The sequence below is a fragment of the Ochotona princeps genome, chromosome 24 (assembly GCF_030435755.1).
Source record: "Ochotona princeps isolate mOchPri1 chromosome 24, mOchPri1.hap1, whole genome shotgun sequence".
Classification (NCBI taxonomy): Eukaryota; Metazoa; Chordata; class Mammalia; order Lagomorpha; family Ochotonidae; genus Ochotona; species Ochotona princeps.
The window spans coordinates 20,296,216-20,414,080 of NC_080855.1; the positions used below are offsets into that span (position 1 = coordinate 20,296,216).

The 117,865-nt window shown below is 45.7% G+C and overlaps 4 protein-coding genes across 9 annotated transcripts; 2 read left to right on the forward strand and 2 right to left on the reverse strand.

Annotated features, from left to right (window-relative positions):
- Window positions 1-3,050: 3,050 nt before the first annotated feature.
- Window positions 3,051-29,894, reverse strand: CDR2 (cerebellar degeneration related protein 2). 2 transcript variants are annotated; one of them, XM_058680259.1, is made up of 6 exons: window positions 29,549-29,894; window positions 23,289-23,390; window positions 19,938-20,050; window positions 5,733-5,881; window positions 4,974-5,135; window positions 3,051-4,057 (listed from the first exon to the last, which is right to left on the reverse strand). In XM_058680259.1, exons 1-6 carry the CDS (start codon window positions 29,625-29,627, stop codon window positions 3,193-3,195), a joined length of 1,470 nt encoding a protein of 489 aa, XP_058536242.1. In that variant the 5' UTR covers window positions 29,628-29,894; the 3' UTR covers window positions 3,051-3,192. The 2 variants fall into 2 exon arrangements, with proteins under 2 accessions (XP_058536242.1, XP_004586868.2); XM_004586811.2 differs by lacking the exon at window positions 23,289-23,390 and having other exon boundaries at window positions 29,549-29,892.
- Window positions 29,895-35,777: 5,883 nt separating this feature from the next.
- LOC105941937 (transmembrane protein 180) lies at window positions 35,778-55,006 on the forward strand. Of its 2 annotated transcripts, none has more exons than XM_058680260.1 (6): window positions 35,778-35,999; window positions 36,996-37,706; window positions 42,564-42,718; window positions 43,876-43,959; window positions 47,461-47,583; window positions 47,840-48,202. In XM_058680260.1, the coding sequence occupies exons 1-6, from the start codon at window positions 35,850-35,852 to the stop codon at window positions 47,901-47,903; spliced, it is 1,287 nt and encodes a 428-aa protein (XP_058536243.1). In that variant the 5' UTR covers window positions 35,778-35,849; the 3' UTR covers window positions 47,904-48,202. The 2 variants fall into 2 exon arrangements, with proteins under 2 accessions (XP_058536243.1, XP_012783003.2); XM_012927549.2 differs by lacking the exon at window positions 47,840-48,202 and adding an exon at window positions 54,789-55,006 and having other exon boundaries at window positions 35,779-35,999.
- Window positions 55,007-69,284: 14,278 nt separating this feature from the next.
- METTL9 (methyltransferase 9, His-X-His N1(pi)-histidine) lies at window positions 69,285-104,168 on the forward strand. Of its 4 annotated transcripts, none has more exons than XM_058680263.1 (5): window positions 69,285-69,364; window positions 81,126-81,316; window positions 84,615-84,824; window positions 89,303-89,487; window positions 103,444-104,168. In XM_058680263.1, the coding sequence occupies exons 1-5, from the start codon at window positions 69,320-69,322 to the stop codon at window positions 103,647-103,649; spliced, it is 837 nt and encodes a 278-aa protein (XP_058536246.1). In that variant the 5' UTR covers window positions 69,285-69,319; the 3' UTR covers window positions 103,650-104,168. The 4 variants fall into 4 exon arrangements, with proteins under 4 accessions (XP_058536246.1, XP_058536247.1, XP_058536245.1 ...); XM_058680262.1 differs by lacking the exon at window positions 69,285-69,364 and adding an exon at window positions 71,285-71,700 and having other exon boundaries at window positions 103,447-104,168; XM_058680261.1 differs by lacking the exon at window positions 69,285-69,364 and adding an exon at window positions 71,289-71,700.
- On the reverse strand, window positions 94,428-102,526 carry IGSF6 (immunoglobulin superfamily member 6). Its single transcript, XM_012927437.2, has 6 exons — window positions 102,399-102,526; window positions 99,023-99,388; window positions 96,912-97,018; window positions 96,234-96,284; window positions 95,807-95,884; window positions 94,428-94,642 (listed from the first exon to the last, which is right to left on the reverse strand). The coding sequence occupies exons 1-6, from the start codon at window positions 102,469-102,471 to the stop codon at window positions 94,583-94,585; spliced, it is 735 nt and encodes a 244-aa protein (XP_012782891.2). The 5' UTR covers window positions 102,472-102,526; the 3' UTR covers window positions 94,428-94,582.
- Window positions 104,169-117,865: the final 13,697 nt, after the last annotated feature.

Here is a 117,865-nt window from a genome sequence, read left to right on the forward strand (position 1 = left end):
GCAGGGAACCTGGAACCTCTTCCGGGTCTCCCACGCGGGTGCAGGGTCCCAAGGCATTGGGCCATCCTCAACTGCTTTCCCAGGCCACAAGCAGGGAGCTGGATGGGAAGTGGAGCTGCCGGGATTAGAACCGGCGCCCATATGGGATCCCGGGGCTTTCAAGGCAAGGAGTTTAGCTGCTAGGCTACGCCGCCGGGCCCATTATTGAGATTTGAAATGATGGGGAATAAATCAAATCGACGGATCTAAGAACTTAGATTAACATGAAAATCACAAAATTCTGCTTAGCAAAAATGCTATTAAAGGTAATCTAAAAGAAAAATATTTAGAATTTTCTTTGTAATTGGAAAGGCAGAATTAGAGCCAGAGAAGATAGACACCTTCCATCTACTGGTTCACTCCCCAAACGGCTTCAATGACCGCAGCGGGCCCGGTCCTCAGCCTGGACACTTCCTGGCCTCCCATATGCTGGCAGGGGCCCGGGGACTCGAGCCAGCCTCTGCTGCTTTCCCAGGTTATAAGCAGCGAGTTGAAGGGGAAATGGACTCAAACTGGCACTGCAGGCAGACACTGGGCATGCGACACCCCATACCAGTCCTAACACATGCGACTTGTGTAAGTGAACTTCCCAAGTACTAGGGCTTATTTAATAAAATATACAGGTGCGCTTTGCAACAAGCTGTTAAGATATATCGTGGGATGGCCACATCCCGTATTCAAAGTACCTCTGTTTGAATTCAGGATCTACTTACCATTCCAGCTTCCTGCGAATGTGCAGTTGGGAGGCAGCAGGTGATGCTGTGAACACCTGCCACCCCAGTGCAGGACCCAAATTAGTGTCCCGTCCTCCAGCTGGCCTGGCCCGGCCCCGGCTGTCACAGGCCGGGCAGAGGGCACTCTTCCTGCCTCTCCAACACGTAAACACTACAAAAGAAAAGCAGGCAAAGAACACAAATGGTTAACATTAAAAAAAAAAAATCGTTAATTTAAAAGAAGTAACATCAACAGCAAAATTCTAGTTTTTAAGTTTACTGTGTTTTAGTAACTCACCTGAAAGATCCCCACGTGTCTAAAGGTAGGAAGCTCGGCAGTATGTATTTCTTTGGCAAAAGATCAGGCAGTCTAACTGGCAGCTGCGTGAACTCAGGGCTCTGCTGACCGGAACACGACACAGGCGTGAGAACACGGCCGTCAGCCAGACGAGGTCCAGCGGAGTGTAAGGTGCACGAGCATTTACAGTAACTGACTGGCTTACAAGTGGGGCTGTGACCGAGCCTGGGCAGTGTGCAGTCTTGGGACAGAGTGGACAGGGAGCTGTAAACAGCTGATTCTGGGGAGAAAGGGCCTAGACACTAGAAAGATGTCGAAGACTGTCATTTTTTAAACTAAGGAAAAATAATTTTTTAATGTTTCCATGTTTTTCAAAAAGTAAAATGAACCCAAAAGCAAATTTTGTTTTTTTTTTTTTAACATTTATGCTTTTATTGGAAAGTCAGATTTACAGAGAAGAGAGACAGGAGGATCTTCTGTCCACTGATTCACTTCCCAAGCGGCTGCAACGGCCAGTGCTGCGCCGATCTGAAGCCGGGTGCCAGGAGCTTCTTCTGGTTCTCCCATGTGGGTGCAGGGTCCCAAGGCTTTGGGCTATCCTCGACTGCTTTCCCAGGCCACAAGCAGGGAGCTGGATGGGAAGTAAGGTAGCTGGGTGTCCATATGGGAATCCCTGCGCATGCAAAGCAAGGATTTTTGGCCACTAGGCTACTGCGCCAGGCTCCACAAAATTAGTTTTGAATCAATGATTGTTTTTTCCCTGTTGCAAACAGAAAAGTTTATTTGCGAGGGGACCAGGTGAGCAGGGAAGGGAGAGGAAGGGGAAGCACCTCCGAAGAGCCGGGAGGTGGGGTGCCTCTCGAAAGGGGAGGGAGAGACACTCCAGTGATTGTTCTTATGTTGAAATACTATTAAGTTTCTTTCTTATAACTGAATGATCAAATGTTTTGAGAATCAAACACTAATAATTCACACTCACATCTGAGATTTCTAACAGTAAAAATTGTAGAGTTTATACATTTGAAAATGCTTTTAAGCACAATGCACATCTAGCAAGCCGAGCACAGCTGGCGTGAGGAGCCCAACCCAAGGCCTCCCCTTCCAAAGGAAATGGGGGCGGGGCCGATCACCTCTTCCCCGAGATGCCTGCTGAAGGAAAGGGGATGGGGGGGGTACAACACCACAAGGCCTCAGCTTAACTAAAATGACAACACTGACTTGTCCATTTTCGTAAGCAGCTTTATTTTTGTTTTTAGAAAAATACATACAATAATCAAGAACTTCAGTTCTCTTAAATAGTTTTAAATTAAAGTATGCAAGTGAGAGGACATTTGCACAGAACATCAACACCGCTTCGTGAACAGTCCGGGGTGCCGGCAGCGTGCAGACCGCCCGGAACGCAGTGGGAGCAGCTCAGCCCACACGGCACGCAGGGCTGCATTTTCTCCCTTCTGTCTGAATTCTAGACAGGAACTCAAGATCAACATACTCTCCTATCCTAAAAGCTACAACTTCTGGTAAAACACTTGAATGTGAGGGTGGACGCGTTCTGGGGTGTATGCTAACAAGCTGACTTTGATCAAATCGAAGCTTGATGCTTCAACTTGGGGTCCGGATGCACTGAGCCATTTAGGATTCCTAGTCGGCCACAGTCCACCGGCAGCAGAGGTAATGAAGCTCCAGGGCTCTGCAGGGTTTCCTGACACTTCCCTTACTTGGGCTTAGAGTCCCACCTGCTACCGAACATTTGTCCTCATGAATCCACAGCACCCACCTGTGGAAGGGCCCGGCAGTCTCAGCTGCTGGATGGTGTGCGGCTTCCTTTACTCACTGAGGAAGCAAGAGAGAAGGCGGCAGGCCCGGGCTCTGTTCCCCATGGTATGGTGGCCCCAGGAGCACACAGCTTCCTCCCAGCAGTTCTGGGCCTCCCCAGCATTGCAGCCGCACGGGTGTGCCACCTGAGGCCAGTCTGTCACCGGACGTCCAGGGAGCTTAGACACCTGGCCTGCAGGACTCGGGGCAGACGCCGCCTGCTTTCCTCTGTGTACCTGCTAAGTAAGCAAAGCAGTGAGGCCAGTGAACCAAAGAGTCTACAAACGGAGCGAGCAAACACGCAAATTAGTAGCAGAGTTGAAGATTAAATTAAGAGTAAGAGGAGAGCGAGGGGTATTTTGTTCTCTGTTCATTGATCTCCTGCTTCGTTTTCTTGATGCAACTAAAGATCTCCTTAAAGAGCACCTTGTACTCAGGGGGTGTGGAAGTGCTCGGGCAATCGGCGGGCTCCGGCGGGACAGAGGTGGGTTCCCAGCCGCTGGCGTCAGACTCCGGCTGGGCAGCCACTCCGCTCAGGTCCTTGGCTAGAGCCTGGGAGGTCTGGACAGCCTTATGTGACAGCAAGTCCTGCTCCTGCTGGCACTTGTTGAGCAGCTCCTCATACTTGACCTTGAGGGCGCTGTACTGAGTGTCCACCTCGTGCAGCAGGGAGATGCCCCGCTGCTTCACGGCCTGGGCCCTCCTGATGCAGCTCTCCTCGTGGCCCCTCACGAGGTCACCAGCGGCCAGGCTGCTCAGGCCCGTGTCACTGGTGCTGCGCGTCAAGGGCTTCCGCGGGGCCTCGGGCGCCGGCAGCAGCAGCTCCTCCAGCAGGCTCTGGCTGGCCTCCCGGAAGGGGACAAACAGGGAGTCCGGCACCAGCTGCTCAATCCCGTTCACCACAGGACGCTCGGCGCGCAGCCTGCGCCGCATCTCGGCCACCTCGGCCTCCAGCTCCCGCGCCCGCGCCCGGTAGGCGTCGCTGGCCCCGAGCTGCCGCTCCAGCTCGCAGTTCTCCTGCAGCACCTGCCCGTACTCCTCCTCCACCGCCGCCCGCCTCTGCCGCTCCAGGCTCAGCTGCGCCTGCAGCATGGCCACCGTCTTCTTCAGGTGCTCGTTCTCCTCTTCCTCCGGGCTCTGCTGGCTTTGCAAGGAGGCAATCTTCTCCGCAAACACGTGGTCGTACACAAAGTGTCTACAGGGCAGAGGGAAAACGGGGAGACGAGCAGTTTTTCAGCTGAATCTCTCCGGAGTGCTGACAGTGCCAGTCCACACCGGAGCACTGGCCCAAAGTAAAGCTGCGGGGGCAAGCACGGGCTTGCACCTACTTTTTTTTAAAAGCATTAAAAGTACACACAACATTTACTCTGGAAGAGCAGCAGCAGGGCGGCCACCTCACAAAGAAATGGCATATGGCCTCGGCTCCCAATCAGAATCAGAGCAGCCTTGAAACACCAACACCTAGGTCCACCCAATCAACCAACCATGGGGCAGGCATTAAAAAAAACGAGTCCTCCAAGTGGTTGCTGGCATGCGACCAACGCTGGGAACCACAGCTGAAGTGATTCCTGACCAGGGCCCACAGGAGGTCCCTGGGGGCTCTCCGACCCACGCCGAGAGTCTGACGTGGGAACGGGGAGAGTGCCGTGGTATGTGTTCTGAACAGCTGCTCAACGGATCCAGGCCCGGCACGGCTGGGCGGCACCTCAGGGCGCTGGCCGGGCTGTGCCCTCTGCCAGCCCACGAGCTCAGGCAGGCAGAGCCCCCCACGCACAGCCCAGAGGACAGGGGCTCACTGAACAGTTCCTAAGGACTCACCTCCTAACTCTAAATTGTAGACATTTCTATAGGTAAAGTCTGGAGTTTTGCAATTTCTCTTTCTTCATTCAAAGTGATCTACAACCCGCCACCCCACCCTGCGCAGCAGTCTATCAGAACTGACTTCATACTGAGATTTTACGCCTGTTAAAAACACTGAAATAAATGCTCAAGCCCCAAAAATGAGATTTCAGAATTTGCTCACTCATCCCCAGGACCTCTGTGTCGTGTGTAGGTTTAAGCCGCGGGCGTCCCGCACTCTGCAGCCCCCCCAAGCCCCCCGCGGCGCTTACTGGCGGAGGTCGTAGAGCTCCTTCAGACAGGGGAAGCTGGGCGCCGCGCTCTCCCGGGCGCACCTGCCCTGGCTCCTTCTGCCCTGGCCAGCCTTCAGCTCCTCCACCTGGCTCTGCAGGTGATCCATGTTGGTCTGCAGGCACTCGATGGTCTCGGTCAGGCTGTGAGGAACACACAACATCCATGGCTCCTCGTCACGTTCAATTAAGGATGAAAGCAGTGAGGTGAGCTGAGAGCTACTCAAACTGGGTTTTATTTTTTTAAAAGATTTATTTATTTTTATTGCAAAGTAAATATATACAGAGAGGAGAGACAGAGAGGAAGATCTTCCGTCCCATGATTCACTCCCCAAGTGACTGCAAAGGCCGGTGCTGCAGCGATCCAAAACCAGGAGCCCAGATCCTCTTCTGGGTCTCCCATGCAGGTGCAGTGTCCCTAGGCTTTGGGCCGTCCCTGACTGCCTTCCCAGGCCACAAGCAGGGAGCTGGATGGGAAGCAGGGCAGCCAGGATTAGAACCGGCACCCATGTGGGATCCTGGTGTGTTCAAGGCAAGGATTTAGCTGCTAGGCTACTGTGCCGGGCCCAAACTGGGTTTTCTTAATTAGAAAGGACTTCCTCCTATGTAATCTCCGTTCTCCAAAATAAACTAAATTAAACCTTTCCCCACACAGCCTAAAGCCCACTGCAGTTACCATCTAGTTCCTACCACGCGACTGCGCCCTGCAGCTGCCTCAGCAGAGGCTGGGAATGCCTTTACCTCAGAATCTTGTGCTGGGAGGCCTTGCTGTCAGCGACCAGCTTCTGATTGGTTTCCTCCAGCTCCCTGGCTGTGACGTCTAACTGCTCGTACACCTTCGCGTGCTGGTCGTTCATCTGCCGCAGAAGCTCCACCTGCTTGGTCAGGTACTGGAAGGGAAGATGGTTGGGACCAGCTGACACATCGACAGTACCTGCACTGTTCAGCACCCAGCCTCTGCTTCTCGCTCGGGGCAGCCAGAAGCTTGTCTCTGGGCTCAGCATGCTCCCGGCCTGCGCTGCGGCGTGGTGGCCGCCAACCCAGCAGTTCCCTCAGCCTCGTTTCAGCTAAATTAAACACCGTCACTCGGGTGTGGCTGATTGCATCACTGGCCATGTGCTCCCTGGATTCAATTTCTAGCCTTCTCTCCTACCTTCGTGCTGGGGAAAGGGCTGGTCGCCCTCCCTGCCCCCAAAGATATACTTATTTGAGGGGGCCAGTGCAGTGGTGTAGCAACTAATCCTCCCACTATGGTGCCGGCATCCCCCATGGGCACAAGTTCAAGTCCCAGATGCTCCACTGCTGATCCAGCCCCCTGCTAACTGTCTGGGAAAGCAGCAGAGGATGATCCAAGTCTCTGGGCTCCTGCACCATCTGGGAGACCTGGAGGAAGCCTGGCCTGGATCCCTGCTTCGGATTGGCTCAGCTCTGACCAAAGTGGCTATTTGGGGAGTGAACTAGCAGATGAAAGCTTGCTCTCAGAAATTCTTTCAATTACAGCACATAAATAAATTAAAAAGACAAGAGTTACACAGAGAGAAGAAAAGGGAAAGCTTTTCCATGTGCTGATTCATCCCCTAAAATGGTCACCTTGGCCGGGGCTGTGCTGGGCTGAAGCCAGGAGCCTGGAGCTGCTTCTGGGTCTCCCATGTGGGCGCAGGGGCCCAGGCATGTGAGCCATCTCCCGCTGCTTTCCAGGTGCATGTAGTACAGAGCCGGACTGGAAGTGGAGCAGTAGGGACTCCAACTGGCACCCATATGAGCTGCTGGTGTCATCGGCGGCAGTTTTACCCACTAAGCCACAGAGCCAGCCCCAGGGCTGAGAGTTCTAACTCTAATTCCGGGGACGGCACAAGTTGGAAATTCTAAGGGTTTTAGCAGTTCAATGGCAGGAACAAAGCACAGAGCCAAGTATATATGTATTTAAAATTCTTATTAAACCATATGTTTATTTTATAAAAAGAACTTTAAATCCCAACTTTAAACTACCTGTCTTCACGGGAATTAAGTAGCAGCCAACCTTCATATGCTGAAACCCCCCCAGCATTCCTGCAGCTGGCCCAGTTTTATAACGCATATAACTCATGTAAAGCTAATATCCAACAGGAAAATTTGAAGTTGGAGATATGATCATGTTCCTAAAGAAGACGCTTGGAACAGACAATCGAAGCTTATGCAAAAAAAAAAAAAATCAGGTTTTTATAGAAATAAGAAAGCCAAAAGTGCAGGATTTAAGATGATTTTTGACTTGAAAGAGAATCAACTGTTTCTGTGCAAGGCAACCTGGATAAAAAGTACACCTACTGCTGTCACCACTGCACTCCTCCCTGGGAGCCTTCCCACACTGTTAACTGGCCCTGGCTTTTTTTTTTTTTTAAGATGTACTTAATGGGTACAGATGCAAAAATCCTCAACAAAGTACTAGCTAAACAAATTTAACAATACATCAGAAAGATCACTCAATTGGACCAAGTGGGATTGATCCCTGGTGTGCAGGGATGGTTCAACATATGCAAAACAATAACAAATACATCACATTCGTAAGATGAACAAAAACCATGTGAGTATCTCAATAAGACGCAGAGGAAGCATTTGATAAAATACAGCAGCCTTTCATGATAAAACCTAAGCCCACTGGGTTCCTAAGTATTAATCCTCACGACAAACAAGGCAATATATGAAAAAACCAATGGTGGCATCACGCTAGGGGGGCAAGTCAGAGGCACTGCCACCAAGATCTGGAAACAGCTGATTCTGATTCAAAGTCAGGGGCAGGAGCTTCTCCCAGGTCTCCCACGGGTGCAGGGTCCTAAGGCTTTGGGCCGTCCTCGACTGCTTTCCCAGGCCACAAGAGGGAGCTGGCTGAGAATCAGAGCTGCTGGGATTAGAACCAGTGCCCATATGGGATCCCAGCATGTGCAAGGCGAGGACTTTAGTCGCTAGGCTACCGTGCCAGGTCCTACCCAAAGACAATTTACAGAGTCAGCCTGATACCGATCAAAATATCTATGACAGTCTTCTCAGATCTAGAAAAAAATGATCCTAAAATTCATATGGAAACACTAGAGATCCTGAAGAGCCAAAGCAATCAAACAGCAGAAGCAAAATCTGGAGACATCGTAATTCGACTTTAAAATGTACTCCAAGGCAGCTATAGCCGCAATAGTTAAGCACTAGCACAAAACATCAAGATCAATGAAACTGGGCCTGGCGCAATAACCTAGTGGTTAAAGTCCTTGTCTTGCACACACCAGGATCCCTTACGGACAATGGTTCTAATCCTGGCTGCTCCCCTTCCCATCCAGCTCCCTGTATGTGGCTTGGGAAGGCAGTCAAGGACGGCCCAAGGCCTCGGAATCCTGCATCCACACTGGAGACCCGAAAGAAGCTCCTGGGCTTCAGATCAGCTCAGCTCCCTGGCCGTTGTGGCCACTTGGGGAGTGAACTAGCTGATGGAAGACCTTTCTGTCTCTCCTCCTCTCTGTGAATCTGACTTTACAATAAAAATAAAGTTTCAAAAAAAAAAAAACACAAACTCAATGGAACTGAAAAAAATCTTAAAAGTGAACTCATGCCAACTAATTTTTGACAGACTAACTGGGATCGATCCAGGAGAAAGAATCATCAATAAACAGTGCTGGGGAAATTCGATCTACATGTACAGAAGCATGAAACAAGACCCTGACCTTACACTTTACACAAAGGTCAATTCTAGACGGGTGAAGGACCAGTACGTTACTAGAGAGAAGCATGAGCAACGCTCTGTAAGACATAGGTGCGGGCAAAGACTCCTTAGGAAAACTCTGGAAGCACAATCAAAAGAAAAACACACAAATCGGATCACATCAAGCTAAAAAGCTTCTCTACTGCAAAGAAAACTGCCAACAAAGCGAAGTGGCTGCCAACAGAATGGGAGAAAAGACTCGTAAATCCTGTACCTGACAGAGGATTAATACCTAGGATCTATAAAGAGCTCAAGAAACTCAACAACAAAACAAACAATCCAGTTAAGAAATGGGCAAAGGATGTTAACAGGCACTTCTCAAATGATGAAAGCACACATATGAAAAAAAAATGCTCAGGTTCACTAGCCATTAGGGAAATGCAAATAAAAACCACAGTGAGGTTTAAACCACACTCTTTAGAAAGTCAAAAAAACAGATGCTGGTGAGGATGTGGGGAAAAGTGTACTCTAGTCCACTGTCACAAGGAATGAATTAGTGCAACCATTACGGAAGACAGGATGGAGATTCCCTCAGATACCTGAAAATGAATCCACCATATGACCCAGACATTCCACCTCTGGTAATCTACCCAAATGAAATGAGATCAACGTATGAGAGAGAGAGCTATATGTACCTCTACTTTTATAGCAGCCCAATTCACAACAGCTAAGAAATGTAATCAACCCGGATGTCCATCAACAGATGGCTTAAAGATACTGTAGGATATACACACTAGGGAATACTAAGGAGCCATAAAAGAATGAAATCTGCAGTTGGGTCCGGCGCCATAGCCTAGCAGCTAAAGTCCTTGCCTTGAACATGCTGGGATCCCATATGAGTGCTGGTTCTAATCCCGGCAGCTCCACTTCCCATCCAGCTTCCTGCTTGTGGCCTGGGAAAGCAGTTGAGGACAGCCCAAAGCCTTGGGACCCTGCACCCGCGTGGGAGACCTGGGAAGAGCTCCAGGATCCTGGCTTTGGATCAGCACAGCACCGGCTGTTGCGGTCGCTTTGGGAGTGAACCATCGGACAGAAGATCTTCCTCTCTGTCTCTCCTCCTCTCTGTATATCTGCCTTTACAATAAAAATAAATAAATCTTAAAAAACAAAAATAAACAAAAAACCCATAAACACTGGAGTCTTCCCTACCTACTGAGTGCAACGTTCACACCCTCCATAAAGGACATAATGTCCAAGAAGGGCGAGCGAAAGGCCAGTGTTTTTCTGGGTGGGGGGGCAGAGAAGAGTCTGACGGCAGACAGTGACGCAGCAGCTAAGAACACACAGGCTTAAGGTGAGGATTTACCCAGAAGTCCATGTGCCATGTATAAACTGGGTGGCCCTCAGCAAGTAACTTAATTTTTCTAAGGTGAGGTTTCCTTATGAGCAATCACATAATGCTGTAATAAATATGTCCATGTGGGACAGACAGGGATACAATGTCCCCCAAAATGACTCTGATAAAAGAAAAACAAATATCTGAACTCTGACCACAGGGCTAGTGTTGATCAGGTTTCCACCAACGCCCCATACGCACACACCTTTGGCTGAAAGTTCTCCAGCCTATGCTCTCAGGGGTCTGATCAGTTATGTTTCGTTTAAATTCCTGCTTTCTTGGGAGAGCTGCGTAGGACAGGGACAATACGCATAGAGGAAACAGAGAACTTCAAGTCACCCACCGCGGGCACGTGCCACAGGAGGGGAATCTAACCTGCAGAACCAGGAGACCTAAACGCACAGGCCCTTTCAGGAGCGACAGGTTCTGATGCTCAGGGAAATCCAGAACGACATGACTTTCCCACCACGCTGACCCAATTCCCAGCCCCACAAGCACAAGCCGCCTCACACCAAGGTCCCACATCCCACCGGGAGCGTCCTGCAGAAAGCCTTCCTCAGACCCTGATCCAGGAGGCAAATCTGAGTCACACCCCCTGCCTCTCTGCTGGCCAATGGGTCTTTTCTTCTTCCTTGAAAGACTGGTCTCACGGATTAGTTTCTGTGCTCCTGAGGCAGCGGACTCGCCTAACCCGGTAACAATTTTTGGCAATCCTGATGGGACGAGAGGTCCTCTGCCTGCCATGGCACTGCACCACTGCCCCCCCAGGGTGGCTCCAGCTCCCACAGCCTTGCCCGAGTGGTGGATGATGGGACCCCCTCTCTGCAGCAGAGTCAATCTCCTGGCACTTCCTTCTTCACTTTGAGAACAACAACAAACCAAAAACCACTTTTGTAATAAGATTTCTTGGCATGAATGATTTCAAAACCCACAATTTTCTCTCCTGTTTGCCTCTCAGACCAACCCTCTCTGGAGTCCTAAGAGGCTGAGCCCCTGTCCTGGTTTCTCTGAGGCAGGACTGTGGTGCTCTGCAGACATCTTCCTGGCTGGCCCTCCTGGGCTCGGGTTGCAGTGCGTTCTCGTCTCAGGTCTGCTGGGAGTTGTGGTGTTCCAGGAACACACAACAGACGGTAACAAGGAATGGTCTGTCTTTTCCATGCCACGAGGAAAATTCAGTTGGAGTGTTACTCGATCCCAGGAGAGCAATTTCCATTTAGATGAATATTGGCTGCTGTAGACATCCAGGGACAGCCTCAGATTTTTATACGTTCACTCTTCTTTTTAAAGCATTTTTTAGAAGTTTCTTTTATTTATTCGGAAGGCAGTGGAAGAGAAACAAAAGGAAGCAGAGTTCTCCTCTGCACTGGTTCACTCCCAAATGCCCACAAGCACCAGGAAAGGACCAAGCTGAAGCTCGCAGCTCAGACTTCAACCTACATCTCCCATGTAAGTGGCAAGGACCAAGGCACTTCAACCATCACCCTCTGCCCACCAGCAGAGCGCACTGAAGCAGCAGCTAGAATCAGGAGCAGACCTGGAACTTGAACCCAGGCACTTGTGACATGGGCTGTGGCAATCCCAAAAAACATCTTAACTGCTGGGCCAAATGCTAGACCTAAAAATTCTGTATTTAATCAGTTTGGTTATAAATAAGCACTCACATAAATTAGAATTGCCCACGTAGGGGCCAACACCCTGGCTCAACAGGCTCAAGCTCCAGCTTCCAGTGATGGCATTCTACATGAGTACTGCTTTATATTCCAGCTCCACTTCCCATCCTGTTCCCTGCTCAGGCCTGGGCAGGCAGCAGAGGACGGCCCAAAGCCTTGGGACCCTGCACCCACATGGGAGATCCAGAAAAAGCTCCTGGCTTCAGATCAGTTCAGCTCCGGCTGTTGTGGCCACCTGGGTAGAGCATCAGAGGATGGAAGATTTTTCACTCTCTCCCCTCTCCATAAATTTGCCTTTCAAAAAATAAATAAATAAATAAATCTTTTAAAAACACTGCGAAATTAACCTAAATACCTTTTGATTCACATGATTCAAATAAGTCTTTGAGAAATGAGCTGTTGTTTGCTAAAAAAAAAACAAAAGGAAGATGAAGATATTTTCAGAATTATTAATATACATTTGTGCCTGGGTTTGCTTGTCAGGCAAAGTTATCTTAGTCAATGTCTAAGATTATAAAGGTGCAATTTTCACCTAGGAACAAATTACACAGAAAAAAGCACAATTCAACACCCATTACTTCCTATGTGGGAAGAACAACAATTTAGCTTTCGGGGTTTTTGATGATGACCCTGTCTGCCTAATATTTCAGTTTCTGTAGATACTCCAAATATCCATGTTAAAAACAAATTAGGTAGATATATATGAGGTAAATGTGCATTAATATAATTTAAAAACCTTGGCTTAAGTTCTGTAAAAGACAATGTTCTTGCGCTGATTAACATGTTCTCATAAATTGTGACAATTCATAGCTCCCTTTAGTACTAAAATTTAACATTCTATTTAAAAATAAAAATTTTCAGATTAAAAAGGAATTTTGTACAACATTTTTGTCCTAAGATGTTTCCATTCTAGAATGGAAACAAGACAGGACAAAACTAAAGGCACAGCAGGTCACTCAAAGCTTATGAAGAACAAATCTTAGAAAAAAATTTATGCTTGATCAAATTAGCTAAAATTAGAACTTTTAAAAAAATTTCCTACAAATAAAGCATTAATCTACTAACTTACAGCAGGAATCTAACTATACTTAACACATTGGTTTTCTTCAGAAGAAACTGACAATTTAGGAGGCTCTGAAACCTCAAAAGATTAGCCACTACAGGCAAAAATTGTCTTGTTTTTATTTCGTAAACTTGAAACAGTAAATTATTTTTCTTGCTGCACAAGTCAAAACTATTTTTATAAGCAAACTGTTTTCCTTCATCAATGATAAATAATGATAATTATAGATGAAACACTGGGTTTTAAAAACCTGTAACGGGTCAGTGTGGTGGCTCAACAGGGTAATCTTCTGCCTGCTAGAGTAGGTATCCCTCATGGACACAGGTTCTAGCCTGGCTACTCCACATCTTTCCAGTAAAAACAAATCTTAAAAAAATTCTCCTTTTGGGTCTCTTGCAAGTGGCAAGGGCACAAGCACTGAAGCCACCCTCTGCCGCCTTGCAGCATGTGCGTTAGCAGGAAACCGGAATCGGAAGTCGGGACTTGAACCAGACACCCTGTTATGGGAAGCAGTTGTCCCAAGCGGTTCTGAAACCATGTCAAACATCCACCCCAGAAAGGTTTCTTATGCCTGACTGCCACTGGCAATACAACCTAAACAGAGGACCACCATTTCAAAGGAAATGCTAGCAATGTGGGATTAAGTATTCTTGATAGTCCCACTCACGGTGCTGGAGTTTATGTAAACCGAGACATGATTCAAAATCTGCCAGGAACTACTAGTCAGATTATTGTGATTTTAATACAGATTTGCAGAACAAGTTTCTGTCAGCTGCCATTCCAGCTTCCTGCTAATGCAACCCCCCCCCCCAAAAGGCACAGCAGGTGATGGCTCAAGTAGTTAGGGTTCCTGCCACCCACATGGGAGAGCTGGGTTGAGTGCTCCTAAAAATCTGTACTAAAATGACAGGAATGCTTTTCTGTCTAGTATCTCTAATAGTGACACCTGGTCTCAAAAGAGTCTTGGTGCGGGAACCCAAGGCCCTGGGCCGTCCCTGACTGCCTTCCCAGGCCACAAGCAGGGAGCTGGATGGGAAGCGGAGCTGCTGGGACCAGAACCGGCGCCCACATGGGATCCCGGCGCGTTCAGGGCGAGGACCTTAGCCAGTAGGCCACGCCACCGGGCCCAATTTCTTAATATTTGCTGCAGCATTAACATTATCCCAATTTTTCTTACCCAGTTTCTATAGCTTCCCTTGTTAGGTCACTTTTTTCCTTGTCATTTCACAGCTCCGTTCAGCACTTGGCAGTTGCCCTGCTCTAAGGCAAGCTCCTCCCTCCATCAAGGCCTCCATCCTTTCAGGCCTTCCTCCAGGGAAGGTCTTTTCCTGCTGGCACCTCTAAATTCAGCAGCAGTTCTTTGCCTGGGGCCTATGGAGATCATTTAGAAGCTCCAAGAACCTGGAGGAGAGACCAGCTACATCTTCATCTTCACTAACTTCCAAGTGAAACCCAGCTTTTCCCTCGATTATAACCACTGGCAATAAACCATTAGTATCAGGGGTATCTGGCTTCATCACCCAGAGAAATGACAGGTCTTTTTATATCACATTATTGTGCTGGCAAAAACCTTGATTTAATACTACACTCACTGCTACTTGAAACCACTGAACTTTTTAGATCACCAGATTTTGATACAAGAGATTTTATTCATAACATCATGTCATTTAAGGGAATCATCCTAGAGCTTATTAGTCAAGCGCGACCCCCTGGGGCCACACACAGAAGATTCCCTTTCAGCTTCATTGTAGACTTCAGAAAGCTTCAGAAGCCGCAGCAGCCACCCTGGGCTCAGTCTGCACCTGCTCGTGCTGCCTTTGAGCACCCAGTACAAGATCATCAAATGAGTTGCTTATCTGAAGGCTCCGGGATTATATACGCCATTCCACACACAGTAGGAACTAAAAAACTGGCTAAATATCCATTCCTGGCTTTCCACCCACCCAGCTTATTGTGCTCAACATCGCCATTCAGGTTATGAAATGTCAAGAGACTGGACAAGGGCTCTTGGGAAAAGAGTCTATTAGTCACTAATTCTCTCCTCTCCAGTTATAGATTGTTACTCTGTATTTATTCCCATGACATCAATACCCCCAACTGTCTAAAGAGGACATTTACAATTTCAACGAGCTACTATGGGGTGGTGGTGGTGGGGGTCTCAGGTTGTGTCTTCTGAAAGACACAAAGGTCAAAGTAGGGTAAGGTTAACACACAGAGAAAAAAATCAACACACAAGCACTAAGAGGCCGGTTCGAGTCCCAGCGGCTCTATCTCCAATCTAGCTCTCTGCTGACATGTTCGGGAGAAGAGCAGAGGATGGCCCAAATGCCTGGATGCCTGCACACATGTGGGAGGGTCAGGTGAAGTTCCTGGCTGCTCGTTTCAGCCTGGTCCAGCCCTGGGTGTTACAGCCACTTGGGATATAATCCAGAAGATGGAAGATCTTTCTCTGCCACTCCCTGATTTTCAAATATTAAAAACAAACAAACAAAACCATACACAATGAGCAGCCAGTGCTATGGTTGATAGGACGAACCTCCTCCTGCAGCAAAGGCATCTCATATGGGCAGTGGTTCAAGTCCCAGCTGCTCCATTTGTTTTTCTTTTTCCTTTTCTTTCTTTCTTTCTTCTTTTTTTTTTTTTTTTGGTAAGATTTATTTGCTTTTATTGGAAACGCAGATCAGAATTATGGAGAGAAGGAAAGAGAAAGATCTTCCAACTGCTGATTCATTCTCCAAATGGTCACAACAGCTGGAGCTAAGTTGATCCAAAGCCAGGAGCCAGGAGTTTCTTCTGGGACTCCCACACAGATGCAGGGTCCCATGTCTTTGGACAATCCTCTGCTGCTTTGCCAGGCCACAAGTGGGGAGTGGATGGGAAGTGGAACAGCCAGGATATGAACTGGCACCCATATATGATCCCGTTGCATGCAAGGTAAGGATTTAGCCACCGAGTCATTGAGCCATTGTAACAAGCCCTGAAGCTCCAATTCTGACCCAGCTCCCTGCCTGTGGCCTGGGAAAGCAGCGGAGGCTGGCCCGAAGCCTTGGGACCCTGCATCCGCATGCAGACCCAGAAGCAGCTCCTGGCTCCTGATCAGCTCAGCTCCCACTGCTGCGGCTGTCTGAGGAGTAAACCAGCGGGTGGATAATCTCTCTCCCTCTCCTGTAACTCTGCCTTTCAAATAAAAACAAACCTTTCAAAAAATTCTTCTTTCAACAATGAAACCATTTAAGATTCTGGGGTATTTTGACTTCACAGGACTTGGCTTTAAGGATAATCTAAATAGCAGGGAGCTTGTTCTCATTGGTAGGAATTTAATCTTATTAAGGTAAAATTAATCAGAAAAGTCCTTCACTTCTCCAAGAATCTGTAGTAGCTTGCCTACAAAGGAGTCTCACTAAATTGGTCAGCACTTACAAGAAAAATGATGAAATCTCTACGCAGACATGTGACTTGATGTCGTGTTTCAGGGTCAGTATTTACAGGGTGGGGTGTGCCCTCGCAGGTAAGATGCTGGTGAGGACACCACGTCCCACAACAAAGTACCCGTGAGATGACACAGGCGCAGGATAACATGGGACTCAGTAAATCACCTCCCTTCCATCCAGAGGCTGCAATCGTGGCTGACCACAGGCTGCCCTGCCCAACTTCAAACAGTCAGCAGCTAGGAGCCCCTGAAGACATCCTACTGCCTGGTTAGGGACTGCCCCCGCCACGTATGCCAAGAGCAGACCAGCGTGACTGACACATGGCCTTCCTGGGGAAAGGACAGTGGGTAATACCACCATTCTGAGCATCTGTTGTGTTCAGTGACTGCGCCTGTGCACTGCAGCTGGGTGCAGGCCGGAGTGCTAAGTGCTGAGCCGGACTGCGGGGGCACAGCCACATCTCCCCAGCAGCCTAACAGCTGACCCTCTGGGTCAGATCCCATCAGAGAGCCACCTGGTAGAACCTTCTCCCACAGGCCGTCTCTATCGTGACTGGGCAAAAGCTCCCAGGCAACTTGGCTATGTCAACAATTTCTATTACAAGTGGTCGAGAACCTTGAGTTGTATTAGCCGGGTCTGATGTTGGCCTGTGGCTCCTGACTGCAGCGCCTGTGAATGTCACAGTGGGTGCAGGTTCTTGCCATCAGCACAGGAGACTTCAATCACTAACAGGGCCAGAGCTCCTCCTGCCTCTTCCAAAAGTCTCCAGAGTGGCTGAGGAATTCTTGGGACAGCTTTGTAAACTGTTTATTCCATTATGATACTGATTTCAATAAGTATTCATTCATTATTTATTAAGTGAGAGACCACAAACAAATAGGTCTGCAAACAGACCTCTGCAACGTTGCAGTGGGGGAAAGTAGAAAACAAATCATGGAATAAATACACAAGGAAGACTGATAAATGCAGTGAGGGATGCACAAAAGGCTTCAGCTTTCTAAAGCAGGCAGGGACTCTTACGAGGAGGCCAGACTCCTGAGTGGTTGGCCCAGCTCCTACAGGGATGATGTGGCGTCTACAGAGAGAGGTAACAACACTGCGGGCTGCAGGCTAACGCGCTCGTAGGAAACTGTAAGGGAATCCGATGGTGTCTGATGGTGTCTGATCTCAATACCCTCCAAAGCTTCTCTCCTTTCCCTCCCCGTCAACCAGGAGAGAAAAACTTGCTCTGGACTTAAAACATTAAGAAGTTCACATCAGCACTGCAGCAAACGACGCAGGCTTTTCTGAAGCCGGTGGAGCCACTGCTTTCAATAGCTTATTTAGTCTTTTAAAAAGGGAAAAATGAAGAGGCTGGCATTGTGGCATGGTAGGTAGAGCAATCATCTACAATGCTGGTATCCCATTAGGGCATCAGTTCGTGTCCTGGCTGCTCCACTTCCCACCCAGCTCCCTGCTACTGGCCTGGGAAAAGCAGCTGAAGATGGTCCTAAGTGCCGACGTGGGACCCTTCACCCATGTGAGAGATCCTGAAGAAGTTCCTGGTTCCTGGCTTCTGCCTGGCCAAGCCCTGGTGTTTTCAGTTACCTGGGAGTAAACCAGTGGCTGGACCATCTCTCAATTTCTCTCCCCCAACCCCGCTTTTTTTTTTTTTTTTTTGGAAAAGACTTATTTATTTTTATTGGAAAGGCAGATTTACATAGTAAAGGAGTTAGAGAGAGGCAGATCTACTGTTAGTTCACTCCCCAAACGGCTGCAACGGTAGGAGCTGAGCTGATCTGAAGCCAGGAGCTTCTTTCTGGTCTCCCACATTGGGTGCAGAGGTCCAAGACTTTGGGGCCATCCTCTACTGCTTTCCCAGGCCACAGGCAGGGAGCAGGTTGGGAAGCGGAGCAGCTGGGGCATTCTGACGCTTGCTGGGGGAGGATTATCCAATTGGGCCATCGCACTGGGCCCCTTCTGTAACTCTCAAACAGACAAGCCAAATAAATAAACTGCAAAAGGTGAAAAAAGATGCCTGCCAAGAATACTGATCATTTTTCAGGAGGACTGTTTGTAACCTTTGAAGTGCTTGTGGTCCTCTCCGTCCATGCTAAGTGCTGGGAGATCTTACCCTGTGTTTACCAGCTCTGCCCTCTGAGTCACTGACTCGGAACGGTTTGTCTCCAGACTATTTTTCCACAGTTTTGCATTTGAAATTTCTCTAGGTGGTGTGGAAGAAAACTTTTTTTTCTTTAATTTTTGATTTTTCTAAGTTTAAAAAATTGTCATCATTACTTTTCTAATTAGGAAAATATTCTAAAAAGTTAATTCATAATTTGTTTAAGTGTTTCACATAAAGCTCAAAAACAGTAGGGCAACAGAAAGCTGGGTAATGGGTGTGATCCTGGACTAACTGATAATGTTCTCCTAATCTGCATGTTGGGCACCACCATGCTAAAAACACGTGCTATGAAAACTCATAGCCTGCACTTGGCAGATGTCTTATTTTCTATGTATATCAATTTAAAACTTTAAGAGGAAGAACTGACATAAGGCTCAAGTTACAGAAAGAGTTCTCCTAAAGTTCAGGGAGTTCCTGTTAGCTACACAGAGGTGAAACGTACAGACACTAGAGTCATCTTTTAGCAAGAACTGGGATCTCCAAATGCCTGGCTGCTTCGACAAGGAAACCAGACACTCCTGGTTGTGGACTATTGGCGGAAGACTGCGAAGTTCACCGAAGTGATCGCTGAGTCGGCCCAGGTCCAGATGTGAGCCGACAAGCAGTCAGGACGGCCAGTCAGTGGGTTCCCCGGCTGGCAGAAGGCTTAGCTATCACCGCCATCTCCCCCAGTACCACAGGAAAGGAAGGAGCAAGAGTCCTCAGGCCTAGAGGCTATGCCTGTCATTGCAACATCCACCAAAGGCATCATTCTGCCACCTGCACATATTTTTTTGACTCCTTCCATGCAGATTGGAAGACAGGCTAAAACAAGTAGCTACAGTGATTGATGCTTTCACACGAAACATCAACACAATGTATTATGACTATGTTTCTATACAAATACCTCACAGCCTATGACAGTCTGGGACTATCAAACTGAGCTGAAAAAGTTTACAAAAAACAGCAACATTTGGCTACCCTTTTTTCCCCTCAAGATTTACTTATTTTTATCTGAGATGGCAGATTTACACAGAGAAGGGGAGACTGAGACAAAGAGAAAAATAGAGAGAAAGAGAGACAATGAGAATATTTCACTTGCTGGCTCATCCCCAAATGGTTGCAAAGACCAAAGCTAAACCCATCTGAAGTCACGTGCTTCTTCTTGGGGTCAGGGGCCTAAGGACTTCCAGGTCATGGTCAGGGAGCTGGATCAGAAGTGGCGCACCAGGATTCAAACTGGCACCCACATATTGGAATGCTGGCACTGTAGGTGAAAGATTAAAAATGTTCTAAGCCACTGTGCCAGCCTGTTTGGCTGGTTTAATGCCGGGCTTTTCTGTACTTTTAGGTTTCTGGCAGTCTCTCCAAATCACCAGATTCAATTTAGGATACAGCAAGTTCTATGCTTTTTTGTTTGTTTTTTCAAAGATCTATTTTTATTTGAAAGGCAAAGTTAGAGAAAAAGAGAGACAGGTCTTCCAGTCCCCAAATGGCCACAGTAACAAGAGCTTAGCAGATTTGAAATCAGGAGCCTGGCTCAAGTCATACCTCCACACATAACTGCTGGGTAGATTACCTCAATTTCCTGTAACTGCTCCTGGTTGGTGGTGTACATCTGCTGAAGAGACTCCTCCAACTCCGTGTTCCGATCCAGCAGTGTCTTCCCGAGCTCAGCAGCAAGCTGGAGATCTAGCAGAACGAGAGACTCTTAGTGTAATGCAAGTGCTCCCACTTCAACCTTTCCGATAATCCTGTGCTTGAAATGAGAACGAACCAAGTCCCCACACACTTCGAGTCTCATCCCAGTGGAAGACGAAAAGGCACAGAAAGACACCTGTAATCTACTCCGAACTCAGCTGAACCAGGTCCTTCGGGCAGGTGAAGCACTCTTACGTGTCCTTAAGAAATGAAAATCAGAAACCCATTTTATGGGCTGTAGTCACTGAATGATGGCTGAGGGGCCCGTGTTGTGGTAGAGCGGGTGAAGCCACTCGCAATGCCAACATCCCATATGGGCACTGGTTCAAGTCTCAGCTGCTCCGCTTCCTTTCCAGTTCCCTACTAATGACCTGGAAACAGTGAAGGACGGCCCAAGAATCTGGGCTCCTGCAGCCAGGCTGGGACCCAGGCGAGGCTCCTGGCTTCAACCTGGCCCAGCACAGGATGCTGCAGCCATCTGGGAAGTAAACCAGCAAGTGGAAGATCTCTCTCTCCCTCACTCAGGACTATGGCTTTTAAAATTAAAAAAAAAAAAAATTTAAAAATCCACCCTGCTGTGTCTCATTTATTCTGCTTCCCTTCATATTCTTCAAGATAAGCAAACCAGGTATGCAAAAAAAATTTTTAATTATTTTTATTTGAAACGTAGATTTACAGAGAAAAGGAGAGACAGAGAGATCTTTTATCTGCTGGCTCACCCACCAATGGCTGCAATGGTTGGAGCTGAGCTCATCTGAAACTAGGAACCTGGCGCTTTCATGCGTGTTCAGGGGCCCAAGGACTTGGGCTGCCCTCTGCTGCTTTCCCGGTCCATTAGCAGGGGGCTGCATCAAAAGTGGAACAGCCAGGACACAAACTGGTACCCATATGGGATGCCAGCTCTCAAGGCAGGAGGAATAGCCTGCTATGCCACTGTGTTGGCCCAAACAATATGAATTTTTTAAAAAGATTTTTTTTTTTTAATTAGAAAGGCAGATATACAGAGAGGAAGAGAGACAGAGAGGAAGATCTTCCATCTGATGATTCACTCCCCAAGTGGATGCAACGGCTGGAGCTGAGCCAATCTGAAGCCAGGAGCCCAGAACCTCTACTGGGCCTCCCACACGGGTGCAGGGTCCCAAGGCTTTGGGCCGTCCTCTACTGCTCTCCCAGGCCACAAGCAGGGAGCTGGATGGGAAGCAGGGATGCTGGGATTAGAACCGGCGACCATATAGGATTCTGGCGCGTGCAAGGTGAGGACCTAAACCACTATGCTATCGCACCGGGCCCAACAATATGAATTTTTTTTTTTTAAAGATTTATTTTATTCTCATTACAAAGTCAGATATACCGAGAGGAGGAGAGATAGAGAGGAAGTGGAGCTGCCGGGATTAGAACCAGCGGCCATATGGGATCAAGGCGAGGACCTTAGCCACTAGGCCACGCTGCCGAGCCCAACAATATGAATTTTTTAAGGATTCATTTTATTTATTTAAAAGGCAGAGAGAGAGACATATTCCATCTGCTGTTTTATTCCCCAGATGGCTACAATGGATGGGGCCGGGCCAGCCCAAAGCTAAGAAGAGTCTGGAACTCCATCTGGGTCTTCCACATGGAAGGCAGAGGCCCAAATCCTTGGTCATCATCTGCTGTTTCCCCATGCATATCACCAGCAGGGAGGACAGCTGAGACTCAACCTGGCAGCTGATACGAGATGCTGACGTTGCAATAACCTGTTGCACCACAGCGCTGCTCCCTAGCAACGTGGTACCTGACATAATGCCCACTCAGCAACTCAGCGCTTACACCTTGAAACACATTTTACTGTAATTCTCATTTTTAGTTCTTTCTCTTCTTGGGCATATATCCTAGACAGAATATTTTTTTTTAGATTTATTTTATTTTTATTGGAAAGTTAGATTTACAGAGATTTACAGAAAGAAGGAGAGACAAAGAACTTCCACCTGCTGGTTAACTCACCAAGTGGCTAGGACCAACCCACACCCATATGGGATCCTGGTAGTTGCAAGGTGAGGATTTAGTCACTTGGTTATCACACCAGCCTATTATACACAATCCCAACAGTGCCAACTTAGTAGCAATGAAGAACACCAGCTGTGACACGGGCAGCTGAAATACTGAGCTGCTTAGTAAATTTTTCTGGGGGGTGGGAAGCAGAAACAGGTAAGTTTATTTTGGCACAGAAAAGTTTCTGACATGCAAAGTTTTTTTTTTTCATAATATGCATTTTTCCCACAGACTTTCTGAAGCAGAATCTATAGCATTTACTGTGCGATGTCAGCTAGCCTGCTTCTCTCGCGGCCTCTCCCTGCCTGCAGCAGGTGATGAGGAAGTCCCTGTGCCAAGTGAAGCACAACCTGGATGCTGCTCACTCCCCGAGTACAAAACCAGGCCCACGTGGGCGTCCCGGAAGCCGGGTTCAGCATCACTTCCGGCAGAGTGATGGCTTCAGGTGGCAGCAGGGAGGGGGAGCTGGAGGGGTCTAGTAGTGTATGTGTTTGGGGGGGGCAAAGATTGATTTTCCCATGGTGCCTTAATTCCCCATATTTAATCAGGGACAGACTCCTGGGTCCTCCCAAGCAGCAGGTGCCAGAACAAGAGTGGGTTTGTGGAAAAACGGTGCCATTCAGTTCACTTCTGAAGTGGCCTCTACCTGAGGAGCAGACGGACACTGCACCTTATCCCACTGCTCCTAAGGGAATGGCAAACGGAGACAGCTTTCCAGGCAGCTCCGTGGCTGCTGCGGCCGGAAGTGGTCTTCACTCTGAGGACATCTGAGTTAGGGATGTGGAGCAGGCTCCAGGTGAGACTGCCCTCTCAGGCTGCACAGTGAACTTGATGAAGCAATCCTCCACCGTGATGGGTTACACGCTGAACTCCGAGAAGGACAGACTAAGGTCCAGCTCCGCCATTTCCTGGAACATTTTCCTGTGACTAAAAGTTCCTGCACTTACACTTTGCATTCCCGATGAACACTTCGCAGGCAATGTAACACTGTGAAAATCAACACGTGGTAAGTGGAGTGCAGAACAGGCTAAGCCGCATCCACAGGCCAACTATTACTAGAGCAGGTTTCTGCGCCCAGGCACTCTGCCAAGCTTTGGCTACAGGAACAGGGAATAAAGTGGGTGTTATTTCCCCCAGCTGAACGGGGGAAGCCAGACAGCAAATAAGTCAACTTAGAAACTGTGGTAAACATTATTCACACACTCATGTTGCATGCGCTCAGTAAGATCCGGCATCCTTTTAGGCACTGGGGCGAGGAGAAACTCAGATGAAAACAACTCTCTGCTCTCATGGAACTTACGTTCTATTGGGAGACACACCATGATACAACAGGTATCAGTAAATGCTTATATGGGTCAAATTTATCCCACAGTAAGTAACAATGGAAAAGCAACAACTTTTGCTACTGATGATGTCTACCCTAGTGCATAAACAGTATGTGACTTGGTCAGTTTTCACTCACTAGGGAAAACACAGCAGCAAAACCTCACACACAATAATCCAGCTCATTTTAAAATATTTTATACCCATTTAAATAAAAGAAAATTGTTAGCAGTCAGGTGCCAAAATAAATTCTCTGATCTCAGTACTAACACACAAGGCCTGTGGCCGTTACTGCATTGAGACCTCAGTAAGTCTTGCGCTCCCATGACACAAACAGCTGAAGGCACTTCAGAAACGTTAATCTTCCTGAGACAACCTGAAGCAAGCACGAAGCAGTTAACTGAGCTCATCAGATCACCCAGCTGACAGGTGAGTCGCAGGCGACGCTCATCTGCCAACAGGCCCTCTTCCTCCCTCTCACCACGATGCTTCAGCTACAGTTTTAAGGCTATTAAAAGGGAGGTCCACATTTCTGTTGAAGGTAGGTAACACACGCCGCCCTGGCTGGGGTGCTTTGTCGCTTCCATTTGTTTTCATACCCGGCGATGGCAGCCAGCTGAACTGCTGTCAGCTCTGCCGCGAGGGCGCCCACAGCCCCAGGCAAACGAGTATCTTGTTTTTGCCAAATGAGAAAGGGACGCCGCACGGCTGAGGATGTTCCAGAAGTTAAGTGTTTGGTACTCACAGGGTGTGTAATGTGTGTACAGACACATACGAAAGATAAGGCATCAAAACATGACCTAGTATTTAACTCCTTCCTCTGGGCCTGTTGTAAAGCGGCAGTTTCTCACGGAGACTCACCAAACATGGTCTTCACCGGCAACCACACACCGAGCCGAAAGCTCTTCTAAGACGCAGCACTGACCTGAGGCCGTCAGCAGCCCTGTCAGTCAGACATGAAGCTGCCTTTGCTGCTTCCCGGCAGCCAGGAACATCCTTCCTGTGGCCGCTTGCAGCAAGAGATGCCAAACACAGCACTCCTCAGCAAACGGCCCGCCACAAAGAATTTGAGACTTGCCCTTATCTTCAAGCCTGAGTTCCATCAAACAAAGCCCCAACCTGGCTCAGTGACTTCAAGTCTCTTAAATATTTCACAGATGTTTAGGATAGAATTTTAGCAAGTCTCAACGAAAAGACAGCGCTGTAAAGTCACATTGTATAATAGGGTATTACCTCATCTGCTGAAGATAACCAACTTTTTTGGTCTTTGAAAGAAGTCTGTTTCCTGTTGTGTAGCATCTGGCTTCCATAACCATAAGGAGCCAAAAAAGCTGGCAGCAAGCCCAAGAAGGTTTTCTAAATAATTAGTGGAGGGAATGTAAGAATACCGAAAACCCTTTCTGATATTTTTAATTAAGGTACATAAGAAAAGGAAACAATATACTTTCCAAGCCACCTACATCTGTTCCTTATTGAGGATTTTCATTAATAGGCTGTCTTTTCTAAATCCTATTGGACTGGCTTAGACAGCCACTAAAAATACCATAGATTTATTGCAGGCTTGAAAGTTGTAACACATCAGCACCATCACACGTTTAATATTTTTCCACTAATCAGTCCTTTGTAGGCAATAATATCCCATTTTTAAAAAAGATTTATTTTGGGCCTGGTGCGATAGCGTAGTGGTTAAGGTCCTCGCCTTGGGCACGCTGGGATCCCATAGGGGTGCCGGTTCTAATCCCGACAGCTCCACTTCCCATCCAGCTCCCTGCTTGTGGCCTGGCAGGGCAGTCGAGGACGGCACAGAGCATTGGGACCCTGCGCCCGCGTGGGAGACCTCGAGGAAGTTCCTGGCTCCTGGCTTCGGATCAGCGCAGTACTGGACGTGCGTCCACTTGGGGAGCGAATCATCTTTTTTAAAGATTTGTTTATTTTTATTGGAAAGGCAGATGTATAGAGAGGAGGATCTTCCATCTATTGATTAATTCCCCAAGTGGCCGCAACAGCTGGAACTGAGAAAATCTGAAGCTAGGAGCTTCTTCCAGGTTTCCCACATGGGTGCAGGGTCCCAAGGCTTTGGGCCATCCTCTACTGCCTTCCCAGGCCATAGGCAGGGAACTGCGTGGGAAATGGAGCAGCCGGGAAATGAACCAGTGCCCACGTGGGATCCTGGTGCATGAGAGGTGAGGATTTAGCCACTAGGCTATTGCACCGGGCCCAATAATACCCCATTTTAGTGGTGTCAATTGGTAGCTTGAAACAAGTACTAAATTTGTTAAAAAAAAAAAAAAAGGGGGGGTGTCTGGTGCGAGGGTTCAGTGGCTAAATATTCACCTTGCAAGTGCTGGGATCTATATAGGCACCAGTTCGGATCCCAGTTGCTCCACTTCCCATTCAGCTCCCTGTTTGTGGACTGGGAACACAGTAGAGGATGGTCCAAAGCCTGCACCAGTGGACACCTGCAGGAGACCTGGAAGAAGCTCCTGGCTTCGGCCTGGCTCAGCTCTGGCCGTTGCGGCCACCTACTGAGTGAACCAGCAGATGGAAGATCTTTCTGTCTCTCCTTTCTGTAAAACTGCCTTTCCAATAAAAATAAATAAATCTTTTTTTAAAAAAAAAAAACAGCTTGTGAATGATTTTAAAGATTGAGAGGCAAAGACAGTGAGTTCACAGGGTTGGACCTGGAAAAAGCTGGAGTTGGGAACTCAATCCAGGTCTCCCCAGTGGGTGGCAGAAACCCAATTCCTAGGGCCTTCCTGCGGCTTCCCAGGGTCTGCATTAGCAGGGAACAGGAGCTAGAGCCAGGAATCTAACTCGGGCACTCCCCTTATGGGACAGTCCTCCTAACTGCTAACTTCCCACCCCTTCCAATTTTTTCTTAAAGGACCTTTCTTCCAGACTTTCAAAACGTTGAAATTCCACTACTACATTTCAATTTTGCTTAAGGTTCTTAAAAAAGAATATGAGGGTAACATTCCACGTCAGCTGCAGTTCCTAACAGTAATTCAGTAGTAAGGCTGAAAGCGTTTCCTATTACAGTCAAACACGTCACTTGACGACGCTTCTGTTTAACTCCCATTGCCAAAGCTACTATAATTGGGAGAGCAAAAGAAACCAGAATATAAACACCCAGAGACATGATGGGACGTCACTGGACCCTCTACACAGCTGTGCAAAGGTGAGCAAAGCACTTGCACACACAGAAGCAGTACTCATCCTGAGGAGAAATGTCAGGATTCCTTTAAGCTAAAATTTTCATTTGCTGATGCACAGAGGAGAAACCCAAGTCCTCCTTGTGAGACTGCAAACAATTTTAACAGCTGGTCTCACAGAAAATTCCGTCTCTGAAGTCTTTTCACTTTGTTCTCGGGGGGTGGGGGGCATCTCAAAGCGAGCACCATCATTAGCTGCACAGAAGGCTCCTGCGGTCCCAGAAGAGATCCTGCCCACAGAGATCACTGTCCTACCCCAGCCCACTGACAGAAGACAGTCTGCATTACAGAGTTCTGTCAAAGGAAAAGGTTTTCTCCTTCGGCCTGCTATCAGCTTTACATGTTTCAAACAAGCCAGGAACAGGAGATGAGTTTACTGAGGTTAGAATTTCTCAGCTGTTTTCATTAAAAAAAAAAAAAGAAAAAAAGAAAAAACCACCCCACAAAACTTTATTAAGCTCTATCTAGCCCATTAAGAGTTCCACCTGGAAAATGATTTGTTGCTAAAGAAAAATATTTTCTCATCTTAAGATTTTGAGAACAGATTCCTGAAGTTGTTTTTAAACAACACTCTTCAAATAAGCCTTGCTCACTAAGATGAGAGTGAGGATGTTAAAAACCGAACAGATGTTTGCGCATGATAAAATCCCACGAGACCTGCTTAATCTATCTGTTTCACGGGACAGACCTGCTACCCGGGTTTACTCAGGAGCAGCTCTGTTAGGGCCTGCATGGGCCAGGCTCCGTGGTGGGCAGAGACTATGGAGGCGGCACCTCCAGGTGTCTAGTTCAGCTTGAAGCCTGAGAGCAGGCACCTGTTTATCCTACCGTGGGGCTAGGTACCGTGGGCTGCAATACCAGGCAGAGAATCACATTTTTGTGAACAATCTGTAAAACAGGTGAGACGTTTACGAGTTAATAAAAAAAAAATGCAGCAAAATTGGGAGTCAGGGAGGGAAAAGATCGGCTTTTATTCATTCACACTAGAGCCTTTTACAGGGCACGATCGCAAGTTAGGAAGGTCGGAATTTCCTATCTTGTACTACTCCTCCCCTGCCCCATAGCCAGTTATGACACAAAGGGTTATATCAAATCCCACTGTAATCAGGAATGCAAAGGCTCTGTGAAAAGTGGGGGACAAATTCCACATGCAACTTTGCAGCCGACTCAGAGGATCTCTACCGCTTGCTAAACCTGAAGAGCTGGCATCTGGATCAAGGGTTAAAGAAACTTCCACCTGTAACCCCAACAGGCTGCCTGGGCCCCTCACAGCAATCGCACTACCTACATTAGGTGGCTCCCAACACCTTCCCGTGGCAGAGCGTGCAGTGCAGATGAAGGCAGCGGACACGAGGGCCGTGGACACAGCAGTCCCGTGAGGGGGCTTCAGTTCAGTTTAAGACACAGGGTGGGAAAGGATCTAGCTTTGTTACACAAACCGCTTAAGTTATCACAGGGAAATGTAATTGCGCAATGGTTGCCTCAGCAATCCTAGAGAAAGCATCAAAGCAGGCCATCAATCCTTACAGGGAAACCCAAAAACGGGTGAAAGTGGATGACAAACTTGTCCCCAACACGCAGGGTATGATGGCGTACACTGCTCTGCGACTGCTGGCCAGCTTGGACTACACAAGCAGAGCAGGGAGCCAGCCGGGGTTACACACCTTCGAGGTGAGAAGTCACCTTTCCCCAGATGAGGAGTTTGTGTGGGACTTTCCTGAGTTATTCAAGCCTGCCTTTTCAGCCAACTTTAACGGTGAGCCTGCACAAGCATCGCGGCCATGTAATACTCAACTACACCAATGTTCATTTTCGCACCAAGTTTGGAGCTGAGAATTTACAAAGTTGTATAAATGGAAGATGCCAGTGGGGGGGTGTGTGTGTATATGTGGGGAAAATACTTCAAAAAAATTATTCAGAATTCAGTATCGTGGTGAGGAACGTTTGCTTTGAAGTTTGAAGTGGAACCCGGCCTCCTACTAACAGGATCCTGTGGCTTCAATGAGCATCTGTATTATGGGTACGAAAAAAGTGTTCCCAACTGCAGGCTCGCTATTCCTATGGGGGTGGGGGTTGTGAGGAGCCTGACTCCCAGCTGAGGGCTGCTCTCCGACTGTCCATACGGACCCCCTCAGCAAGACACTCAAGGCAGGTCTGCCCCCAGCCAGGAGCCGCAGCGCAGCGGGAGGAAATGGGGGGAAGGGCTGCCCTCAAGTCTGGCCTCTGGTGAACTCTAAGGCGAACCACAAAAGCAGCTCACCACCCCTCTGCAAGCAGCTGCGAGCTGGGCTGGTGAGGAAGACAGGGGGGGTACACCAAGGGACTACCCTTCATTCCGCGTGAGTCCAAGAACACCTGCGCCCACACTTTGGTCGCCTAATTTGGTCTAGCCTTGGCTTTGCTCCTCCGGAGAATGGGACAGCAAAAGTCCCTCTCCCCTGGGAGAGCGGAAAGAAACTGGCATTGGCCCGGGGCTGTGGCACCAGCTGCAGCGGGGCCCGCTCGGCGCTGGCCATTGCAGGCGTTGTGCCCACTCGCACTGGGCAGCAGGGGTCAGCGGCCTGCTACGGAAGGAGGCGGCTTCCCGGCCGGGCCATTGAGAGCAGGGCATGCTGCTTCACCCCCGCCGTGCCTCGCAGGGCCAGGTTGAGGATTAACTCAGTTAATCCCGGGAGAACGCCTTAAGCGCCGGGCACGCAGGTGGCACCGCACGCGCCTTAGCGCTGATTGTCAGGGCTGCGTGGGTAGCAAGGCCGTGGGCCCCGCGCCGAGCCTGCCTTCCCGGCCTCGCCGCCAGGTGAGCCCCAATCCTGCTCAGCACCTGTGTGGCCGGCCGCCAGCAAAAACAACTTTTTTTTTTTCTTCCTTAAAGACAGGTTCGCGCCCGGCCGCCCCTTACCCGGCCCGCCGCCGCCCTTCCCCTCACCTTGTTGGAGGTCCTGGTGGTCGTACCACGGCTCGTCCTCCTTCATCTCAAACTCTTCCACCAGGTTCTCCGCCAGCATCTTGGCCGGGTCTTCCGGGGGCAGCGGCCGCCGCAGCCGCCGCCGTCCCCCCTCAGCCGCTGCCCCGGGCTCTGCCCCGGCTCCTCCGCCCTCAGCCAGAGCCGTCCTCGGGTGGGACGCGCCGCCGCCTCAGCACAGCCCCCGGTCGGCCGGCTGCCGCCAGCGCCAGCGGTTTGCCTGGCTTTGCGACTCGCCTCGCGCCGCCCCGGGGCCACCCAGGGCCCTACACACACACACACACACACACACACACAGCCCGCGCCCGGCGCCCGGCGCGCCCAAGCCGGCTCCTCACGCCGCAACCCCGGCCCCAACGTGGCACTTTGGCAGAACCCTCCCCGACCGGGGGCGCGATTCAAAACCCCGGCGGCGCGTCGACCAATGAAGAGCGGGCTGCCGGATGAGTGGCAAGGCCTCCGCCCAATCACCTCTCTCCTCGGGCTCGCGGCTCGCCGAGTCCCGAGGGCAAGCAACCAATGAAGGTTCCGCAAGGAACAAAGAAGGCGGGTGGAAAGGCGGAGGGGTGCGGCCGAAGGTCCCGCCCCTTTGCCGGCGTTGTGTAGCTACGGAGGAGGGGGCGCGTTCGGGATTCGGGGTGTCGTGAAGGCGGCACTTGGCGCCTGGGTGACGGGGGTGCGTGTGGACCCGGCCTGCTGTAGTGGACAGGCTGCGCGGGCCAGAGGGGCGAGGACTGTCCGGCCTCTGAGCGGTGGGCGGTTGTCGTGGGGCGCCCGCGGTGCCGGGGACCCCACGGCCACTGCCCAGCCCGCCTTTTGTCGGCGTCCCGGCGCCCGCAGTCGCTCTCGGCTGAGCGAATAGCTTCTTGATTGTTCGCTTCTAAGCTGCTGGGAATCGTTACCTACTCCTCCCGGAAACGGTGGGCGCCAAAATCGCTTGGGAAAGCTGAATCCGTTGGGGAGAAAGATTGTATCTATCTCTATATACACATATACATTTCTCTCAAGCGGTTTTGCAGGCGGTGGATAAAGGTGTGTGGACCACGAGTTTGAGCCTGTGCTGGGGGGCCGTGCCCACTGCTCCCCACAGACATGGCTAGCAGGGCTCCCCGCGTGGGTCAGGCTCTCTTGCATCCGGATCTCTCGTTGAGGGGACCAGACTAGAAAGTAAGTGTTCTTCACCTTACCTAGCAGGTGCAGCTGGAAAAAAAAAATTGAAAAGCGAGGAGGGTGAAGAAGTACATTTCTAGAATGTAAGGTAACAACGAACCGAGGCTGGAAGGAAAAAGGACAAGCAGGGAGCGAGCCGAAACTCGCTGACAGGGCAGGCTTCTGAAGTGGTGCCTCGGTGGGTCATTTCCACATCCCTCCCCCAAGAGATTACGAAACTGCAGTGGAAGGCAGTCGAACTCCCCGAAGGGAGGAATGGGTTGGAATTGTTGACCTTTTGCTTTTTCTTATCAGCCTCTTTGCGATTTGTGTTCACAAGGTGAACATGTTACTGTGAATAAAATAATAATAATAAAAAAAGGAAAGTTGTAAGGAAGGTGTTCTAGATTCTTCCAACTATCCTTGTCTTCCGTATAAAGGAGTAAAACTTGTTGAGTTGGTAGAGCGTGAAACTGCCCTAAGTCATCTACATAAATAAATATTCATGCGAATGGGAGAATGCCTTTCTTGCCTTCCCATTCCTGTTCACATCAGTGGCAGCTCCGGAGGATGCTGTGAGTGTGGGAAAGCTTGACTCCAGGGTTACCTCCCACCGGGGCTGTGGACTGTTGCCTGGGAAGAAGCAGGGTACAAGTCCTAAACTCACGGCGGGTGTCAGTAGAGCAACCTTTGGCAAAGTCAAGGTGGACTCCCTCTTAGCCACCTCCCACATGTCCGCAATGGCCAGGACTGAGTCAGGCTTACAGCTGGGAGTTGAGGATTCAATTCAGGTGCCCCACATGGAGGAATACACCTGCATGAGCTTCCTCCCAGCAAAAAGTTAAAGTCAGAGGCTAGAGCGGGGAATTGAACCCAGGACACATATATTTTGAAATGGGAAGTCAAACCCCCAACCAGGTTCTTAACTGCTTAGGCCAAGCACCCGTTCCCTTGTGCCCTTTCCAAATTAAAATCATGTCATTGCTACTGATACTGCTAAAATGTAGGTACCTGGGCTCGGCGGCGTGGCCTAGTGGCTAAGGTCCTCGCCTTGATCCCATATGGCTGCTGGTTCTAATCCCGGCAGCTCCACTTCCTCTCTATCTCTCCTCCTCTCAGTATATCTGACTTTGTAATAAAAATAAAATAAATCTTTAAAAAAAGTAGGTACCTGTAGGGACATTAATGAATATTAAAATAATAATAATAAATTGTAGGTCATTGGAATGGGGGGACATGCAGTCCTGCCAAGGTGACCACAGACTGGACTTGTAGCTCAGTGAATGTAGAGCCGGCTGATTTGTATGGTCTGTGAGTGATGTTATAAATGTCCAAATCATCCTTGGCAGAAAACAGGTTCCCTCCCACTAGACAGGTTATAATCCCATGGAAGAAAAGAGAAGAAAGGGAAACTCCTTCGTCCACTGATAAAGACAAATGAGAGAAAAGAAAGCTTTAAAACGTGTTTGAGAGAGAGAGAGATCTTTCATCTGCCAGTTCATTCCGCAAGTGCCTGCCACAGCCAGGGCTGGGCCAGGCCCGAGTGAGGAGCTGAACGGTCTAGAGGAGCAGGGCTGGACGAGGCAGAAGCAGGAGCCTGGAATTCCAGCTAGGTCTCTCCTGTGGATGGCAGCGGCTCTAGCACCTGAGCCATCGCTTGCTGCCTCCCAGGGTATTAGCAGGAAGTTGGTTTGGAAGCAGAGTACATACAGAGGGGACTTAAACTCAGGCACTTCAATGTAGGGTGCGGGCATCCCAAGCAGTGGCTAAACCTGCTGTGCTACAATGCCCAACTCGGAAAGCTCCTTCTTACAGTGGAATGCCAACAAAAAATGTAGAAAGAACGGTGCTGGGAAGCAGTGATTGGTAATAAAAGAGGAACACTAAAGTCACACCTGTCACTTTTGAATTCTGCTAACTAAAAGGCAACGTGTTGTGTGTAGGTACAGTTTTTACTGCTAGGTTTAAGAAGAAGCAACATGGATCTCATAGTCTCTGCTGCGCAGGGCCCACCCGGCGGCTCAGGTAGCTAATCCACCTGCAAGCACTAGGATCCCATATGGGCACTGCTTTGTGTGCTGGCTGCTCTACTTCCCATCCAGCTCACTGTTAATGGCCTGGGATGGCCCAGGTCCTTGGGACCCTGTACATATGTGGGAGATCTGGAAGAGGCTCCTGACTCCTGGCTTCATATCAGCTCAGCTCTGGCTATTTCAGCCATTAGACAGTGGATGGAAGATCTTTCTCTCTGACTCTCCTTCTATCAAATAAAAATAAGTCTTTAAAAAAGTTTCTACTGCCCAAGTTTTGAACATTCACATGGACATGAGGATACTTTAAAAAAAAAAAACTGATGGAAAACTGAGGTGAAAAGATGTTATTTGGGTGCAAAACTTCTTTAAAAGTCCATGTATAGGGCCCGGCGCAGTAGCCTAGTGGCTAAAGTCCTCACCTTGCACCCTGGGGTGCCAGTTCAAATCCTGGCAGCCCCGCCTCCCATCCTGCTCCCTGCCTGTGGCCTGGGAAAGCAGTTGAGGATAGCTCAAAGCGATGGCACGCTGCATCTGCGTGGGAGACCCAGAAGAGGTTTTGGGCTCCTGGCTTTGGATCGGTGCAGCACCGGCCATTCTGGCCACTTGGGGAGTGAATCATTGGACACAAGATCTTCTCTGTCTCTCCTATGTATATTTGACTTTCCAATAAAATAAATAAATAAATCTTTAAAAAAAAAATCCATGCATAGGGGAATATTCACAAAGTTAATGGAAAATGTTGGTTAGAATTACGCCTCTGACCCTAGGCGTGGCTGCACTTTCAACAGCAGATAAAAATTCATTTTTGCCCTAACTGGAAAAAGTATATTAGAACATTCTTTAACAGTTTCCCTTTGAAAAAAAGCAAGATCTGGAAAATTAAAATTATTGAGACATTAAAATAGTAGAAATAAAAACAGAGACAACAAAACCCTGCAGACTTTTTATGCTTGATGTTTGTGGGCTCTTTTTAAGGATATTGTTTAAGGAAACTTGTCTTTCCCATAGAAAGCTTAAATAAAAATTACACTGAGCAATGGTAGCTTTCAGTACTAAAAGTCCTTGCGGGAGAGGTCTTTGTTCTCTCGCTTTTAAAGATTTAATAATATTTATTTAGCTCAGGAAAAAAGTTCTTGGAAAAAATAATCTAAACTCAGAGTTTATAACACTTTGCAAAAATTCTAAGTTTATATAAAAATTGAGAAAAAGGAGATTGTTTAGGTCTTGTGGGCTACCTTTGTGTCCTGGGTTTTGGCTCTCCTGGTAACAAAGCAACCTCTAACCTCAGTCTTTGTGCTCACGTAGGCCGAAAATGGTGAATTCTTCACCAGCAGCTCCAAGCTTTTTCATATCTGAGAATTACTTTGTAAAGCCAGAACTCTTGGCTGACCACATGCAACTGCAGTACTGGTAATCTGCATAACAGCAGCAGTAGCAAAATCAGATTCGACTCCTATCATCACAGCAGAATCTATATTTTACAAATACCAGTACACAAACGGGAACCTATTCTTTACTCAGTCTCCAGACAATTCCTGGCATGCATACAGATATAATAATCTACTTTGAGGATTCCAGGATCCCACCGCCCATGAAATCAGAATCAGTTTTGGATCTACCCAGTGAAGAGTGAAGCTTAGCGATTTAAGTCATTTGATCATTTGAGTCCCATGCCTCCTCCTCCCTTCTAACTGGCCTTCTGTTTTCCTAAGAAATTAGGCAATATAGACTGAAGTTCCTGCTTGGTTTTGTCCTGGGTCTCCAAAGTTAAAACAGAAGCTCAAGAATTATTGAAGTAAATGAAATGTCTCAAGTTATCTGAATATTTCTCTCCTTTCTGATTTACTAGGACTGTGCAGACATGGCTGAATATTCAAGTGGGACAGGGATCACATAGGAAGATTATTATATTTTAAAATCATTTTTATTTGAAAAGCAGATTTGCAGAGAAGGAGAAACAGAGAGAAAGATCTTCTCTCTGCTAGTTCACTTCCCAAGTGGCTGCAACGGCCAGAGCTGAGCCGACTGAAGACAGGAGCCAAGAACTTTTCTGGGTCTCCCACGTGGGTGCAGGGCTCCAAGGCTTTAGGCCGTCCTCGACTGCTTTCTCAGGCCATAGGCAGGGAGTTGGATGGGAAATGGAGTAGCCAGGACATGAACTGGCACCCTTATGGGATCTCGAGGCATGCAATGCAAGGATTTAGCCAAGCCTGATTATGCTATTCTCTTAAAAGCATCTTCAAGATTAATAGAATATTGAATATATGCCTACCTACTGCTTTCCAGTTCTACAGAGTGCTTCTTTTAGTTCTGTTTGTAAAAAGCAAAACTAAGACTATTTTGGTGCAAAAATTATTTGAAATTCATATATAGTTTTTTTTTTCATATGATGTATGAACTTTTAAAAGACCCCCGTCATAGGCATGGATGAAAAATTTAGTACACCAAAATAAACTTTTAATTTCATTTTCCATGCACTTTTTGAAGAATCATCATATAGCTCAAAGAGTAAGTTGGTCGCTGGATATAAGATCCTCAGAGTGAGGTTCAGCATGTGTGATTTCAATACGCATCTCAGTGATATGGCCTTTGAGTGAAAGCTTAAATAGTCCTACAGAAAGTCAAAAGAGTAACCCCTTCAGATGCAGGTCTGTCCTACTGAATAGACAACTTACGAAGAGGAGGGCCTTAATCTGTTCCTCCTGTTTAAGCAAACGACAGTCATCTCATTGTTCTTATTCTGTTGCAGTCTCCCGTAGGAAGGGCAATAATTTGCAAACATGTCTCCCCCCTCAACCGCTAGTTAAGCCTGTCCAAACTCCTGTGTAAACCCCACTTTATAATTTACAAGCAATATTGAAAAAGATAAGCAGAGTCGTGCTCTGTGTAAATTAGAGTTCCTGGCAACATCTCAAAAAGTGAATGAGTAAGTGAATACAGTATTAAACTGGTGTTCAGACGTAGTAGTTGGAGATTATTTAAACTAGTGTCTGGTGGGATTTTGCCACCCATCAAATATTGTTTGCAAATGATGGATTTTAATTTTTATTCACAAAGGGAAGAAGATTGCCTGTGTATGAAACATGATCTTTTTAAATGTGAACTCTGCTGCTTGGGCATACTCTGTGGTCACTCTAGGGACTGACCTGCTAAATTCCGCCTTCAGCTTCTTCTATGTGAAACTCTTTTTGCATCTGTACAAGATTTCGGAAGAGACCTTTTGTCAAGCCCAGGTGAGGTGGAATCTTTCTTGCCTTGCACATAAGGCAGAACTCCTTCCTTGCAGCTGTATGTTATTGTGATTGGACAAAGAGCTGCTGCTTCGCATAGCGGTGAGAGTTCCAAAGATGACTGACCCCTGTTCAAGATTCTGTTTAAAAGTCAAAGAGAGACTAAAAAAAAAAAAAATTATCATTGAAAATATAAAAGCTTTAGGGTTTAAAGGGCAAACTTTGGTTTCCTGGAAAATGAACTTATGTGGAACAATACTGCTATTTAAATTTTTAGAAATTTGTTAAGAAGCAGAGAGTTGCCATTGGCTGATTCCCCAAACGTCTGCAACAGCCCTGACTAGGCTGGGTCGGAGCTGGGGGATGGGAACTCAGTCCAGGTCTCTTACATGGGAGCAGGAACCCAAGTCCTGGCAGGGCCTTTCTCAGCAATAAACTGTGGTCAGAATCTGTAGCCAGGTACTCCGCAGCCCAGGAACTCAGACATGCGTGCTTTAACCTGCAAATTATTCCCGAGGCAAAACACCTAACCCATAGCACTGTTTATAAGGACTGGACAAAATAATGTTAGTACATAGTTATGTGATGCCTGAACAAAAGAAAATCCATACAAGGAGACTTCTAAAAGTTTGTGGGAAATGGAATTTAATGGTAAGTTCATTTTGGTGCAACACTTGGAAATCCATGCATACGAGAGGTCCTCAGAAAGCCTATGGCAATCTCCTATTGTGAAGAACCTATGCAGACATTTCCAGCACTGTTGGCACCAAAACAAACAATTCTGTTTTCTCACAGACTTTTCGAAAAACTTTCATTTTGGCTATTATTAATATTTCAGTTTACTCTGGAACCAGTAAGCTTTTTGTTGGATTAGCTTTGATCATTCCACATAAGTGAAAAAAAAAAAAAAAAACCTCAGGGGTCATCTTTATCTTCTACTGAACATAGTGGCTTATAGTACTACACTGAAATAATCATGTTTTGTTTTTTAATACCTAGGCAATTTTGATGATCTGGAATATTCTTAATGACCTGATTGGGTATTTTTGTGACAGTTTTAAGGCCGACTGTGGTACAAGCCGTTATCTTTCTGCATTGCTGGGTGGCCCTCTGTGTGCAATGGCCTTCCTGCTTCCTTGGTTCCCTTGGAAAAACTATCAAGAAGGCGACTGGCTTAATGGAATTCACCTGATGGTGTCATCGTGTGCCTTTGAGAGCACCCTCTCCTGTATTCAGCAAGCCCAGTGTAGATGGTTTGTAGGGACCTTCCCTAGACATGAAAGTAGGCTTCGTCTTCTTAAAATCAACCACGTGGCATCACTGATAGGCTCGGCCAGTGTCCTTTTCTTTGGCCTCATCTCCAATAACATGGAGAGTTTGCCCGAATTTCAGGCTGCCGCTGTGCTCATTGCCTTTCTTGCCGCTGCCAGTATGCGTGCTGGCATGAACCACATGAAATGTTTTGAATGGAAAAGAAGCCTGGAGGAAAATGTGCCCTTGGGGACAGAGGAGGATCTTGCCTTATGGATGGGACAGATCCTGACCCAGAAGAACTTGTACCTTTTTCTGATCACGAGTTTCTTCCAAGTCTTCCATTTAGCCGTCTTCAGCAACTTCATGATGATCTTCACAGATCACCTCATTCCCGGGGACATCCTTTCTTCGTCTGTAAGGAGCGTCATGTATGGCGCAAGCTTCATTTGCCCACAGGTATGTGATTATTCCCTGTGTGTTTTCCTATGGGGATTAAAGATTTAATACCTGATTATGTCAGAAGTCAGAGCAAATGACATACGTTTATTAAGAGACCCAAAGAATCAGAGCCTTACACATTATACAAAGCTCAGTGGAAACAAAGTGTGGGAAAAAAAGAGCTGAAAGGAGGGGCAAGGGAAATGGAGCCCAGTGAGAATCTAGCAATGTGCTATTTTAAACAAAAAAAACTTGAGGATGTGAACCCCCTGAACGTGTTCATCTAAACCTCAGCAGAGATATGGAAGAAAATAAACAGCTTTCTGTGAGTATGTACTTTTGCTTTATTAGGGTATTTAAGATTTCTGTTTCTGTTAACTTGGAAGAAGTTATTTGGTAAAGAATTTTTTTTTTTTTTTTTTAAAGATTTATTTTATTTTTACTACAAAGTCAGATATACTGAGAGGAGGAGAGATAGAGAGGAAGTGGAGCTGCCAGGATTAGAACCAGCGGCCACATGGGATCAAGGCGAGGACCTTATCCACCAGGCCACGCCGCCAAGCCCTTGGTAAAGAATTCTTACAGTCAGGTTCCAAAACGCTTGGCTGAAAGCCCAAGCCCTGGAATTCTAGAGTGTTATTAAAATTCCACAGCCATGAGCATTCTTGTAGAAGGCATGTCTCCCTTCAAAAACATACACTGGCCCGATGTTTATCATAACATCTGGAGGGCTGACTACAAGGGTACTTCAAAAATTCATGGGGCCCTTAAATCTTTAAAAAAAAAAAAAAAGGGGCCCCGGAGGCATGGCCTAGCGGCTAAAGTCCTCGCCTTGAACGCCCCGGGATCCCATATGGGCACCGGTTCTAATCCCGGCAGCTCCACTTCCCATCCAGCTCCCTGCTTGTGGCCTGGGAAAGCAGTCGAGGACGGCCCAATGCATTGGGACCCTGCACCCGCGTGGGAGGCCCGGCAGAGGTTCCAGGTTCCCGGCTTCGGATTGGCGCGTACCGGTCGTTGCGGTCACTTGGGGAGTGAATCACCGGACAGAAGCTCTTCCTCTCTGTCTCTCCTCCTCTATGTATATCCGCCTTTCCAATAAAACAAATAAATCTTTAAAAAAAAAAAAAAGTTCATGGGGCCCAACACAGTAGCCTAGTGGCTAAAGTACTCACCTTGCATGTACTGGGATCGTGTCCCAGCTGTTCCACTTCCCATCCAGCTCCCTGCTTGTGGCCTGGAAAAGCAGTTGAAGACGGGCCAAAGCCTTGGGAACCCTGCACCCATGTGGGAGATCTGAAGAGGTTCTAAAACTTTTAAATTTTAAGAGTCTTAAAATTTTGGAGTAGTTCAGATTTTAAATGAAGAATGTTCAGCCTGTAAAAGTCTACGCACAACTTGAAAATTCAAATATACATCTACCATCTGAAACCTTAATGGTCCCAAGAAGTTGGGGAGGGGATACTCAAATTGTATAAAATGGAAATCCAAAGTTACTTTACATTTGTTCTTAATTTTTAGAGAAGTAACATATGCCTGAATTATTGTGGTTAAAAACAAAAAAAAGCTCACCAGATCCATTGGTGTTGTCAGGGATTTCATTACGTCCCATTAGCCAGTGGATACAGCACAGAGGGCAAACACAATTTTGGTTTTCTGAGGCTGTCTTATCAGTGACATTCTTTTTGAGGAGTTGAATAAATGAAAGCAGAAAAGAATGAACAAGTGTTATTTATCTCTAATAACTCTTTCATGTCCCACTGCCCTCAAAGAGGTGGAGTAGTAATTGGGTTTGTGTATGGAGCCTGTCCTGGACAACTCTGACTCCCCCATTTACCAGCTGCGTGATGGGTGAATTTTTCCAACTCTGTGTGTCTCACTTTTCTCATTTGTTGAATCAGAATAAAAATAGATCCTCTATAATGGGATTACTGTGAGGATTAAATGAATTATAGGACATACAGCATGCTTAAAATGTTTCCTGGCGTAACTAGATGCTGGAGGCCTGTTAGCCGTTGTTATGAACAACCTCCAACTCCCTCAACAGATAGGAGTTCAACATGTACCGCAAGCATGGCATTGCCTTTACAGATGTTTTTTATTTTTAATTTTATTTTTAATATTGTTTACATAGTTGGGAGATGCATGCCCATGTGGGCCTCTGATTAGGGTGGGGAGGTTCAACTACAGGGGATGGTGGGTGGGACACATTTCAGTCTTTTTTTTTCTCCTGTTTGTGCAGGGGAAGGTGGGGAGAGGTCCACTCCTTGTTGTCAAACTACATCAGTGCCCTGGGATGGGAGACGGACCTTTGATGACACCCTAGAGGCCCTGATGTGGGGAAGAGTGTTCTGAGAGTGTTAATTGAATGGTTTTAATAGTTTTGAGAAGTTATTGGTTTTATCACTCCAGGGAAGAGAAAATCTTTCTAAGGTTATATGGTTTGACAAAGTCCATCTTAGTGTACCCACAGGCCAAGACACTTGCTGTGAAGTTTGGCCAGGAGAATTGTCCAACCTGTTCTAATTTCCATCCCTGATGAGGCAGTTGGTGTCCTCTGCTAGCCTAGCTGTGTGGGTTCTCATGTCCCCCGTGTACATTGGGACATGCTGTCCACCTTACAGGCATCAACAACTGGGGAGACCCAGTCCTGATACATGTACTCCCAGGTCGGACCACACAGCCTGTGCTGTTTCCTGTCGCCAGGATCTGAGTCCAGCAGTCTAGTCAGCGAGTCTGCCCAAGAAACCTCGCCTGGGGTGACCTCAGACTTGATTTTTATGTGTGCGAGCCAGTGCAGGGTCAGATGTGGTCTTTCACCTGCACCAGCTAATGCACATACTGGGGGATGCAGCTGCCCCGTATTTCACATGAACCCACAGGTGCTGTGACCCAGATCAGCCAGCCTTCCACAAACCTGTCCTCATTTCCAACAGTGAGTGTATAGTTTAATTGGGGTGAACCCCAGTAACCACCTCCAGACCCCCCCTTGGTGCTGTTTTTTGTTCATGTCTGCCTCTGCTGCCACCTAGTCTGGCCCAGCCCACATCCCATGTGGCTCTCCTGCACTCCAGTGGATGTTGCAGTTTAGGTACATTGTAAACATGTGGATGAAGGAGGCAGAAAGGGGAGTCTTTTTCTTCTTTGATGATTTTTGTAAAATCATTCATCATTGACTTGTATCTTTATAAATGTTGGACACAAGAATGAAACTAACAGTGAGTATGTGGGGCAAGGTGCTAGACTGAGAGGAAGAGGGGGAGAGCAAGGAAACTTCTCTTATATAGAGTTACTTAATTGTCTGTGAACATGTAGCTGGTGAAAGTGGCAAAACTAGAATTCAAACTCGGGGCATTTGATATAAAAATCTTGGGCCATCCACTCTGCCCCACGTTTTACACGATTAATTTCTTATGTGTTGTACGTGTATGTATTATAGATTGAGAAGGAATGGTTTCCGTTCATATGTGGAAATATGTTACTTTCTAATGTTCTAATAGAATTGGATTTACTGAGGCGTTTTACTTTAATATTTATTTGAAAGGGAGAAAGAGAGTGCTCCAATTTGCTCATTTGCTCTCTCAAATTGTCGCAGTGGAAAGAACTGATCCAGGCTAAACCAGGAGTACTCCACTGGGGTCTGCCCTCTGGGTGGCCGGGGCATAAACATCTGGGCCGTTTTCTGCTGTTTTCCCAGGTGCATTAGCCGGCAGCTGGATCAGAAGTGAAGCAGCCAGGACTTGATCTGGTATTCCTGTGGAATGCTGGCATCACAGGAATATGCAGTAGAATATGCTTTACTCACTGAACCACAATGCCAGCCTCTGCTGGGGTGTTTTAAATACTTTCTCATGCAGAACTCTAAGAAATGCCTTGGATCTTATCAGTCACCATTGTTTTTAGTATCCAGAAAATGAGCTCTTGTTCCTTGAAAGTACAGAAATCAGCCAGAAAGTCAGCTGGGGTGGGAGTGACCCTTATGCTTATTACAGAATGCTTATGTTCTACTTACATTATTCAAAATTCTCTTCTAAATGTAACATGCATAGGTTTGGTTAATGAAAACTTTCAGAGCTAAACAATGTGCTATTTAAATTGAAAACAAAGGGTGTTTTCTGATCTTTGTTAATGTGCATGTGTGTACATTTAGCACTCCCCATTTAAAACAGCAAATTGTTTTATTTGTAGCAAAGACTTTTTTAAAAATCTAGATCTGAACTCTTTATATAAATCCATTAAAATTATGAAAATATATAAGGTTAGGACTATAATCTGCAGAAATGCAGACAGAACTATAAGCTATTGTTTACTTCTGGCCTTGAGTTTAGGATGAAAAGTATATTTTAGCACATGATAGACTTATGTGACAGAAGAAGGTCAATGAATTTTTGATTTATATATCAAAATTTTATATATATCAAAATTTATATGCACAAATATTTATTTTATCTACTGCATGCCAAGAAAATTTGAGGCTGTAAATGCCGAATTTTAAATTTTGGATTTGTTTCAAATTTGAGTTCCAAAAAGAAATACTGTTTATTTCTAAGTGATGGATTTTTTAAAAATAATATCGCCAGTTTTACAAAAATCTCTTCACTGTATGAAGATAAAAGAATTAGGAAACCATTGTCTGGTTTGTTCATTTGTCTTATAGGAAGCAATGGGGTTTGTTGTCTTCAGACTATTATGACTACTTTTTTATAAATATGGATAATAGCATCTCTAGCCAAGGCAATGTTGTACTTCAGCTGATACTGTAATTCAGGAGCACATCCATTGAGTACTCAGACTGTTTTAGCATCAGATAGAGTAAATAAGTCTCACACATGTGGGTTCCTTCTTAACCAACCCATCAATCTGTTTCCATTTCAGTGCCTCCTACTTGTGGGTCATTCCTGGCTGAAGAAATTTGGTTATTATAAGATCATCCTAGTTTCTTTCTACCTAGAAGGGACAGCTTCCATTGTCATGTTACTTCTGGGAGCGGACTACTATTACTGTTTGGCTCTCTATCTCACGCTTATCATGTAAGTAAAGGCTGATTTCCAGCTCCAGATTACACTAGTTCCTGCTGTTCACCCTCTCAGGTGGTGAAATGTCTCTGACCTGAACTGACTTTGACTCCCATTTCCCGGCAGGGTTATCACGCCTTTCTGCCCAGTTGATTGAATGGGAACCTCTTACCCTTAAATTTGTAGTAAAGTTAAATAGTGCTTTTGTTTGAGCAGCAGACAGACGGAGCTCCCATCTGCTAGTTCACTTCCCAAAAGGGCTGAAGCTGAGAGCTGGGAGCTCCATCTGGGTCTCCCACATGGGTGGCAGAGACCCAGTTACTTGAGTCATCACGGTTGCCTCTCAGGTTTTCAGGAAGCTAGAACTGGCAATGAGTCAGGTCTCTAACCCAGGCATCTCTATTCATATGTCTAAACCCTGGGTCTTTCCCTGCTAGGGGACCTGCTCTTTTGACCTTATCACCCATTTTGGGAAATGGCTCCTCCATTTAGTTGCCCAGGACAGGGACTGAGAAGTTGTCTTTGCATTCTCTCTTCTTCCACACCTACAGCCAACACACTGCCAATTATTAGCAGTTTCATCTCCCTGTTAGGTCCTCTTCTGTTCTGTGGCTACTTCTCTGCCCAGGTCCTCCTCATCTCTTACCAAACTGCCTCCTTCATGGTCACTGTGCCTTGAGTCTCCAGTCCCTCCTCTCCTCCCCTCTTCTGTTTAGAAGTACCTCATTCCTTTGCTTGACAATCTTAAGTGGCTTCTCTCTTTCTAGATATATCCAAATGATGTGTGATGTTCTTTGTTACATAGACTCTTTTTTTTTTTACTTCTTCTTCACTTCTTGTTAATCCTCCAGTTACATCACACTCTGCCATATAGAAACACTTGGCACTTCCTGGTTCAGGCACCTCAGTGTCTACCAGATGTGGATTTCTGCAGCTGTAAAGCTCTCACCCACTTCCTCCTTGGTTCCCTCATGTTCCTTGAGGCTTCAGCCCAGGCCTGTGCTTCTCCAGGAAACTTTGCTTTCTTTCTTGGGATTAGGTGTCTTTGCCTAGGACCCCAGTGCCCTGGGCTTGTCTGCTGTCATGCTCATCCTTCTGCCCGTATCTCCCTGCAGCTCCAATTGTAAAAGTTTTATCTGTAAAGCATTTTAACCTTTTTTTTTTCTTTTTAGGGTGATAGTGAAAGCTTCTTATTGCTTATTTAACCTGCCTCTAGCTGACATGATTGACGCAGAATTACTTAAGTTCAATAGGCAGTAAGTATATTTATTCAGATACTAGCTACAAAAATGTTACATGTCGGTAAGAGTATTAGAGTCTCCATCTCGGTTACAGTGCTACCACCAATCACATACTTCAGAGATGATCCTAAGAGGGATTGCTGGGTATTAAGGAGTGGGATAAAATAGGATATTGTTATTTGTTTGCTCTAGGCAATCTCCCCTCACTTCTGAAAGGACATCGAATGTCTTATCCCTCAGTTTTATGTAGTCAGTGCTAAAAGGGGTTAAATATCAGAAGCCACAGCAGATTCTCAGTTAGCTTCATGTTCCACATATTGCACATGCACAGGACGATAAAGCACATTGGCTTTTGCAGAAGTCAAAGAATAAATCAAGGCCCATATTATTTTTTCTTAGCTTTAGATGTGTAAGCTTATGATAAGAGGTTTTGTTCTTTGGTATGGTTACAAACATTTTAGATTAGCTATAAAATTCTCTTGATTGGCAAATATTTTCTGATATGAGCCCTAATCTATAGATTAGAGAGGAATGTATTAAGACACAGGAAAGATCTTTCTTAGCTCTTTAGAAACATTTATATTGAACGGCCTTTTCTTCTTAAAGATATTTATTTGAAAGGTAGTGTGTAATAGACAGGAAGACACACACACACACACAGGTTGCGGGGAGGGGAGAGAAAGAGAGTGATCGAGCAAGAGAGTCCTCCCATGTGCTAACTTACTCCCCAGATGCCTGCGAGAGCCAGGACCAGGTGAGGATGAAGCCACGAGCTGGGAACTCAGGGACCCTAGTACTTGGGCCGTCACTGCTGTCTCCCAAGTACATTAGCAGGAAGCTGGATCAGAAGCAAAGGCCCTCTGATATGGAATGCAGGTGTTTCAAAGGGTGGTCATAAAGTCCACTGCTGCCCTCATCTCCCCGCCAGCCTCTTTAAGATTTATTTGTTTGAAAGGCAGAGTGATAGAAAAAAATAGAAAAAAAGAGGGAAAGAGAGATTGTTCATTTGCTGGCTCATTCCCCAAATGGTCTAAATGTCTGGCTTGGGGCTAGGACAGGAGTCATGGGAGCTGGATAAGAAGTGGAGCAGCTGGGATTTGACCTGGTTTTTGCAAGCATCGGAATTACTGGCTAAATGTCACCCTAGTCCTTCCCCCTGTTTTCAGTGTGACTTACATTGAGGAAACCTTTGCTAGTTGCTTGATTTCCTCTTTGCACAATTCCTTTCCTCTTTTGGGGTTTTGTGGCTAGGTCATATTTAGAGCGAAGAGGAAAACAGCGAGCTTCCTGTGGTTCAGGACCATGTCTTCCCTTTTGGACCCCCTGTGCCCAGAGACCCAGAGAAGTGGCTGGCTCAGAAGAGTTTGGTTTTGGTTTTTTGAGTGACTGAAGTTATCAAGCAGTAGCTTCAGTAAACATCTTATACTTCTCAAAAATTGTTTTCGAGTGAGATGGGTTTCAAATAAATAAAATCTCTCAAGCTGTTTAAAGGGAAGTGCATTGGCATTTACCAAATGCAATGTGTGTAAGTGCCACATGTTTGCTCATTCAAGTCCTTACAGCAGCTTTGACTGATAGACATTATTGTCTCAACAAATATTTACTGACTGCCTTCTGGGTGTCAGGCAACATGGGCAAAGCTGGGGAGGCAGAACAGCAGGTGTCAAAAAGGCCTCTGCAGGTTCTCTGATCCCTGACTACATGGGATGCTAAGTCATTCTTAGGCTCATGGTACCCTGATTGTTTCTGGCTAAGTGGCTACAGTCAGGGATTCTGGTGTTTTTTTATTGTCCCCGATTCAATTGTGTCCTTCCAAAGGACCAGTGCATTTTGATTTTAAATTTGTTAATGCCAGATGTACTTATTATTATAAACAAGTGATTTAATTATACTTATGTTTTATAAGCTTAGGAAATGAAGTGTGAAATTAAGTTTAATCCTACAAAAACTAATTTGAATGCTTTAGACTTGATGAAGGAAACTTGTTTTTAAAAAGTTACCTCAAGCTTGTGATGAGAACTGAAAAATCATGCAATCTAAAGGTATTCTTGGGGCTGGTGTGGTGGCATATGGGTTAATCCTCCACCCTGTGGTGCTAGCATTGGTCATTGGTTTGTATGTTGGCTATTCCACTTCTGATTCAGCCCTCTGCTTCAGGCCTGGGAAAGCAATCCAGAAAGGCCCAAATCTTTGGGACGCTGCACCTATGTGGAACACCAAGAGGAACCTCCTGGCTCTAGGCTTTGGATCAGCTCAGCTCTGGCTGTTGCAGCCATTTGGAGAGTGCGCAGTGGATAGAGGAGCTCTCTCTCTCTCTCTCTCAGCTGTAAAATCTGCCTTTTAAATAAAATAAATGAATCTTTAAAAAAAGATATTTTTTACTCAGATGGCTTTCAAACTTCAGGTTCTGTCTATAACTGATTGTAGAAATCAGACCACACGGGATACTATTTACTCCAGAAAGATGGCATAGAACTTTCCATTGGCTAACCTAAAAACTCAAAGGCAAAATCCTGAGAAAAGACTGATGAATGAGTTTAGTTAACATAACAGTTCCTGTCTCTTCATTTAAGGATTATTGTTCCTGTTGTCATCATTATCACCAGCTTCAGCTGTCTTGATCATATGAGAATGGAAGGTTTGCTACTGCTCTGAGCAAAAACAGATGAAGTCCCTGCACTTGTGACACTTAGAATTTGCTAAAGGAGACAGACAACATGCATATTTTCCTACAATCATTATCTCCAATAGCAGGAGACAAAGACCTGTGAGGGATTAACTTTACCAAGGCAGTGTAACCAGCAGACTGAAGAGGGAGTACAATTCACACTCTTACACATCAAACTTTCTCCAATTCTCTCCTCTCACCTTCCCTTTCTTCTTTGCTTTTTCTCTTGCTCTTTCATTCACTCCTCCTCAGTTGCCAAGTTTCCATCTTAGCTGACATACAACAAGATTTCAATTTTTTCAGGAAATACAGTTGATTTGTATTACATGATTATTAAACAAACTGTATGGCAAGATTTTTACTAGGAGTGCATTCAATGCCACTGGATGGGATTTGGGCAGAGGGACTTGGGCATGGATCCCAGTTCTGCCTCTTACTAGCTGTGTAACTGTGGACAAGTTCCTCTGCTCTCCCACCTCTAAAGTAAGGGTAGAGCCATCTCCCTCATGCATGGGATAGCTGTGAGGCTGAACTGAGGTAAGCTGTGTAGCACATTTAATACGATCCAGAGCACATGGAGCTGTCACACGGTAAGCACTTAGGGGATAGGTTATGTCTTCTCTTTGGATCTTAGTTCTTTCGTTTAAGAGTCAGGTTCTGCCACTTCCTTACTACGAAAGAGGTTGATGTTTTATAAGGACTGTATAACATTACCTACATAGGGTCCAAAAGGACTTCATAGATGAAGAAGTCCTTGATACATACACACTGTATGAATATGTAACACTATGCACATACATGCACAGGCACATATGTGATACAGACTCACACTGTTTTGTCTGTTCCAGGCCACTCTTTCCCTCAATGGTTTTTGGCATCAATGCTTTGCTTACCAAACCTGCTCGGTTTTTAGCTCCCATGGTGATACTTTCCAAGCTCACTCAGTTTGGATATAGAAGCCCAGACAGAAGGTAAAGTAAAAACAAACAAAAACCTTTGAAATAACATGGTGGAAATGTAAAAGGCAGCCCAGCTTTTTACATTAGCTGCTAAGCAGTGAGCTTGGACTTTGGATACTGTTGGTCATTAACTCATGTAACTTGGGCAGGCTGTAATAAAAAAGTATTAAGGTTACTGGGCAGAGGGACTTGGGCGTCCATATATTCACACTAAACATCATGTAGATTGCTTTATTGTATTCATCCATTGTTTTTTTTTTCATTTCAGAAATGTTTTAGGGGGTTGCTATTATATGCCAGGCACAAAGGTATTGGAAATGAAAGGTGAATGAAGCCTTTAAGGAGCCTCAGAGAGTACAACAAACCGTACGAAGAGTTCCATGCACCCACAATGGGAGCACGGGTAACTTGGACAAGAAATTTCTCCCTCAACCTGCCCAGGGTCTGGAAGCACCTCACAAACAAGGGGGTGCTTAGACTGAGTTTTAGAGGCTGAGTTGGGTTTCCCCTTTTGAACAGGGAGGAACATTGTGCCAGCAACAGACAACAGCCTGGCACACATCTGGAAGCATGAGCGAACCCTCAAATAGCTGCTCATTTATTCATCTGGGAAACATTCTGGAGAACCTACCAAATTCTAGGGTAAATACTACGCAATGAGGTGTGGCAGTGAACAAAGCCACAGCAATCTCTGTCCTCTTGGAGGAGGTTAAACAAGGGCGGGCACTTGGTGCAGTGGTTAAGATGCCGCTTTCTGCCAATGCAGACCCTGGCAGATAGCAGCTGATGACTCCAGTGGTTGGCTCTTTGCCACCCACGCAGGAGAACTGGGTTGAGCTTATGGCTCCTAGCTTCAGCCTGGCTCAGTTCAGGTGAAACAGCATGTGAGAACCCTATCTGTCTCTCAACCTTGTGAGTACTAATTTAAACAACTATTATGTATGTAGATTGGAGGCATCCACAAGTGGACATGTGGAACAATGTGGTATTTCTCGAACAAATATTTGCTGGATATCAGCTTTTCTCTGGGGCTTATGCCAAATCCAAAGAATATAGATAGGAAAGACAAAGCCCCGCTCTGAATTGAGCTTATAGTAGATTCAGTGAAATCACACTGCTTGTGTGCTGGGCTCTGCTGACAGACTAGGCATGGGATACTGTGGGAGTACACGTTGGCTGTGTGTGTAATTCAGACTGGGCAGCAAAGGATATGATGTCTCAGATGAATTTTGAAAATGTGGTGGCAGTCTGTAAATACAGAGAGGTCTAAGAGCATATAATTTGCATGGAGGAAGGCCAAGTGGATTAATTGTAGACCTTGGGAAGTATATGCCTGATCCTAAGTAGAAGGAGTATTATTTTGATTTAATCTAGGAGCTATAACACCAGTTATAGTATCTTTTATTTTATGTTTTAAATATATTTTAATTTTGTGTAGACACATAGTCATTGTATGTGTGTATTGAGTACATCTTCATACATGTGTGCACAGAGTATGTGATGCTCAGATCACGGGGACTGGCATGTCCATCACCTGAGATGTCTGTCACTTCCTTGGTGGGGAATGTTCAGAATCCTCCCTACTGCTGATTTTTAAATAGCTATTTAAGTTTTGTCAGTCACAGTCATCCTGTGTGCTTCAGAACATTAGAAGTTATTCCTCCTGCGAGTGGGTGTTTATCACAGTGGTTAAGACACCCACCTCCTACATCAGAGAATCTAGGTTTGATGCTGTCTCTGGCTCCTGACTTCAGCTTCCTGCCAATGAAAACCCTTGGAGGCAGCACCGATGGCCCAAGTTGCTGGGACCTGTTACCATGTGGGAGACCTGGACTGAGTTCCCAGCTTTGGTCGCAGCCAGGGACTGCTGTGGGCACTTGGGGGAGTGAATCAGTTGATGGGAACTCTCTTTCTGTCTCTAAAATCAATAAATGAATAGACTCTATTCCTCCTGTCTGCTGCAATCACGTACCTCTTAACCTCATGCTCCTCCACCAGGCCCTTCAAGATGTGCTTTGAAGAGATCATCTGTCAGTGTAGGAATGATTTGAAGAGAGGTTAGCCAAAAAACAGAGAAAGTACAGTTTGATGGCTAATTAAGTGATTTTTTTTAAAAAAGACTTATTTATTTTTATTGGAAAGTCAGATATACAGGAGGAGAGACAGAGAGGAAGATCTTCTGTCTGATGATTCACTCCCCAAGTGACTGCAATGGTCAGAGCTGAGCCAGTCCCAAGCTGGGAACCAGCAACCTCTTCCAAGTCTCCCACGTGAGTGCAGGATCTCAACACTTTGGGCCATCCTTGACTGCTTTCCCAGGCCACAAGCAGGGAGCTGGATGGGAAGTGGGGAAGCTGGGTAGAACCAGTGCCCATACGGGATCCCGGCATGTTCAAGGTGAGGACTTTAGGTGCCAGGCTATGGTGCCAGGCCCACAAAGTGATTTTGTATGAGAAATTCTGATGTGGGCCTGAGCTAAAGTAATGTACAAGAAGGTAAGGAGTAGACAGACTGACATGAGAGATATCTGGAGTTAGAATGAAAGAGAATGTGGTGAACCTTCATGACAGGTGTGGCTCCCAATTGAGAAATGAGCTTCTAAGCAAGTGAACATGTTCTGTTCAGGGCCACCTTTCTTCTGTTAAAGGCGAAGGAACTCTCTCAGTCTCAGCCTCTCTGTCACCTAGGTGACTGTTTTTCATCTGCACTGCAAAAGTTAAAATCCAAGGAGCACTGAAAGCCTCAATGTTGTTGTAGAAAATCACCGTGGCTTAAAGAGCCAGGCACAGAACCTGGAATAGAAAATCCCTGTCTCTCCCATTATCCTCCATCTGCTAATAAATGGGAGAGAAACGGAGGAAGAACATGCGTGTTTGACTTGTTCCTCTGAATTTCCTCTCTATTCGGAAAAGACATGAAGGCCCTAAGGTTACGGGTTCTTAGCCTGTTGCATGTTATAACTTGCAGCTTGGAACTTGAAAAAGTGCTGATGCCCAGGCCATGCTCCACATTGTTTTGTTTTGTTTTTGAGTTGCACAGAAAGAGAGAGAAGAGAGAGAGAGTCGGAGAGAGAAATCCTTCATCTGCTGGTTCACTCTCTAATGGCAGCGGTAGCTGCAACTGAGCCAATCTGAATCCTGGAGCCAGGAGCTTCTCGGTTTCCCACATAGATGCCGGGGCCCAAGGACCTGAGCCATCCTCCACTGCTTTCCCAGCCCACCAGCAGAGAACTGGATCAGAAGTGGAGCAGCTGGGATACGAACCAGTTCCTGTATGGGATGCTGGCACCTCTGGCAGAGACTCATCCCACTAATACCAGAACCCCAGCCCCTACCATGTTCTAACCCAATTAAATCAGAACTTCTAGGGATGAGTTTTAGGTATCTGTGGTCTTTAAAGTTCTGTATATTATTCCATTTTGCAGCCAATATGGAGAACCAAAGATTAGTTCCTTGGAAACAGAAGCTGTGTATACTAACCTTAGTAGCTTGGGCATGTTGGCAGCCAAATGCACTAGCCAACTGATTTCATGACACTGCAAGCAAGCGTAGAGCTATAAATTCATGCAGGGAACCTAACTGCCATTTCTCTTTGAGTGATAATTTAACATTTGGCATCTGGTGGCCTTACACAACTAATGCTAAACTGCCAGTGCCCTGCTGAAGTCCAGGGTTAATTGTACACTTAGCAGGCTATGGTTTGATGATCAAAGAGAATTTCAAGCCTCAACAATGAAAAGAATCTAGCAAAAATGTCTGTTGAAATAAATTTAACACTGTGGGCCAGTGCAGTGGCACACAGGCTAATCTTCCACTTGGCAAGTGCTGGCAACCCAGAAGAGCACTGGTTTGTGTCCCAGCAGCTCCACTTCCCATCCTGCTCCCTACTTGTGGCCCATGACCCAAGTCCTTGGGACTCTGCACCCACGTGGGAGACCTGGAAGAAGTTCTTGGCTCCTGCCTTCGGATCAGCTCAGTTTTGGCTGTTGCCATTTGGGGGAATGAACCAAGCATACGGAAGACCTTCTCTATCTTTCCTTCTTTCTCTGTAAAATATGCCTTTCCAGTAAAAAGAAATTTAACACTTTTAAAAAAGATGTTTATTTACTTTTATTGGAAAGGCAGATTTACAGAGAGGATAGGCTGAGAGAAAGCTCGATCCTCTGGTTCACTCCCCAATGACCGCAATGGCTGGCACTGAGCTGATTTGAAGCCGGGAGCCAGGAGCTTCTTACAGGTTTCTCACACCGGCACCAGGTCCCTAGACTTTGGGCCATCCTCTGCTGCTTTCCCAGGCTGCTTGCAAATAGGGAACCGGATGGGAAACGGAGCAGCCAGGAAATGAACTGGTACCCATATGGGATCTTGGTGCTTGCAAGGGGAGGATTAGCCAATTGAGCCATCACATCAGGCCCTTATATTTAACACTTGTAAGTTTTCTAATATCTGATAATCATTTCACTGCTGTAATAAACAGATCAGCTACATTGTTCTCTTCCCTGATGTTTTCAGAAAATGGTCTGTGATTCCTTTGATAGAGTTAGATTAAATGTTCCTTCTGCAGGGCAGATTATTTTACTATGTTTACTAGATCTATGTACTCCTTAAAAAATGTTTACTTCTTTTCATCTACTTGAGGGAGGGAGGAGAGAGAGAATCTTTCATTTGCTAATCCTGCAGCAGCCAGGCTGGGCCAGCTCAGAGCCAGGAGGAACTCCACTTGGGTCTCCCACGTGAGTGGTGTGGACCCAAGCACTGGAGCCATCATCTTCTGCCTCCCAGAGTGTGCATTAGCAGGAAGCAGGACTGCCTGGACCAGGACTCAAACCAGTACTCTGATGTGGGATGCATGTGCCCCAAGTGGTGGCTTCACCCGTTGCAACACTGTACCCACTGTGGCCTAAGGAGTCACTACTCAGCAGCCAGCAAGTGTAATGATTAAACTTGTTCAAGGAAAGCCATAACTGAGGTCCTTGGGAACTAAACTGGTGGCCACTCCATTGACAGGACTATCTGTTTTTAATCTTAATGACCATACATTTATTACTTTTCTACGGTTCCAAGTCCATATTAATAGGCGAAAGAGAGTGGAAACAACTCAGACTTTGCTTTGATTTTATGATTTGGGTGATCCTGAATATGACAGCTTTAGAGGTGAGTGTAGTCCTTTATTTACCTCACAGAACTGAATTTACAAATGGTTTAGCAAAAAAAAAAAAAAAAAGGGTAAATTCTGCCAGACAGTTGTATTTTAGGATATTATTACCTGTAAGTAGATACCTTTTCTTTTGAAATTAGAAGATTGTGTGAGAAAATTTGGTGTTTGTGATTTTTGTGATTTTTTTCTTTAAACAGAGATGCAAATACTATTATTATTATTATTTGATAATAGTAAATATATTTATTGTATTGTTACTTCCATTAAAATGTAAGCTTTGTTGAGGACAGGTATCACGGTTGATGTATTTAATGTACAATTAAAAGAATGAGTATGCAAATAAACACTTGTTGAATGAATGAATAATTATGTAAGGCTTAGGAACTGTTGTTCTACCAGAGAAATGGGAAGTGAAGATCTACTGAAAGCGTAACACAATAAATCAACAGGCTTACTCATACTCCAACGGAATAAATGTCATGTCAGAGGGGAAAAACAAATTCTCTAAAACCCTGGGCATCTCTCTCAGTTTAAAGCAACTGCTTAAGGGCAGGTCTTTGGTGCAGTGGTTAAGATGCTGCTTGGGGGACCTGCACCCCACACTGGAATATCTGAGTTTGAGTCCCAGTTCTACTCCTCCAAAGAAGGGATTTATCAACTCTTATCACTGAAAAGTCAGGTTTGGCTGGATCTCAAATGATATGAGGACCCTTTTTCTCCGAGTTTGGTGCAAGCTTTTCCCATATAGCAACAAGAGTACTCTAGTTTCACATGAGGCATGTGCCCTTCAGTCCCAGGAGCACAGGGAAAGCTCCTCACCAACACTGACATGCAGGTGCTCACTGCCCAGGCAGAAGCTGTACCTTGAGGTGTGGAGTCCTCTGATCAGATCTCCGCTGGGTCTGACCTGGGAGGTGAGAGAGTCAGTCAGGCTCCATCAACTCTTAAGGACTGAAGTCGTCCTGTGATGGGAGAGGAGAGAGGATTTCTTAAAGAGAGGAATGATACAAAAACAGATCCCCAAATGCCCCTAGAGTAGCAGATGGAGTAGGTGCAGGGGGATTGGATGGAACAGCAGTGTGGTCATGTGCTGTCAGCACTGTGGATGTCTCTGCTGCTCCTAAAGGTTACTGTTGCTAGCTCATGGGTCACTACAGGGCTAGGGAAGCAGCAGCAGCAGCAGCAAAATAGAGCAAGTAGATAATTACCAGTTCTCAGGCGAAGCAGGACTCAAAGTGAAAGAAGGGTGGCTTTCTAGTGGCAGTGGGAGGGAGGGCCATGCCTAACCAATGCAAAGCCAGAGACAGAGCTCTGTTTCAGCGGTTCACTCCTCATCCACAAGGCCCTAGATTAGGTTGGGGCTAGGGCTAGCATCCCAGAACTTATTCCAGGTTTCCCACGTGGGTAGCAAAGCCCCAGCTACTTGAACCATCATCTGCTGTCTTCCCCAGGTCTGTGCTGAGAGGAAGAGGCCACTGGGAGTTGGAGTTGGGACTCCAGCCTAGATACTCTAATGTGCTGGGCCAGGTGCTCACCTGAGCAATTTCTTCAATGTGAAAATGGAACAGACTTCTTCCTCTCCCTTTACAGTTTGACTTTTTCTTTTTTTTCCTTAATTGGCTGAATTAATGAGACACTATTTTAGATGGTCTTTCTAACCACAAGGAAGCTTCATATTGGAACTTGAAAACTCTGAATAATTAGACCCCCCCTTTTACTGTATATGATTTAAATACAAAATAGGATCTATCTGAAATATAACTGAGGCTCAGAGGAATATCTGAGCTTAATGGAAGTTCTTAGCAGAAAACCAGGCCATTGTCATTTCTGAATTTCGCTATTAGCTCTGGATTCTTCTTGCAACCTCTAATTGTGCTGTATGGAAGTAAGTTTCAACTATTCAATTATTTGAAAGAGCCAAAATATTTGATAAACTTTCTTTTACTTTTCCAATGGATAGCAAAACTTCTCTGAAACTTTTGTTGAATAACTTTGAATTAATAAGAAAATAAGCTATTGGGAAAACTAACTATGTTTTATTTCTCCTCCCCTCCCCCCAGTGCACTTTTAGATCTTCCTGGTGCTGTGTTTGATTTGGTTTGCCTGTTACCACTGGGCATTGCCATAATTCAGATTATGGTTTGGAGCCTGTTCTCAATCAAAAATAAGACAGACTACACGAGGACTTTTTAAGGCTAATACCAGCTGTTGTGGGAGTCAAATGAGAGTCGGTTATTTATTTTTATAGCTGTTTGCTTTGTACCAGAAGGGCAAAACTGTTCTTCAGAAACTCTAGGTTGTTTATAAAACAGACAAAAACATCTATCATGTTTAAGAGCTTCTGTCTCTATCATTAGAAGATTAAAATATGAGCTAAGACCTCTCTGGTCCAGTTATCTTGTGGCCTGTACATGCTTGTAACATCACCAATGGACTGTTACGGGAGCCCAGCAGGATGTGTGTACCACTCCCTTTTTTTTTTGATTTATTTTATTTTTATTACAAAGTCAGATATACTGAGAGGAGGAGAGATAGAGAGGAAGTGGAGCTGCCGGGATTAGAACCAGCGGCCATATGGGATCAAGGGGAGGACCTTAGCCACTAGGCCACGCTGCCGAGCCCACCACTCCCTTTTATGTTTTATTTTTTGACTTCATATTGTTTCGCTTTGCAGTTGTATTAGTGAGACATCCCTGTTCCCATTTTTCATTGCCATTGTCTCACCATCATCATTTTCCTGTGATTGAAAGTGGCGATCACTACTCCTTGATTTCAAAATATATCATTCAACTGTTGTAATCAAAACAACATGGTAATGGCGTAAAAGCACATACAGGGGCTGGTAATGTGGTGAAGCAAGATAAGCCACTGCCAGTAGTGATAGCATCCCAAATGGGCTCTAGTTCAAATCCTGGCTGCTCCACCTCTGACCCAGCTCCCTGTTAATATGTCTGGGAAAGATGGCTTAGGCCCTTACCATCCATGTGGGAGACCTGGAAGAAGCTCCTGGCTTTGGTCTGGCCCAGCTCTGGCTGTTGCAGTCATTTGGGAAGTTAACCAGCAGAGGGAAGATTTCTCTAACTCTGCCTCTCTATAGCTCTGCCTTTCAAACAAACAAATAAACAAGCAAGCAAACAAAAAATAAATCTTTTAAAAAAGCCACACATATAGACCAATGAAACAGGATTGAAAACTCAGAGATAAACATTGACACATTTGCCGTCAACTGATTGGTGATAAAGATGCCAAGAACACACTATGGGCAAAGGACAGTCTCTTCAATAAATATGGTTGGGAGAACTGGATATTCACCACCTATAAAAATTAACTTCACATGGCTTATCTACTTAGATGTAAGACTTGAAACAAAAACTTCTAGAGAAGACATAGGGGGAAGATCCATGACTTGAAACACTAGGCAATATTATCTTGGGTCAGACCTCAAAAACAAAGGGCAAAAAAGATTATATAAAGCTAAAACCCTCCTGCACAGCAAAGGAAATCATTAACACAGTGAAGAGACAATCCAAGGGTGGGAAGAAAATATTTGTAAAATGTATTTCTAATATAGAGCTAACATGCAAAATGTATGAGTAACTCAATCCAATTAATAGCAAGGAAACAAATAACCCTATATAAATGGGCAAAGGATCAGAACAAGAGAAGACATGTGAATGATCAACAGGTGCTTGTCCATGAAAGATGCTTAGCATCTCTAACCATCAGGGGTTGATTCAAACCACACCATGAGCTTTCACCTCCCATCTGTAAGAATGACTGTTATCAAAAGGACAAAATACTTGGTAAGAACACAGAGAAGAGGAAAACCTGGAACATTGTAGGTGGGGATATAAGTTAGTACAGACTTCATGGAAAGCCATAAAATTCAAAATAAAAAATAAAAATTAAAAAATATATACAGTGGAATACTATGTAGCCTTAAAAGAAGCAAAAAAAAAATTTTGTTGTTGTTTTTAAAGAAGCAAATTCCATCATTTGCAACAATGTGAAAGAACCTGGAGGATTTGATGTTAAGTATAGAAAGACAGATACCACATGATCTCACCTCTGTGTGGATTTGAAAGTCATTCTCATAGAAACAGAATACTAAGGTGCTTACCAGAGGCCAGGGGGTGGGAGAGATGGTGAAAGGGTGGATTTTGGTCAAAGGATACAAAATTTTCATTAAACAGGAGAAATATGCTACAGTGATCTATTCTACAACATTGTGATCATAAGTAACACTATTGTACTGTATATTTCAAAACTACTAAGAGAATATATTTAAATGTCATTACCACAAAAATGATAAGGAAGGTGCTAGATATACTTATCTTCATTTCACTTTTCTTGCAATGTAGAAATATACGAAAACATCACATTGCACCCTATATACTGGAGAGTAAAAACAGGGATAGAAAATTCCCTTTCTCCCTTTTTCTCTCTCTGTGGCTCTGCTTTTCAAAGAAATAAATCTTTGTGTGTGTGTGGGCAGCGGGGAAGACATCTGCATCCTACATCAGTGCCTGGGTTTGCTTCCAACTTCAGCTTCCTGCTAATACAGACTCTGGGAGCCACTGGTGATGTCTCAAGTAATTGTGTCCCAGCCACCCATGTGGGAGATCTGAACTGGGTTCCTGGCTTCCGGATGGGGCAGGCTATTGTGGAAAGAAGGGTTGTAAATAAATAATCTAGGCTTTCATTCAGAAACTAGAAAAAGAACACATGAAATCCAAATTTAGCAGAAGGATAAAATGATAAATGCCAGAAACTAATAATATTGAAAAATAAATTATGTTAAAAGTTAGTTGTTTGAAAACACCAATAAAACTGATAAACTTCTTGCCAAATCATTCAAAGAGAGAAGACATCAATTTTCAATGCCAGGAATGAAAAAAGTGGCATCAATCCAGATTTTATGGATTCTTAAATATTATGAAATTTTTATTTCCACAAATCTGAAAAATGTCTCCAACAAAGAAAACTTCAGATCCATATGGTTTCACTGGCAAATTCTACCCAACATGTAAGAAGAAAAAAAAACCAATTTTACACAGATTCTTCCAGAAAACTGAAAACATTTCCCAGTTCATCTTCTGAGATCAATATTACCCTACACAACTAAAGATATAAGAAAACTATAATGTGTCATGAATGCAGACACAAAGTCTTCAGCAAAATATCAACAAATATAAGTTAGCTGATAAGAAAAGGATAATAAAGATAAGGAAATGGGGCCCGGAGCAGTGGCCTAGGGGTCAAAGTTTTCACCTTGCATGCCTGGGATCCCATCTGGTCGCCAGTTCTAATCCTGGCAGCCCTGCTTCCCATCCAGCTCCCTGCCTGTGGCCTGGGAGGGCAGTCAAGGACAGCGCAAAGCCTTGGGATCTGCACCCATGTGGGAGACCTGGTCTCCTGGCTCCTGGCTTTGGATCAGCTCAGCTCCGGCTGTTGTAGTCGCTTGGGGAGTGAATCATTGGACAGAAGATCTTCCTCTCTGTCTCTCCTCTTCTCTGTATATCTGACTTTGTAATAAAAATAAATAAATCTTAAAAAAATAAAAAATAGTACATTGCAGCAGTGTGGATAAATGTCAGGTGTGTTATGCTAACCAAAAGGAGCCAGACATTTATACACTACTATGGAAAAGGCAAAATTCAATGTAGGAAACACCAATGGTTGTCAGAGCCCAGACACAGGACAGGGTTTGACCACTAAGTGTACAAGGAAATGTTTTAGGTTACAGTGGTGGTTACATAGTTGGTGAAATTGTTAAAATTCATAAGTTCTACACTAAAGAGGGTGAATTATCTGCCTTAAAAATGACAGGTTATCATATTATTTTAATTTTTGGAAGTTTATCCTGAAATAAAAATGCAAATTTCATTTGATGGCTTGGAAATGTCATTTTTTGTTTTTAGGTTATCCCAATCATGAAAAATTGTCTTGTGGTTAATATGTCAGCTGACAATGCCTACATCCCAATGGGAGTGCCTGGGCTGGAATCCCAGCTCTGCTCCCGCTTTCAGTCCCTGCCAATTCGTGCACTCTGGGTGGCAGCAGGTGATGGCCCGCGGAGTTGGGTCCCTGCCACTCAGGCGGGTGATCCTAGTGAGGCCAGGCTTTGGCCTGACCCAGCCCTGTCCGTTGCAGGCATCTGGGGTAAAGCAGCAGATGGGAGCTATCTATCTCTGCCTCTGAAACTCATAACAAAACAAAACAAACAATAATTTTATGGTTTTTAAATGGTTAAAATCTTTTACAAATTAAAGTCTAGACTGGTTCTTCTAAGGACTTCTCTTCTCTGGTGAACTATGCTAAAAACTCCTCATCTACAAGATCCCGGAGTAGTCCTGGCAGTGGCATTTGAAGCAGTTCTGCAGGTGACTTGGAGGCTGGCGCTCGCTGAGGGCTGCTAATGAACACCAGGAGGCAGTAGCGCACTGTCCTGAAGGCTGTGAACTGCACGCTCCAACTGCCTAGCTCAAAATCCTGACTCGGCCACTCTCCGGCACACTGGAAGCTTTCTGTGCCTCGAATGAATTGTCTGTAAAAAAGGTGGTCAGAATAGTACCAACTTCATCGCACTGTGACGAGGATTAAAAGAGATGACATCCATTAAGATGCTCAGCACAATGTCTGCAGCTTAATATGTGCTGCCATCCTTCTGAGTGACACTGTCTGCAATATTGTAGAAAGAAAGGCTTTCTTTCATGAAGATCTTGGCTGGTTCCTGACTAAAAATTTCATGACATAAAAATACATTTTGCTCCATGTTCACTTTCCTTTTTTTTTTTTAAATTTTAAAAACATTGTATTTCTATTGGAAAGGTAGATTTTTATAGAGAGGAAAGATAGATCTTCCATCCGCTGGTTCACTCCCCGAATGGCTGCAATTGCCAGAGTTAACATCTATCTGAAGCCAGGAGTCGGGAGTTTATTTCAAGTTTCCCATGCAGGTGAAAAGTCCCAAGGTTTTGGGCCAACCTCAATTGTTTTCCCAGGCCATAAGAAAGGAGGTGGATGGCAAATGGAGCAGCCAGGACACGAACCAGTGACCATATGGGATGGCAGTGCTTGCAGACTGAGGGATTAGCCAGTTAAGCTATTGTACTGGCTCCCCATGTTCATTTTTCAGAGTCCTTTTCCTCCAATGTTCTTTGAAACATTTAGGTCAGGACCCGCCGTGGTAGCCTAGCAGCTAAAGTTCTTGCCTTGAACGTGTTGGGATCCCATATGGGCGCTGGTTCTAATCCCGGCAGCTCCACTTCCCATCCAGCTCCCTGCTTGTGGCCTGGGAAAGCAGTCGAGGACGGCCCAAAGCCTTGGGACCCTGCACCCGCGTGGGAGACCTGAAAGAGGTTCCTGGCTCCTGGCTTTGTATTGGCTCAGCTCCAGCCATTGCGGTCACTTGGGGAGTGAATCAGTGGAGAGAAAATCTTCCTCTCTGTCTCTCCTCCTCTCTGTATATCTGACTTTCCAATAAAAATTTTAAAAAATATTTAAAAATTTCAAAAATAGGACAGTGCTTTTAAATAGGACATGCTTTAAAATACTGTGAAACGGAGCAGGTGGAATGTGTGTGTGGTGTGCATGCATGAAGAATATGTGGCAGTAAGAAAGCCAAGGGTTTGATTTCACGTCATAAGAAGCTGTTGTTAAGAACATAATTGTTGGAGTCAGCGCTGTGGAATTGTAGGCTCAACTTTTTTTTTTAAGATTTTTTTTTTCACTTACAAAGTCAGATATACATAGAGGAGGAGAGACAGAGAGGAAGATCTTCCGTCCGATAATTCACTCCCCAAGTGAGCCGCACAGGTATTACTGTTTGTAGTAAATCATTTTCTATTTTAAGGAGTGTTAGGACATTCTGAATCTGTAAGATTTGCTTTTAAAGTGCGTAGGGAAACACAGAGAATCAACTGACTTCTCTTGAGTACTCTGCAAATGCAGCTGTATTTACACTAGAATTTGGGAAGAATCGACAGGATTCAAGATTCCCTAAAGACAGTGAGTGAAGATCTATGCCTCTACGCATGGCTTGGCCTTAGGAACGAACAGTTTTACAGACAAGATATTAAAGCTTACGTGATTTTTTTCCCTCACTAAAGTCACGTGGCATGTTTAAGGGAAACTACAATTTAAATTTTCTGTCTTTTGGTATAAATGCTTAAACAAAAATTTAAAAAAATTAATGCTGTTTATGCCTGTTTTAGGACTTTAAAATTTAGCCACTAACAGACATGTGAGTGTCCATATATACGGGATACCATATGACATTCATTACTGGCAAATGTTGTTTAATGTCCAATCAAGATGAATAAACCTATCTCCTCAAACGGTTAACTTTTTTAATGGTGGAAACATTCAAAATACTATCTTCTAGGTTTTTAAAACAGAGAAATACATATTACACTGATTATAATAACCCTACTATGCAGTAGAATTGCAGAACTTTTTTTTAAACACACACACACACACACACACACACACACAGGGCCTGGCATTATAGCTTAGTGGCTAATTCCTCATGTTGCATGTGCCAAGATCCCATATGGGCATTGGCTTGGGTCCCGGCAGCTTTACTTCCCATCCAGCTCCCTGCTTATGGCCTGGGAAATTAGTCGAACATGGCCCAAAGTTTTGGGACCCTGCACCTGCGTGGGAGACCTGGAGGAAGCTCCTGGCTCCTGGCTTCGGATCTGCTCAGCTCTGGGTATTGTGGCCATTTGGGAAGTGAACCAGCAGATGGAAGGTTTTTCTCTATATATCTCCTTCTCTCTGTAAATCTGCCTTTATAATAAAAATAAAAGAAATCTTAAAAAACATTTATCTTTATTTGAAAGTTATATTTTTAAAGAGAGAGAGAGAGAAAGAGAATCTCCATCCACTGGTTCGTTCTCCGAATAGGTGCAGCATCCAAAGCTAAGCTGTGGTGAAACCAGGAGCCAAGAGCCAGGATCTGCTTCCAGGTCTCCCACATGGGTGGGCGGACCCAAGACCCCCCACTGCTTTCCCAGGCCACAAGCTAGATTGGGAGTGGAGCTGCTGAAACACAAACCAGTGCCCATATAGGATGCCAGTGCACAGGCTGAGAATTAGCCTACGACATGTTTTGGCTATAAAAACTATTTTTGAAATGATAGAAACTTATGTTGATTATAAAATATGAAAACAGGGCCTGCTGCGGTAGCCTAGCAGCTGAAGTCCTTGCCTTGCACGCACTAGGATCCCATATGGGTGCTGGTTCTAATCCTGGCAGCCCTGTTTCCCATCTGGCTCCCTGCTTGTGGAGGATGGTCCAAAGCCTTGGGGCCCTGCACCTGCATCGGAGACCAGGAAGAAGCTCCTGGCGGGCCCGGCGGCGTGGCCTAGTGGCTAAAGTCCTCGCCTTCAACGCCCCGGGATCCCATATGGGCGCCGGTTCTAATCCCGGCAGCTCCACTTGCCATCCAGCTCCCTGTTTGTGGCCTGGGAAAGCAGTCGAGGACGGCCCAAAGCTTTGGGACCCTGCACCCGCGTGGGAGACCCGGAAGAGGGTCCAGGTTCCCGGCTTCAGATCGGCGTGCACCGGCTGTTGCGGCTCACTTGGGGAGTGAATCATCGGACGGAGGATCTTCCTCTCTGTCTCTCCTCCTCTCTGTATATCTGGCTGTAATAAAATGAATAAATCTTTAAAAAAAAAAAAAAAAGAAGCTCCTGGCTTCCGGCTTTGGATCTGTGCAACTCCAACTGTTGCAGCCAGTTGGGGAGTCAATCAGTGGACGGAGGATCTTCCTCTTTGTCTGTATTCCTCTTTGTATATCTGACTTTCTGATAAAAATAAAATAAAGATTTAAAAAACAAATAAAAACAAAAAGGAATAAATAAGAATTACTAATAAAGAATTTTGTGCTTGCCCTGCATTCTCCTTGTATTTCGAATTTTTGATGTTCCATATTAGCTTTTGATATTGCTTGTTTCCTAACATTTTAATGTGGCGGCTATTTTAAATTAAGTTTCTAATCTTCATAACAGATACATTTACACATAATTTACAAAATTGGAGCATTCTGTATAGTTGCTTTTACTAGTGAGTTTTCCATCTTCTGGTATTTTCTTATTAGCTTCTCTTTGTTTCAGCTCGAAGAACTTGCATTAGTATTTCTTCTAAGACAGGTCTAATGGTGATGAATTCTCTCCCCTTTCATTTGGGAATGTCTTTACCTCTCTGTCATAGCTGTCAGATAGTTTTGCGGGCTGCAGTATTCTTTGCTGGTAATCTTTCCTCAAGTCCATCTCATCTTCCTTCTCCCTGACCTGCAGGATTTCTTTTGATTAGTTTGCTGACAGGTGAATTGAAACACTTCATCTCTCTTTTAAAGGCAGTTACAGAGAGAAGGACAGAAGAGAGGTCTTACACCTGCTGATTTACTCCCAAATGGCCACAATGGCCAGAGCTGAGCTGAATAGAAGCCAAGCGCTTCTTCATGGTCTTCCATAAGGGTGCAGGGGCCCAAGGACTTGGGCCATCCCCGACTGCTTTCTTAGGCCATAAGCAGGGAGTGGGCTCGATAGTGGAGCAGCCAACCAGTGCCCGTGGGGGATGCCAGCACTGCAGTGGGAGGCATAACGTGAAAAGCCCCTGCGCCTGCCTTGAACTAAGACAGCCTTGAGAATCCTCTACCTTTTACTTCAGAGTGCTTGATTGTCACATGTCTTGGGGTAGAGTTGGAAAAATTGAATCTAGTGATGACCTTTGACCTCCCTGTATGCTGTAAGAACGTGTTTCTCCTGTTTTATATTCATCTATGAGCACACTTTAAAAAGCTCATGGGGAAAAAAATGGAAATTAAGAATGTTTAATTTGGTCCAACAAATTTTCAAACGCATGCATAGTTTTTTCATAATGAGGACTTTTCCATTGACTTTTGGAAGACCCCTAGCATAATAAGCAACGCTTTGTTGAAGATTCCCGAGTCAAGTTGGCATCCCTGCATCCTTGGGGCTGGTGTGGGAGGTGGAAGCTGGCATCAGAGTTGTGGTGGCTATGGGGGAAAATTCTTTGTGGTGGAGGAAGCTGCTAGCTGTGACTGTCTGTCCCTGCCACATCTTAACTTTTCCTACAGACTAAAGCACAGGAAGCTGATGAACTGAGAAATAAACTTCCCACTGTACAATCACTTAATAGCCACATTTAATATTGACTTTGTCAATTTTAGGACACTTTTTGGAACAAAGAATGCTTGATAAGGGGAAACCATAATGGGAAAATGAAAATGGCAGGGGGTTTGGTTTCCTAGTAATGGAACGCCTTTCCTCTGAGTTAATGAGCTCTGCACACAAAAAGTTTGAAGAAGATCCCAGACTAAGTTGTAAAACAAGCTCTGATTAGTGGTGGTTGTTAAAAATACCAATCACAGCTTCACCAGAGAAGGGAAGCTGTGCTGTCTGATTTCCAGGTTGGCTGATTGCTCAAGTGTCCTCTTTCATAAAAGCACTGTTGCTTATTTTCTAGCCAGTTTGTGGTTGTGCAAAAGTGAAAACAGTGGTCTTTCTTCACGCCAGCAGAGATGCAATGCTACCCAGACTTTTAAGATCGCTTATGTTAATGTACATAGAATTTTGGCCTACTAGAAAATACTGAGATTTTGAGTTTTAAAAGTTTTTCAATTGCACGCTGTAATTTTCCCATGTACATCCTATAACCTGTAAGTTTGGATCCTTAATATTCATAAAGAAGGTCTATGATTCCAACATAAAGGGATCCAAACACAGTGCTGTGAAGTTACATGGTGCACGGGGTCGGGAGAGATCAACCACTCACAGGACCAAACTCATCAACTGCACACACAGGAGGCAGCAGAGGCCAAGGACAGGCTTGTGCTCAAAGTTCATCTAACATAAGGGATTTCTGGATCATTGTTCGTGCCCCAGAAATGGCATGAAAACAACAGTCTCTCTTTTATCAGAGCTCTGACTCAGAGGTCTATTCCTAAAAGGACTTTACTTAATGGGCATGTAAAGTAAAAAATATACACAGGTTCCATACACAAGTTAATCTGTTACATGTGAAGGCTTCTTTTAAGGATTTCAGAAGGAGTCCAGATATGCACAACATAAGTGTAGAGACGGCTGACTTTACAGCTAAAGATATGGAATCACAGCACACTCAATTGAAAGAATAAATTTATCTCCAGCTGTGGGCAATTGCATAGGCTGCTTTGTACCAACAAGTGTTAACACTGCTGGGAGAGAAGCAGCTGATAGCTGGCAGGCATCCTGGGCCTGGATAATGCCAAATCTGTGTTAACTATACCAATGTGACAGCATAGTTGCCTATTCTACTCTATTTTAATTAAAAAAAAAATGTGGAAAATTCTGCATGCAGCATGGCAGAAGGTGGGGGATGCCAGGTCAGGACATGCCACCTTGGCCCCCAGGCATGCTGCACACCATTGTGGGGTAAGGGTGCTATAGATTGCCTTGGGAAGGCGGTCTGGGAACGTATTTGAGTAGGGGCCACTGAGGAGTGACTTCCGGGGCTTCCATGGACTGGGACACTGCAGTCACAGGTAGGCGAGGAGCTGAGGCAGGGTGGTTTAGAGGAGGGCATGTCTGGGTCAGGTCAAAGCACCTGTGCACATGAGAGATCTGGGTTAAGCAGCATTGCCCATTGCCTGCTGGTGCACATGAAAGCTAGGGCTGGAGTGCATGCCTGCCAGGGCTAGGCCACAGAACCTGCCCATGAGTGTCAGAGCAAGGAATGGGTCATGTCAGGCTGGTGCAGCACCCACCAGAACACAAGAGAACTGGAGCAGATTCTGCAGAGGAATTGTGGGCTCATCTCTGTGAGACTGCAGCACCTGCTGGTTTATGCAGAAAGCTAGGGGTGGTGACAGGTTGAAACAGGCCGGACCACGGAACTCACCACACACTCGCAGGAACTGGGCTAGAAGGGGCACAGGCTGGGCAAGGCTGTAGCACTTGCCAGCACACGCAAAGTCTGTGACTGAGGGCAGATGAGGGCAAATGCCAAGCAAGGCTGTGACACTTTCTTGCACAAGTGATATTCAGGGCTGGGAGTGGGCCTGGTATGGGAACTCGGGAAATTCCCCTGCTAGGTTGCAGCTCCTGCTGGGGAGCACAAGAGCTGGGGCTGGGGGTGGGCCAGGTCAGGCAAGGCTGTGACACTTGTTGACTGCATGTGTGGGCTGGGTTTGGGGGCGGGTTGAGCTGAGTAAGCTGCAGCACCCATGAGTGTGCACAAGAGCAGGATGGGATGCAGAATGGGCCAGGCTAGGCCGCAGCATATGCCAGCACACACAAAACGCAGGGATGGATTGGGATTAGTGGGGATTATCGGAGGTCGCCCCAACTAAGTCACAGCACCTGCCGGTGTGCTTGAGGGCCAGACCTGTGGTGGGCTGGGCTGGGCTAGGTTACAGCACCTGTCAGTTTGTGTGAAACATAGGACTACAGGCAGCTGCATCCACCAGTATGTGCATTGGCTGATGCATGCAATGGACCAAATCTGACCCTAAAGTAGCTGGCATACTCAAAAGTCTGATGTCCCCCAAGGCGAGGTTTCTGGGGAGATTGCCCAGCAGGATTGCTGGACTCAAACCCCAGTCACAGAGAAATTCAGAGTATGTGGTCTGACCTTGGAGTGCATTTATTAGGACTGGTCTCCTCTTGCTGATGCCTGTGCAGTGTGCCTAGATGTACATGGGGGACATGACAGTCAGTTCATCTAGGCCAGCACAGGACACTGACTGCTTCGTTAGGGGATGGGAAGCAGAACAGGTTGGATGGTTCTCTTAGCCAAGCTGTGAAGCAAGTGTCTGGGTCTGTGGATGTACTAAAGTGAACTTGGCCAGCCAACAGACCTTGGAAAGATTTTTTCATCCCTGATGCAATACAGTTGACAACATGTCAGAACTATCAAAATCACTCAAGTAATACCCCTGGAACATTCTTCCCACATTGGTCTCTGAAGTGTCATCAAAGAGCCATTCCCCAGCCCCAGGAGCTGATGTAGTTTGACAATAAGAAGTGGCCCCTTCCTCTTCCCCCACAGCAGACACAGGAAATAAAAAAGAAAAGAACTGAAGCATTTACCCCATCTACCTTCCTACATATCTTCAGCCTCCTCACCTTAACCAGAGGCCTACATGGGCGTCCAGCCTTCTCAACTATGTAAACAATATTAAAAATTAAAATTATATAAAGCATGACATTACTCATTTGAACTATGTTGTACCACCATCATTTAGAGCTAGTAAATTTATAAACTATCAAGTTTAAAATAAGCCCGTCATAACATGAAGAAACTGTGCTTTTAAAAAAGGACAATTTAGGATCCAGCAGCATGGCCTAGTGGCTAAAATCCTCGCCTTCAACGCGCCAGGATCCCATATGGGCACCGGTTCTAATTCTGGCAGCCCCACTTCCCATCCAGCCCCTTGCTTTTGGCTTGGGAAGGCAGTCAGGGACGGCCCAAAGCCTTGGGACCCTGCACCCATGTGGGAGACCTGGAGGAAGTTCCTGGCTCCTGGCTTCAGATCAGCACAGCACCAGCTGTTGTGGTCACTTGGGGAATGACTCATTGGATGGAAGATCTTTCTGTCTTTCCTCCTCTCTGTATATCTGACTTTGCCATAAAAATAAATAAATCTTTTTTAAAGACAATTTAGGGCTGGCATCATGTCATATTAGGCTAAGCCTCCACCTTTGGTGCCAGCACCGCATGTGGGCGCCTGCTTGCATTCTGGTTGCTCCAATTCTGATGCAGCTCCCTGCTTATGGCCTGGGAGAGCTACAGAAGATGGCTCCAGTCTTTGGCCCCTGCACCCACATAGGAGTCCTTTAGGAAGCTCCTGGTTTTGGGCTCAGCTCAGCTCTGGCCATTTCGGCCATTTGTAGAGTGAACAAGCAGATGGAAGATCAACCTCTCTCTGTCAGTCCTTCTCTGTAATTCTGCCTTCCAAATAAAACTTTTTAAAAATGACAATTGAGGTAATACAAAAATGTATATTTAAGTTTCTAATTTGAATAATTCTGAGAAATTGGCTTGTTGAGTAGTCAACTCTCCTTAGTGGAATCTGTCTTATATGGGGCTAAGATAAAAGTACCAGTAGGCAGTGCTCATCTCTGGTACTGCTTATGGAGCCTGTCCAAGGGAGAGCAAGGCTCCCTTCAGTCTATGATTCTATAGTAACATAACCAGAGCTGAGTGTATGGAGGGCACTGTGAGATAGGATCTCATTTTGTCCTCCCTCGAACTCCATGAGTGTGTGTGTGGAACACAGTGATTCCCCACATTCTGGAAGGTTTCTCAGGAGCACTCACTCCATTTGTTTTTTTTTTTTTTTTTTAATTTGAAAGTCAGATATACAGAGAGGAGAGACAGAAATGAAGATCTTCCATCTGATGATTCAGTCCCCAAGCGGCTGCAACAGCCACAGGTGAGCTGACCTGAAACCAGGAGCCAGGAGCCTCTTCCAGGTCTCCCAAGCGGGTACAGGGTTCCAAGGCTTTGGGCCATCCTCGACTGCTTTCCCAGGCGACAAGCAGAGAGCTGGAAGGGAAGCAGAGCCCATATGGGATCCTGGCACGTGCAAGGTGAGGACTTCAGCTACTAGGCTACAGTGTCGGGCCCCCTGTGGGTTTTCTAAATATTATTCTCTGTAATTGGAAAGAGAACATGTGATCTGGCACTGAGGCATGGCACGCTAAGCCTCTACTTGCGGCGCCAGAATTCCATATGGTTGCCAGTTTGAGCCCTGGGTGCTCCACTTCCAATCCAACTCCCTGCTAATGGCTTGAGAAAGTAGCAGAGGATGGCCCAAGTCCTTGGACTCTAACCCCATGTGGGAGACCCGGATGAAGCTTCTAACTCCTGGCTTTGCACAGACCCAGCTCTAGCCACTGTGGGGGAGTTACCCAGCAGATGGAAGATCTCTGTCTCTTCTTCTCTCTTACAACCTGCCTTTCCGTCAGGTGGCTATCCTCCATCCCAGGATATGGAGGCAGTTGCGAGGCTGGGTGTGGCTTCCCCCTTAGTGCCCCCTTCCCCCACATGCAGGAAGGAAAAACAGAGAATGTGGAGATAATGGTCTTTTGGTAGCCCTTAACCCTTCGTACCCTCATCAACTATGCAAAAATCAAAAACAATAAAAAGCTGCCTTTCCAAAAAAATAACATCTTTTTGATGAGAGAACATGAGAATGCTGTAATTTCTGGCTTAAAGCCACAACCAGTTCTTGCCTAGATCCAGCTGGAATCTGGGGCCCCTGCACAGAGACATCCACATTGCTGGCAGGGTTCAGCCTGGAGCAGCATGCGCGTGCCTTTCAGATTTCACAGCAGTTCAGAGCTGCATCGCAAAGGCAACTGGCTTAGCTAGGGCTTTTTCTCTGGGCCTCTTGCCCTGGCCACTACGGCTTAACTGAGCCATTAACATATAGTTGTGACATTCTAGGTGAAGGAAGCGGGCAGTCCCCAAGGGCAAACTGAACTTCTGCTTAGTATATTTACTCTCGCTGTTTTCTTTCCTCCTCACTTGTAACGCAGGAAGTTCTCGGCGAAGGGAGACGGCCAGGCTTCTCACATGGACCAGAGGCCCTCGCGCTGGGACGCCAGGCTCTTGGACAAGGTTGGCTACTGAATTTGCTCTGCTCCCTTTAGGCGAGTGAGTGGCTCCCGCTGTGCTTGTGCTTCTGCGTGTGCTTGCTCCCTGTCAGCGATGCACACCTGGAGTACTGTGTGGCTATCAGAGAGTAGGATCAGCAAGGGGATGACTTGTTTTTCCAGGCCGGCTGCTCAGGTGGCAAGACAGGATCTGCTCCTTTGAGATTGCGAGCTTTGTGGCAGTCCACTGATCCCCATTCTTTTATTATTATTATTATTTTAAAAATTTTGATTCCCATTCCCATTCTTGAGGTCACAGCAGCCACCCCTGGCTTCCTGACACAACTTGCTATTTCTGAGCTGCTGCTCAGCTGTCTTACTCTTTTTTTTTTTTAAGATTTGTTTATTTTTTATTGGAAAGGCAGATCAGATTTACAGAGAGAGAGAGAGACAGAAAGATCTTTCACTTCCCAAATGTCCACAATGGTCAAAGCTGAGCTGAACTGAAGCCAGGAGCCTCTTTTAGGCCTCCCCATGTGGGTGCAGGGTCCCAAGGCCTTGGGCTATCCTCTGCTGCTTTCCCAAGCCACAAGCAGGGAGCTGGATGGGAAGTGGAACAGTCGGAATACAAAACCATGCTCATATGGAATGTCGGCGCCATGGGGTAGAGGATCAGCCTGTTGAGCCATGATGCAAGTACAGGCTATTTGGGGTTTGGGCAAAGAAGCAGTCTGGGAGAATACTGGAAAGACAGAACACAAAGTCTTCTCACCCAATGTCCCCCCCCCACCCGATTCCCCCCTTTTGGTTACAGCTTGCAGTACATTAGGCAACAAGCTTTCACAGTGAAGGAAAGGTCCCTACCGAATTCCCAATCAGGCATCAGTTTGCCCCTGTGGCCCATCCTCTTACTAGTTCATGAACGAAAACTCTCTGCAATGTGCAATTCACCAAAAAAGGACTTGTTTCCTTTGTTTCCAACTAAAATAAAATAATTTCTGGCGCAGGTTAAGTGAGAGGCATTTCCAGACAAACCTTGACAGCTGATCACGAGGGCCCGTGGAATACTAGTGACTTGTTACTCCTCAGCGGTCGCTGGAGCAGCAGTAGCAGTAGGAACCCCAGACAGGGGAACACGGTGTACCCTTGCAGTTTCTAAAGACGGCGCGTGCTACGAACGCTCAAACAACCCGGGAAAGGCTGTTCCGGTAAAGCGTGAGGTTTAGCAGTGTCGCGCGTCCCACCTCCTTCTGTTGACCCAAAGCAAACCAGGTTGGGGGGGCGGATTTCAATTTGAGAGGAGGGTGTCCTTCCCTTTTGGGCAGGGTCAACAACAGTGTATCACACGATGAACTGTGGGTGCGCCAGGGTCTGAAGCCAGAGGTTCCATGAGTAACCCGTGGTCAGTAACTGGCCAGCCTGGAGAACACGCGGGCAGGTGGACAGGAAGGGAGCGGTCGCTAGCATCCCTTCTCCTTAGTCTCCGCCTTAGTCTGGCTAAGCACGGTGGGGCGGGGGTGGCTGGTAGACCCGTCACGACCACTGGCACAACTCCTATCGGTGGAAAAGACTCGAAGCAGCGAGGACAATCCACCTCCTCATCCCTTTTAGGTTAATCTTGGTCACCAGGTCAAAGTCCCTCAGGGAGGGGGGCTGGGCTGAGGGACCCCAACGTCTCTGAGGCGCAGAAAGCCAACGGGAACTGCGGACACCTCCGTGCAGTAGGGCAGCGAGGACTCCATGACCGCCTGTGCAAGTCACCTCCCCGGTCTCCAGACACGTTAAAAAAAGAATGCCGCCCTGACGCCGGGACGCGGCAACCGAAAAGGCCAGCGGCAGGAACGCGCGTCAAGAGAGCGCGCGCTCCCTTTGTCGCCGCCTCCCCGCCGGCCCGAGGGAACGCGCCGTCTCGTACGTGCTCCGGGTGGAAACAGGCGCCGGCCGAGGCGGCGTTCCGCGGCCGGAAGGGAAGCGAGAGAGCTGAGCGCCGGCCGCTCCTCCTCCTTCCCTCCCTCCGTCCCTCCCTCCACCCGCCTTGGCCCTGAAGGGGCTGGAGGAGCGGCGAGGCGGGCGCGATGGCTCGAGCCCGGGTGGCGGCGGCAGCAGCGGCGGCGGCGGCGGTGGCCGGAGGCGGCGGCGCCTCCTCCTGCTCGCCCCGGCGGTGATCGGCGCGAGCTGCCCCGGTGCCTCCCGATGAGACTGTTGGCGGGCTGGCTGTGCCTGAGCCTGGCGTCCGTGTGGCTGGCGCGGAGGATGTGGACGCTGCGGAGCCCGCTCACCCGCTCCCTGTACGTGAACATGACGAGTGACCCCGGCGGGACGGCGGCGGCCGCGGGCGGCGGCAGGAAGGAGACCCACCAGGTACAGGCCGGGCGGCTCGGGGTCTGGGCCCAGGCGGGGGGCGTGGTGGCCCCCCGGGCCTTCCCGCGCGCGGCCCCCCGCCATTGTGCGGGGAGGCGACGGGGCGAGGGGGCACACGGTGCCCGGCTCTCCGCTCCCGGCCTTGGAGAAAGTTTTCCCGGTCGGGCGCCGGGCTCCGCTGCGCCTTTTGTTTCCCCTGCGCGGACAGAGAGGGGCGGCCTGCTCCTCGGGCTCCCCGCGCGTGGGCGCCCCGGAGTCCAGCATTGTTCCGTGATCCGCTGCCAGCGACAGCGCCGGAGGAACGTGTGGGACCGAGCATGGCTCTTCAAGGCCCACCGGGTTCCGAGATGGAAAAAAAATCCCCCCCCCAAACAAACCCAGCGAACCTTCCCCCCCAAGAGCTTTCTGATCCTCGAGAAACAACAAAAATGAAAGCTCATCCCTCCTTCCCCCCTTTTTGTGTCTAGTTGAACCCCAGTGTGTACAAAGAGATCCTAAAGAAATCCAGCCGAGCATTGTGTGTGGGGGGGAGCTCTTCGTGGGGGATCGTCTTCCTCCCAAGCATTTCAATAACGGGGTTGACAGGTCCCTGCTTGCGTCCTCCCCAACCTTTTCTTCTTAAGGTCGGAAAGATCACCCTGAAACTTGGATGGACTTAGCTGACCAGGAGGGTGGCGATCCTGTGGCAGAATATGCAAACTTCTCTCCTATAGGAAAGGATTTTTTTTTTAATTAAAAAAATAAAGCGGGGCAACAGGAAATTCTTCAGTAAGACTGGCCGTGGTGATGCGATGGGACCAGCCGAGTGGACATTTTCCGTGTGTGCCGATTATAGAAGCACGCATGCATCAAGCCAGCCTTGGAATGAGATATTTGGTGTTTGGCCATAATGGAGTTTGCGTTCATGGAAGGGATTCTTTCTGAACTCTGTCAGTGTGGGCTGCTTAAAGCTACAGCTGGCTGTGCGTTTTGCCTTGTGGGAGAATGATAATTAATGATTCCCCGTATCATCATTGTGTGGATGTGTTTCTCGTTTTCCTTTATTATTTTTCTTATTGTGCTAGCTGTTGAGAGAATGGCCGTTCAGGTTGACGGTATGTGTTACAGTGAAGGTGGCTGATGGTCTAAGGAGAGGAAGCAGTTTGCTTAGGAAAGGAGCATTTAGTCCTCACCTTGTACTGTATATGGTAACCTTTTTCTGTTTTTAAAGGAATCCTTAACTTTTACACATTTGTTTTTTTAAATCCCTCAGCAATTATGACATGGTTAGAAGTGTCCATCATGTTGCACTACTCTAATGGAAAAACCACATTGCGGTGGATTAATGACTTGTAACTTGTTAGTTCTAGTGGAAACAGTATTAATGGACTGTATGCATTACCATACAGTTAACTGAATGTCACACATTGGTCTGGTAACAGTGTAGAACAGTGAACCAGACCTGTCAGTTTTAACAAGCAATTGGAATAAGGTCCTGGATAGGGAAGAAATGGCCAAGTGCAACCATTGCAATGATTGGTGTTTGTGAAAATACTTGCCTTAATTATCTCCAGTAAAGCAATTTGATATGTTTTCAGTGCTTGTAAAAGATTTACATTTATTTTAAGCGTTGAGAACTTGCTGGTTTGTATGTTGTATCCATAGGACTCATAGCTGTGGGTGGAGTCTAGGACGACATGATCCAGCAGAGAATACTTTGTAATTGTGGACCTTTTACAAGCTGAGTTGGTCCAGTTTTAATGGAAAACGAATCTGTTTTCAGGTGCTGAGACACTCCGGAGTGTATGTGTTTGTGTGTGTCCATCCAGTTGCTGTAGCAATTTGGTGCATAATTCTTCAAGCTAAAAATCAGCCCAGTGATGAATATTTTGGGAGGTAATCAACTGCTTTTCTTAGAATAATGAATCCACATACTTGTTTTGAGTTGAATACATTTGCGTAATGAAAGTCATTGTCCGTGTATCAAGTTGAAAACAAGCAAAAGGACAATGTGGGTGGAAAGGGTGTAGTAGGCAAAGTGAAGTTAGGGCTGTCCTTTCTGCATTGTGTTTTCTGCATCGTGTGTCATTCTGCTTTGTGGTTGACTCTTTGACTGCTTATGGGCTTCATATTCCAGGGTCTTGGGCTTGCCATAGAACTTGATTGCTTGCGAAGTAACTTTAATGGTCTTTCCCCTTTCGCATTAATCATCTTATACAAGATCTTCTGGTGTTCATTTGGGTGTGTGGCTCCCGCGGCCAGCCACATCTGGCTTTTTTGGAGTTATATGAAAGAGTTATGCATTTGACTGAACCATACTTTTGTACAAATTTTCCTTCTGGTTATTTTATTAAGGATTTCTGATGGAGTAATCTGTGTTTACAAGATCGATCTTGGACAATGTTTATTCGTTAAAGATCACTGTTAGCGTTGCCCGGAGAAGCCAGCTTCCTTTGCGCTCACACAGCTCTACAACCATCATCACATTTTCATGTCATGATTTTCGGAGTCAGTGACGCTTCACATCCGGCAAAGGGAATGAGCGCTTCTCTAAGGCTCGGCACCATGGCCTGAAGGCCAGATTGCCTTCCTTGATGCTTTATATTCTTGTGGAGTAAGGCTAGCTTTCTATTTGTAAATGGTTAGGAAGAACAAGGTCCAAATACTGTAACTTGGAAATTTCACAGATGAAATGTGAGTTTCAGGGTCCACAAATACAGGTTTTGTTTTTTTTTTTATTTTTTTTGCTGAAGCAGAGCGACCACGGTCATTTTCTTGCCACCCGTGAGTGTGAGTGCTCCTGGGGCGTCAGCAGCGGCGTTCAGTCGTTGCCGCTGTACGACCTGCAAATCCCAAGTGTTTACCTTCTGCCACTTTGCAGAATGAGTGTTTCTAAGGTGAAAATTCACTTCCTTACTACCACTGTGTTCTTATCACAGGTGGCTTTGTGGGTAAGTTGACTAACTGGGGAAACACAGAGCAGCGAGAAGCCAGCAGGTGTCCATGTTCATTGTTGACAGATTGAGAAGTTGGAAAGAAAAAAAAACAAAAACCTTTGGATCCTGTCTTTTTTGGTGCCTTGCAGTTAGTACTTAAAGCTGATGTGAAGCTGTTGAAACTTAAAAGGACCCCAAGGCCCCACTAACTGGGTTCTTGGTAGGAGTGGTCATGCAACAGCTTCTCAATTGATGGAGTGAAAAAAAATTGTTATGGAAGTTGTTGGAACCAAATCATGACAGTTTTTCCAGGTGAGATACTATAAAGTTTTTTTTTTGAAGCTCAGAAAATATTCAGTATGTGGAAGTGTTAAAGCATAACAAAATTGCAAGCAGATGTGTATCTGTGATTTATTTTTTCCATCTTATATAAGCTCAGAACTGTGCTATGCCACAGGCGATGATGGATTCAAGAAGAATTGATTGAAATAATTTGCTTGCTTTTCCGTTTCTTTTCCCCAAACGGGCATGTACCTGGACGCTCTCTGCCTCGTCAGATGTGCTGAGGGGTGGATCCAGTTTCCTGTTATTTTACTACTCATTTGCCTTGTGGAGGCTGAGCAAGTGAGGCCTGGGTTAGCAGTGTGTCAGGGCCATCTGCCAGCTGGCCAGGCGTGCCCTGATGGGTCAGTGTGCCTCTCAGCTGCTTTTCCTCGTGCCAAGGTCCCTGCAACCCGAATACCAAAGCAATTTTGGAAAGGGTTTCTTTCCTTACAACCTGCACTGAAACCTTGTGCGAGTGTGTGCTTCCATCCCACAACACACCAGGCTGTCTTTCTGCTGGGTAGCAGGGATCTTGATGTTTCCCTTTGAAAGTGCCTCAGCCCAGCTGGGGGAAGTTCCAGTAAAAAGACTCTGTTGTTTAGAGCCTTGGAAGCTTTGCTGTATAATCTTAGGATCATAAAGTACTAACAATGAGTGCGTATTCGAAAAGAGGATTGTTAGTAATGTAGCAAATCAAAACTGAAGCAATTTAATCTGCTCAAGGATTGGCCATTTACTTCTCTTCTGTGCTTAGCTGGAAGGAGGCATCCGTGGTGAGCTGCTCGGCCTGGTTTGGTTAACATGGCAGAATCTCAGAATGTGGCTTTTGAATCCTAGGTGGTGAAGGTCAGTGGGATTGGTCTGACCGCTCCATGTGGCAGAAGAGATAGTGTTCATGGACCCCAAGCTGTGGAACCTTTGGATTGTTCTCGGTGGCCCTGAGTACTTCAGGTCTTGGTTGCCCATTTCTTTTGAGAATGACAGGGTGCCTGGTGCAGTTTTCGACATTCCCTTGAACTGACCTCTGTTCTGTTGGACAATAAAGGGGAAAGATATAAACAGTTACTGTGCTTCTGTCATACAATAGAAAGCATTGGAAATATGTCTGTTAATACAGTTCTGCTTCAGTGAATGAAGGTTAAGGCTAGGAGCACAGTTACAGGTGGCAGAGTCAGGTTGTACACCCAACTCTGTCTGACTTGTGGCCATGGGATTTCCCACTGCTTGGTGATATTCCTTCTAGTAAATCTTGTGTTTGAGAGGAGGTGTGAATGGGTTCATCTTAATGGGCTGCTGTGCCCACCCCTTCTGTGCAGACTTTGAAGTTAGGTGAAGTGTCAGAAAAATATGTGAAACTTGTCAGTTTATGATGAAAGTAAGACAATAGTGTATGTTTGAAGTTCTGGCCAGTTTATGCCTACTTTTTTTTTTCAATAAAAGCAGAGAAATGGAGGAAATACACACAGAGAGGGAGGGATGGAGAGAGAACGAGAGAACACTAGGGTGAGAGGGCGCTTCTATCCTCTAGTTCATTCCTTGGATGGCTGCAAAGGCCAAAGCTGGGCCAGTTTGAAGCCAGGAGGCAGGAGCTTCTCTCTGGTGTCGCACGTAGATGAGGGGCCCAAGGACGTGGGCTATCTTCTGTTGCTTTCCCAGGGACATAAGCAGGGAGCTGAGTTGGAAGTAGAACAGCCAGGATATGAATCAGTATCAGTTGGGGAGTGAACCAGTGGGTGAAGATTTCTGTCTCTCCTTCTCTCCCTTTGTGACTCCAACTTTTAAATAAATAGATAAGTCTTTAAAAATAAATACAGAAGTCTTAAAAAAAAAAAAAAGAGTCTGAGAGGGAGAGAAAGATCCTTTCTGCTGGTTCATTCCCAAGAATCAGCAGGGGCTGAGACTGAATGCCGGACCAGCAGGGAAGCTGGGAACTCAGTTCAAGTTTCCCGTGTGGGTGGCAGGAACCCAGCTACTTGAGCTCACCACACCGCATTCCAGGATCTGCATGAGCAGGAAGCTGGAGTCAGGAGCCAACCCTGGGACTGGAGCTCATGCACTCCGTGCGGAACCAGGGCATCTTCATCAGGTCTTAACCACTAGGCTGAGTGTATACCGCGGTTAAGCTGGTTTAATCTAACTTTCCAGTCCTGTTAGAGTACTCAGAATGTACAGTGGGGGAAAAAGGAGACTATTGTAGCTGCTGTACATGCTTGACTAGTTGAGAAACTCCAAGAACTAATTTCAGACTTTTAACTGTGTCCTTCAGTCTGATAAACAAGTGTCATTTAACCAAAAAAAAAATTGCATTCTTACTTTGAAGGAATAATTCAGTCAAGATTATATAAACGTTAGATAATGTTCATGGACTTAATGAAGAAAAATTTAGACGACGTGATCCTGTTTAGTCTGCTTTCTGTACCTTTAAAATACCTGAGAGGAGCTGCTTTGCAAAAGCAAAGTTATTTTAGCTTACAGTTTGGAAATTACAGTTCCAGATCAGGAAGCCGCATAGTGTGGCTTCTGTGAAGGCAGGTGCAGAGGCACAATCACAGCCAAGCTGGCTGGGGGGAGGGGGAGGGGAGGAAGGGAGGAGAGAGAGAGAAAGAGAGAGAGAGAGAGAGAGAGAGAGAGAGAGAAATAGAGAAATAGAAATAGAAATGAATGTGAATCTTAACTTGAACTCAGATAAGGATCTGTACTTTCATAAGATCTGGAGGGTATACTTCCAATGACCTGAAGATCTCCCACTGACCCCCACCTCTTATCTATCACAGGTGAAATTTTCACTTTTAATCCATTAACCACTAACATTAAGACATCAGAGATAAAAATGAAACATCTGTATGAGTTTTGGGGCGATAAATCCCGCCATACTCATAACATGAGCTAATACTGTCAGACACACGTTTGGAAAGCCTGTGTTTGTGTATTTTTGGCTGGTTATTAATGTCTCTGCAGTCTTGTAGGGACAGAGTGTTACTGTTTTCATTTTTAGAAGATGTTATGTTTAGTTATCATATCCCATTTAATTCTTTGTATCAACAAATGACTGCATGCAATAATTCTGATTTGATTATGGTTTTGGTATTCAAAAGATTTCCTTGTTATTTAGAGGGAACAAAATTTAAGCAAGCTTTGAAGGCAGATGCCAATGGGATGCTTCTGCAGTACCTGGGGAGTCCGCCCCACAGTAGAGCTGGCACTCATCTTGGCAATGTGAAAACAAGCCTGCTACTTTGTGCACACATAAGGCATCTGCCTGGAAATGCATAGGATCCTGCAGAAAGGCTACCCGGTGCTGTTCCAGGAGACTGTCAAAAGGGCTTAGGAGCTCTTAGACTAATTTTCTCCCTGGTTGGCTGAAGGACTAGCTGACTACTTCTTTAAGGCTTTGAAGGTCCTAGCTGAGATCTTAGTCTCATTACTTGTTTCTTGTGATTTCTTATTAATTTTCCCATTGGAACAAAGCTTCTTTTCTTTAAGACCAGGGAGTACAGCTTTTAGTTTTGTTAGCTGAAGTTCCTAGAACACAAGGTGGGAGAGTTAGGGAGTATACTTGTATTGTCTCAGCAGCAACATTTTTTCTGGGTAAATCCATGAAGGGGTTCTCAAGCAGTAGCAATTTTGTTTCCCGCAGGGGATGTTGGGAATACCTGGGACATTTTGGCCTGTCAGTTTGGGGTATTTCTGCAGGCACCTGATGCGGGAAGGCTAGCAATGTGGGTAAATAACCTGTAATGCACAGGACAGCCCCTAACACCCATCAGTTATGCCAGGGTTAAGAAATACTGACCCGTAGGAATTTATCTACTCTTTTTTTTTTTTTGCTAGGCACATCCAGTTCAATTTAATTGGCAGGTAGTCCTACATGCATGCTGGTTTTCTTTTCTTTTCTTTTCTTTTCTTTTCTTTTCTTTTCTTTTCTTTTCTTTTCTTTTCTTTTCTTTTCTCTCTCTCTCTCTTTCTCTCTTTCCTTCTTTCCTTCCTTCCTCCCCGCTACAAGTCTGGGAACCCTGCACCCACATGGGAGACCCGGAAGAGGCTCCGAGCTTCTGGCTTCAGATCGGCTCAGTTTCGACCATTGCAGGCACTTGGGGAGTGAATCATTGGACAGAAGATCTTCCTCTCTGTCTCTCCTCCTCTCTGTATATCTGACTTTCGAAAAAACTGATGGAATAATATTCCTTTGTGTGTATATATATATGTCACATTTTCTTTACTCATTTATCTGTTGCTGGATCCCGTGGTTGATTCCTCTGACTGGTTATTGTGAAGAGTGCTGTGGTAAACATGGTGCTGTCTCTTGGATACAGCGATTTCATGGCTTTGGCTCTGTACGCGGTAGGGATTGTTGGTCTGCATGGCGTTTTATTTCTAGTCGAGAACTCTGCCGTTTTCCACAGCGGCTGTGCTGACTTACATCACCCTCTTCCAACCTGTGCATGAGTTTCTTTCTTCACATTCTCACCAGCACTTGTCTTTTTTCATAATAACAATTTTAACTCCTTGGCTAGTGATATTGTTGGCCATTTATTTGTTGGTTATTTGTATTTCTGTAAGATATGTCTCTTCAGATCTTTACCCCTTTCTCAACTGGACTGGTGGTTTTATTGTTGAGTTTTTTCGAGTTCCTTATATTTTCTGGATATTAGTACTTTGTCACATAAATACCTGCAAATGTGTTCTTCCCTTTTGTTGGTTGTCTTTTCACTCTTTAGTTTCTCTTGCTGCGCAAAATCTTCTAAGTTTGGCAAAATCTCATTTGTCTAGTTTTGCTAAGTCATTAAATGGCAAATTAGCACAAATAAATCTACAACGGGACAACTTTGTTGATGCAATGGAGGGTACAGGATTTGTAAAGTGATTAATCATTGAAATGCAGGGTACCTGTGTACTTGTTTGTGTTGGCTTGAAACTGGTTGCTTTTGATGTTGGTGACGGGAATGTTGCTCAAGATTTTGCCTAACATTAAGCAAGCTTAGAATGGCTGTAAAATTGGTTCACCAATTGTGTAAGCAGCTTTGAGACACCTGCTGCTGAAACTTGTCAGAAGGAAGTTGCTTTTTGCAAATAGACTTCCTATTGGGAAATATTGGTTGTTTCATAGCAGACAATGGGTTAATAGTAGCTGATGTACTTCGCAGATTCATCACGGTTCTTAGTGGACTTACTTTTGTTTATCAGGCCACACTAAAGGAATCTCATATTGATGTCATAACTATAAAGTTCTCACTTTGTGCTTTGTATCATGTTGAGGAGGACTTGCCTGCATTGTTTTGTTAGATCCTTTTAGTTATTCTACAAGGATAATTGGATACCAGTGAATGAGTGGAGACTTAGTGTTTACTGAACTTTGAGCTCACATAGGAATGTCAAAGCCAGGACTTGACTTCTGGCAACCTAAAGCTGATGTGCTGTTTATTTCTCTGCTTCTCTAGTACACTAGCTCTAAGAGGAAGTGGAAAACATTAACTGTGGAGGATTAAATTCCACCTGCAGTTGAAGCTCTTGTATTTTGTTATGAGAACATTCTCTTTAGAGTCTGTTTCTGGGAATTTGGTTGTTAGCATGTTATTACTTTGTCTGCCCTTTGATTGCAGTATGACCATAAGTAACTGCTTATCTTTGCTGAGTGGGTTTTTCCCAGTGAGAATGTTATGTGTAAAGCATACCTCAAGGTTTCTAAAGAGCTCTTTGGTACAGTCTGTTCGCTGGGTGTTAAATTCTGCTCCTTACTCTGCCATTGATTTATTTGATGGATTTGAGTCAACTCGTTGGCTAACTGTGATTGGTTTTTATAATCTAAAAGCAGGATTAATAATTTGCTTTCTGAAGTTAAACCTCCGAGACAGAGAGGCAACAGCTTTTCTAGATCCGGGTGAAGCCCTGGATCAGGGGTCAATACCTGGGCTGATGGTCTGGTTCTGCCACCTGCTAAACAGCATTGACTTGAAAGCCATTTCACCCTCTCTCATCCCCTCTACCAGCCTTTAAATGAGAAGTCATGTCTGAAGAAACATTTTATGCTTTAAGGTTGTATAAGAGAAAAATTATTAACTTCCTAGCCCCATGAAATTATATTTAGAAACTATAGGCTTGATTTGTCTTCTATTTTATGTTCTGGGATTTCTTAAGTGACATTTCAGTTATGTGTTTTACATTTTTGTTCTTTCTTTTCTTTTTTAGTGGTATGTGTGCAACAGAGAAAAATTATGTGAATCCCTCCAGGGTGTCTTTGTTCAGAGTTACCTTGATCAAGGAACACAGATCTTCTTAAACAACAGCATTGAGAAATCAGGCTGGCTATTTATCCAGTTATATCATTCTTTTGTGTCATCTGTTTTTAGCCTGTTTATGTCTAGAACATCTATCAATGGGTAAGTGAATCTTGTACATTTTGTTTTCCTTTATCTTGGGTTTAAAAAAAGGAGACATGTTCAAAATCATCTTGTTCACGGTATTAACCGCCTGAGCTGCAACACTTCTGCTAGCCAGTCCTTGGCAGCCTGCTGCAGTTACACGTTTTATATTTTTTAGCGGTAAGTGTGCTGATGAAGTTTAATGAAAAGAATATGCCTGACAGATCAGACGAGCATCTCCACAAAGAAATGAGAGGCCAGGCTGCATAGAGATTCACCAGCACTTGACAGAGAGCCTGGTCTGTTTGTGTGGTGGAAATTACTCAGGGCAGTATTTCTCAGCTTTGATAGGCACAGAATTCACCTGGAGAATCTTGTTAAAGTACAGATTGTGATTCAGTAAGTCTGGAGGGGGCCCTGAGTTTCTGTGTTTTGTTTTAAAGATTTATCTATTTTGTTCGAAAGTTAGATATACAGAAAGGAGGAGAGACAAAGAGGAAGATCTTCCATCTGAAGATTTACTCCCCAAGTGGCCGTGGTGGCTGGAGCTGAGCCAATCCAAAGCCAGGAGCCTGGAGCTTTTTTCAGGCCTCTCACATGGATGCAGGGTCCCAAGGCTTTGGGCCGTCCTTGACTGCTTTCCCAGGCCACAAGCAGGGAGCTGGATGGGAAGTGGGGCCACCGGGATTAGAACCGGCGCCCATATGGAATCCTGGCACATGCAGGGCGAGGGCTTTAGCTGCTAAGCTATTACGCCACGCCCAAGATTTATTTATTTATTTATTTAGTTGAAAGGCAGAGTGATAGAGAGAAGTGGTGATGGGGGAGAGAGATCTTTAGTCTTCAGGCTCTCTTTCCAAATGGTTGCAACCGCAGTGTCTGGAAATGACTTCATCTATTTTCTGACATGGGTGACAGGGGCCCAAATACTTAAGCCATCTCATGTTGTCCCCTGGGTGCATTAACAGGAGGCTGGATCAGAAGTGGAATAACCCTCAGCAATCTGATAGGGGATGTTAGCATTGTAAGCAGTGGCTTGGCCAGCAGTACTGCAGTGTTGGCCCCAGGTTTTGTATTCTTCTGAGTGGAGTCTAGGTTCCCAGTCCATCTTCTGGTCCTTAAACGTGTTTTCATGCACTGCATATCCTCTCTCAACATCCTAACTGGCTCTTCTGTGTTTTTTGTGTGATATTGTTTTATGTTTGCTTCCGGAAGCAGCTGTAACTCAACCTGACATGTTGTGCCTGACATTGGGTTGTGCTGAATTTCTGTTCCATACCCTTTTTATTTCTTTGGAAATGAGATGAGTCACCGCTGTGGAGACCCTTGTCCTTTTTGGAGTCCTGTATCTTTTCGAGAGTGATAAAAGATAAGGAATTTCTCTTCAGAAAGTACTCCATTCACCATTTTGAATATAATTTTAAAGTAGCAGAATTTGAATCACTTTCCCCTTTTTCTGTCTCCTAGACCCTGGTTAAAATTCTCTTCTCTATAATCAGACACAATGAAATTAATAAACTCCTGAATTGTAACTTTTGTGCTTTTTTTCTTTTGAGTGTGTCCCCCTACCCTCGTCACTCCCACTTGTACCTCTATGCCTCGTTAGAGCCTCTTGGTGCTTCCTGCGCCTGGCACTGGTATATCGTTCCAACTGGCTCTCACAGAAATGAGTATTATGGTATCTTCTTAAATTAAGGTGCATATCAGACTTCTTTATATTAGAAAGGAGAAAGCTGAGTAAAGGGAGACTTGACAGCTGCTTACAGAGTTTATTTTGTAAGAAAGAGGCATCTCTATAGATGCTACAGAGAACCGAGGCTGGCTGGAGAATCTGGCATGGTTATTCAGGGCTATGATGAAGACCAAATGGAGAGCTGCATCTCTGTGGTAGGAGTTTAGAGGAAACCTTGCTCCGAGTAAATTTTAGGTGGCAGCCTTCCTCACAGACTGTCCCACATGTTGCAAAAGTCTAATTTTTCTGGCCTTGGCCAGCGAGTGCCAGTGGCACTCCTAAGTCATTGTGTTGACTCAGTACCCTCCCACTGTCCCCTAGAGGGCAGAGTCTGTCCTGCTTGATAAACACTGGGCTTGAAGGAGTTGATTTAGTGTTTGGCAGTGTCGATCTTTTGATGTGGCCTCTGTTACTCATGTTCTTTGGCAATTGGACAGTGTCCTCTTTCCTTCTGGTGTCCTTCAACACAGACCCAGTCAAGTGACTCCGGAGCTCTAACCCCAAAAGGCCTCGAGCTCTACAAGTTTATGATTGTCCTGTCAGGGTTCCTCATCGCCAGCAGAGAGCTTGGGAAGCATACTATTTTTTAACTAGGAAAGTTTAAGCAAAATAATGACTTTGTGACTAAGTTTGAGCTCTCTGGCTAGTCAGCATTGACACTGTAACTGTGCTGCTGTCTGCTGGGTTTCCTGTTGGCACTCTGCGTCCTGGGTCCTGTTTTGGACTATTTCTCTCTTTGTAACTCTGACTTTCAAAAAAAAAAAAAAATTACCTCTTTAAAAAGAAGCATATGCAAACTGTTCTCACAAAGTCTACCCCTTTTTTTTTCTTCAGTCTTACAAAACCGATACCCTACCTAGAGTTATTTTTTTCTCACCCATTGCTTAGTTTTGTATTCTTTTTTTCTTCTTTGATTTCTATGGCTACTGTTTCTGATTCTCAATGTATGTTGTTACTCATCCCATTTTTCCTTCTTGTTTTGACTTGAACTCTTCCCATTCACCTTTTAATTTTTCCTATCCCTTCCTGTTGTTTTCCATTTCTGATTTTTCTTCCCGCCTTCCCCATGCCTTTTGAATATTAGTTGTAAAAACAAATGGTGAGGACCCAACATGGTAGCCTAGTGGCCAAAGCCCTTACCTTGCATGTGCCAGAATCCCATATGAGTGCCAGTTTGTGTCCCAGTAGCCCTGCTTCCCATCCAGCTCCCTGCTTGTGGCCTGGGAAAGCAGTCGAGGATGGCCGAAAGCCTTGGGATCCTGCACCTGTGTGGGAGACCCGAAAGAAGCTCCAGGTTCCTGGCTTCAGGTCAGCTCAATTCCGGCCAATGGGGCCATTTGGGGAGTAAATCAGCGGATAGAAGATCTTCCTTTTTGTGTCTTCCTCTCTGTGTATCTGCCTTTCCAATAAAAATAAATAAATCTTTTAAAAAATGGTGATATTAGATTTTTTATTTTATTAACTGGTTTTTTAGTCCTGCAAATGATAAGCATTTGCATTAAATTATTAAAATATATGCAAGTTGTGAAGGTTGTCAATGCTTCATTTGCATAGACTTCCACTTTTGTCCTCTGTTTCTTTCAGATTGCTGGGAAGAGGCTCAATGTTCGTGTTTTCACCGGATCAGTTTCAGAGACTGCTTAAGATTAATCCAGACTGGAAAACCCATCGACTTCTTGATTTAGGTGCTGGAGATGGAGAAGTCACAAAAATCATGAGCCCTCACTTTGAAGAAATCTATGCCACTGAGCTTTCTGAAACTATGATATGGCAGCTTCAGAAGAAAAAATACAGGTACAGTCCCTAGACATGGTTTGGGAAGTGTGGCTTGGCTTTGGATTTTCTTCGAGGCATATACCCCGAAGTGCAGTTGCTGGGTCACATGGTGAGTCCATGCTCAGTATTTTGAGGAACTGCCATACCTTTGCCAGAGCACCTGCAACAGCAACACACAGTGACTCTTGTTTCTCTGCCTCTTTGGCAATGCTTGCTGTTTTCTTTTTTGTTGTTGTTAATAATAGCCATTGATGACAATAGGCATAAAGTGTCACACAGTAGTTTTAAGACCCTCAGGTGTTTCAGTCAGGGCTCTCTTTGTTGGAACATTTCGTGTGCTGCTGGGTGGGGAGTGGGGCGTGTGCACGTGGCACCCAGTCCCCTGTGATGGTTTGCCTGGGTTAGCCTTGGATACAGAGGAGGAAGAAGTTGGTATTCACCACTCACTCTCCCATCCACGTGTTTCTACTGCTACAGACTCACCTAGAGATGGAGAATCAGCATAGGTTTTGAGCAGGACTGAAACATTTGCAAAACATGTACATTTTTTTTTCCTGGAGAAGGAAAGACCAAGAAGAGGGATGGAAGGGAAGATTACTGTAAACAGATATTGGGAGGGATTTCAAATGGAAAGAAGGATTCTGGATAGTCTCTGGCATAATTAGATAGAGTTGGTTAAGTTATAGCCTCGGGAGACCGAGCTTGATAACAGCTGCAGCCGTGTGAGTCCCTGCCACTGTCAGTGTTTTAAGAGTTGTTAGGGATGGGGCAGGCCCAGTGGCATAGCAGCCTAATCCTCTGCCTGTAGTGTGCTGGCATCTCATATGGGCACCGGTTCATGTTCCATTGGGAAATCAGAGAAAGATGTCCCGGAAAAAGCCTCCTAGCTCTCGGCTTCTGATCCGCCCACCTCTGGCAGAGCAGCCATCTGAGAAGTGAACCAACAGATGGAAGATCACTCTTGTCTCTCCCTCTCTTAGTAATTTTGACTTTCAAGCAAAATAAATAAATCTTAAAAAGCAAAAATAATAATTAGTTGTTAGGGATGTCATAGGAGGAGACTTGCACGGAAGGGAATTTGAACTAAGTGCTTCCTAAGCCTACCCTTACTCCGGGACTCTGCCTCACTTAGGTCCTGGTGGTCTGTTTTTCTGTGTAGGGTCAATTGAAAGGTACTCCTCCTATTAGAAATTTTAATCCACCATTCCAAAATGCAGTGATTTTATTTATTTATGTTTAAAGATTTATTTATTAGGGTGGGGGGAGAGATTTATTCCTAGGAGAAGAAAGAAGGAAAGAAAGGCTATGGCATGCCAAGGCCAGGAGCTAGAAATTGCATCTGAGTCTCCACCGTGGGGGCAGGGCCAGACACTTGCGCTGTTTCCGCTGCTTCTTCAGGTACATTGGGAGGGAGCTGGGTCAGAAGTGGATCAGCTGGGACTTGAATATGGGATATCGGTGTTGCAGGCAGTGGCAATAACGTGCTCTGCCACACACTGGCTCCTCTTTTTAACAATGTCTAAAATCATGAACCCCATCCCTTCTTTCCGTATGCCAAATAATCATTGTTTTGAAATGGGTTGGAGATAAGGCAAGTGTTCAAAATTTGTCTTCAGGGGCCCATTGTGATAGCCTAGCAGCTAAAGTCCTCGCCTTGCATGCGCCAGGATCCCATATGGCTGCCAGTTCTAATCCCGGTGGCCCCACTTCCCATCCAGCTCCTTGCTTGTGGCCTGGGAAAGCAGTCAAGGACGGGCCAAAGCCTTGGGACCCTGCATCCACGTGAGAGACCTTGAAGAGACTCCAGGCTCCTAGCTTTGGGTTGGCTCAGCTCTAGCCGTTGCGGCTGCCTGGGGAGTAAATCAGTGGACAGATCTTCCTCTCTGTTTCTCCTGTCTGTATATCTGCCTTTCCAAATAAATAAATCTTTTTTTTTTTTCTTTAAAGAAATTTGTCTTCAGATGATATGCCCCCCCCTCCCTTTTCCTGCTTTTAGTCCCTGCATAACTGGAATTTTCTGTGAAATCTTAGACAACTAAATTAGTAACTCAGTAGATCTAGGGTTTATATTATGTGTACATTCGAAACTCATACTGGTTAACCCTCCAGCCTTGTAGCCTTAGAACACAAAGCATGCCCTGAAGGTATTAGGTTTAAAGTTTTAAAGAGGAATTCGTATGTTATATAAGTTTAGGGTTCTCTCAATTCAGCATGGCTAGGCAATTGCAGCTTAATTCCACATTTTTTTTTTTGCTCTTTCTTGAGACTTAGCTGTTTTTTGTTTCTCTTCAATGTGAAACCCATGAAAAACAGACTTTAATAAAGGTTCTGGATGGCAGTTTTGAAAGAGATTAATAAACAGAAAATGGCCACATTTTTTGCTCTGTGTTTCCAGATGTCATTGTTTATGCCAGAAGACTCCATTGTAAAATTTAAGGCTGTGGCTCAAAATTCTAAAACACAACAGTAACTTTTTATAATGTTAATGTTTTGTTTTTTATTTTAAATTTCTCAGAATATTGATGGCTTTGTCATTCTCTAAGGAAAAGCTATCTTAAATCCTCCTGGGAGGAAAACTATTCATTAACTTGTTGTCTTGAAAACAATAAGCTCCTGAACCAGATACCCTGCTCCTCAGGTTAGAAATAGTGTTTTAGAAGAGCCACGCTGTAGGAAAGGGTGTATAGTTAATTCCTCTTGCAGATTGTTTGTCTTTTAGTTGTCTGAAAGGCAGAGAGATGGAGATTCTCCATCTGCTGGTTCACTCCTTTAATGCCCGCAGTAGTCCAGGATGGGCCAGGCCGCAGCCCGGAGCTGGGAATGCCATCTGGGTTTCAGGGAAGTGCCATTCCTGACTGTCTTCCTGGAAGCACTCGCAGGAGGCCGGGTCACAGCAGAGCAGACGGGTCTGGAGCTCTCCTTCTGACGTGGAATGCAGGCGTCCCAGGCAATAGCTTAACCTACTGTGTCTTGTCTTCCTCTTGCCCCTTTTTGTTTTGCTCAGAAATGCTGTAAAATATCAGACCAGTGAGTTTACCAGCGCTCTTGTAGAATGTCCTGGGTCCTGATATGTCTCTGGTGCTTCCTCAGCATTATTGAAAGCTTGCTTACCCAGGATTCTTTCTGGTTCCCACTTTTCCCTCCTGATTCCGTGACATGTCTCACCTACCACATTCTGGTTGTGTAACCAATGCAGAAATAAGAATGTTAGAATGGTGTGGCTGATGGACTCTTAGAATGAAAGCTTCTCCTTTCTGTAGACAAAAGCATGAAGTGGTGTTCTGTGTGTGGTTGAGGGTGTAGAATGATATTTTAACTGCTCTTCAGTTAGTCTTAAAAGAATGCTGTGCGCTTTATCTTTTTCTGTATACTTTATTCAGATAGGAAGATTCTAGACTAGGAAAAGTCTCCTAGCAACAGAGATGCACTCAAAAGGTCATGGGTTGTAAATGGAAATTATTTTATTGCACTCCCACTCATTCTCAAGAGTAAAGAGTGCTGGGTAGCTTGGCACAGAGGTTCAGGTGCTCCTTGGAGTACTTGGCATCCCATATTGAGTGCTTGAGGTCCCGTTACACGTTGGCTTCCCATCCAGCTTCCTGCCGGCGCACGTTCTGCTCGAGTGCTCAGATCTCTGCCAGCCGTGTGGGAGACGAGGATTGAGTTAAAGCTGCCAGCTTCGGCCTGGCCCAGTCTCAGCTGTCGTGGGCATGTGGGCAGTGAACCATCAGATACGTGAGCTCTGTCCCTCTGTCTCTCTGCTTCTCCCAAAACTAAGAATTTCAGAAATTTTTAAAAAGAAGAAGAGGGACACTAGAACTAGAAAACATGAGCATTATATATATATTTTATGGTTTAATCCCGATGAATGTTTTCAAAGGACAGTACTACTCATTAACTGATGTTTCAAATTTTGCTTCCACAACCATTTTTATTACTTTGCACTTTTGTATTAAACACGAATAGTTCTTATAAAGGAATTTTATATGTTTTGAGATTTGGAAATATGTGAAATGCTAAATTTAAAGGAATATTGTTGTTTTTCTCTTGGCCTTTTTATTAATTGCAGATATAAATTGGGAGCGAAGTTTTTGAATTTGCTTTGATCAGAAGACAGAGAGCGGCATCTCAGTTGTTTTTAAAGATGCCTAAGGGGGCCCTGTGTGATGGCCTATTAGCTAAAGTCCTTGCCTTGCATGCACTGGGATTCTTTTTGGTTCCTGTTTCATAGCCTGGATGCTCTACTTCCCATCCAGCTTCCTGCTTGTGGCCTAGAAAACAGTAGAGAATAGCCCAAAGCCTTGGGACACTGCACCTGTGTTGGAGACCCGGAAGCAGCTCCAGGCTCCTGGCTTCAGATTTGTTCAGCTCTAGCCATTGTGGCCACTTGGGGAGTGAACCAGCAGATGAAAGATCTTTCTAAAAATAAATAAATCTTTTTAAAAAAAGATGTTTAAGGGAGGTTGTATTAATCCCTTTCTTTCTGGGTTTTCCAGAGTGCTTGGCATAAATGAATGGCAGAACACAGGGTTCCAGTATGATGTCATCAGCTGCTTGAATTTGCTGGACCGCTGCGACCAACCCCTGACTTTGTTAAAAGATATCAGGAGTGTCCTGGAGCCGACTAGGGGTAGAGTCATCCTTGCCCTGGTCTTGCCCTTTCATCCCTATGTGGAGAACGGTAAGTGTGTCAGGCCAAATCATGGCTTGAGAGCCATTAATTAGTTTTGGGAGTTTAATGCTGTGCTCAGTTTAGAAATAGAATAATCTGGATTTTAAAATAATTCAGTTAAACCATATAAAATATCACCTTGACTAATGTTCATCTTACTGGAAGTTTTATAGAACTCTTGTACCTACCTTCCTTGCAGCGATAAAAGTTAATACTTGGCATGGTCTGCTTGCTTGAGATTGACAGCCTGAAGTGCATCTGTGTTCTCTAGTTTTAAATGGAGCTTGAGCCACTTATTATTAGCTTATAAGTTTTTCTATCATAAGTGATGCCTTTTATCTACTCATTTGTATTTGCTAAATGTTATGGCTGCATTGGCTTGCATATTGACTAAGACCTCTGGCAGTTAAGTGTGACCTAATGTCACATTAATTTGTAGTTTTCTTTATTTTTTAAGATTTATTTATTTTTTTGTATTGGAAAGTCAGATATACAGAGAGGAGGCGAGATAGAGAGGAAGATCTTCTGTCCACTGATTTACTCCTCAAGTGGCCGCAATGGCCAGAGCTGAGGTGATCTAAAGCCAGGAGCCAGGAGCTTCCTCCAGGTCTCCCACGCGGGTGCAGGGTCCCAAGGCTTTGGGCTGTCCTTAACTGCTTTCCCATCCTCAAGACGGGAGCTGGATGGGAAGTGAGGCTGCCGGGACACAGAGCCGGGTGCATGCAAGGCGAGCATTTAGCCAGCCAGGCCCAATTTGTAATTTTTTGTAAAAACATTATATATAAAAAGAATTAAAGCAGCTTTCAAAGGGGCATCCAGTGAAAAGGTTCTCATCTACTCCAATTCCCTTGATCAAGATTTCTTCTCCAGAAGATAGTCTTTGCAAATATAAATTTGTATATATATTTGATTTATGCAAACAGAGGTCCATTATAAATACTTTGGTTGCCATTTCCCACTCCCACTTGCAGGAAGAGGCATTCCTTTCCAGCACATCCACACTGTCATCGTTGTCTGCCTGTAGGTGTGTTCTGTAGGAGCTGGCTCTGCTTGCCTCATGAGAGCTGATTGTTGTATTGGGAAAAATTTCACCAACTTTTTGTTTGCTTTAATTTATTTGAAAGGCTGAGACACATACACCCCTTCTATCTCTTGGTTCACTCCTCAGCTGCCTGCAACAGCTGTAGTTGGGCCCGTCTGTGGCTGGGACTGGGCACTCAGCTCATGTTGCTGCTGTGTCTCCTCCCCTGGTGTGGGAGGGACCCAGCCACTGGAGTCAGCATTAGCTGCTTCCCAAGATGTGAGTTAGCAGGAAGCTAAAATTGGGCATCCGGCAAAGATTTGAACCCAGATGCTGTAATGTGGGATGTGGGCATCTCAAGCCATACCCTGCCTTTGAACTGGTTTAAACTCGGTGCTTAACTGCACACTGTGGTGGTGGCATTTGTGTTACGGGAAGGGGACAAACACTGCAATTAGCTTCTCCCTACTCTAAGCTGGCTGTTAAACATTTACTAACACAGTGCTAGATGCGTGATAACTGCTTGAGGTGTTTCTTGATGTGTTTTTAAACATCAGCAGTTTGTTTTATAATGTAAAATGGAAATTTGTCTTCTTTAATGAAAATATTTTTACTTTAAATGCAACGCTATCTTTTGCATGTATATATATATATATATATATATATATATATATACAATACTACTAAGAGCTCAAAATTGAATTAATATCAAATCAATATCAAATTTTGCCACCTGAGAACTTTTTTTGTTAAGGTTTACTTGGAGAGTCTTCCATCTGTTGGTTCACCCCCCCAGTGTCCATGTGGACGCAGGGGTCCAAGCCCTTGGGTCATCTTCCGCTACTTTCCCAGGCACATTAACAGGGCGCTGGATTGGAAGGGGAGCAGCTGGAACACAAACCTGCACCCTTATAGGATGCTGACGTTGTAGGCGATGGCCTTAACCATTGTGCCACACAGTTGCCCTCATCACTTGAGTTTTTAACAACTCTGTGGAGATAATTGTATAGACTTTCCTCCTTTGACTTATTAAATTAGTAATTTTGACATAGTGAACATTTACCTTTGCATTTTTGGGCCTAGATTTTAGGCCCAAGTTATATTTTGAAAGTATTGTTATATTCTGTTTATAAAAGGTCTGCATGAAACATGAGCATTAGTGATGATACAGGACAGTTGATCTGTACCTGACTTTTATTTATTTATTTTGGGAAAGTATTATCTTTATCATGTTGTAGTAACAGTGATCTGCTGACTTTCTAGAATATAATTGGAAACATTGTGCTCTGTATTCTATTTAGATATTTATTTATTTGAAAGGCAGATTTACAGAGGAGAAACAGTAAGTATGTGGCCCTGTGTGTGTGAAGGGGAGGTTGGGAGGCAGGGAGGCCGAGAGATAGATTGTTCATGTATTGGTTCACTTCCCAGTTGGCTGCTAAGACCAGGGGCTTCATCCAGGTCTCCCAGATAGGTAGTAGGGGCCCAGGTACTTGGAGCATATTGCATTGCTTCCCCCCAGCCTGTTAGCCACGAGCTGAATCCGATACGGAGAAGCTGGGACTGGGATCAGCACCCATGTGAGATGCTAGCGATGTTGCCAGTGGCATAACTTGTTATATGTATCACAGCGTTGATCAGTATTTTCTTTTTTTCTTTTGTTTTTAAAGTGCTAGGGTTGTGCTTTTAGGATGATGTAGTTCTTGGCACCTTTTTTCTGTCAGAGTTGTTGGTTTGGTTAACTTAGACATGGTTGGTGTCATCACTCTCGTTAGTCTGAACAGAAACTGACAGACAGGACTCTGGCCAGACTGTTGGCTGAGAAAAGCTTAGTCTTTGAGGACTGACCCTTGAAGGACCAGTGACGTGGGCTTCTTGTGAAGCTTACCATTTTGTCTGTAACAAAAGGGACTATTAATACCTTCCTTGAGATTTATTGTGATGATTAAATAATGTGTGGGACACTGCCCCAATTCTGCCAGTTTGATTAGTGGAATTTGATTGACGTTAGAGTGGTTGCTTTCTGTCCTACTGTAGGACTCAGTAAATATTGCTGGGTAGTGGGTGAGTAAATGAATGATCATGTGTACACGCGGGACCTAGCAGACAGAAGCTGCTTCTTTGAGGATGTACATTCTAAATTTCACCTTAAAAAAATCAATCTTTAAAACATTAGGCAAGGCATATTCTGAATCAAATACTAGTTTATTTGAGGGATTTCTGTCTTCTGGTTAGTTCAGCAAAGAACAGTGTATTTTTAGCTCTGGAATTCAGTATCAAAATGTAATGGTTCTAGCAATGAAAAAGAAATCATTTGAATGAACACTTGTCCACTCAGTGGAGTAAGTGCCTGCCTCCTCTCCACCCCCAATGTAGTTTTGAAGCCAGTGGTCTCACAGTGGAGACCTCAGGAAGTCACAAGATTTTTACATTTTGGAGTATAGAAATAAAACACCAGCATTTATCTCTACAATATTATTTATGGCATTTTTTGTTTTCTGCTTTCAAGTTTAAGATACACACACACACACACACACACAAACTTACTGTGTATGCAACACACAGCAATCCCATGTGCACACACACCTGCACAACTAAAGTGAGATCACCCTCCTTCCCTCTTCCAGGTTTGATGCCACTGATTGAAGACATCAGTGCAAAATGCTTTCAAAGGGATCATAAAATATTTTAAATTCTGTCTGGGTTTTGAAAAGGATAGTCCTCACTGATTGGCAGTTTGTAAGAAATAGTTTTTTTTTTTAAAGATTTTATTATTATTGGAAAGCCGGATATACAGAGAGGAGGAGAGACAGAGAGGAAGATCTTCCATCCGATGTTTCACTCCCCAAGTGAGCCGCAACGGGCCGGTACGCGCCGATCCGAAGCCGGGACCAGGAACCTCTTCCAGGTCTCCCACGCGGGTGCAGGGTCCCAAAGCTTTGGGCCGTCCTCGACTGCTTTCCCAGGCCACAAGCAGGGAGCTGGATGGGAAGTGGAGCTGCCGGGATTAGAACCGGCGCCCATATGGGATCCCGGGGCTTACAAGGCGAGGACTTTAGCCGCCAGGCCACGCCGCCGGGCCCATTTTGTAAGAAATATTTTAATGAATTACATGTAGTTGGTTATAATTCATGTTTCATGAGGAATGCACACTTCTGTGTCCAATACTGCAGGTTCTTTACAGGTCGCTTTCAGAGACGAGTTCACATTACTAATTTTTTAAAATAAAATTGTAATGAACTCTAGAATTGCCTTTAATGTACCCAGCCCCTTATCTGACACCTTCTTTCTATGTTATGTTGCTGAACAATCAGTTTTGCTAAGGACATTGCAAATCTAGTGCATTGCGCACACCTCCCTGGTGCTGTGAACTGGCACAACAGTGACATCTAGGGCTTTCTCTGGTTAATTTGCTTTTGAATCTTCACAAGTTTAACTTTTAATCTTCTGACTCTTAATATGTAGTCTTTTCTCAGTTCTAGTTGTTAGCATGCTATAAGTTATTTGGTGTACTGTACCAGGAAGATGAGCACTATACGATCGCTTCTGTTAGAATCAGAAACAACTATTTTTACTTCAAGTTACTTTTCAGGCTGAACTTCTCAAACTGAAATTTTGACACCTTCCTCCTGCGTTTTCCCTCCTGGTAGATTCTAATTGTCCCATCATGTTGACAAGTTATCATGAAACTTCACCCCCCTGAAGACTGAAGTGTGAGGCCTGACTTCTAATGCTCTTCAAGGTGACGGGCATCACACACTTCATATATTGGAAGAACCAAACATAGCATGCACACTGTAAACGTTATTGGAAAAGTTAGGCTGAACTTTTGGAAACTGTTAAGCTACTTAGTTTCTTTGGCAAATCAGAAAAGTATTTTTTTTTTTAGTTGCATTGTGTTGAATTTCAGAATTGTTGAAATCACCTTCAGTTTGATACTGCTCTATTTTCCTTTGAAACCACTGTTGTTCCATTTTCAGCTTTGAATGTTTGTTTCGAAGAACTGCTTGGTCTGTGCTCGTGAATGCTGCCAGGGATTCTGGAGTTGCACCTTGAGTGACTGAGCTGAAAACAGCCTTCGTTTTAAGGGCTTTTACGGTTGGAGAGTGCACTTTGATTTTCATAAGTGCTGTTGTCTTTGTCCTGTGTAATAAACAACAAGCCCTGGTTAAGGTGAAGTAACCAGGAGTTCATCCTCTGGAGATCAGGTTCACCCAGGTACCCTTCCAGGAACCTTAAAGGTCATGTGACCACTTTCCCTATATGTGTAGTAGGATATGGAAACTAAAAAACTGTTTTCTTGTTCAGAGCTTTAGTTAGGAACTTTTATAATTTTTACTTCTGGACATGACTTCTGGCCACATACCTGTGTCTTTGTTGAGAAAGTTGCCCCCAGTCTCAATAAGAATATAGAGTGAGGAGGCATTTATAGTTATTATGTATGGTATCTGAGGTGATTGGCCCAGCAAATTTATGTATTTGTGTAATACACAGATGGATAAAACAGCTCTCTAGACAATGTTCTCTCCTGGGTAAAAGTTCTTTTTAAAGTTGGATTTTTAAAAATAAAAAAAGATTTAATTATATCAGCATCCTGTTATGCACTGCCTTGGCAACTGTTAGAGAGGAAAATCCCTTTCCTGGCATATGAAATCTGCTATTTTGTTTGCATTTTCGTTCAGATCAGGACAACCTGACCATGCATAATAGACCCCAAATATCTGCCCTGAGTGCTGAGACAGTATCTTTTTTAAAAAGCCTCTTTGTTACAGGACTTTAGAAGGACATTTTCAGGATGTATTACAGATGGTATATATGTCTTCTTTCTATTCCTGCAGCCCTTAAGACTGAAGAAATCTCATATCTTGTATCGTTAGCTATAGCTGTTCTCAGGAGTCTATTTCTGCCTTTTTCAGAAAACTTTTTCTCTGTAGTTTGATCCCTAGATGTTTGCAGCTTCGACTCAGTGCCTATTACTGCATGCAAGATGCTCTAGGAAGGAGCTTACGAGCCACAAAAGCCTCTTCCTTTCTGTTGGAGGCGTCGTCTGTGTTCAGTATGCTTCTGAAAGGGTCTCTGCCACTAAGATGGCTCTGATATTGTATGAGATGTCCTTTATGGTGCATTTATCAAAACACATTCTGTTACAAAAACTCATATGAAAGTCCTCCTTCCACTTCTTCTAAAGGGAAACATGACTATTGGCAGCTAGTTGGCTGTGGAATGTTTTTCCTTTTCCTTTTCTTTTTTCCCCCCCAAATATGCTTTATATACCTGTATTACATCTTCTTGATATTTTATACTTACAGGTTGTGGGTTTGTAGCCACATATCTCTTTTGGTACAGCTCTTGAGCAATTTCATGAAAAATACGCCGAGCACTCTTCTGTAAATACAGTGAGAAAAAAATAATCTCCTCTGTGATCATGAGCGACTGCTGTACATCATTTAGTACAGCCGACCCGAGAGTCTGGCTAACGCCACAACACATCCCTGCCTGTGGTGAACTCTTCTCCTTTGGAGATCATTGAATAGAGTGTATGACTGAGAACCGTCCTGCTTCAATCACAGCTCACTACTTGAGTACACCACTGACTTTTTCATCAAGAGGAAACATCCATATCTTGCAGAGTTATTCTGATATCTCTGGCGCTGGCTCGCTTTCCTGTTTCTCAGATAGGAAGCGGCCACACTCAGCCACATGTTAAGACACATTGACAGGCATGGATCAGTACCTTTTGTGCATCTTCTTTGGTTTCTCTGTTTCTTAGAGGGTGAGATTTTGCCTGCCAAGAAGAAAAAGAAAGTCTGTCTAACATTTTATGCACTTAGGGTTGTGACAGCTGCCTCAGCCACCATTAGGCTAAGCAGACTTAATGTCTGAATACTATACCATAAGAGCTAATAATTTTCGTATCATTTCCAAGAGACCTTTATTCCATGAATTAAGCCAGTTTCACAACTTTAACCAATGCTGATTTGAGGATTTACAGTAATCCCAACATGGCACATACACAGCCCTTCTTACAACATGTGCCGTCAAGAGATAGTCCTTTCTGAATATTTTAGCACATCTTCTGATTTCTTGGGTAACCTTTTCTACCCATATAGAGTATTTCTCAGGGCTTTCCTAGATGACGGTGATGTCCTGCCCACCTCCCCAGCCCCAGCCCCAACCCCTGCAGTAGGAAGCTAGTGTATTTGGTGGTTTCACAACCTTGTATTCCCGAGCTTTAGAGAGAAGCCCCCCAAGTCCTGTGCCCTGGTTAATGAGAGTTGCAGGGTTGAACATCTGTACCCGCTGCTGCCCTCTTCCTTTCTAAGGCTTGTGGCTTAGAGAGAGGTGGAAATTACTCTCAAGATAATATTTGAGGCTGTAGGGTTATCCCTACAGCGCAGAAGACTTGGCTTACTTTGGAGAGGATGATGACGATGATGCAGATGCCAGCGATGTAGATGGAGAGCAGCACCAGGAGAGCCGTCAGCAGACTCTGTACTTCCCTGCTGAGAGGCTTGCTCTCTTCATGACCGACCAGAGAGAAACAGACGGTGTTGACACACATTCTTGCAAATATACACATCAACGACCATTGAAGCTGCATGTTAGAGGTGAAAGTGTACTCACCCTGCCTGCCTAGTCATACACATGTTTATTCAGGGTCTCTTGATTCAAAAAAACAACCAAGCAGATAGTTAAAACCAGTTCACCAGCTCTTTACATGTATTGCACCAAAAATGTTACCATGGAGTGTTTTCCAAGATTGGGAAAAAAAAAAAGACAACTTAGGGGTAGATATTTGGTTAGTGGTTAAGCTACTGGTTGGTTGGGGCACCTGCATGTGACGGTGCTTGGGTTTAACTCTTGGTTCTGCTCTCTGTTCTGGCTGTCTGCTAATGTTCACCCTTGGAGTTAGCTCGATGTCCCTGCTGCCCGTGTGGGAGCCCTGGATTGAATTCCTGGCTTCCAGGTTCAGTCCAGTCTGGCTATTCGCTTCTTTCTTTCCTCCTCCCTCACCCTCTCTGCCTCTCAAATAAGTAAGTAGACAAAATTTAAATTCAGAAAAAACCTAACAGAATTCTACTATCTACCTGTTATAATGCTAAAATCACTTTTTAATTTAAGGCCTTACAAGAAGTTAGATAAACAACAAGACAGTTTGAGGGCATTTAAAATTTCTCTTGTCAGTGCTAACAAGTACACAGCCTTGTCAGTGTACCCACATGGCTGGACAATAGAGTCTGTGAAAGAACCCAAGAAGGCTGTCCATTGAGGAGCTTTAACACTGCCTACTAAAAAGACAGGCATTGCAAGTGGTACATGTGCTGTTCCTTCTTTAGACTGAAGCTGCTAACCCAGACTTTAAGGTATCCTATAGATAATTTGTGTGAGCTCACTTTATATAGTGTATGCATTTGTTTGTGAAACCAACAAAGTAACTAGTTTTTCAGACAGTGTTTTTTGTGCTGTAGTGGGAACTCTGGAAGGAAGTTACCATGCTGCCTCAGTGGAACTTTCACTTCTGCTCCTAAAGGAGAGTCTTGCTTTTCCAGCCATTGTCCCTTTTTGTCTGACACAGTGAGACTCTGAGGTTGCGGGGTGTTGGTTTTACTATCACAAGCTAACCTTTTTTGTTTGCTTGACAGTATTAAAAATGTCTGTGTATGAATTCACTCATAAAACTGGTTTATAACTTATCTTCTAGGTAGGAATAAACTAAAGTCCAAATGTGAATAACAGAAGACCATTGGAACACCTGTTAATAGTTAAAAACAGGATGCTAACACTGCATGGGCTTGGGTCCCTAGAGCCTAATTAAAGGCAAAGGGCTGGTTGATTTTGAGGTCCTGGTTTCATAACCTCAGGGCTCATCACACCAGCAGCCTTTTCAAGAAAAAACAAAAACACAAGAAAACCAAAAAGGCAAGAAGTTACTTCTCTTACTTCCCTTGTCTTCTGTCCCTGGGAGTCATGTGACACTTCTCTCTGCGATGGCTAAGAGTTAGGCAACTCAGCAACATGACTTGGTGAAGTTATTCGGAGTTTAGCTAGGTTGGGTGTCTCGGCTTGGGTGAGGAATTGTCATGGGTTCTAGTGAAACTCAGGAAGCCATCGCTTCTGTTCTGATGCCCAGGCAGCATGGCAGAGGGCAGGGCCTCTCCACCAGTGGCTTTTCTCCAGATTTGTGCATTTTTTTCCCTAGCGTTCAGCTTACCAATCATCTGTGCATGTCTAGCTTTGTTCTGGGTACTGGTGCAGCACTGGACCAGTTCCTGAGAAAGCTGATAGTTAAACACTGCTTAAGTCTTCCTTTACGCTGGGTACCTCACAACCAGTCATTGTAACAGGCAGGAAGGAAGTACTTGGTCCACCTTCCCTAGTGAAGTGTGGACATTGAGACCAGATCTGGTGCTGGCTTGGGTATTAAGTGAGCCAGCTTATCTTGCGATTTCTGCCTGTAAGTGATGGGTGAGTCTCAGGCCTGAGCACAACGTGGACAACATGGTGAGATGGAGCCTGACTGACCTCTCACCACCAGCACGGTCCCTTCTCCTGTTTGCCTGGCTCTTGGGGCCAGAGCGTCCGTAGCAGCAGCGATTCCGCAGATGTAAACTGCGCTGTCGTTTGAAGTCACCCTGTTCACCGTGAGAGACACTTGGTTTTGGGCCAGGACTTCCCTCATTGTGTACTTGTCGGCTTCGCTTCTGCACCCGTGCGGGAAGCACAGGTTCTTGGGCTGCTGTGTGCCATGGCGGAACCACAGGCTTACTGTTGGCTTCCTAGTGCAGTTGCTCATGGAAAAGGTGCACTCAATGGTCACAGCCTTGTGAGTGAGGTCCACTTCTAGGTATTGTGGCTGCGTGACAGAGACGCTGCAGGCCCCCACAGCACCTGCAGGAGGAAGCAGATGAGTGGGTTTTGAGTGGGCTTCTCACCTCACTTTACCTGTGTTCTGTCTGACATAGGTGTGTTAGGAAACCCTGCTGTTCCTTTCAAATGTGATTTTCCAAGCTCAGGCCAGTGGTCTTTGTGTTGACTCGCGTGATTCCTGACCTCTGGATATCTGGTCCCTAGAATATAGCCCCCTAGGGTTTGCAGCTGAGCCTGCGTCATGAGCAGGGTGGCTGCCTGCCTGGAGTTGGACTGGGTTGCTGTGTGCCCGCTTGCTTCTTACAAGCTTTCCTTTGATCCTGCTCCCCAGCTGCACAGGCGTGTGTATTCAGTGTGGTAGCATGAATCAAAGCTCCTCACATGGACGTTGCTGCCTCTGATTCAGCCATTTGCAGGAGGTTTTTTTTTTTTTTTTTTGGCCCAGTGGGGTGGTTGGAATTACTAGGAATTCACTGCAGTTCACAATAGGTCCTTTGTGAACACGGTGTCGTTTCAGGAAACACGATAAAAGGCAAGATGAACACCTGTGGAGATGCAGCCCTGGCATAGCCCGTAAGGTTTCTGATTACTGAGCACAGGCCAAATGAGACAGCCAGACTGTGGCTGAGCAGATCTGTTTCCCTGGCACTTGTTCTGTGGTTCCTTGTAGTACTTAGCTTATTTGATTCATGATGCCATGGTAAAGAGCGCGGACTTGAGTTCAGATCCTCGCTCCACCTGTTGCCGGCTCCGTGATCCCTGTATCTGTTTTCTCAGCAGAGTTGAGGTAGCCGTCGTTAACCTTGTCCAGTTAATGTGAAGGTGAAGTACATAGATGTGTAAGTAGTTACATGCCTGCACTGTAGTATGTATTGCCCACTGTTCCTGCTGTGCCATCTGCTGTTGGCGAGATCACTGGGGCATGTGCTACTGGGTGCTCCCAACGCAGGCAGGCCAGCGTTCTGTTTGCTGGGCAGTGCTGCTTGCCAAGGAAGGGAGACTGGGTCCCTCAGCCTTGGCCTTCTAGTCCTAGGTTTGTGAAGCTAGAAGGCTGTGAGGTGCTAAAGCAATTGGAAAGACCTGCCTTCTATCATACAAGGGAGGCCATTTGTAGAACAATGTTGGTAGAGACCAAATGGAGTTCACATAAGTCATAGTGCACATATTCTGCCTGGGTCTGTTTCCATGGAGTCTGATGCTTAAGTTTGAGGTAGGGACTCTTTCTCACTTAACATTATTTTCACAAGTTCTCATTCAGAACAGAAAAAGGATTAAAATTAGCATCATGTCATTTGTGATTCAGGCCTCTTCTCACTGTGTTTTAATTTTAGCATTCGTATAGTTTGAGGCATGCTGGCAGCTTTGTCGTGAGGCGATAAATATAAACCAGCCAAGAGGGCACAGCAGCCTGGGGACCAAGAGGGTGAGCCCAGCATGGGCTTCAGTGAGGGCCCTGGGCTGGTCTCTGATCCGTACACGACTTTAAAAAGGCACCGAGGGGCCTGGTGCGGCCTTGGGACCCTGCACCCACGTGGGAGACCTGGAAGAAGCCCCTGGCTCCTGGCTTCAGATTGGCTCTGTTTGGCCGTTGCGACCACTTGGGGAGTGAATCAGTGTCCTCCTCTCAGATTGGCTCTGTTTGGCCGTTGCGACCACTTGGGGAGTGAATCAGTGTCCTCCTCTCTGTGTATGACTTGCCGATAAAAATAAATAGATCTTTAGACCAAAACAAAGGCACAGAGGAACCTTTGCTGTGTAGAGTGACCCTTCTCCATGGGACATTGGGAACAGTTGGGCTGACTTCAACGGTGTCCACTTAGTCACTCATTATCTTGCAGATAACAATTTAAAAGGGAGGTGCTTATTAGCACAGGCTAGAGCGGATAGCCGCAGCTTTGGAGTCTGGTCTTGGGTTACCTTAAAGCTTTACCTCGCTGCCCTGGAGCAGGGCTTGGGGAGTCTCAGTTCTCACTCCACACTTGTGACCACTGACCCTGCTTCATCTCAGCCTGCCATGGGGGTTCCTTCCCCCAGCAGTTAAGCAATTTATTAGCAAAAAAAGGGAACTCCAGACAATGGATCACACCAAAGCCTGCTCCCATGGAAGAGTTCACTCCAAGAATTTATTCCCATTTTCTCTAGGATTTTGTCTTTTTTAAATACAGTATCTGCTGAGAAGGTTGGAAGTCTACCTCCTCAGTGAAGGAAATTAAAAAAACATTTTCGTATTTTTGAAAAAAAAAAGTTAGAAAATAAATAGCGATCTAATTTTTCATACTTACAAAAACCATTTTGTTAGAAAAAAATGTTGAATGTGCTCAGCAGTATCAGGCCAACCCAGTGAGAGCCAGCAGTCCCCAGTGGCGGCTTAGTCTTCTCCCCTCCCCTTCCACCAACTCCCTCACTCAGAGCATTTTAGGATGAAAATCAGACATTTTATCTGCCCATCTTCCAGATAGATCTTTTAAAGGCAGGTATTCTTTAACATAACATTAAGATAGTCTATAAAGGTCATATGTATTTGTTAGGGGGAAAAAAAATACAAGATGAAAGTAGAACAAGAAAATCAAGGGCTTTTGTGCCCTTCCCTGTCCAGTAGTCCCAGTGTTCAGGAAACACTTTGTCTCTCCTTGCAAAGAGCTGGTGGAGGGATTCACAATGGCTGTATGGTGGAGTGGGTGGCAGGGTCCCCTCTTCTGACAAACTGCTGATACTTTTAATGTACAGAGCATTGTTCCCAGCGAATATTCAGGACAGACATCTAGTGCTTCCTCGGTACAGACTGAGTCTGCCTGGGGCGCTCTGACTGCCCTATAACCAGCCCAAGTAGCTTTTCCGGACGCTGCCAGCCCCTCCCCGGGCTCCTGTCTACAGTGGCGCAGTAGCGAAGGGAGTTTTCTCTGTGATTCTTTTATTCCCTCTTTTGCTACAGAGAAAGGAAACTTATCAACTCTAGCAATTTCCTCAATGTTACACGTTAGAAATTATTCTGTAGGAGCTTTAAGATATAAAAACATGAAAAGAACCTTACCGACATGAAGTAAGATCAGGCTGATCACCGGCACCGGCTGGAGGAGGAGCTGGCCTTCGCGCGTAGCCTCCATCGCCGTCTCTCTGTGCTTGGAAGGAGACTTGGTCTTTATGTCACTCTGTCTTTTTCTTTTTTTATAAAGAACTGAAGAGAGGAACTCAGATTAAGGAACCACAGTTGGGAAGTTTTAAAATTGTGTAAAAACAGTTCGTAATCCAGTTGCACCATTTACAGTCGAGGCTTCAGCCTGTGGCACGTTTCTGAACACGTGATTGTTTTTCATGGATTTTACCAATCCTCCTCAGGTGCAACAAGTTCTCAGTGAGCTTTGTGGTGCATAATTGAGGAAGGGGTGCCGTTTGACAGACGAGCGGTACTTGGCATTTCCTGAGCAGGCCAGTGCCTGGCACTGGGGCACCTTCTGTGTGCCTCACTGTGGATCTGTAATTGTTTGGCACAGAGGTGGGGGGACCAGAGAAGAAATAACGAACAGCGCATCTAAGTGCAATGAAGAAAATTGTCCTGAAAAGTTAGGGAGTGGGTCAGCTTCCTTTGCAAAACACACAGCTTATGATCTGTTTTTTATAAATTTAATCCTTCATGAGCCTGATACATCTCTCTAGGTGGTAAGTTTATTGGCACAAGGTTATTTTGTTGAATTTGTTGAAAGCTCCTCTCAAATATTATGCTACTCTCCTGTCTCAAGACTGCAGCATTTCATGACCAGTTTTCTGAACCTGTTGTCTGTTACACCTCCCCAGTCAGTCCCGCATGGGGCCCATTGGAGAAAGCCTCAGCGAAAGTCATGGCATGGGGCTTTGGGGCCAGATGAGCCGAGGGTGCATTTCCACTGGGACACGCATTCACCCTGCGGGTTCCCACTCTGTGCCCTCCCGCCTCGGGCATCCCCGGAAGTGTAAAGGATGAGCTTCGTTGGTGCGCCAGTGTCTGAAACATTCCAAGACCCTGGCAGAGACTCTCCTTCCTGGTGTGTTCTTTAAGTAACTTGCTCAAGAATTTAACTCATTGCTTTTATTTGTTCCAGTAGGTGGCAAGTGGGAGAAACCATCCGAAATTTTGGAAATCAAGGGACAGAATTGGGAAGAGCAAGTGAATAGCCTACCTGAAGTTTTCCGCAAAGCTGGTTTTGTTATTGAAGCGTTCACCAGACTGCCATACCTGTGTGAGGGTGACATGTATAATGACTACTACGTTCTGGATGATGCCGTCTTTGTCCTCAAACCCGTGTAAACATGCGGAGGCCCGAGGCTCAGAGCCTGCCCCAGTGTACGATTGAGGACAGGGCCTGGGTCCACACTGATGTGAGGGGAGGGCCTTTGGAGACTGCCATTCTAAATACACGTAGGAACTTGCAGACCAAAATACTAATTATTTCTTTGTAGTGTGTAAAAGGAATGTTTTTTAAAAAACAGAAACCCAACTCTGGATTTTTAATCAATTCTTAACTCAGTCACACTCCAATGCAGGTCACACTCCAGTGATGATGGAAGATATTTTTTATACTTAATTGCCACAGGGACTCATTCCCAGACAAAGCAATAGTCATGACTTCATGGAACCAATGAGCGGATTGTTTTTAATACAAACGAAGACTGGCAATAAAGCTGCCGTTCAGTTCCAAGTATTGGTTATAACGTATAGCCACTATTGTGCTCTCATGTTTAGAAATTCTGTTATTATTCGAGAAAATGTTTTTAATCATGCTAATAAACTTTTTTGGAGATGACTTTGGCATTGCGTTTGAGTTAATATGAGGCTTCCCTAGCTTTTTTTTCTTGTTGCTTTGGCTTCAGGAATACCCAAACAATAGCAGAGTATGGAAGATGCAGGCTGCTTGGACATGCGGTGAGGGACGGCTTCAGCCTGAGGGGCAGGGTGGGGGGTTTGCAGTGAAAGCCAAGGCAGTCTAGACACCCCTCCCACAATAGCCTCATTGAGACCGGTTGCTCAGGGGCTGTGCTGCTCCCATTTGTTGCTGAGAAGCGCAAGGCGCCTGGTTCTGACAGTAACTGAAGTCCTGCACTCAGAACTGGGTGTTTCTGGACAATCTCAGGTTCTCAGAACTGAAACATTCTGTTGTCTACTGACAGAATGCAACCAAAAAAAAATTTTTTTTTTTGACTCCATGTGTTAACACTTGTATACCTCTTTCTCAAACTTGGCTGTTCCCCCAAAAATCTTTAACCGAGTTTACTCTCTGCCAAGAATATGGTTTTGATGAAGACCATGTCAGGCTCATGCCTTCTAGAATCCCTGAGTGCCTCTCACAATCAACCCAGAAATGTTGCAGTCGAGGAACTCGTTAGCAAGATCAATAACCACTGTAGATATCCCAAGGAGCGTATCATGTAGCCCAGAGTCTAAAATCGCAGTCATCAGAGAGATGCCGATCAGAGACTGCGGTTATTAACAACATGTTATTCTCACAACTTGGGGTCTTTTTCTATCCAGGTGTTTCATTAAGTAGTCTCATTTATATGCTCCCAGAAGTCATCAGGTCAACAGTTAGGGTAACACCTGGCTCTAAAGGTAGAGGAAAGCCTCGAGAAGAATGACTTCAGTGTCCACGAAGAATAGCATCCTCGCTTCCCTACACCAACATCTCCCACTGTCACTGCGCAGTCATGATCAGAGTTGGGTTATTTGTGATTCATGCAACATTGTTACTGGAGTGTTCTAATGATTTTTTTTTCCAGGAATTCAAAGAAGTGAAGTATGAATACTTAGCACCCTAGATTGTAAACATAGAAAAAGGAAATGAATAAGCTTAATGTAGTTTCTCATACAGTTGACGTTTGCTTCTTTGTGTAAGGTGTCGTGATTGGAGGTTGGTGTTTATTTAGACTGTTGAGCAAGAGTTACAGATGCTCAAACAGGCAGGTGCCACGGAGGGTCATCGATTTTCAAGTTGATAATGAATTTGATGGTCTATTAAAGACACAACTCACTCTTAATCCTGTCCCCAAATCAGAGGAAGCACATACATTTATATATCTTAAAGACAGAAATATTTTTCTCGAGAAAATCTGAAATTCTGGTCAAACTTGAAACTGGCAAATACACTCCTATTTCGTATCTGGTTGTGAAAGTCTTGGTGGTGTGTCATCTTTCCAGTAGGTGGCAGTGTTGCTTACTGAGTGTCAATGACTTCTCCCTAAATGGAATGATTTTTTTTTTTCCTCCAAAGTACAATAAAGCTGCATTCTTATTTGCACCATTCCCTGTGTAAGTGCTTCATATCGAGTTCAGGTTCTGGAGAGAAATTAAGAAGAGCTCTAGTTGAGGTCAAAGCAAGCTACTTGACCTGAAAGGTTAGCAGTGAAAGAAAGGCAATGCAAACTGCACCTGTGACTCCTGGCCTGCTGCACCTGCAGGATAAGCCCCTGGAGTGTTCAGACTGCCGACTTCCTAGGAAGGAGGGAGGGAAAATACAATCCCCGTAGTCATTTCTTCCTGGTACAGAATCATTAAAAGCAGCATTGATGTTTTCTGCCATCCAGTATGACCTGCTGTGGGTTTTTACATAGCTGATGTTTAACAGAGGAAAAAAGACTGGGTTGGGGGAAGTAAAGTAAAATTTAAATGGTTCCGTCTGGGAGGTTTTGCTCTCATCTGGTTCTGAGCACAGTGACAAACTGGCCGTGAGATGTTTTCATCAATTGTTTCTCATCGCTTGGATATTGATAGAAGTGCTCCTTTCTTAATAATGGTGACATAGTCTATGAGCTTCCAGTGACAAACATAACCCACCGAAGCACCCCCAAGTCACTGTGTATCTGAGGCATCCTTATCCCAGCACAGAGACGCACAGTGAACTCAAGTGGGCTGAGCTGTACGGTCCAGGAGGCCGCAGTGCATAAAGCTGGCTGCATTGTTGACTTGACACAGGCATTACCCTCACAGACTTACATATGACCATCTCCTTAGAGAAGATCGAGTAAAATTAGCTTGTGATCTAAGTGAAAAGAATGCACCCAAGGGACAGGTGTTGGGTTCATGGTCAAGATTCCTGCATCCCATATGTAGAGTGCTTGGATTCAAGGCCTGACTCTAGATTTAAAATAAATAAGTAAATGTACCCAGAACCATTAAGAAATAGCATTGCTCTTTTGTTACTAGTGGGTGATGAGTCAATACTTTAGCAATAATGGACAACAATGACTTAAAAGAATGTCACCCGTGGGGGAGCTATAAAGGCATTTATATTTTGCTGCTTGCTTTATCAGTGTAATATATTTGTGTCATCCTGTGTAGAACTGATTCTAACTTAGATTGTAGTTTGCTCCTTAACTATTTTAAAAGTCAACTTGAGGTTTATAGAAACATTGTAAAGTTTAGTACAGGGGATTCCTATAGAGCACTTCAGTGGTGTTAACATTGTGGGTAACCAAGTATGTTGCACAGACATAAAACCAATGCTTTGTTAATAACTAAACCCCAGAGTATTTTAATTTTGCCATATTTCCACTGATGACCCTTTCCGTCTTTAGGATCTTAGCTCAGAATACTGCATTAGGATACTTGTTTATAATAAAACCATTAGTGTTCACTGAAAATGTATCACCATTTGTGTGGTTATTTTTCCTTTCTATTAAAAAAATATTTTTATTGGAAAAGCAGATAGAGAGAAAGATCTTCCAGTCTCTGATTCACTCCTCAAGTGACCACAGCGGCTGAAGCTAAGCCAGTCAGGAGCCAGGAGCTTCTTCCAGATATCCCATGCAGGTGCAGGATCCCAAAGCTTAGGGCCATCCTCCACTGCTTTCCCAGGCCATAAGCGGAGAGTTAGGAAGTGGAGCAGCCAGGATATGAACTGGCAGTCATATGGGGATCCCAGTGTGTGCAAGATCCAGCCATTAGGCCATTGCACCGAGCCCTATTTTCCATTTTAAAGACTGGAGCACAGGGCCAGTGTTCTGGTGCAGTGAGTTAAGCTGCTGCCTGTGAGGGCAGCATATCCTGTATGAGCGCCAGTTGGAGTTCTAGCTGCTGTGCTCTGATCCAGCTCCCTGACAGTGTGCCTGGGAAAGCAGCAACAGATGGTGCAGGTGCTTGGAGCTCAGCTCTCAGGGTGAGTCCTAGGTAGAGTTCCTGGCTTCTGCTGGGCATAGCCCTGGCTAGTGTAGCCACCTGGGGAGTGAGCCAGTGAATAGAAGCTCTGGTCTCTCCAGCTCACCTTCTTATAAATTCCAGTAAAATAAATAAATCTTTAAAAAGTGAAATAGTGAAACACTAAACAAATTAACCATGTTAGTCATTTTTAGGTGTTAAGTATATTCATAGTTTTGTGGTAACCATCAATACCACCTATCTGGAACTATTTTCAGTTTTTTTTTTTTAATATTTGAAAGGCAGAGTAATGGAGAGAAGCAAAGAGAGAGACCTTCCACCTTTTGGCTCACTCCCTGCATGACTACATCAGCCAGGAGTGGGCCAGGTTGAATGCAGGAGCCAGAGGTGCATCTGGGTCTCCCACACGGGTAGCATAAGCCCAGGTACTTGGGCATCTTCTGCTGCCTTCCTAGGAACATTGCTAGAAAGTTAGAAGTGTAGTAGTCAGAGCTTGAACTGGGCACTCCGATAGGGGATGCAGGTGTCCCCAGTGGTGAGCTGACCCACTATTCCACAATATAAACCCTTCTTTTCATCAGACTAAGTTCATTGAACAGTAGCCCATAGCTCCCAGCAACACCAATTCCACTTACTGTCTGGCTGCACTAAGATCCCTGTATAATACAATCATGCAGTATTGGCCTTTTGATGACTGCCTTGTTTCAACCTTTCGTCAAGGTTCCTCCATGCTGTAGCATATGTGGGAATTGCTTTTTAAAGTATAATTTTCTGATGTCACGGGCTGCTTCCCCTTCTGGCTCTGTGAGTCATGCTCCTGTGAGCATAGCTATCCAAACACATCTTCTGAGATCTTTCACTTCTGTCGGGTGTCTAGTCAGAAGCAGAAGTGCTGGATCATGTGGTTGCTGTGTTCCTATTTGACCACATCCTCACCAGCACTTTATTTTGCTGTTTCTAAAATAGCAACTATTTTTTTTTTAATGTTGTTTACACGATTGAGAAGGATGCACCCCAAGTGGGCCTCCGAGAAGGGTTGAGGGGGTTAGGTATGGAAGAAGGTGGGTGACACACATGTTTCAGTCTTTTTTCCCCTGCTGTGTCCACAGGGGAGGAGGGAGAGAGGGCTGCTCCTTGCTGTCAAATCACAGCAGCACTCGGGGATGGAGGCTGGTCCTTTGATGACACCCTAGAGACCCCGTTGTGGAGAACTGTTCTAAGGCTGTTCCATGAGTAGGCTTGATAGTTCTGAGAAATTGTTGGTTTCATTGCTCCAGGGTTGGAAAATCTTTCCAAAGTCTATTGGTTGACAAAGTTCACCTTAGTGCATTCACAGACCCAGGAACAAAGCTTGGAACAAGACCCAGGAACAAAGCTGCAAAGCTTGGGCATGGGAATTGTCCAGCTTGTTCTGCTTTCCATCCTCTCTGACAAGGCAGTTGATGTCCCATGCTGGCCTAGATGAGCTGACTGTCATGTCCCCCATGTGTGTCTGGGTATGCTGTTCACTGCACAGGCAGGCATCAGCAATGGAGGAGGCCCAGTCCTGATACATGCCCTCCAAGGTTGGACTACATATCCTGTGATTTTCTTGGTGGCCAGGGTCTGCTCTGTACTTACTGCTTATATTGGTATCACTGAGTTGGCATCAGTGGTTTCCAATTTAAAGATGTTTGCTTGGCCTGCCCGAGAATGGGCTCCCAGGTGGCAGGGCTTGGGTCTGGAGGCTTGGGCCATTGGGTGGGTAGGTGGGTGGTTGGGGGCCAGAAGGGTGTGAGTGCTCAGGTGAGTCAGTTCGTACTGGGAGTAGAGCTTGGATCTGAAGGCTTGGGTTCAGATGTTGCTAGGTGCTTGAAGCTAGAGGGGCCGACTATCCCTGGGGCAGGTTCCCAGGCAATGGGGCTTGGGTCAGGTGGCTGGAGTGCCAGTGGTGCTGGGTGAAGCCCTTGGGCCACTTGGCAGTGCAATCTTGAGGGGGGGAATTTGAGGACCGTTAAGGGTCAGACCAAAGCACCAGCCCTTGTGGGATAGCAGAGCTGGGGTAGTCAGGATCAACCAATGCCAAAAACCACTTACTGGTGAACACTAAAGCTAAGACTGAGGACCTACCTGGCAGGGCTAAATTGCAATGGGACGGGAAATGTTATGCTGGGCCATGGCACTAACCAGCATGTGAGAACTGGGCCTGGGGGCAGATTCTGTGGAGAATGTGTGGGCCCCCTCCTGTGATCTGCAATTTCAGCCGGTTTGATTGGGAGCTGGGGGTGGTGACAAGCTGAGCTAGGCATGACCATGGAACCACTGACACTCATGGATACTGGGGTTGGGTACAGGCTGGGTTGACCCATGCTAAGCACCAATAGGCACATCCAAGAATATGGTGTGGGGCAGGCCAGACCACAACATCCACCTCTCATACATAGGTTGGGATGGAGAGGATAGTCTGTGACTGGTAAGGACCTAGCACCTGCTGGCACATGTGAGATCTGGGTCTGGGGATGGGTCTTGTGGGGGAACTTGGGAAACTCCCCTGGTGGGCCACAGCTCCCACTGGTGAGCATGTGATTCAGGCCTGAGAGTTGGTCAGACCGGGCAGGGTCGCTCCACCCATTGGCAAGTGTGTGGGGTGGTTTTGGAAGGGGTGGACTGGGCAGGGCCATGTCAACTTTAGCTCACTGGCAAGTGCAAGAGCTAGGTTGGAATGCAGGACATGCTGGGCTAGGTTATCACACCTACTGGTTTGCATGAGTCAGGGATGGGAGTGGACTGGGCCAGGCCAAGCTGTAGCACTCACCAGCGAGAGCTGGGACTGGGAGTGGGTTGGACCAGGCCAGGCTGCAGCATCCGATGGCAGAGGTCAAGACAGAGGATGGGCTGTACCGAGCTGGATCAGAGCAACTGCTGTCATGTGCAAGATCTTAGGCTGGGGACAGACCTGGCTGGGGAGCTAAGGAGATGCCCTAGCTGGATTGTGGCTCCCACTGGAGAGCACAAGAGCTGGAATGGGGGTGGTGAACTGGGTTAGACATGGCTGCAGTGTTCCTCAGCACAAATGTGGACTGGGTCTGAGGTGTGCCAGGCTGGGCTAGACTCAAGCACTCACTGGGGCTCATGAGAGCCAGAGTGGGTGTAGGACGAGCTGGGCTAGGTTTTGGCTCCCACTGGACCATGAAAGCTGTGTCAGGGTGTGGATTAGGTGTGTCTGGACGGCAACACCCAACAGTAAGTACAGGATTGGGTGTGGGCCAGGTTGGGAGTTTGGAGAAGGTGTGCAAGCCCAGTGGGGAGTAGTGGGAACTCCCCTGCTGGTGAGCATGAGAGCTGGGACTGGGGCTAGACCAGAGTGGGCCGGGCTACAACACCTTATCAGCTACATGTGAACTGGGTGGGGAGAGAGCCAGGCTGGGCTAATCAATTGTATCAACTGGTATAGGCATGAGCCAAAGCAAGTGCAGGTGGGTTGGACTTTGCTGCAGCATCAGTTGGCAAGTGCTGGGACTGGGAGCAAGTCTTGTGGAGCTAGATTGTAGAAACACCAGCAGAGTGCAAGATTTGGGGAATGGGTCCAATGGGGAGGTTATGGGAACTTCTCTGATGGGCTGCAACTCCCACTGAGTGGTGAACATGAGAATCAGGACTGGAAGCAGGCTTGGCTGGACAGGTGGTAGCACCCACTGGCATGAGTGTGGGCTGGAGGGCAGAGTTGGTTGGGTTGAGTTAGGCTTCAATGCCCAATGATGTATACAAGATTTGAATGGGATATGGGACAGACTGGACCAGTCCATTGTACATGCTGGCAGGCACAGGAACCAGAGCTGGGAGCCGGTCCAATGGGGATTATTGGGGGATTCTCTGACATGGGCTTCAGCGCCCTCTGGTGTACATGAGGGTGAAGCATGTGGTGGGCAGGTTGGGCTGGGCCGCACACAGAACCCATCGGTTTGCAGAGGAAGGAGGGCATAACAAATTAATCAATTACTGCAGTGAACCTTGACAACAAACTTCTAGGTGAATGGAGCCTCTGAGGAAGACTACGACAGCCAATTGACCTCGGGAGAATTTTCTCATCTTTGGAGTGGCAATATTAACAGCATTTCAGAACTAGCAAAATAACTTGATCAGAACCCTCAGAACATGCTCCACAATGGGGACCAGGAGATGACATCGGGTACTGGGCGTGGTTTCTCTCACTGTATCCTCCCATCCCCCCAGATACAGGAAGAAGAAAAAGAAAATGTGTGAACAATGGTCTTGCCTACTTTCCCTTGCTCCTCAGCCTTTCCCCTGACCAACTAAGTAAACAGAAGACTTTTGCTGCTAAACTTAAATACTTTCAGAGAATTGGGAAGCTTACATAACAAGAGCTTAAGATTTCCCCCTGGATTTTAGGGTCAGTGTGCCATATTCTTCCAAGTTAAACAGTATATTCTCATTATATAATCATTTAAAAATTACTTTCAATAGATGTAAAATTTTCCCCTCAAATGACTCTACACCTGAACTTCTTCAGTTATGGAAAATAGTTAATAATAGATTGCACCCCATTTAAACATGCTGTTGAGAACAGAGTGCAGAATATTAGTTCTGAATGGGTCTGTGCCCTCAACACTTTCTCAAATGGTAACTTTGCAGTGGCCGGAAACCTACTGGCAGGCCTCTGGTTTTCCAGTGCTTAAGTTTGTTACTTTACTTTTGTTATTATTTATAAGGTGGCTGTGACTAACCATAAAACTCCAATGGGTTTTGCATTACAAGTAACACATTTATTATAAAAGGAAGAAAATAAAATTGACCCATGAAACAATCTTGAAATTACCACTATTGCCATCTGGCATGTCCTTCCTGCCTTTTTTTTTTTAATTTTTAAAGATTTATTTATTTGAAAGTCAGAATGACAGAAAATGGTAGAGATAGAGATCATATGTATATATATATCTCCTATATATACAGGAGATAGATAGATGGATGGATAGATAGATAGATAGCCTCTGGGTCACTCCCCGAAATGGCTGCAACAGCAAGGGCTGAGCCCAGCAGGAGCCAGGAGCCAGGAACTCCACCCTGGTTTCATGTATGAGAGCAGAAACCTCCCAGGCACATTAGAGGGAGCTGGATTGGAAGGAAATGGAGCAGCCAGGACTAGATCTGACAGTTTGATAAAGTATACCGGCATTGCAAGTGGTGGCTTCGATATGCTGCCGAAACTTGAGTGCCTCATTCTTTCTCAGCACTGTGCGCACACAAGTAGGCACGTGGGCACGGTGTGTGCCTAAAAGATGAACGTTTGAACACTAAAGCATGACTACACACTTTTATCTTTCCAAGATGAATCATGTGAAAGTCAGACACCCTATTCTGGCACCGAAAGCTGTCCGAAGATAGAAGCTATTTCCCATCACGTTCCTATCCCTGGGGGCTTGAGGGCAGGGGACTAAAGCCAGACCGTGGGGATAGGATGGACATTGTAGAGGATGTTGGACGCCTGTATTATTTAACTGACTGATGCATGGGCATCAGAACACCATGGTTGGTTGTTTCTAAAGAGAATGTTTAGTTTTGCCTCTGTCCACATTAGGCAGCTCAATAATTGCTTTAAAAAGTCACTGGCAATGAGATGTGTTTCATTAAACGGTAAGGATTGCAAGGAGACTGACCGCGAGTCCACAATTACGTTTTCATTAAGCAGAGTGACGCATGAACCTCACCGTGCAAACCTCGCAGCTTAATGCCTTTCCTTCCCGTTTTAATGAAAGTTCGTGTCACACATATATGTTACTTGCTGTTTGACTTTTGGATCTAAAATCATTTCCTTGTGTTGCAAATATATGCTCTTTGTGCGTGATCATTTTTAATGACCATATCACTCTGCGTTGAGGGATTAATTAGTTCCTTATTGGCAGACACTTAATGTGGATCTTTTTCTATCACTCTTTGTGTGTGTACATCTATAGATTTTACTATTAAAATATTTTATTGTAAAAGACACAAGGCACCTGGAAAATAACAATGAGCCTGCCTCAGTGTTTTCTGAAGTTACCAACAGATGGCAACTGATCCTCTCTTCACACCATCACCCAGCAAACCCAGGGTCCCAACAGCTCGGTTTTGTAAATATTTATCTGTAAAAGATAAGGAGTTTCTTTGCCGCCAGCACACCTTCAAAAAAGCCAAATCATAAAACACCATCATTAGTACATTGCTCCGATTGCACGATCATTGTTTCAATGGCAGGCTGGGAGCCAGATCCAAATGGAATGGGATTACAGGTCGTTGGTGCTCTGACCTAACGCTCCCTGCCTCGCTGCTGTGTTCCGGACCCGTGAGGAGAGCGCATTTTTTTGCGCCCTGCTTGCACCCTCTGTAGGGAACTGCGCTGCCTGCTGCTCCCTCTGCCCAGTTTCTCTCTGAGACTTCAGAAGGGAGGAGTTGACAGAGCCGCAGCCTGCGGCTGCCCCGCCACTGCCCCGCCACTGCCCCGCCACTGCCCCGCCACTGCCTCCACTCTCCGGGGGCCCGGCAAGGCTGCGTAGTTGGCGCGCCCTGGGTGTCCCGCGGCCCCACCTCGCGCCGCCCGCGCGGGGACTCAGTGCAGAGGAGCCAGAGAACCACAGGTGAGGCGCGCGTAGAGGAATGGGCCGGGGCGGGGGGCGGGGGAGCCGCAAGGCAGAGCGCTGGGTTAGGGGCTCTCTGCTTATCTGCCAGAGAAGGGACGTGAGGTTGCGAGGTAGACAGAGAGAGAAAGAGAGCCGGCAAAGTGCCTGGAAACAAGCGCCCTTGGGGTGGAAGCCCCCATGGGTGGGGTGGGAGGGGGAGATGAATCATTGATGGAAAGGATGAAAGCTTACTTAGTTATAGTACTAATAACAACAGCGATGCCTGCTGAGCAATAATAATAGCAAAAAACGATAGATCAATACTAGTCATCATGGCTACTCTTAACTGAGTTTTGCTTAGGATTTGTTCTTTATGTATTTTATTTAAAATTCAATTGTGCGTATTTATTTGTTTTTAGTTGAAAGGCAGAGTTTGAGAGAGAGAGAGAGAGAGAGAGAGAGAGAGAAAGAGAGAGAGAGAGGGATCTATCATCTTTTGGTTCATTCTGCAAATGGTCTCAGTGGCTGGGCTAGGCTAACGGGAAGCCAGGAGCCAGGAACGCCATCTAGGTGCCCAAACTCTGGGCATCTTCTTCTGCCTTCCCAAGCACATTTTTAGGGAGCTGGATTGAAAGCAGAGCATCCAGGGTTCAAATCAGGTGGCAGCCACAACGCTGATCCCCCAAATGGTTTTAGAAGAAAGAGGGGGAGAGAGAGAGGAGAGAGAGAGAGAGGCAGAGACAGAGACACAGAGAGATCTTCCCACCATGGATGCACTCCCCAGATGCCCTTAATAGGATAAAGCAGGAACCAGGAACCCAGTCCAGGTCTCCCACTTGAGTGACAGGGACCAGAACACCTGGGCCCTGCTGCCTCCTAAGGCATGCCTCGGCGGGAGGCTGACGTGGAGAGCAGAGACGACACTCGGCCCCAGGTACACTGACCTGCAATGCAGATGCTCCAGATGCTGTCATGATTGCCAGGCCAAATGCACAGGCTCCAGACTTACCTATTGCAGTATAAAGAAAATAGTGTCTACCCGCAGGTGTTGAGAGGAAGACCTGGGAAAACTGTAGGCAAAACTTAACCCACTGAGTGTGCCTTGGAATCATGCTCAGTCCCTGCACTACTCAGGGGGCAGTGCCTTCCCCGAGAGGCAAAGGCATTGGCCCCACGGCAAACAGCTAGTGATAGATGGCCCACATTTCAAGCAGCGGCTCCTGTCTCCAGGACACTGGCAGTAAACAGAGAGGCTGCAGAGCACAGGTAGGAAGCACGCGGCATTGCTTAGTTCTCGCTTTTGCCACTGGCCTCTCCCTAGCTGCCTGACTTGGGACCAGCCTCTTGATCTTCTAGAACCTGTTTGCTTCTCTGTGAAATGAAGGTAGTGGTTAACATTTGCCTCAAGGAGTTTGTAGAAATGAATTGAGGCAGTGAGTGACTCGCTGTGCATTGGCAGGATCGAACAGCCCTTGTCCCCCCAGGAGCTCTCTGTCTGCTAGGTGACCCTTGTACACCTAGCGACCTTCTCTGTGAAATAAGGCTTCAGGGCTGACAGGAGAGTCAGTGACAGCAAGGGTGTGGCACGCGGCTAATGCCCAGCAATCTCTCTCTCTCCTCTGCCCTTTCTTTCCTTGTTGAATCCCTAGCCTCTTGTTTGCTCTGTGAGGCTGAAAGAGGAGGGGGATGTCTGTGCCTCCCACCCACAAAACACATACTTTCTTTGCTTCTGCTCCCCCCCCCCGGGAGTGGGCTGCTTCCAACAGCGGAGCATTTGGTGCCGACATGGAGCATTTGAAAGAACTGAATCCAGTTACCAGGGCCAATGATGCTCACCAAGTTCATGTTAATAATCATGAAATGTATTTACAAATATTTTGGAGGCGTGGGGAAATCTGTCAGTTAGTTGTTTGACTGTTCATACAAATGTGTTCATGATAGAGATATTTTTTAACCTATATATTTATTTATTTTGTACTTTAAAAAATTTTTTGATACAATTTAGTTGGCAGTGGGCTCTGCCCGCCCCCTTCCCCAAATTCCCTCCCCTCCATTTTGTTCTCCCCTGTAGGTTCATGATGTGTGTCCATCGTGAATTTTCCCAAGTCCATCATGCTTCCACTCGAGTGTCTCCCCACCGTGCAGGGGACTGACATTTTGTTGCAGGTTCATTCTTGTATCCTGAGGCCCTAATGTAGGTACAGTGAGGATTAGGTCTTCGTTGTTTATAGGCAGTACCAATAACAGTGATAAAGGGAACATTGACCATCTCAGGTGATTCTAAGCAGTCAGCCTCTTGTGGATGATTGACATGATAGCGATCTTAAATGGAGCCATCTAGCATGGAATCATGAATGGTTGGTTTGGGTCTGGGAGAGGATGTTGCAGCATGAGGGGCATTGCTTAGCAACGTATCTCATAGGAGATCAAAGCCTCCTACCCAAAGAGTGCCTTAGTCTATCTTTGCCTTTCCTGTCTTAATGTGGAAATTTGTGTGTCCTGGGATACTCCGGAGAGCCTCACCCAAACTCTGTTTTGTGGGAGAACTGTTTATTTCGTGTTTGGTGTTATTGTTGCTGTTTTCATTTTGGGTTTCACTGAAAGAATCCTTGCCTGCCTTTTTTCCACCTGCCCTTGTAGTCTGGGGTGGGTAAGGGGTAGGACAGGTGCAGAAAGCTATCGGATCCTCGCATCGCCACTGCCCTGCCTGGTCCTTTCAACTGTTTTGGCCAATCTGCTAAAGGATATCACCCCAAAGGGCTTTTAATTAACACCAGATCCTGAGCTGCCGATGGGCTGGGGTTTGTTGGAATGAAGACATTCTGGGGAGTAGAAAGCAGAGCATTTGTTTCTGTAATCAGAAACCTCTCTTGTGGGGCTAATAAGGGGACTGTAGCAATAAGCACAAGAAACCTCATTGTCTGGGAAACTGGAGGATTGTGAATAAGCCCAATATCAAGGGCAGCTGACCAGAGGGAGGGGAGGAAAAAAGAGCCAACACTTCCCCAGGGCCAATGAGACGCCAAGCCAGGAAGAGTCATTGTTAGAGTCAGGAGACCTCAACAAGTTCATGGAAAATGGAATCAAAAGATGAGTTTCTTTCGTTGCAGAAAAAAAAATCATCCAAATTTATGCATAAGTTTTTCTATCATTTACATCTCCCAAGTGGCCCCTCTTGGGCCAGCTCCAGGGTGATGTTTCTGAGGCAGAAGGCAAGTGCCTACAAGGTGCTTTGAGTTCTGGTTCACTCCGTCTGCTAGCAGGTGCAGTTTTGGGTATCTAGAGAGTTCGTGGTTTATTTTTTGCCTTGGGCAGTAAAAGGAGCACAGCTGCTTCTGCAAGCTGGTTGTGGAGGTCTCTTTGGGAGAAAACGATTCATTTGCAAAGCAGGTAAGGCAATACCAGGGATGCATGTGTTGAACAAGACTGGCACGTCCATCAGACAACTGCAAAAGACCATGGGTGTGCATGATGGGGTTCCCTTTAGTGCAGAACATTCCTGTTAATAGTGTAAGAGGGTGATGTCATGTAATTGGGCTGGGGCCTCCTCAGAGTCACCTGGAGTGAAGCCAAGCATGACCACGCTTGATCTCTTCCCACCACCTGAAACTTCCCTGTTTTGAGTGGTCTTCACCTTTCTACACTTGACCTCAAGGACTCTGCATGTACCTGTTTTTCCTTCCAATCCTCTTGCCACTTCCCTATCAACTGTAAAATATCATGAGTATACAGAAGTAGGTACAGGCAGGAGTTGCTTAATGTAGGAATGCATTCTGAGAAACA

What these genes read in the sequence shown, in the direction of transcription:
- METTL9 (XM_058680261.1), top strand. Translation starts at nt 71,533, where the DNA reads ATGAGACTGTTGGCGGGCTGGCTGTGCCTGAGCCTGGCGTCCGTGTGG. An exon ending in TCTAGAACATCTATCAATGG is followed by an intron (nt 81,317 to 84,614) that starts GTAAGTGAATCT and finishes TGTTTCTTTCAG; the next exon opens with ATTGCTGGGAAGAGGCTCAA. An exon ending in CTTCAGAAGAAAAAATACAG is followed by an intron (nt 84,825 to 89,302) that starts GTACAGTCCCTA and finishes TGGGTTTTCCAG; the next exon opens with AGTGCTTGGCATAAATGAAT.
- LOC105941937 (XM_012927549.2), top strand. Translation starts at nt 35,850, where the DNA reads ATGATCTTTTTAAATGTGAACTCTGCTGCTTGGGCATACTCTGTGGTC. An exon ending in TTACTTAAGTTCAATAGGCA is followed by an intron (nt 43,960 to 47,460) that starts GTAAGTATATTT and finishes TGTCTGTTCCAG; the next exon opens with GCCACTCTTTCCCTCAATGG. An exon ending in TATAGAAGCCCAGACAGAAG is followed by an intron (nt 47,584 to 54,788) that starts GTAAAGTAAAAA and finishes CCCTCCCCCCAG; the next exon opens with TGCACTTTTAGATCTTCCTG.
- IGSF6 (XM_012927437.2), bottom strand. Translation starts at nt 102,471, where the DNA reads ATGGAGGCTACGCGCGAAGGCCAGCTCCTCCTCCAGCCGGTGCCGGTG. An exon ending in CCTGATCTTACTTCATGTCG is followed by an intron (nt 99,389 to 102,398) that starts GTAAGGTTCTTT and finishes TTCCTCCTGCAG; the next exon opens with GTGCTGTGGGGGCCTGCAGC. An exon ending in TCGTCATCATCCTCTCCAAA is followed by an intron (nt 96,285 to 96,911) that starts GTAAGCCAAGTC and finishes TCTTCTTGGCAG; the next exon opens with GCAAAATCTCACCCTCTAAG.
- CDR2 (XM_058680259.1), bottom strand. Translation starts at nt 29,627, where the DNA reads ATGCTGGCGGAGAACCTGGTGGAAGAGTTTGAGATGAAGGAGGACGAG. An exon ending in CCACCAGGACCTCCAACAAG is followed by an intron (nt 23,391 to 29,548) that starts GTGAGGGGAAGG and finishes GTCTCCCAATAG; the next exon opens with AACGTAAGTTCCATGAGAGC. An exon ending in AGCAGTTACAGGAAATTGAG is followed by an intron (nt 5,882 to 19,937) that starts GTAATCTACCCA and finishes CTTCCCTTCCAG; the next exon opens with TACCTGACCAAGCAGGTGGA.